Consider the following 144,179-nt stretch of genomic DNA (forward strand, 5'->3'; position numbering starts at 1 on the left):
TTGTTACAAACAGATGTGGGTATGATTCGCTACTTGCTTTTATGCCACTATTTATACCAAAACATTTTTCAAATCGGGCATAGTAATCACTAGTGTCTTCATCTTGCTTCTGTTTACAGGCTGAAATTGTACCCCAATCTTCCTTTTTCGTAGTTAATAAACGTGGCAGTACCTGTACTAATAAACCTGGCAGTGCTTTAGTTTTATCCCCAAGTCCTGCTCCTGCAGTTCGGGCCTTTTCTTCCGCTTCTAACACTGACCATTCTATCTTTTGGTCTCCTACCTCCCACTCTTTTTCCTTGAGTTTCTCATAAATACCAGCAGGCATCAATACCTTTAATATTGTCATAATGTCGGGATAGGTATACTCTCCCATGAGTAACATGTCTTTAATTTCTCGGTGAAAACCCGCTGGATCTTTGTCATGACTGGGTACCACTTTCTTCATTTGTAACAATTCTATTTTCGATATGGGCGTATATACAAATACGCGCTTGAACTCGTTGTCCTCGCCTTTTATTGGGTGCACTTCTCGTAAGGGATTCTGTCTATCCATGTGATACGTGGTTCTTTCCTTGACGGGCAATGAGACATGCTCTGCGGATACAAAAAGAATATACTGCTTTCTTGATTCTAGAATTTCTTTAATTAATTTAGTACCTGCACCTCTCCATTTATTCATAAGCAATTCAGTCAGTATGTCAGGTAAGGGACCAGGGTCCGAATGCTGACTTCGATATAGTATAATGAGTTGTTGAATCATATAAATCCCAGCTAACCTCTGTTCATCTGGGGTAAGATTCAAAAAGGTGCGTACTACTGTATCATCACTATATTTTCCGGGACTGTCCACCCAATGGACAGCTGCCCTGGCTAAATCTTGTTCATCCATAGAATCAAGAAAATGATAACCCCTTCGTTCTCGGAGTAGTTTGTCGGCGGTTTGGAACGAATGCTCGTTAGACCTTATATTAATTATAGGTATTTGGAAATTCCTGTTATTATCTGGACATATCGGACGTATCGAGTCAGTAAGACGTCTATTATTATTACAAGATCTTCCTCTACCTACATAGGCTATGGTGTCTGACTGTCCTGTGGGCAGTCCTGACCTTTCTTCCTCGCTTTGTTCGGACTCGTCTACCTCTAATCTCTCTTCGTGTAGGCGTTCTATTTCTTTACGGATCTTTCGGCACATGGCTATTATACAATTTTGTTTATCATGTCTCCCTTCTGATATATTCTGGCTCCATCTTGTAAGAATTTGCATTGCTTCCGGGTCTACCCCCGGTCGGTCTTGATTTCTGATCACACAGTTTATGAGGAAACGTAACAGTTCCCCCTGTATCTCTACTTTCTGGTATTCCATAGCTCTGTTAATACATTCTGGATCTCGCCCTGTTTGGACAAAATGATATATTTTATCTAGATGCGCAGTCATTCCTGGTAACTTTCCTAAATACACTGCGGCTCGTCTGATACGCAATGATGCCAGGGTCATTTCGTCCTCTTTACCGGGCACAGGGTCATATCTGCAATCTATAAGAAGTTCCTTCAGCGTACGGGCACTTATGAGTTTGGGTGTACGTGAATGTGCTGACTCTTGAAAAGTAAGTTTATTTATTCTGGGTGGCGTAGAAAAGATATTGGTAGCACCTCCCGTGGCCCCATCTGGGGTGTCGGGTGTGAAAGGATTCGTCGAACGTGACACAGCAACTACAGGTGTGGATACAGCTATAGAAGTAGCTGTAGGAGCGGATGCAGAAACAGATGTGCTTGCCAGAACTTGTGACTCGATTTGTTGCTGTAGGGATACGGGTGCTGGATCTTGGCGTTGGACCTCCCTGGTATGCGGTCTATGCGGGGCGGAATTAGCATATTCGGGAGCTGCGTCATCTAAATATGAGGAAAGAAAAACATCTTCTGCGGTTCTAGGATGCCCCTTAGGATGTACCTTTATTGGGAACAATGGGGGTGGCAAGTCTTTCGGTATTTCTGGAGTAGCCTTAGGTAATCCTTCGGCCAGAAGGGGATACATACCATTCATAAGGGCGTTTCTTTGTCTGTCTACTTGTTCTGATTTCACTCGGATACCTTCCTCAATTAATAGATTTTCTCGAACTTTATTTGAACTTTCTTTATTCTTTTCTTCCTGTCTACGTGCTTTTTCTGTGCGTCTATGAGATTCTTTACGCCATAACTCAACGGCGTCTTTCTGTGACTGTCTGACTTTCCTTTTCCATAACTCTTCCTCGACTTTCATGATGCACTCTGCATCCCAGGTTCCCGCTGCGGGCCACCTCTGACTTTCTGGTAATCCCTTGGTGTAGTCTACCCATAAATCAAGAAATAATATAGCGTCTAAGCCATGTTTGTGATACATGAAGTGCCCTGGAGTGTCCCTAGGAGGAATAGGGACGGCTTCTTCGAGAACCCCTTTTCTAGTAGTGATCTGTCTTAATTTCGAAAAGAGCGGCATATTGACAACTGGTCCGATAATTAATTTTGAACACACTTAATACAAAAGCACAGTAATGAACAACCATTCATACCACAATATGCAGGACGTTTAACACATTTAGACATTAAACATTAAAACATTTTTAACCTTTAAAATAACCAACAATGATGATCGTCTGCATAACTAATCACCAAGCTTAATTCTTGACAATAACTAGATACTTCGGAATACTTGATATACTGCTAAACAGTACAGATACACTGCTAAAACAGTGCAGACCGGATTTGTGTACCCAAACCCGTCTTGACCGGCACAACCTATGTGCACGTCAGAAATGCCTCCCCAGCAATGGTACTCACCGGGTAGCTTCGGAAACGGAAGGCCTCGGTAACTTGAACTTGAACCGGACTGGACTCGACTCGACTCGTCGGACACTGGGCTTGACTTCGAACTGGTGGGTCTCTGTATACCTCGGATCTTGCTCTCTCAGCTAGGCTCTGGTCGGGATACTTCGCACTTCTCACCGCCTCGTCTGGGTGTTGATCGCAGTCTCAGTCGCCCCCGCTTGACCGGAGGGAGATACAGGAAATCCTGCTGGTACGCGTTATTGTCCGTCCAGCTGTGGCAGGAGACCGGGCCTGCAACTCACCGCCGGCGCGTGAGATGAGAAAGTGTCCCTATTCGGGCGCCATTCATGTGGTAAACCATTTTCCTTTACCTGGACTTAATTTGATACAGAAACATAATTAAATAGCTCAGTAAAATGAGAGGCAGAATCCGTGGTATTAGAGGTTCGGAATGGGCTTTATTCCAATGATCGATTATAATCGGTTGCTCCAAGTTCCATCACCACGGAGGTTCAGGAAGTGAAGTACATACTTTATTGACAAGAAGTAACCTTTATAGTACATACATTACAATGAAGCGAATGCAATAGGCGTAACAATTGATAAGGAAAATGACGATGTATCTGCGTAACCAAAAAATGGGTGTAATGAGGAGTAAAAAGGAACATAATTGGTTATGATGTCACATATAGGTGGATCTATAAGATAATACTTGGCATAGATGCGCGCGCAGCAGTATGACGTGTGATTGACGTGCAACTAGGGGGTGAAGGGGACTTGATATTTAGCTCTACATGTGGAGACAAAAAGTCTGGGGGGTCAAGTCAACCTAATCCCAAATCATATCTAACATCCTATGTTTAAAGAACTATGTTATCCACAAAAGAAGGACTCTCGGACAGAATCTATTCTATACTGACTGTGCGTGCGTGTACAAGCGTCTAAATGTCTACACTGAAAGCGAGGGGGTAGGAATATTCCATGGTAACAGGGCTATGAATTACTTGCATGAGGACAGAGAAGTCGAGCCTTTTGCTCGGTAGCTGGAAGAATGTTTACTTAAACTACTAGACAGGAATGCATCGGCTGAGGGGGAAGCAGATAACTCGAAGGCGAATTACAGTTCTTGGCAGAGAATAGGCTGATGTCAGGCTTCGTGAGCCGCGCAGAGAATGAGACAAAGTTCATGGTCACAGATGCAGGCTCGAACTGGAGTTTTCAGAGGCAGAAAGCAAGAGGAGTTTGATGACAGAATCTGGGCCTACTTGCCTGGACTGTAAAATGGCATAAGTGAACCATATAAAGCCGGTAGCCTTTCATACTTAGGAATGGAATATCCGGCCTATTCATGGCGGATCTGACAGAGGACATGTTGACGGTGGACGCACATGTAGGCACTCCAGGCACAAGTTTCCACCCCTGCTGCCTCACTCCTTCCTCCTTCAGGTTTCTGCTCCTCTCTCTTCACCAGTCAGGTGCCAACTGCCAGCTCCAACTGTCAACTCTGGCTTTAGCTTCTCAACATTCTAAACCGCCTCCAACTGTCACAGGGTTCCAGAATGTTGCAGAAGGTTCTAGTAGGTTCCAGTGGGTTCTGATGATGTCACAGGTGGCCACCATTTTGTGCTCCAGGCCCTCAGACAGAAGTTCCAGGGGTAGATAAAATGGCTCCCTGAATCTGCATCAATACGAAAAAGTCTGGTGGTTCCCAAAAAGGAAAAATACTAACAGGGTTTGAGGCAAAAGTGGGACAAAATAAATAATGATGAGGAGGGACCACCCAAAGGGCTGACAGGTCTAACAGTGAGCTTTTATTTTCTTATGTTTGTAACAAAAAACAACTTATTATTAATCACATTGGCAAAACCTAATGCATTTACCTAATGCATTTACCAATGCATTTTTTAATGGCACTGTCAAATTTCCTAGGATATGTCAAGACTCTCCCATATATGTAGTCCCTTTCATCTCTTAAGAAGTTGATCCTTTTTAGGTCGAGCCTAATTAATCCGTTTAGATTAATTGATATAGTAAGTGTCAAAAAAGTTAATTTATTGCTTGTTGTGCCTCAGTTTATTAAGTGAATGAATTATGCTGAAATGTGGTCGGAAGGAAGGCCATGGGGTGTTGATCACCCTCAATTGATCTGACACTTGTCTTTGCTGTCTCTGTTACTTCTATTACCTCTGTCTTTATATTCCCTTCCACAAAGTGTAGCTATGGGTTCCATTTATTTTGCCAGCATGTATGTTCTTGACCTGACCAATCTCTTAGTGGCTGGTTGCTGGGGAAAGCAGAAGAGACCAGAAGTGATAAGGAAGAGTAGAGGGTCTAGGGTGTACACATATTAAGTTTCCCCTAAGGAGTCTCCCAGTGATCTGGTTGGTTAATGCATATGGTTATAAACATATATTTGACCTTATTGTGCTTGAGATGCACTAGTTTGGAGTGCTGTTCAGGATATGGCCAATATGTTGATGCTGGGTGTGTGTGTATGGGTATGTGATAAGTGGAGACATAAAAGAGCTCATCCAAGGTTCCTTGGGACCTCTCAACGTAAGCAGGGTAACAGAAAATATGAATAATTATTAAAAGATGATAATAAAGTAGCATGAAAGGTGAAAACAATGAACAAGGCACTTGTTTTTTTGTCTGAGCATAAAAAACCTTGTTTTTGTTGCAGCTCTTTCTCTTTTAGAACAGCAGGAAGAAGTTGCCAGTTTTGCAAGGACAGAAAAACTAGAAGACGTAGTATGTGTTAATTCCTTTTTTAATAGGGTCGTTCATTTGTACATAATGTCTATTTGGTTATATATAAGGTAAAAATAATGCTTATATCACTTTATTATAACTTTTCGACATGCTGCACAGAAGCCACACTGCTCTACGACATAGCTTAAAGACATTGGCAAAGTCAATAGCTCTGGCTAAACACTTATAAGGCCCCAAAGGCGAGACCTATTGGCTATGCCAATGCTTGTTTATTTTGCTACCCAGGCCTATTTTTTCCCAGTCTGACCCTGTTTAACTTATCCTTCTATCCCCACTTTCCGAGACTCTCTTACCCCCTGCTTTCTCTTCTCAAAGCCCTTCTCTATGCTCCTTCTTTTTGCTAAAATAGGGGGTCAGTAGAAAAGAGAGGGTACATAATCACCTTTAATATCCTCCGCTCTTTAATATTTTCACTATTTCTGCCTGAGGCCCTGCAAAGCAGTTCTATGTAAGACCTCAACGCGCTTGTTGGGCGTGGACCACAACAACAGCCTTAGAAAAGAATTCTTCTCTTCCCCCTCCCAACCTCTCTGTTTTTTTTTTTTGCTAAGCACCTTCTCCTTTTCTCGTTCCCCGCACTCCCTCCTCCCCCGGTTCTTCTAATATATTATTGCTTTTACTTCCAAGAATTTCACATACGCCTCTCCCATTAGCACATTCAAAGTAACCACATGGAGAGGAAATGCTTTTAAAAATGATTTGCTTTGCTAGACTCCCCTGAAAAACAGGTGCTGGCGGCCCGAGTGCCAAATCGTGTTGTACATTCGCCTGCTCAGCTCACAACCACCAACATCCTAGGGTTTCTGTGAGGAGTCCTGTTCGCGCACAATGTTATGGAGGACACGTTCTACCCTACAATGCAACAGTCACACACGACCTAAAAGCATGCTGCCAAGTGGCTCTGTGTCATATGTGACATGTTTAGCCAGTGCTTGCATTTTGGCCACACAAGACAGAAATGGGTAGGGGCGGATCCTCAAAAGTCAGGTGCAAAGTGGGCACTTGCTGATTTTGTTTACGCCGGGTCCACAAATTCGGGGGTGCCCAAATTGTTCAAGATTCCAAGACTGATATCTTGGAATGTAGAATAAAATGAGAGAAATTTTGTCCATTTCAAGGTGTGTATATAGCGCTTGTGAACTGCTTACTTGCATATTGCCAAAGAATGCACCTACATCTTGCACTGCTCCTAAACCTGTTTGGGTTTCCGAGTAGCGTGCTACCCGTTGAAAAGCTCTTCACTCGCTCTGTCACTGCAGTCCAGAAAAAAACTTACTGCCTGTGCCAGGGCACAAAACAGAGCCCGATAGAGACCCGTTTCGAGGCCCCCTTTAAAAAACTGCTGGTGCTCAGCACAGGTGAGACCCGGCCCACTTAAAGCCCTGTGTAAACCCTTCCCTCTTCTATCCATCCACTTTCCTTTTTCAATCCAAATAACAAATTCACATGTCCACCTCTCAAATTAATTTCATATCTCCCTATACTAATTCACTACTAATCCTTTTTGGGTCCTGGAGGGGAATTATCGTTTACATCGCATGCAATACATCGCCTGCCATTAGAACGCGGTCGTTACAACGACTGCGTTGTTACATCGCAAACCATTACAACGCAAGTTGTTACAAAGACTTGCTGTAGGGGGCAGAAGGTGTTGGATTTAGAATCCAACACCTTCCCTACTGTTGCACAGACTGGAGTTGCAATAGTAAATTATACTATTCCAACATCCAGCGCCCCCTACAGCAAGTCGTTGTAACGACCGAGTTGTAATGGCATGTGATGTATCGCATGCGTTGTAACGTGGCCTACTCCACGAAAAATTGCTTCATCGCCTCTTTAGGGGTAGTAAGCACTATATACATGCGATTACAATTACAATTACCTGTAATCCCGTTTTGGATGTACACAGACATTTGAACCAAAAAGGGATTACAGGCCCTTTCGTGAACTGAGCCTAAATGTTACAGGGGCCACTAGACAGTGCTTCAGTGTAGTGCAGACATAGAAAACAAGCATTGGCATAGCCAATAGGTCTTGCCTTAGGGACCTTATAAGTGTTTAGTTATCCAGAACAATGTTCTTGGTGCAACAACATCAACTGTTGCATGGCTAAACACTTATAAGGTCAGGCGAGACCTATTGGCTATGCCAATGCCTGTTTAGGACTTGTTCCCTGAATAGAATACAAATATAATCTGCATATTACATAACCTGCTTAGCAGCATGCGCATTAACCTCTCAAAACTGTGACTGGCAAATCATAGAACTCTCCTGAAACTACATTTACGACCAGAATTATCTTACCATTATTATAATTCTGTGAAAATTGCTGGGTAGCACAGCAGCAGGTGACTACTTTAAACCTTGCAAGATATATATAGCTAATTTGTGACCAATTAAATTAGGACTCGTTTGCTGTCAGCTTTGTTCATGTTACCAATTTCTTTTTTTTTAAACATAAATGTGTAATTTGACAGTTTTTTCATGCTTTTCCTGACTTCACCCCATTTCCTCTGCCACGTTAACTCCCAAAGCATGGGTTCGAGGGGTGAATGTGGATGGGACACGAAAACAAGCATTTGCAATGCAATAGGTCTCGCAGTTGTTAGAGTTTGAGCTATTGGCACTGTAAATGGCAATGCCTTTTATTTATGTGTTGGTTTTTAAAACAAATAAAAGGCATTGTCATTTACAATGCCAATATTTTAAACTCTCGCAAATGTGAGACCTATTGCATTGCAAATGCTTTTTTTTTTAATTACCCAACCGGTTGTGACTTTAGGACTCGCGTCGTCCTGACATCCTATGTCATGCAAGCAGATGTTCCTACTCACTGTGCTGTTTCTGCGTAGTGTTGTGAAACGAGTGTAAATAGGTAGTAGGCGCTATATAAGAAGATTCTGACCTCACTACTAGTCAGGTGTACACCTCGGTGCCTGCGCTGGCCTGAGGGCGGCGTGCGGTCGTGACTGCCCGACCTCCCACAGCGCCAAGAGACTGCCCGACCTTCACAGTGCCAAGAGGCAGTAAAGAGAACCAAAGTTCATTTACATGTTTGGTGACATAATTTGTGGAGTTGTATCGAAGACTTTTTTTACCGTCTTAAACGTGTTTCTGTGGTGACGGAAGCCAGCTGCAATATATATATATAAAGTAGTGGCACAGTAACGTATATATTTTTTTGCTTCTCGCTCCTTTCCGATGTCCGTGAATCTGGCATTTAGGGCGAACTGCCAGCGCAGAAATTCGGAAAATGACTGAGGCCAATACTAGCGAAAATAATGTTTCCGGTGTTGACGTGTTGTGATGTTTAACATATTGGCATAGTAAACACAAACACAAACACATATCACCCTCTAGTTAACATAACCATGGCTTTGCACTGGGTACTTATGCAAACGCTGGCGCTGCCCAAAACACCAGGATGAATGCACGTGTCAAGGCGCTGCCCGAAACACCAGGATGAGTGCACGTTTCAAGGCGCTGCCCGAAACACCAGGATGAGTGCACGTTTCAAGGCGCTGCACGAAACACCAGGATGAATGCACGTGTCAAGGCGGTGCACGATACACCATGATGAATGCATGTGTCAAGGCGCTGCACGAAACACCAGGATGAATGCACATTTCAAGGCGCTGTACGAAACACCATGAAGAATGCACGTGTCAAGGCGCTGCACGAAACACCAGGATGAATTCACGTGTCAAGGCGCTGCACGAAACCCCAGGATGAATGCACGTTTCAAGGCGCTCTACAAGACACCAGGATGAATGAATGCACATGTTAAGGCGCTGTACGAAACACCAGGATGAATGCACGTTTCAAACAGCCCCTGTGCAATCAGCCCTGGGTTTCACACATTGCGTCCTTTCCAGTGGCGGTGGCTTTCTGACAGAAACAGCAAGGAAACAATTTAGGAGTGTGTTTATAAAATAAGGTTAGGTGGCGATTGCGACCAACCGTTTTTTTTTATTTTACAAGCAAATAATTAATTCCAACTTAATGTCTGGAGCAGGGATTGCCCAGAATTTCGAACCGTTTTGAAAGCGAGAATTTCGAATGCGGAATGTTTGAGAATGTGTCGCGTAATGAGATGGCTGCAGTCAAGGATCGATTCTTATAGATATACAGCATCAAACGAGATTTGCGAACTATTAAATGCAAGACTGGAAAGCGAGGAGAAAAATAACAGGGATGGGAATAAGGAAGAGAAAGAGAGGGAAATAACGAGAGAGAGAGAGAGATGGGGGAGGGGCAGAGGCGAGTGAAAAACAGGCAGCGAGGAGAAATGGTGAAGTGAGAACAATTCATAGACAGGGACAGGATTCGGAGACAAAGGGGAGAAGAAAACTAGAAAAGCAGCGGAGGGAGGGTTATAGTGAGAAAGGTGTGTGTGAGACGGACAGAGAGGTAAAATGATGGAAGGCAGAAAAATAAATGCCAGGATGTAGAAAGATAAAGAAACATATGAAGGAAGAAAATCGGGCTTTATATGAAGGAAAAGAAAGCGTAGCAGAGAACAAGAGAGACCTCTGGACAGAGTGGAGAGTAAGGTAACACGGAGATCGAGGCGAAAGGTGCGGATCGGCTTCGCAGCAGAGGAAAAACAAGTAGGTGCGAACGTTAAAGTGAAAGTAATCATTTCGTGGGCGCTTTGATGTTCGCAGTGGCCGCGCGGCTCACTGAGGACATCAAAGCACCCGCGAAATGTACATGCAGGCTGCCAAATGGTGCGCGCGCCCGGCCCACATGCACTGTAGTTGGGGGCCTGAAAAGCACTTGTTTGCACTTCCAAATTCCCGTTTTCTATAGCTCTCGCCAGAGCAGCGCTAAAGCGCTGGCTCAGACGAGACCTAAAAAGGAAACGGGGAACAAGGGAGGAGGCTGCACACGAAACGACTGAAATGTGACACGTTAAGCCGGGTGGCCGCCTCAGCGGAAGTGTACACTCTAGCATACGGAGCATAGAGAGAGGCGCGTGCGCTCTGTGGAAAGTGGAAACCAAACATAATATAGAGCGCTCGTGACGTCGCGGATAGGCTGGGACTGTCGTTAGAGAAGTCAGTTTATTTTACCAATGCGCGGGAAAACGCTTTGACGTCTTCCTCCTGCTGTTCGCTATCATCGGTCGCCTTCGCATGGCCGAGTCTCAGGGTTCTCGAGGCAGCATCGGCTCCTGACGCAGCTGAGAAGACCAGACGGAAAGCGGGTCCGTTTGCGGTGCATTTTTCTGTCAGGAAGGCTTCCCCACGCACACTAATGGGCGTTGAGGCGTCGCGCGTTCATCACTTTGCCGTGGCACCATCCCAGTCAACTTCTGTAGAGTAACATGCGGATGATACGTCGCGCTGCCACCAGCCGTATTTTGGAAACTTGGCAGGCGAGGTGGGTTTTTCTCCTGCTGCAATTTACTGTAAACTGCTAAGACATGCCATGGATTTCAGACTTTGTGCACAGACCAGTAGTTTTGGTTGTCACTTGGGGGAACGCTTTACAGAAGCCGATTTGTTGTAGTTGCACCATGGAGAAATTATTAAATGTTGTAGATATCCATTTTGAACTACACGTTGCCACTAAACTTGCTTAGTACTAGTAGCGCATGTAGAATGCAAAGACAGTTTGACATGAGAATCGAGTACTCATGTAAGAAATGCTTATAACTTTTTCGTTGTAACACAGGTTGCGGAAATAGAAATAACCAGAGCTTGAAATGGAATTTATTTCTGTATGATTTTTTTTTTTTTTTATTTTTTTTTTAGCAGATTAGATTCTTACGCATTTTCTCCCTTTCGTTCTTGGTATGACTCCACCAGCTAACATTCCAAAACAAAGAGATTGCAAATAAAGGCAATTGTGGACGTCGTTTAACCGTTTCCATCATGCAGTATCTTTACAAGGTGGTCCTCTCTTACAAGGGGGTCCTCTCGTAGGGTGACTGCAAGCCAGAGCACAGGCTGGGTATGACTAGGCAGCTTCTGTTTAGAAGCATTTATAACAAAATACTGGAGGAGGAGGTTCTGATTCCATGTTAAGCTCATTCTGTGACCGACTGATCTTTCATTTGAAATGAGGCTCTTCCGCTGCTCTGACATCAAAAGTTTGCGCAGGGTCCGCAAACCTTTTCTATAATAAGCGTTTACTTATGCTCACTAAATGTCAATCCAAGCTACTAAAACAAATGTAGTTTTACAAATGTGACCACTTCAAACATGGTTCCGTTAGTGGACATTGCATGAAGGATTTATAGCAGTGACCACCTTGGTGCACAAGCAATGTCCCCAGCAAGTTTTTTTGAAAAATCAAGTTTGAATGCCCTTATGTCATAGCAATCATACACAGTGCCTCCTACGCCTGAGAAAGATTAGATTAAGACTACCCAACACAGCATGAACTGCCATTTAATTTTATTTCTTCCGACCAGGGGCACTGTGGTAACGGAAACGTTTTGTTGTTTACACTATCACACATACCTTGCACTAAAGAATAGACACATTAAAATCGTATATTACAACAGGACAGACTTGTTTCTCAGTACATCTAAAATAACTATGCAGGATATCATAACAAGCATGGGCATAGCCAATAGGTCTCGCCTTTGGGACCTTTTATAAGTATTTAGTTCTGCAGCACAATATCCTTGGTGAAACAACATCAACTGTTGCATGGCTAAACACTTATAAGTCCCAAAGGCGAGACCTATTGGCTATGCCAATGCTTGTTTTTATTGGCTATCCCTTTTTAGGTCTCGCCTGAGCCAGTGCATGCGCTGCGAGATATTTAGTTAGTGGATTTTTAAAGTGCTACCAGAGGCTTTTCCTGGCCTCACGCTTGCTTTCACACGCACAGCCGCCATCAGTCTTTCCTCCGTCTGGCTGTCATGGCTCATAAAGCCTTACAGCGCTCTCCCAAGTGCCTCGCTCTGCCCCTCCCCCACCACAGAGCGCGTCCCTGCGATCTTTCTGCTACAGTTTCATTTTATTCCGTGTTATTTTCATAACTCTTGTGTGTTTACTTTGCTAAAAAGAAAAAAATCCAGAAATTAATGAATGTGCTGCTTTGGAATTGATTGGCTTTCTTTTTCCTGCAGTGCATTTGGGGGAAAAAAGTGCCAAATCTACTTAGTATTCGAACCTTTCCTTGAGATAATTTTTGTCAACTTTACTTCTTTGATTACAAGCTAATAACCGCATTATGGTGACCTCAGTTATTTCTTCATTTTGTCAGTCTATAAAAAGCAATTGCTCCTGTCTGCCTTCTGTGAGGTCGATAGGTCCTTACCAGCAGTCTCGGAATGTTAGCACTAAATGAATGTGCACCAAGAGCAGGCAGGCTGGATTCGAGGCGCTAGAGTACCACAGGACAGGTGACTGGTTTAAACCCCTGCCTCTTTCAGTCTCTGCGTGGGCACATCACTCTGGTCTCTTTGGAAAAGCAGGCATGTCATGAGAAGAATGTATTTCTAGCGCCTTTTGTGGTTATCCTGGGTGCCTGGTGCGAGGAGTCTGCCCCAACATTATACAGATCTACAGCAAAAAATATACTGGAAAGCGGTTATTTTTAAACCATGACAAACCTGTACTTCCATACATACATACATTATTTTACATGTGAACAACATTAGTCAAAACACAAAACTTGCACATTAAATCAAAATCATTGCATCGTAGCTAAAAGCACTTCTCTTACAATGCTAAAATCTCAAGTGTTAAGCAGGAAACAGACAAGAGGCGCCACTGGGGCACAAGCCAGACAGAGCCATCCTGCTTGATTAATGGCTTTGAATTTCCATGTGTTGGCAGTAAACAGGCCCGAGGCGCCATTAGAGCACAAGCCACACAGAGACATCCTCCTTAATTGATGTTTTCCCTCTGAGGCGATTCCGTTTACGCTTAACTCAAAACATTCCGAACCATAAAAAGCCTGTACTTTTTAAAGAATACTATCTTAAACCGTATTGTTATCCGGATCAAATTTTATCCACACTATGGTGGGCTGATTTCAGCATTTTACAGTATTTACCTTAGATTAGGAATCATAGCCGATTTAATAGTTTATTTAAAAAAAAAGTTTTATTACTCACACAACGGAAAGCAATTTTTTAAGTTGCATTTTCGGAGTTATTTCGTCACTGATTTTAAACATCACACACTCCACTACCTTATTGTCTCTCTCCTTCTCTCTCTCTCTAATTCTCGCAGTACTTAAATAACTCTCCTCTTTTACTATTTTTGAGGCTTTCTTTCTCTCTCACCCCTTTAGCTGATTTGCTTTCAAAACCATGAATTCACGCCCTTTCCCCTTCTTTCTCTCTCTGTATGCCGCTCTACACTTTTCAATATGTGCACATTTTCTTTCTAATTTTAAACACTCTCTGAATTAGCCTCTTTCCTTTTTCGGTACACCCTTTCACACTATTTCTCTCTATCCACACTTTTAGTTCTTCCTCCTCTTTGCCTCCACCATTTTTCTCTCTGTACACCCTTTCTCTATTTCTATATCTCCACCCTCTCTATTTTATCTCTCCTCTCTCACTACACCCTTTATTATATGTACACATTTACACTCTCTTGCTCCACAGCACCAATCGGCACCACACCAGCAAGAGTCGGCACCAGCACCGCACCAGTCATCACCTATACTGCATTAATCTGCACACACCTCTACCACTGCACCTATGATATGCCCCTTTAAGGTGCACACAGATGTCATTCACCGTCAACACAGCATCATTCAGACCACCACTGCATCACTCAATACCACTAGCGCATCACTCGGCACACCACAGCATCAAGCAGCACCAGCACAGCATCAGTCATCACCTATACGGCATTAATCCGCACACACCTCTGCCGCTGCACCTATAATACGCCCCTTAAGATGCACACAGATGTCATTCTGCACCACACACCACATCATTAAACAGCATCACCACAGCATCAGTCTGCACCACTACAGAAGCACTCATCACCAGCACAGTATCAATCTGCACACCTCTATCCCACTGCACCTATAATATGCCCCTTAAGCTGCACACAGATGTCATTCAGCACCACACAGCATCATTCATACTACCACTGCATCACTCTATCACTAGAGCATCACTCGGCACAGCATCAAACAGCACCACCACAAAACTTCTGCATCTCAAACATTAGTGCTTTACCTCTTCCTCTACATGGCAGGTTCCAAATGAAGCCATTTGACGGGTGTTTAATGTATGGCTATTGGTGTTTTTTTGTTTTGTTATAAGGTGTGAGGTGCCTGCTTTCTGCTCCATTGCTGTGCAGGGAAACTACCAACGCTTCAGGGGGGCCCAATTCTTCAGGACGGATCTCATTCAGTCCAAGGCCAATTAATATCTGTCAGATATGGGAGCCTCAGGGGCCCCTCATTAAATTTTGCAGGGAGACTCCATCATTTTGTGTTATGCCACTGGATAAATATTAGCTGAAAACACCATCGCTTCCTGTAGCACTGTTTTAAGATGTATGTTGTGTGGAACTTCTTGAGTGTAACCAGCATCAAGTGCCTGACTGTTCACAACCCTCCCGCTTTTTGGGTGCCATTTGTCCTCCACTCTCGCTTATTGAGTACAAACTGCCAAAACACTTGGTGCAATCTTTGCTGGACCCCCAGATGTAGAACACTGCTTTTCACACGTCCTCTCATCCATAACACTGCAACCTATAAAACAAGCATTGGCATAGCCAATAGGTCACGCCTTTGGAACCTTATAAGTGTTTAGCCATGCAACAGTTGATGTTGTTGCACTAAGGATATTGTGCTGCAGAACTAAATACTTATAAGGTCCCAAAAGCGAGACCTATTGGCTATGCCAATGCTTGTTTATCTAGTTTGCCATTTAATTCCTTATTTCGCTTCCAAATGACACATTTTGTTTTGGCTGAAGAAATGTTTTTTTAAAGCATTCCTTGATGCTAAATTGCTTTGGAAAAATAATAATGAAGAACCAATGTGCACTTGCTGGTGTGCTGGATTTTACGTCTGGTTGTACAAACGAGAGGTATGCAAGCATCGTGGCTCAAGAACAGAGTTCACCAAGCTAATATGGCATTTGTTGTTTTCTTTGTTGGTCCTAGCAGGAAGACATATAGAAAACATCGAATAAATACATTCAGATGGCTCGCTAAATTCCTTATGTTTAAAATTGAGCACCACAACAAGAATCCTGCTTGGGGGTTTGGGCACTAGTCTAAAGTGCACCTGCGTGAGTCCCACCCTCCTGTGATAACTTCCAATGTACAAGAGGCAAATTAGTGTGTCAAGAGGTTTGCCGTCATTTCGCAGGTCGTCCCTTCCACACGTGTGACGTGCACCCTGCCTCTAACAGTTGCTACACAGTATCCAAGTGGTGCACTACGGGGGTAGGCAGTTAATTCACTTTCAGGACACTCCTGTGTGATGAATCTCAGAGCCCCCCAAACTTCTTAGAGACCCACAGAAGCTGTGATAAATAACAACGGATGCTAATGCTTTAAAGGTAATCCTCCAGGTTGCCTGTCACTCAGGATGCTTCCCACTGAGCGCCTTTCGTTTTGGTTGCATTCCCGTGGACCCCGATTCTTTCCTTTTGCCATCACTTGCAGTTCACGCCGGTTAGAAACATGCCTCTCTTTTCTCCTTGCGGTCACTGAGCAACATCACAACTACTTCCGGGTCAAAGGACAACACGGGTAGAGACAGCTTGTACTGAAAAATGAAAGCTCCGAACGAAAGACTGCAGTCTGTGTCACAGGCAGTAATAGAAAGCGCTTGCGCAGTACACCTCTCACTGTAGGGCACAGTATTACGGAAGCTTCAACCTAGGGATCTGAAAACTGGACAAGGGGAGGGAACGGCCTGACCCGGGGGCTCGAGTTGCCCCGTGATGATGGGCTGATGAGTGGTAAATGAGCGACAGACAGGAAACATAACAAGCTTTGGAGTTGTGCGCGAACGCTAACACGAGCTCCATCTGTTTCCAATGAACGCGAGAGCGGGTGCGATATTTGGAAACAGATGGGGCTGATGCTCGCTCCCGAGCAAACTAGGCCAGGGCAGAAAGAACATGCACCCACCTTGGGCCAATTGCTTGCTGTCTTTCTTAGAAAGACGCATGCAAAGGCCAATCGCGGGTTAAGCACACTCACAAACGTGTGTTAAGCATTGAAAAGCCCTTACTAAATGTCTTGCAGAGCAGCGCATGCGCGCTGGCTCAGGCGAGACCTAAAAACAGCAAGAAGGTATGCTGTGAGTAATGAGAATAAAATGAACATGGTTAAAATGTCATCTGAAACGGAACACCCTAAAACTTACTTGTGTGCTACACTAAGAGCATGGATTACAGAATAACTAGCAGTTTAGGGTTTGTTAGGGAGAAGCCACACACTGTATAGCTTGTTGACAGCATGAGCTGTCATAATCAGCGGTGGCGTGAAGGCAGTGTTCTCTGTGAAGGCCAAACACGCGATAGTGGCCTTCCTCCGGTACTGTGCTTTATCAGCATCAGGCAAGAAGAAGCATCTTCGAAGTGCATTGGCAGTAGGTGAGAACGTCTCTGGCAAAATCGTGTGCGATAATCTGGGCAAAGGACCTCACCTCACTAGTGGTTAAGTGCCAGTCCTTATATGTTAAATCTTATCAGAGATTTTAATTTCTGACCTAAGTTTAGAATTTTTCACATGGATTATGTGCATCAAGGTGTGTTTCAGACGTTGCCTTATGACCATATAAGCTGAAAGGGCGTCAACTTAGGCTGCACTATTTTGGCTACATGTCTGTTCCTATTTGACCTTGACATGGTGGTAAGTAGACACTTGTCCTAGACTGTCACATCCGGTGTTATATCTGTCATTAGCCAAATGACTTGAAACTTTTACAGTTCTTAGAAAGATATGGTCCGATATTATCTGCATCAATGGCAGATATGACCATGATTCTGCATTAACTTGGAATGATGGCGCCTTACAGTACCCAAGATACTTGCAGTACATAGAAATGGAGTCGGACCGTAGGACTTTATGTAATTGCTGACTTGCACATCTGAATGTGACATCATAGGGCCGTCTCTGATATGTAGGATTTTGCTAAAATGTAGGAAAATCCATGCTTTGAATATTCTAAGACCTGATATATCTAAAATATAATGTATGATATACATAAAACATACAATACCAAATGTGAATAATAAATCATGAACAGGCTCATATAGTATGCAATGAGCAAAGAGAAACATAAATATTTGGAAGCCTTGCATTGTTTCAAGCAACTGGCAATCGTCCTTGTATACCGGCACCTATCCAGTGTTTGTGTGCTGGTGACTAAACATACCAGTGATGATATGAAATTGTCCCGATTAAAAAATATGCGGCATAAAAGAAAAGCAAAAATAAAAAAAGCCTTGTTGATAAACATTCTGCAGTTCATATTTCATGGTTGCTGTGGTGTCTAGGGTGAATATATGCCATTAGTTGACTCGCATGTTGATTACAGTCCTTATCAGAGGACTTGTCGACATCATCCGGGTCACACATAGCACACGTGTGGTAATTATAGTGTATTGGTAATGCATGTTTATGGTCAGGAGTCCTCACGTTTGAAGGACCAGGAATTAGTTGATTGTCCGAGGCAATTGGTGGTAATTGCGGCTCCTCTTTAGGAGGCTCGAAAAACAGCGAATCAAGCCACTCCTCAAGAGCTGCCTCAAAGTGACATTGCTCGGTCATAGGTAGCATCTTGTAAAATGGACAGATGCATTGTTTCTGGTGCTCCTGTAGTGGTTGAACAATTGCTTCCAAAGCAAGATAAGCCACTGGGGGCTGCTCCAGCTGTAAGTCCAAGATGATTTCAGTCTGCCAGTTCATGCACCAGAAGCCAGGTTTCATTTGTGTAGCATCCATTTTGTGAAATGAGAGCATCCAGTGCTCTCCGAGTTCAGATAACCGAGCCTGTCCCATATAATGTGCTAGCTTCTTTTTGCATCATGGTTCAGTTGGATATGTGATGTTGGAAGTGGCGCGAGCCTGGGAGGCGCTAGTTGAAGCACTACGCAGGTCTGGCGGAGATCAAGAGGATGAGCCGGCTTACCACTAGACCACGGGTAGTAGGAGGCACGGGGGAGAACGCAGGGACTGAAAGTACAGTCGAAGGAGAGAGCACTGGGTGGCAAGAGGAGAGAGGCCGAGCAACAACACAGGCGCATAGTGGGCATACACTTATAGGTCAAGACACACTGAGATTGACAACTGCTGGGGGAGCACACTGGTGGGAAGGGGTGGGGTGGGGGTACGGGGAGGGATAGTAGTTCTGCTGTTGGGAAAGGTTAGGGAAAGTGGCTATAAGGGGTGCGGAATGGCAAGAGTCTGCGGATGGTCGGTAACCGGAATATGGGTCACAACGTACCTCTGGTGGTATCACATTATGACAACTATGTACGGGTAAAGGGGAGAGCAAATTATATTTGTGTATTGAATACAACAAATGTGCAGGCGAAGATGTTGAGAAGGAAATGGCAATTAATAAAAAATTTTATTAAAAAAAAAAAAAATGTGAGCCAGCAATGACGGGGGAAAAAAAAAAAATGGTTCAGTTGGATATGTGTACTCCATGTTGATTTCTATGTCGGAACAGGAGGAAGAGGATGATTTCACAGCTGATTAGGAGTATGATGATTGGAAATCCTCAAAAAAGCTGGGGAACAGAGTGGAAGAATGATGGAATCGATCCAAATATTGCTTTAAATCCAGTTACCAGACCAGATCCAGTGTTCTTAAAAAGAGGCACAACACCAGTAGTCCAAGATGAATTGAATATAGTTTGCAATATATCTACAAAATGTGTTGATTATTGCATGTGTAATAGCCTTTGAATTTCTGAATCAGTTGTGGCGGTCTTCAGATTATGTTTCAACCCCTGAAGTCAGAGACTTCTTTTTTTAATAAAATGGGCACTAGCTTGATCGTCAAAACGCATAGATTTCATATCTATCTTAGGCTAGGGGATGTTTCTAATTATATTTCGAGGTGGCGGGTTCAAGGTCCTTCCACAACACTGCTGTGTTCGAAGCAGTTATCGGGTATGGCTGGTCAGGTTCCAATCCACAGCAAGTAATATTTGTTAGAAATAAATGAGTTCATGAGGGGTGGGGATAGATTAAACGGGGGGGAAACAGATAATACTCAACACTGTCATTAATGCACCACACATTTCATGCAACAATGTAGTATCACATGGAGTGTCCAAGGGGATTCATGCAATTTGCAGTTCTAATACACACACAGTCGTCTTCATTTTCGTTCAGACGGATGTAGGAAAAGGGAAATATCCATGAATGGAACAATTGTGAACTGTGCATAGTTTCATACCAGCCAATGCATTTATATTTCTGGCAGACATGAAAGTGGAACGTTTTAAGGGGTGAAGACATGACACAGTGTATCAACCAGGTAATAGGTGGAGTGTTTCTAACCGTAAATGGTGAATTTTCCATTTGCTCTATGCTGAATAGTGTGTATTTAGTCTTTCTTTGCTATTGCTTTCTGAGTAAGTGTTAAAGTATATGGTTCAAACATGGCTGTTTCAACTAGAGGTTTCCAAGGCACCAAACCTGACGTGAGTGTTTGTAATACCAGCTTTAATTGTATAATTCCTCTTAACTGAGCCTGCCCATGTTGTAACAAACCCAGGTCTTCTGTTATGAGGTCTAAGTTTGAGGACAGAACGATTTAATGAGTACACTCTTTTAGAAGGCGTGTGTATTCCACTGTAAACTTTACAACTGCTTGCAGATTTTCTTCATCTATTGGTCTAATTATTTCTGCAGTTTCTTTCTCTGAATATTTGTTCAGTTCATTATAAATGGCATATATTCCTGTGGTCAGGAATCTTTTTTTTATTTGTTTTAGGACGTGGTCCCAGAAGAAAGTCAGAAAATCCATGTTTTCATTAATTAAGGAAACATTTTTTTTAACAGCTGAAAGAGTAGAATGTTTATGCCATGGTTGAGATGGCATATCTACACTATGTGCTAATTATTGCAAGTGTCTGTATTATAACGTGAGTCTGAATGATTAGCTTTAGGTCCAGGAGTTGGAAAGAAAACGACACAAACAAGAGTCATATAGTCATTTGGATAAACCCTCAGTAGAGAACTGAGTTGAATTATAGGGTCCATTTTATAGTATATCATTTAATTTGAGTATGACTTGTTCATTTGGAATTGCCAATCACTACACAGTTAAATTGACTTTTGGTATGGAAGATTTCTGTAAGTCCTTCATTGTCCCAAGTCCCAGACAGGTAGTCTACTGGATAGTTTTGTTCAGAAAAATCCATTCTTTCGGTATTATACGAGTCTGAAATAAGGCTTCTTTGCCATGGATCTGCCAAGATTTGATTCCCTAAATACTTCGTCAATATTGCTTTCCAATACTTCCATCCTTGGATAGCCTGATTTCAACTAAACTCAGTGGAATACATCAGTTTGTTGGTCGTTATTTTAGATTCTTTGAAAGCTGTTGTGGCTTCATAAAAACTAAAAAGCTGAAGGTGTGACCTGTCAGCACTCTGAAAATAAGGATATCTCTTTAAGAAATTAAGATGACTGTCAGGAGGCAGAGCCTCACAATGTTCCCACTGTGTGTAATTGTAAATTTCTCTAGGATAACTAGTCCTATATATTTCATGAATAATGTGCGTAGTCATGGTAACAATACATCTCCCTGTGATTGGCTGAATTAAAATAAGGATCTTCATTATTAGGCCATGAGCCAGGATCCCAAATTTAGGTCAGTGGTACCACTTCCTGGGGGAGGGGTTCTAACATGATTTTTTGCAAAGTTTGGATGCCTAGAGATTAAAAATATATGATAGCAAGTCATCAGTCTTTGCTTTTTGTCTGATATTATTGGATTAGCAGCAATAGCCAAAAAAAGATGTTTTTAATAAATGGCATGCAAATTCATCATAATATATGGAAAAATAAATCTATTTCTTCCAGTCAACATTATATACATAATAAACACATGGCTCACAATCATAAAAATTGCACTAGACCTGCTCGTCTAGTAATGTGAAATATCTACTCGACCTAACTAAAATGCATTTGGCCTCCGACTCTAAACGCTGAGCAAATATGTAAAGTTAACAAGATTTAAAAGCATTTTTGTTGTTTGATAAAAAGATTTTTACATCCTTTCCACTTACTTGATGAGAGCCAAGTTACATGGTTATAATCACACTTTACACCGTTGTACAATATGTCGTATGAAATAATGTAGCGATCTCTATGGTGTTACAGGATCTTCCAAAGAGAAAACAACTGGGGGTTCCAATCCACTTTTGTTTGGGGGGCACCCTCTAGAAACAGTTTTTTCCCGTAGCATACACCAATCCGTCTGCTTTCCACTCTTCAACTTTGGGCGGTGCTCCGGCTCCCCCACAATCTTGCCTCGTTCCTTTTAGCGACCATCAGTCCCAGCGTGACCCATATACGGTCTTTTCTACCTAAATCTGTGGGCATCCTATACGCTTAAAAGACATCTCTTAGCCTCGATCCCCACCACCAGTCTGAGAACCTCCCCCAGACAGGCGTGTATCCCCTTCCAATACTTCTGTATATACACACTCTCCCACAGGGTATGCATAAATGTGCCCTCCTGACCACAGTGCCTCCTGCACATGCCCTCCTCTGCTCTCCCCATACTGACTAGCTGAGTCCCCGTGACATAGATTCTATGGAGGATTTTCAATTGTACTAGACGCAACTGGAGGAGATTGCAACTTCCCGTGGGGAGGTCGCTGCCTCTTGTCACTCTTCGTCATAAAGTTCCAACCCATCGTTCCCCCAGCGCTCCCGGATCACTTTGAGAGGGTCATGTGCATTATTGATCAGTTTCCTATATGTCGGGGATACTGCTTTCGTTTGTAGGTACCCATCGAGCAACCTGTCTTCGAGCGGCGAGGCATCATGGGGGGGGGGGGGGATACCCCCTTCTGCAAGTGCGATGTTAGTTCATGTCTCACCTGTAAATACTGAAAGTATTCAGTGCTGGCCAGTTTGTATTCTTGTTGCAAGGTGGCGAAGGGGATCATCCCTCCTTTGTGCCACAGGTCCCCTATTTTCGTGAACCCTGTCAGGTCCCACTTATCAAACCCGTTCGAACCTCTCATGGTGCCCAATTGTTCCGAATCCCACAAAGGAGTAGCCATCGTGAGCTTTCGTTCCCACCCCAGGCTTCTATTTACTGTGTGCCATACGTGTACTTAATGTCCGGTTGGTCACGTTAATGAAAATCTCTTCGGCCTAGAATAGAGGGCCATATTGTAGTTACCCCCCGGCAATAACCATTTATCCGTTCTGTAACCTGGGTCGTCCCACTGACTGTATATACATTGATTTTATAGATGCTAGGTAGGCCGCCCACTAATGCTTCCTAATGTCTGGTAGCCCTATCCCCCATCATACCAACTTAGAACTAGTTTGGGAAGAGCTATGCGAGGGCGACCATCTCAAAGCAGCTCCCTCTTTAAAATGTTTTTGCGGGACTGGAACTGGGAAGTTCTGGAGCGCATACAGAAAACGTGGCAGAGACATCATTTTTGAATAATGCCGCCCTCCCCAATAATGAGAGCGGTAGGGCCTTCTAGTTTGCCACATCTTGCTTTAGTCTCAGTAGTGGGGGGGATAGGTTTCGATTGTAGCTAATTTTGGGGTCTACCGTGATAAAGATTCCCAAATACTGAAAGCCTCTCTTTCGTTTCCTTCATGTGACACCCTCTAGGTAGTGGAGGTGGCTCACCACGAAGGACATACATCGCGGTTGTCGCTGTACATTCCAGGTGAAATCTGGAAAAAAGGATATCTCCGAATTATCATACTTCAAGGGGGGGCCCATAGGTGAGGTCTGCATTGCGGAGTGCGCCCCTGGTTTGGGAAGTCCTCCAGGAACTCTATGCGCCATTTCTACCACAAAGAATTTGGACAAACCCTTGGACTGAAGATGCTTAATTATGAGTTCTTCCACGAATAAGTCTGCCGCAGGGCCATCCGCCCTCTCCGGCAAACCTGTAATTCTCATGTTATTCCTTCTGGTGCATCCTTCATAATCGTCCAACTTATCCTCTGCAAATTTACGAAAGGCCTGCAGGTCCTTGATATCCTGCTGCATTTTGTGTCTCGTCTCCCATGAGGCTGGCAGTGACTATTTCCATCTGCTTCACTTTCTCTCTCCTGTTTTAGTTCGGTGAGCTCAGATCCGCATCACTTCAGACGTAATGGTGTCCATCCTCTGTTCAAGGGAGGACCGTACACCTGAGACTGCGTCCATGACCTCTATTAACGTCTGGTCCGGAAGCTCACCTTCGGGAACTAGTCCTCAGTTTCCCTGTGTCACAGTGCTCCGCGTCAGCCTGCTTTGGCAGCGCGTATTTATCTAATTTAGTCAGTTGTGTCACTTTCGGACCCTTGGCAGTCGACATTTTCTCACTGGTGCTGCTAGGATCAGCCCTTCGGTAGACTGCAGGTCGTCCCCTCCTCAGCAGCCATTCCCTCCGCCCCTCAACGCCAAGCCTTGTGTTACAGTTCACTTGTGATGTTTCTCTATCACCAGCATCGGTGGCGGGTAGAGGGGGGGGGCTAAAGGGGTACCACACATCAGGTTACTGCAAGTGCGTATTATCTGTTGGTGGGGACCAATGCATCCTCTTTCCCTCTCCACCACGACAATAGTAGCTACAGTACTGTTTCTGTGTTCGTTTACTCCTCTAGGCCACCCAGCCAGTCTTTGGACCTCCACAGTGTTCGGGAAGGCCCGATCAGCTTTGTCTCGTAGGCCCTGCCTCAACTCTCAGTCCTCTAAGTGCCAACGGCCCAAGTTCGTACCAGGCGCTCTGCAGCACCGACAGCCGTGCCGCTGCCTCTACGCCGCTCAGTGTCCCATAACAGGCCACCTCCTACCTTCACTGCGGCTGATCGGTCGGAACACTCGTGCCCATGACACCGCAGGGCCGGGAACTCCGGTCCGATCCCCAGTTGGCACACCCCACTGCAGCCTCCTCCGCGGGCTCTGGTTATGCGGCCCCGGCAGGAGCACCTCCCCGCCAATCGCGGACAATCTGGCCATGGCCACCTGCATCAGGGACTTGATTTCAGGGTCCGGACTGTCTCTCCTGCAGCCTCAGTCCGACAGCTGGCACGTCCGCGGCCTCGCGTTCACGAGGGGCCGGCCCAGACGGTGTGCCACGCCCAACTCTTCGATGCGGCAGCCCCGGGTCCCGAAGGCCGCAGCATTGGATGCCGATTTCTGCCTGTTCTGGCTGCTGCACGACGCCGTTTTTTGGTTCTCCAGCCTCAGTGGTGGTTATGGCGGCCCCTCAACTGCACGGGCGACTGATTACTAAGCGTATTTGTGGAAGGCGCTCGGGTGTTCTACGGAGCTAGTTGTTTGCGGCCATTGCGTTTCATGGCGAAGCCACGCCCCTAAAACCATTTTTATTCCTCATTCACTTTGTGAGCAATAAAGATGCCTTTAAATCTTGCTATCTTGTCACGTTTGCTCTGCTTCCAGATGCAAGTGTCAGTTTGTCTTAGGACCTAAAAATAGCTCGTCCTTATTGAATCTGACTCCTAAATGCGAGCAGGCGGGTGGATTTTTCGAGCCCTGAAACACGTTATCTAAGCTTATCAGTGCTGTCTTATAATCCTCCTTAGCAGAGTGTGCAGCATGAAGCAACAAACGACCATCTGCTTCTTCGTGTATACGGTTGAGACTGGGCACTTCGTGGCTCCTTTCAGATGTGATTTTGTAGCATTTATCTTCACATTCAACAGTGTTTTATTCTCAAGTTTTACACAACGCTCTGGTTTCCTCCATTTGTTTACAAGAAATGCGATGAGTTGTTTTTTTCTTCCTTGTGACTTAGGAATTTCCTCCATTGTAACAATCTCGGATGGTGAGATGCTCTGCAATTGGTGCTCGAGTTCTTCCCCCTTAGATTGTTCTTTCGCAGTTCTTAACAGGCATCTCATTGTACATATCAAACACATCAATTCTTTGACTCCTATATCCTATTTCAAGATAGACATAGCCACCTCACCAAAGTTTGATTCCTCTCCTTTTACTCTCTGAACAAGAACCTTACAATCGGCGTGGCTAAATTTCCTGGTATTTCCTCATCCGGGATAACTTTTTTCTGCAAGTATGTTGCTAAAACAGCTTTGTCTTTCGAAACAGACCTTCTAGAGTTGCTTAAGCCCATGGTAAAGGTCCCAAGGGATGAGTGTACATCTGCTATTTGAGAGTTAAGCTTCTGTGCTGTTACAATGATTTGTCCAGATAGTGTTTTGTCTGCTTTCATGATGATTGTTATGCCATTGTTGTGCATGCCATTGCTGTACATAGCTTATTTTCTTCTTGGACAGGTTAGTGAAGGTTTTTAGTTTGTTCATTTTCATTGGGTCGTGAAATTTCTTAATAGGTGGATTATTAAGTTTGAAGTCTGTATAGCACTGTTGACCAATTTCATGCGCTTTAATTATGTCAAAATATGTCTTGTAATGTCTTTTTTGCTGACGAGAGACTGAGATCATGTGGCCCAACAAATGGGTTCATCCAGCTCTGAACCAGACTAACCGCTCTCATAACAGTATTTTCAATGTTTTTAATTCCTTATGAGGTCTGTGTGAGTAAGATCTGATCCGTTACGAACCATTTCCCTTTTTTGACCCAAAAAGGTGCTCTGTGTTGAGCCGTCCTATATCTTTTCACAGCACCCGCCTTAAGGCTGAACTTGGTCGTACCACCTGGAGTCTGTGTGTCTTTGACTGTTACCTCTGTCGCTTGATCGACCGGAATTCGTCCAAACAGGAACCACGGCCACGGAATCGCTGACCCTTGGTGAGGTAGAAGTTTGTGAAGCGGGATTGGTCCTGGTACCATAGCCTCGCCTGAAGCCTTGCCTTCTGGCATAGGATTGGGAAGCAAAGCAGCTGGCCCCTTGTAAACATCTTCTTCTTTATTGATGTTTGGTGTTTGTCTAGGAAAGTGAACATGTTCCTGAACTTCCCAAGTTCTTTGAAAGGATCTCCGAGTCCACACCCCCCGGGTCCTGGCACCCACCTCCAAGACTGCTAGATCCCCAAATTCCGGGTCAATTTTGATCAGCAATGATCATCTGTGCTCTTTAGAGAGAGCATCGTTGGCGTTACCCAAAAAGATAACCACCATTTGTGCCCAGCCAGATAGACCCTTGGGAGAAATCATGGCACCCGAAACCTTGGTGTCTTCCGCCATATCTGGGATCTTGGTCAAAGGACCTATGGCATACAAGAGCTTGTCCTGGCAAGCTGGCCAAGACCCTTCAATCCCCTCTTTTTGGATCCTTAAACTTGGCCGCAAATGTGCCCATCTTGGGGTCTATGTTGGGTGTTTTGACTACCTTACCCTCTAATGTGGGCCGGTGGCATTCCGCTCTGAGGCAGCTACTTGTCACTTTCTCGAAAGACCTGTGTAGGCAATGGGCCACATATTGTACCACCTTGTCGCATGGGACCCCCTCCACTGATTGCAGATGCAGAATCTGATTGGGGTCTAACATATCTGACTATCGCACCCACCTCACTGGCTGGGGGAGATGGACGCCAGGGTCTAGAGGGCCCTGCCTCCTCATCTGATGGATCATCATCCTGCAACTGCGGGGATAGCGGAGCTGAGGTCTCCTGCAGGGGTTCTGGGGTGGGAGGAGGCATCGCAGGGAGACTCTGCTCTATAAAGGCGTGTTGCAGTTGTTCAAAGGCATACAGGTCAACTGCTGGTATTTGGAGCAGGATGGGCCAGGGGTGGGTTTGGCGCGGACTGGGGTCTCTTGCTACACTTGGGTGCAATAAGCTGAGCGAGGCACCCTTCCATCGGGCCCATAGCCTCCTCTACTGCGTGGTAGACACATCCATCGCCTGGTACAATATCTTAATCCCAAGGGAGGTACGTTAAAGGGTCCTGGAACACATCCCCTGAGGCCTCCGTGGGAATAGCTGAAGCTGCACTTAAACAAAGTAGAATATCTTAGCAATATATTCTGTTAAATGCTACTAATGCAGCACGCCCCACAGGCAGGGAATATGGGCAAACAGGTGGCTGCAATTTAGGGACTGGGGACGCAGTCAAATGTTTGTGGGCAAAGCCGCACGGGGAGTTGGGTCTGGGCCCTGGGAACACTTCCCCCTTGGTGCTAAAGGTATGGAAGGGGTTCAGCACCTGGGAGTGTGTTCCCTGATGTGACCTGGTTGATCACCGTAATAAGTACAGACCCCTAGGGGCGTCAGAACCAACAGGCAATACCGACCCAACTCAGACGTCAAGGCGAAATTTGTATACTAATTTACAGTACGGACCCCGTAAACTGGGCATCTTTCTCCAGGCTTTAGACTCGGCGGTTACTGTGCTCCACGCAAGTGCGATCCTATCAGATTTGAAGCTGATAGGAATCGCACGTCGCTTAGGCAGCGCTGCTGGCCTGAGAGTGCCACCTGGCGAGCGGACTGCACCGCAGCACCAAGTAGATATATGCCGCAATGGAGCAGGCGAAATACGTCCGTGTCAAGGTCAGCACTATAGTCTACACACTCACAGCACCATGTGGAATTTAAGCAAATGCACAAATACCTAAATCTCAAGAGACAAAAAAATGTGACTTATCTGAGTGCTGCTAGCGGTGAAGAAAGGGGAGATCAGAGCAGAGAGGACTATTACAGGCTCAACTTCATCCTGATTGGCTACCCTAAGGACTACAGTTGCATTGTGATTTGGTTATGTTTTGAGCAATATTACCAGTGACTCATGGAACTACTATTTCGCCTTCAAATGTAAAGTTGAAAAAAGAGAAATAAATAAATAAATGAAGCTGCTATGTTAATAAAGCGGAGAGAGAAGAGCATAATCCTCTCCTCCAGTCCTGACATAGAATTAGGTCTTGTAATCTCTGCAGATACATGGTTCATTAAACTGATGAGAGCAGCAAATGCATCTTTCTGTGAGATTTTAAGAAGTCCTGCAAACTTTTGATGTGATGGTATATTTCCTGTGAATTACGTACAGCAGTAATTGGTGGTTGTGGACAAAGGAGCACATTAGAACATATGATGGTCCTATTTCCATGTTAAGAATTTTTGAGCTGAAGTAGTTCTATTTGTATGAAAAATGACTGGAATGATTTCACTTGATCTCCCACAATTACTGTTCTGTTTTACATGTGATGATGGTGAATTCTCTTTGTTTAGATGGAGCCCTTTGATTACTTTCATGCATGTAACGGCTCGACTTATGATGATGCAAATGTGGAAATCACAGGGTCCGATGTCTTTACAGTTATGGCTGACAAAAATGTGGACCACTTACAAACTGAACTTTTTGTTTAAAAGCACATATTTTGTGTGTGGGTTTCTTTGTGCACATAATGCAAAATTGCTCTGTCCTGCAGGGTCTGAAGTGAAGGGAGTGATGTCACTTTGTTGTAGATAGTGTTGATTTGTTATCAGTTTAATTGACATCCTGGAACAGTGCTTCTTAACCTGTGGTCCAGGGACCTCTGGGGACTGCAAAATCTACTGGGGGTAGGTGGGAGAGAAGGGTGGCTGCAACTGCTTAGAAAATTAAATATAACAGAATAATAAAGTATATGTTAATGAATATGCAAAATGTACAGTTGAAAATTTTAGTACATCCTGTAAATGTTAAGGAATTTGAAATTGGACGCAAAAAAGTAAATGGGTATCCTCAAATTGATTCGTGGGAGCAGTGCAAGTGTATCAAACAGAATATAGTATGACGATGAATGGCCTCAATTGAATTACAAAAAAACCGCCAACCATTGTATTAAAATTGTTGTCCATAAATATTTGTCTGCAAGTTAAATATTAATGTTTCATTTGTGCATTTGTTTGAATGCTTGTTTCTAAATTTTTGTTTTGCGTTTTAAATTGGGAAAAATGCTTAGGACAGGGTCCCTGGCTTCCAGTAAGGACTGCGATAGTGGGAAGGTGGGATGGATCACTGGATTCTAATAAATTCAGTGGGGGACTCCGGGTTCCAGTAACGATTAAGTGGGGGCCCACTGAAGTCGAAAAAGTTAAGAATCACTGTCCTAGACAGCAAATCTGATTAGAGGAGAGAAATTGACACAGTGGTATCTTGACCAACTAACAGGATCTGTTTTACCCAGGCTGGCAAACCAGATACCAAATTGAAACCTGCCTTAAAAGCACACAGCCCCACACAAGGAAGGAATCGGAATTTTATATTGAGGGAAGTCTTGCTACTGTTGGTTGTCTACTGTGCTTGAAGTCTCCGTTCAGGTATGTCGCTGACTAGTATATTCTGCCTTCCTGTCTGAATCCTGCAGTGATCTATTGCTCCGTAATAGACTTTTTGTGAAGTCTTTGAACATTGTTTCTCATTATCATATTGCTAATAATAGAGGCGGGGAGCTATTAAACTTTGTGTAGACTACCAAGTCGAGATTCATACTGGTACACTACAAAGAGTACACTTAATAATGTTCTATATGTTGGGTCTTCCTGATCTCCTATAAAATGTGTAACTTAGTTTCTATTGGCATTATAGTAAAACATATATACATGCTGAAAAGACAGATCGACTTGATTATTAATCAGCCCGCGCTCCAATGTCCTATTCATAAATGCGTTTCTAACATCTATGAAGCTCGCACATTCCTAGCAAGAGATCAAGACTGTGTCTTTACAATTTGTACTTTTAATCTGCTTGGTGGATTAATTTATTCCCTCATTTCCAGGTGACAAATTTGTAGCTTATAAAATAACCTAAAGCAGCCTACACTTATCTGGCTCTAATATGGTTGTTTTGACAAGCCCAGTGAAGTTGCCTAGACTTTTGTTAATCAATTCAATGGAGTATAAAATTAACTATGGGAATCGCACATTGTTGTATAATAGGATCATCCTGCAAGCTATTTCCTAAGCTACTGAATTGAAAGAAGAGGTTTCTAGGTTTTATTGGTATTCATCTTTTTTTATGGGGGGGGGGGGGGGGGAAGAGCGCCATATTAAAGCTGTAGGTGTCTGCATTTTTTCTTTGCCATTTACCTCGGATGATTCAGATTACTGTGGGTGGGCAGGATGTGCTTTTCGCTTCATTTTTTATGACTGGCTGCTCCCTGGCATTAGTCACAAGATGTAATTAATTTTGCTAACCAATACGTTCATAATTTCATAGTGAAGGTATTAAATGCTTACTTCAACAAAAAGGTGTGCTTTTTAAATGTAGGTCACAGAAAGCCTCCCATGGCATTCAACATCACATCCTCTACAAGACTACGGCTTCAAGCTATCTAAAGCAATTTTTCCTTACCCTACAGCCTTGCAAGGAAATTATGAAGTAATACCTAAGGTCTCCATTTTAGTCTGCTAGCATTCCTGGCTAAACACTTGTCTATCATTGGTACTTTTGTATTGCCCACTGCAACGTATGAATTCTTGTCATCTATTTGTGATCACTTCCTTAAGCCTGTGCTTTTTACATAGCAGCCCCGACCCCAGCCCCTGCTGCTCAGTTGTAAGTTATGAGTTAATTTAGCAAATTATAATAAGGATAATTCTATGAGCCGTTTCTCAAATGATAAAGCGTTGCAGTTGAAGCTCTTACTCTTAAATGTAAAGAGGATCAGAAAAGGGGATTAGGACCAAATGTTGGCTTCTTCATGAGACTGTAGTAAATTCTCATTATCTTGCAACGGGAAAGGTATGACATTTGTATTTAGTAAAAAGTAAATTGTTCTGTCAAGCTGTCCCTCCGTCAGAGGTAAAGTTTGATCTTACCTAGATTTGATAATTTTTAATGACATTGATATGTTGCTCTTTAGTTATTTGTATGGATTTGTAAATATCACCACTCCTACAAAAGTTTGGTGTTCACTTACCTTTTCAGGTGAGCCCCTTAAACGCCTGTAAATTTCCTTGGAACAGTAACTTCATGAAGCTAGTTATTCGTTTACTCCTTAACCTTTTCCATTCGTTTTCTCTCTTCTCTCTTTTTCTATCTCAAGTTCTCTTTGCTTGTCTCGTTTTTACTCCTTAAGTATTAGGCAGCAAGCTGCATGTATTTTGTGGCTTGGGTAAAGTAGATTTTGATATTCACAATTGGTGTTTTGTTCAAGACAATATTGTATGGTTTGATTGTGATGGGCCTCTGCACTGCTAAGTGTCTTGCTGTGTTCTCAAGACAGGTCTTAGTAGCTTGAAATGCCAATATTGTGAAAGGAAGGAAGCAGAGTACTGAACTTATTTCGCAATTCTATATTGTTTTAAATAGATTACAGGGAAGTTAAAACTGGAGACATGCTTTTTATGCGAAGGGTTAGGGGTGGGCATGCCTGCAGGTGGTAAGATTTTTTTTTTTTTTTTGCTCAAAGACTTATAAGCAACCTCCAGTCCGACTAGCATCTTTGCACTCTGTTAACATCGTGTATTGACCCATAACATATTAGATTCTGGATTTCACATAAATGTCTTTGAGACGCCTGCTACAGAATTCCATGGGTCCTGCACATTTAAGACTGAGCAATTAGCCCGACGAGACCTCGCTATATGCCGTGCTGTTATGCCTGTAAAATTAAACTTTCTGCAGCGTTTTACTAAGCATCTGAGAACACTTTCTTGTTGTTTTGGATTTCCCCAAGCCCCCCAAATGTGTTTTGACAGACCTTATTTGAAAATTGTTGTAAGGCACATATCTATTGTTTTTTCTTTTTCTTCTATTATTGTTTTTTCTGTAGTCCTTAAACTTGAGGGAACTCTGTGCTTGTGGCCAAAATGTACTCCCATTGCAGAAGGCTCTGGTGCAGGTAAGCATTCTTTTATGTACAAACTAGCTCACGCCTATAAATATCTATGATTTGGAAGTGCAGTCCTGGGGCCTAGATCCAGAAACAGCTAATCAGTACTAAAAATAAGATATGCGTTAACCTGGGTCTCTGATAGTTGGCATGGGTTGCCCATGCTGGAGGATGGTGGATTGATACATCTTGGTATCTGTTTTGAAGTGCAGTTTAGCACAGACTCTTGAAGAGCAGCTCGGTTTCAGACAACGGGTGATCACTTATCTTACTGGGCAGGATGGTGCAGTTCTAGGGGTGAAAACGAAGCGCTCTCTGCTGTGGGGTATCTATAGATTTATCCTCTGTTCACCGTTGGATGTGGAGGAATCGTATGTGTGCAAGTGTTGAGGAAGTGAACACGTTATGCTTCCTTTACAAATTAGTGTTGTTTTGACTGAACATTTGCAATAGTATTAAATATTTATTTTAATTTTTTTTTCCTATTGGAAAACAGGCTCTGCATATCCTGTGGCACCTCTGGATTTTAAGTTTTATTTAAAAAAATATTTTACCTGAAACATATAATATTGTAATCATGAATTGCGGAAAGACATTTGTTGACAAACTAAAGAAGCTTGGTTATGTCGATGCTGAAAAACTGAATGGTGAAGATTTTGACTGGCTTTTTGAGACAACTGACACAAAGTCCTTCCTAGAGTGGTTTTGTGGACATGTTAGTGAGCAACAAGTCTTGTCTGAAGATACTCTGAAATCGTTCACCTCTCTCAAGGAGTCAGGAAAGCATATTTTGGATGAAAATGATCTTGAGGAAGTTTTGAAAACATGTAAAGCTGCTGAATCAAGGCACACTTCTGAAGATGAGGTAGAACTTGAGAAACTACAGGAAGAACTTCGGTTCTTGCAAAAGATAACAAATATAAAAGTTAATCGATGTAACAAGCTTCAAGTAATGGCTTCAGCCAATAGCCACATGTCCTTAAAATTAAAGGATGAAGAGGAAGTGGGAACAACACATCTACAGGCTGTCCAAGAAGCTTTAAGTGCTGAGAACAATAAGATGGATAATGAACTGAAGAAACTAATTGAAGCAGTTAAAACGATGATCTCATTTTTCGCTGCTTCTAGTGTGACTCTTCGATCTGGAGTACCAGCAGTTTTACTGTCCCAACTTTCTCTGGAGAGCTACTTGTCTCAAGAAGAACAAAGAACGTCTGCTCTCACTTCATACACAAAAAAGCAATTTTTTGAAGGGATCTCAGAGTTGATTGACAGTTCAAATGAAGAGAATTTTCAGCTTCTCGAGTTGGATGAGAGCAGGTCATGCATTCATGATGAAAGCAGTGAGCTATATGAGCAGAGAACCAGTGAGATGGCCCGGCTACAGCTGGCATATATTTGTGCAAAGCAACAGTTGGTTCAGCTAAAAGCTAATGACAATAGTCTGGAGGCTGGTCTAGAATGTGCAAAGGAGCAGCTTCTTTCATTAAGAAATAAGGTGAGTGAACATTGTTGTGCAAAAAAGACCTTACTATGTATAACTAAAGTTGCATTCTCCTCCGTTTTTTTTATTTTTTTTATTTTATTTTTTTATTTTTTAGCACATAGGAGTTTCTGCAACATTATATATGTTTAAAATTTCTAGTCTGGAAAATTTTAAGTAGTTTACATTCAAAATTGCTATTTAGTAAGTTAGTTTAAACCTATCCTCACCCACACTGTGCAGTCCTACAATATTTTATTAGAAATACTATGCTGTCATTAAATTGAGGATAGAAAAATGTTTATTATAAGCCATCTCATTTTGTTTCCACCACAAACTTGCTGCAATGTACTATGTTTCCTATGTTTAGACTCCCACCTTTTGTAAATGCTGACCAATGACAATGTTTTAATGTTTATTACTATAGCAGAATGTAAAGTCTAATTTGGAAAACACCCTCCATATTATTCGTGTGTTCTTAGATTCCTCATGATTCTTCTAGTTGTAGGGTCAAATGATGTTACTTTTTAAAGATTTGCAGCTTGCAAAGAAATCCAGTACAGTAATGAAATGCACGATAGGTTAGCTTTTATATCAGCCGAAACACCTTATCCAATATTGTTAGACCTGTCAGCCCTTTGGGTGGTCCCTCCTCATCATTATTTATTTTGTCCCACTTTTGCCTCAAACCCTATTTGAATTTTTCCTTTTTGGGAACCACCAGACTTTTTCGTGTTGCTGCAGATTCAGGGAGCCATTTTAGCTACCCCTGAAACTTCTGTCTGAGGGCCTGGAGCACAAAATGGTGGCCACCTGTGACATCACCAGCATCCACTGGAACCTACCAGCACCTTCCAGAACATTCCAGAACCCTGTGACAGTTGGAGGCGGTTTAGAATGTTGGGAAGCTAAGACGGAGAGTTGGCAGTTGGAGCTGGCAGTTGGCACCTGACTGGTGAAGAGTGAGCAGCAGAAACCTGAAGGAGGAAGGAGTGAGGCAGCAGGGGTGGAAACTTGTGCCTGGAGTGGGGTCCATAAACCCACCCTTGATACTAGTCCCTACTGACTGAGCCCAGCCTGGAGCCCTGTGTGGGAAGAAGTAAGAAACACCATCCTAAGGACCTGGACAGCAGGAACAGGCCTTAGAAACAGAGAACAGCAAGATCCTAACCTGGAAACTGGTTTCCCTGGAGTCCGACGTCGAGTAGCCTGAGACCTGGAGCCCGAGGTGGAGAAGCGGCGCTGACTGGAAAAGCAGACGACGTACCCGGAGCCGCCAGAGGTCGAGAGAGGGCGCCGTCAGAGGTCGTGAGGAGTACCAGAGGTCGAGGAGGAAGTCACCCGAGGTCTAGTGAGCGGCGTCATCGGAGGAGTGAAGTCCGCCCTCCGGAGTCGTCGGAGACCGAGGTGAAGTGTACCGGAGGTCGGGAGTGAGGATCGCACTCCGGAGTCGCCGGAACCTGAGAGAATCGTGCCGGAGGTCGGGAGTGGAGGTCGCACTCCGGAGTCGCCGGAAACCTGAGGAGAGGAGCACCGGAGGTCGGGAGTGAGGATCGCACTCCGGAGCCGCCGGAAGTCGACACCGAGCCAAGGCCGGCCGACGTCATCGAATCCGAGGTCGCCATCGGACCGGAGCCGCCCGAAGTCGACATCGAGTAAAGACTGCCCGACGCCATCGAATCAGAGGTCGAGATCGAGCCGAGGCCGCCGACATCGAACCGGAACCGCCTACCGGCGTCGTCAGGAACTGACATTGTGCCGAGGCCGCCGACATCGAATCGGAACCGCCTCACGGCGTCGACACGACTCCAGCGGCGTCGGAGCATCAGAAAAAGGGCAGTAAGTGGAGTAGAGGGCGCCAAAGGCCCTGTGGAATCCTAAGAGACTACTCTAGGGGTTAGAGAGGTGCTGGAACCAGCTGGACTGTGCCAGGGGTGAGCTGGGACTAATCTAGAGAGGTTGTGTGGAGTGAGAGAGCCAGGTCTCTGGTATTCCCCCCTTGATCTACCTCAGTTTAGGCCTCAGCCTTGTCCAAGCCAGGGAGTAGACACCCTCAAGCCTTCCACATCCCCACAAGCTGTGCCTGGGCCAAATCAGCCCTTAGGAATTCAAATGTGATCTGATTCTATGAGTGTCACTGTCGGCTTTTAATTATTTATTAGGGGCACTGTATTTATTGTATTTAACCTATTTATTGCTTCACTGTATTTATTGGTCCACAGTATTTATTGATGCACAATATTTATTGGTTTACAGTATTTATTGCCTCAGAATATTTAATTGCCTGTATGTATTGCACTTATATTTATGCCTTCATTATTTATGATCACCCCTATTTATTGAATCATTAAGCCAGTATTTATTTGACCTGCACTATTTAAAAAGTTTGTATATGGTGATTGTGTTATTATTTATCTAATCAGCAACTGAGAGAAAAAGAAGATAAAGAAAGATATTTTCATAATTTTTACGGTGTAGAGTCGTTTTTGGAACGGATGCACGCATGGTTATTGTATGGGTATGACGTATGCTTAGCACGGTGCCGGATTCCTGACCACTCGAGCCAAGCTACCACAGTGTGTCCGGAAGAACACCACCACCCTTTCAGTGTGGGAGTGGGTTTTTCCAACATTAATTGGTGGCAGCGGTGGGATCGAGCTGTGCCTACGTATACTCAACAATAACTGTGGGTAGTCCATAGGCCTACACCGGGAGTTTTCTCAAAGCGGCCTTCCTAATTGTGGGTTTTTGTTTTTTCCAAATTTACTCTGGTGGTGGGAGGAGGTATTATTAAAGGTACCCCCCTGCATAGTTACTGCACAAAACCTGTCCTCTAACCTGAGTGGGCGAGATGGAGTTTGTACTAGAAAATCTAGAAACGTACACTGTGGCCCAACTCAGGGAGTTTTGCCAGCGGGAGGGGGTGTACTGTCCCCCAGGAGCAAAGAAGGGTGCACTCCAAACCAGCTTAAGGGCTTGGGGGGAGGCACGACGGGAAAGCAAGGCTGAGGAGGAAGACAGGGATGGAGAGCCTGACACCGAGGGGGCTGAGATGTACCAACCTGAGGTGGGGAACCTGTCAGCGGGGCCCAGGACACTTTCCAGGAAGGGCAGCAGTGCCTCTAGCGGTGGCTTGTCTGAAGTGGAGCTAACAGACCGGAGGGAGAAAAGACAGCTCACATGGGACTTAGCAAGGCTGGAGAAAGAGAAAGAGGAACAGAGGATGGCTCATGAGATAAGGCTGAAAGAAATAGATCTTCAGATCCTGAGAATCGGGGCACACCCTGTACCTAACGGTGGCAGCAAAGACCAAGAAAGAGAGTTCGCTAGGGAACCCAAACCCTACCTGCCAAAGGACATAGTAGCTAGCTATGGAGTGGGTGATGATATCGCCAAGTGGCTAGCGGCCTATGAGGTCTCGTTAAGGGCCCATGGGGTTCCAGAGAAGTACTGGGGAGGGGGATTGTACAAGTACATGCCTCCAGCTGGTAGGGATGCTTTATTGGCCCTCGAAGAGGATGAGCAGACCCACTACCCCACCATGAAACTGGCGCTCATAAGAAAGTTTGGACTAACACCCGAAAAGTACAGGCAGAAGTTCAGGGGTAGTCACAAACTGGGCACACAGAATTGGGTGGACTTCCTGGACTATGCAAAGAAGGCACTGGAGGGTTGGATTCAGGGCAGTGAAGTGAGGAACTACGAGGGGTTGTTTGACCTAGTACTGAAGGAACACCTGCTTGAGAAATGTTTCCCTGAACTGCGGCAACACCTGGTGGATAGCAAGCTGACTAGTCCCCGGAAGCTTGCTGAGGAGGCGGACATTTGGGCTAGTACCCGGGTGTCCACAAGGGGGACTGGAGGGGATACTCAAAAGGCCGGACAGGGCGCCCCCCAGAAGAAAGAGGGAGGGGAAAAGAAAAAGGAGTTCTCCAAAGGCCCCCAAAATAACTTCCAAGGGAACAGGATTCACCCCCAGGGCTAACCCACCCAGAAACCCTAATCCTGGCCAGAGTCAGCAGCCAAGGGTTGTCCATTGCTATGAGTGCGGTGGCGTTGGACACTATAAAGGAGATCCGAAGTGCTTGAAACGACCACCCCCTCCCACTGGAGGAAAGACCCCCGGAGTAGCTAGTGTAGTGCTCGGGGAGGAGATGCCCTTAACTAAGGGAAGGGAGTGGGCGGGTGTCACTTTAGTGTCCCTGGGAGAACGGGAGATGGTTCCTAAGATCCAGGTGCCCGCAAATACTGTAAAGTATGGGCAGTGGGTCACCATCAACGGCCAAAGAGGGGAGGCTCTGAGAGACACAGGAGCCAGTATGACTATGGTGCGTAGCCAACTGGTGTCTCCAGAGCAGGTAATTCCCGATGTACTCCACCCAGCCGCGATGGCTGACGGCAGAACAGGCCACTATCCAGTGGCCGAGGTTCCCTTTGAATGGGGGGGGGGTTGCAGGTTCACTTCGAGTTGCCGTAAGCCCTGCCGTGCCAGTCGATTGTCTGCTGGGGAATGACATGGAGCACAACGCTTGGAAGGAGGTGGAATACCGGACTCACACTGAGATGCTGGGTACACCTGAATGGGCCTGTGTTAGCACAAGGTCCGCGACTACCCGAAGAGGGAGTTCGTTTCGGCTGGAGCCTGGAACAAAGGCCCAGCCAGCTGCCAGTCAAGGGAAGAACCGAGGACGGGAGGAGCCTGCCTCGGCGTCCCCACCCCGTAGGACGGATAGGCCACCGGAGGTGGTGGACCAGGAGTCTGCGGTGGGGGACATTACCAAACTGGAGGACCTACCCATCCCGGCCGAGTGGCACGTGGAGGGAGGCCCGTCCAGGGAGGAATTCTGCCAGGGCCAGAGGGAGTGCCCTACCCTTGAGGGGCTGAGGCGACAGGCCGAAGCCCAGGCAGCAGGGAACGTTGAAGGGAACTACAGTGTTTACTGGGAGGATGGCCTCCTCTACAGTGAACCCAAGGCACCCCTACATGGATCGTCACGAGCCTTGGTAGTTCCTCAACGTTATCGAGCCTTCCTTCTGGAGTTGGCTCACGAGATACCATTGGCAGGACACCTGGGGCAAGACAAGACCTTCGCCCGTCTTGTCCCACACTTTTATTGGCCTCAGATGAAAGTGTCGTCCGATACCTACTGCCGGACATGTGTGTCTTGCCAAGCCAGTGGGAAAACAGGGGTGAAGCTGAAAGCTCCCCTGGAACCACTTCCTGTCGTTAGCACCCCCTTTGAAAGGGTGGGCATCGACATTGTGGGTCCGTTAGATCCACCAACTACAGCTGGTCACAGGTTTATCCTGGTCCTGGTGGATCATGCCACACGGTACCCAGAGGCAATACCTCTGAGGACCATAACTGCACCTGTTGTGGCTAGGGCCCTGATGGGAATCTTTACCCGAGTGGGTTTTCCCAAGGAAGTTGTGTCCGACAGGGGGACCAACTTCATGTCAGCGTACATGCGGGCCATGTGGAAGGAGTGTGGAGTGACCTACCGGTTCACAACTCCTTACCACCCCCAGACCAATGGTCTGGTGGAGAGGTTTAACAAAACCTTGAAAGGCATGATCAGAAGTCTGCCTGAAAGCCTGCGGAGGAAATGGGACGTCCTCCTACCCTGTTTACTTTTTTCCTACAGGGAAGTGCCACAGAAGGGAGTGGGCTTCAGCCCCTTCGAGCTTCTGTATGGGCACCCTGTGCGTGGACCTCTCAACCTGGTGAGAGACGGATGGGAAAGAACTCCCAGAAAGCTTCCCCAGGATGTGGTGAGCTACATGCTGGCCTTCCGGAGCCAAATGGCTAAGTTGTGGAAGCAAGCTTCTGACAACTTGGAAGCCAGCCAAGCAGTGATGAAGGCGTGGTATGACCACAATGCTCACCCAGTGGAGTTGGAGCCTGGCCAGAAGGTGTGGGTGATCGAACCGGGAGAGCTTAGTGCCCTCCAGGATCGCTGGTCAGGACCCTTTGAGGTGTTGGAGAAGAAGGGTAAGGCTACCTACTTGGTGGACCTGAAGACCCCTCGTCGGCCCCTGCGGGTGCTGCATGCCAACCGCCTCAAACCCCACCACGAGAGGCCCGAAGTCATCTTGATGATGGTGACGGACGGAGGAGAGGACGTGGAAAGCGAGCCTCTCCCCGATTTGTTTGCGTCTCAAGAGAAGGATGGGTCGGTGGAGGGAGTGATTCTCTCCCCATCTCTAACTCCTGAACAGCAGGAGGACTGTCGCCAGGTCTTGGGGCAGTACTCTTCGTTGTTCTCCCTTGTCCCGGGTAGGACTCACCTGTGCGTCCATGACGTGGACACAGGAGACAGCCCACCTGTGAAGTCCAAGATCTACCGGATGTCAGACAAGGTGAAGGCCAGCATTCACAGTGAAGTCACTAAGATGCTGGAGCTAGGAGTGATCGAACCTTCTAGCAGCCCCTGGTCTAGTCCGGTGGTGTTAGTACCAAAAGCTGCACCACCGGGTGCCCAACCAGAACTGAGGTTCTGTGTGGACTACCGGGGACTGAATTCAGTGACCAAAACTGATGCTCATCCGATCCCAAGGGCGGATGAATTGATTGACCGGCTGGGAGCTGCCCAATATCTAAGTACCTTTGACCTTACTTCAGGGTACTGGCAGATCTCTTTGACTGATGGAGTAAGGGAAAGGTCAGCCTTCTCCACGCCCAATGGCCACTACCAGTTCTGTGTGATGCCCTTTGGGCTCAAGAACGCACCTGCCACGTTTCAGCGCCTGGTAAACCAGATCCTCACCGGAATGGAGAGTTTCTCTGCTGCTTATCTGGATGACATAGCCGTCTTCAGTAACTGCTGGGAGGATCACTTGCGTCACCTGCAAGATGTTCTCCAGGCCCTGAGACAAGCTGGATTGACGATCAAGGCCAGCAAGTGCCAGATCGGGCAGGGGTCGGTAGTGTACCTTGGACACTTGGTGGGTAGGGGAGCGGTGCAACCCCTCCAGGCGAAGATCGAGGCCATCATGGCCTGGGAACCCCCCAAGACACAGACTGAGGTCCGAGCATTTTTGGGCCTCACGGGATACTACCGCCGCTTCGTGAAGGGGTACGGTACCATCGTAGCCCCCCTCACGGAGCTCACGTCCAAGAAACAACCTCGACGGGTAGTCTGGACGGAGGCTTGTCAGCAAGCCTTTGAGAGATTGAAGAAAGCCATGTGCGAGGCCCCGGTCTTAAGGGCCCCAGACTTTTCCAAGGAGTTCATTGTCCAGACAGATGCATCAGAACATGGCATTGGGGCAGTGTTATCGCAACTCAACGAAGAGGGTCTGGATCAACCCGTGGTCTTCCTATCCCGGAGACTACTTCCCAGGGAACAGAAGTGGAGTGCAATAGAGCGTGAAGCCTTTGCAGTGGTATGGGCTCTGAAGAAGTTGCGGCCATACCTGTTTGGCTCGCACTTCCTGGTTCAGACCGACCACAGACCCCTTCGTTGGCTGATGCAAATGAAGGGGGAGAATCCCAAGTTGTTGAGGTGGTCTATTTCCCTACAGGGAATGGACTTTCAGGTGGAACATCGGCCTGGAGTGGACCACGCCAATGCAGACGGTCTCTCAAGGTATTTCCGCCTTAGTGATGAGAACTCCCAAGGGGTTGGGTAGCTCTCCCCACTTTCAGCTGGGGGGACGCGTGTTAGACCTGTCAGCCCTTAGGGTGGTCCCTCCTCATCATTATTTATTTTGTCCCACTTTTGCCTCAAACCCTATTTGAATTTTTCCTTTTTGGGAACCACCAGACTTTTTCGTGTTGCTGCAGATTCAGGGAGCCATTTTAGCTACCCCTGAAACTTCTGTCTGAGGGCCTGGAGCACAAAATGGTGGCCACCTGTGACATCACCAGCATCCACTGGAACCTACCAGAACATTCCAGAACCCTGTGACAGTTGGAGGCGGTTTAGAATGTTGGGAAGCTAAGACGGAGAGTTGGCAGTTGGAGCTGGCAGTTGGCACCTGACTGGTGAAGAGTGAGCAGCAGAAACCTGAAGGAGGAAGGAGTGAGGCAGCAGGGGTGGAAACTTGTGCCTGGAGTGGGGTCCATAAACCCACCCTTGATACTAGTCCCTACTGACTGAGCCCAGCCTGGAGCCCTGTGTGGGAAGAAGTAAGAAAAACCATCCTAAGGACCTGGACAGCAGGAACAGGCCTTAGAAACAGAGAACAGCAAGATCCTGACCTGGAAACTGGTTTCCCTGGAGTCCGACGTCGAGTAGCCTGAGACCTGGAGCCCGAGGTGGAGAAGCGGCGCTGACTGGAAAAGCAGACGTCGTACCCGGAGCCGCCAGAGGTCGAGAGAGGGCGCCGTCAGAGGTCGTGAGGAGTACCAGAGGTCGAGGAGGAAGTCACCCGAGGTCGAGTGAGCGGCGTCATCGGAGGAGTGAAGTCCGCCCTCCGGAGTCGTCGGAGACCGAGGTGAAGTGTACCGGAGGTCGGGAGTGAGGATCGCACTCCGGAGTCGCCGGAACCTGAGAGAATCGTGCCGGAGGTCGGGAGTGGAGGTCGCACTCCGGAGTCGCCGGAAACCTGAGGAGAGGAGCACCGGAGGTCGGGAGTGAGGATCGCACTCCGGAGCCGCCGGAAGTCGACACCGAGCCAAGGCCGGCCGACGTCATCGAATCCGAGGTCGCCATCGGACCGGAGCCGCCCGAAGTCGACATAGAGTAAAGACTGCCCGACGCCATCGAATCAGAGGTAGAGATCGAGCCGAGGCCGCCGACATCGAACCGGAACCGCCTACCGGCGTCGTCAGGAACTGACATTGTGCCGAGGCCGCCGACATCGAATCGGAACCGCCTCACGGCGTCGACACGACTCCAGCGGCGTCGGAGCATCAGAAAAAGGGCAGTAAGTGGAGTAGAGGGCGCCAAAGGCCCTGTGGAATCCTAAGAGACTACTCTAGGGGTTAGAGAGGTGCTGGAACCAGCTGGACTGTGCCAGGGGTGAGCTGGGACTAATCTAGAGAGGTTGTGTGGAGTGAGAGAGCCAGGTCTCTGGTATTCCCCCCTTGATCTACCTCAGTTTAGGCCTCAGCCTTGTCCAAGCCAGGGAGTAGACACCCTCAAGCCTTCCACATCCCCACAAGCTGTGCCTGGGCCAAATCAGCCCTTAGGAATTCAAATGTGATCTGATTCTATGAGTGTCACTGTCGGCTTTTAATTATTTATTAGGGGCACTGTATTTATTGTATTTAACCTATTTATTGCTTCACTGTATTTATTGGTCCACAGTATTTATTGATGCACAATATTTATTGGTTTACAGTATTTATTGCCTCAGAATATTTAATTGCCTGTATGTATTGCACTTATATTTATGCCTTCATTATTTATGATCACCCCTATTTATTGAATCATTAAGCCAGTATTTATTTGACCTGCACTATTTAAAAAGTTTGTATATGGTGATTGTGTTATTTATCTAATCAGCAACTGAGAGAAAAAGAAGATAAAGAAAGATATTTTCATAATTTTTACGGTGTAGAGTCGTTTTTGGAACGGATGCACGCATGGTTATTGTATGGGTATGACGTATGCTTAGCACGGTGCCGGATTCCTGACCACTCGAGCCAAGCTACCACAGTGTGTCCGGAAGAACACCACCACCCTTTCAGTGTGGGAGTGGGTTTTTCCAACAAATATCATCACAATATGTTATTAAACATTATCCAGAGAAGTTTTAATGGCAGATATTTGAGCTTTATAATATGAATTGTGATAGTTATGATATGCCATGTTGATTCAAACTAGCCACACTTTAGCTGAGGTATATTGTGCCCAATCTTTACCATTTTGTTAAATCCTAGTGGCTTAACCTGTTTTGGTTGTTACATTTAAGAATGCTCTCAGGTAACACATATTGACACTATGTTTCTTACTACAGACAAATGAAAAAGAAGAAAAGATTGAGGCTAGAAATGCTAGCTTGGAAAATGAACTCCTGCAACTGAGAAATCAAGTGAAACGCATACAGAGTGAAACTCTTCCTGATTTGGTTAAAGAGAATGCACAGCTCTTAAATATGCCAATTGTAAAAGGGGATTTTGATCTTCAGATTGCACGGCAAGATTATTATACATCTAGGCAAGATTTGGTGTGCAGCCAGTTGATGAAGCAAAAATCCTCTTTTGAGCTGCTTCATCTAGCTTATGAAATTGAGTTGCGAAAACACAGGGATATTCACCGCCAACTGGAGGCAGTCCTTGAAAATTTGAAGCAATGCAGCAAGTCATTGTATCAAAGTCTAGAAATGCTGAACGACCCAACCATCTCTCGGTTTTCAAAAGTCAAACACTCCATTGACTCCAAAGATGGCACTTCTACTGGGTATGTATTGCTTTGGATGGACATTGAACCCTCACCCCATGTTGATTATTATCATTATTAAGCACAACTTTGTGCTTCTGACATGTTCAAAGCTCATGCTTCGTTTCAATCACTTCTCCTTTTACCTCTCACACTTTCATTTAGTAACCAATTTGCATCATATATAGATTAAAAAAAAAAAATAATCTTTTGGACTCCAGGGCCCATTGACCAAAAGCAATGAATAAACTAAATGTATTTTATCTTTGATGTTTAAATGGCTATGAAATATTATTCTCTCTCAGGGGATTTCCATTGATAATAAGCACTGAATAGTCCCGTCCATATGCTGGGATCCTGTAGCACTTCTTTAAAATACATCTTCTTTAAAACACATCTTCTTAAGTGTAGACCTTTGCCTTACTTCAGAAAGGTGAAGACTAGGACCTAATTTGTTAAAAATATTTTGCAGCCTATAAAGACTGTTGCTCACTTATTTTAATCTTTCTTCAAATATAAATGAAAGTATCATTAAAAAAAACTCCGAAAAGGCTCTGGGAGCTGAGTAACTTTCTTATAAATGTCCTTCACACATATATCTATATCCTATAGTGTTAAAGAGAACAGCCCCAATACACTTCGACTTCACACGAGTCAAGAGATATAAATATACATCATCAATTTCCCATAACTGCTGGAATCAGCGTTGCACCAAGGTGAGGGTGTGTCTGTTCTGCCGAGACCAGCATAAATCAGCGCTAAATCACTTCCACCTCCTGCTTCTATAAAAACAAGTCCTTCCCAGTATAAGAATTGGCTTGGTAGTTTGGTTTGCCCTGTTCCCATCATGCACTGGGACAGGTACAGACTAATTTGCATGTAGCCAGGTTCTGAGCTGAGATGGTGCAGTGAGCTAAAAAATGGTGATGGATTAAAACCATGATCTCTTGACTTGGTAAGAGTATTCTGCATCATTCAGAAACTCTGTCCATCACCACCCCCTTTTTCCCAAATCATCTATAAAAACAAGTACTGACACTGCTTGAGACTTAATTTATTCAGATCTCTGGCGTTACGCGTTTCGGCAGTCTTCACTGCCTTGCTCACACAATATGGAAAACGTTTTTACACCCTTATATACACGTAGCCACGCTGTGCATAAAGTGAGGCATGGACCTAGTAAACACACTGTTGAATATTTTTCTGTTGAAATATTTTTCCATGCCTGCTTAGTAAACCTATTTTTCTAGCCTCTTATTTCATTATTTATCTTTCTTTTCTTTCTAATAAATGTAATCCTCTTATCACTTTAAAGTGCAAGAGCTATGAAAGTGCAAAATTAGATCCTTCATTATACTTCTTTTGTATTCAGGCCATGTTTACATGATGACATTTTTGCAACCTGTCATTACCTCTGAGCCAGGTGTCAGATTGTTGTGTCTGAACTATTGATTACCAATTCCTGGCGCAAAGACTTTGCACGTCTGAACACAAAGAGGGGCTTTTTGGGAACCACATGACCAATCGCAGGATCGCTATTAATAAGGTTCCAATGCCTAGTTAGATTCTTTCTCAATTTCTGGTGAGAAGTGTGGGTACCCTGTGATCATCCTTAGTTCATTTCTGTCACCTAATTATTATATATTTTTTTCCTGTTTCATTTTGTGCAAAGACTTTCTTGACACCCTTTTTGCTTTACTTTTTGCTTGACTTAATACCAGAGGGCTATACCCTCTTTCAGCAGATCTGTTCTGAAGTTCCATCTGTGCCTCCCTCTATATAGTTTCTTCACTGCAATTCCTCTTCATCTGAAGATATTCAGCGTATGGAATGCTTTGTTTTAATTTACTCTGATTGAAACCTTCTGAGTGCAATTTTTTTTTTTTCCCCGCATTTGGCCTTCATGTGTTTGTGTGTATTTTATTGTTTTTTACAAACTCAACCAAATCAAGAATGCATACCTCTGTGGTACTAATATTGGAAGTAAAATTCAGATTTAAATCCTTCAGTTTTTGTACAAATGCCTGTGCAGATTTGGGGGTTCCATTCCACTGAATAAATAGATTGTCAATAAAACTTGTACAAAGGACCACGTTCTCCACCCACTCTGTGGCATCCTGATCACTTGCTCCTCCCACCAGCCCATATGTAAATTGGCTTAACTGGGTGTGAAGCAGGTTCTAGGTTGATAACATTTACCCCAGCACAGAGCCATGCTCTTAGAAATGACGGAGTGGTGTCTCCAGAATAATTTCTTCATGTTTGGAAAAGACAGACCAGTCAGGGGTACTGCCATGGGCACCTGCTTCACCCCCAGTTATGCCAACTTACATATGGGAGGAAAAGGTGCTCATGGATATTGTATAGGTTATTAGGTGTCGAATATTGTACAGAATTTTTTGTTTTGTTTTTTTATAAATCTTTTTATTTAAACATCTGTTTAATTTTAGACATTACAGAGGAATTAACACATCTGTGCACTGATATGACATAGGATGGGACATGGTGCATCATTACATGGAAAAGGAATGATACGGGGAAAGGGGGTCATCATGTTCAATGCAACAAGGTGGTGAACATATTTCTCCACGGTAGGTGTTCCAAGGATCCCGTATTCAAGGCCACTTTTTGGGGCAGCCCCAGGCCAAGTAAACAGTCTTCTCCCTATACGTATACCAATCAAGGTCTTTCTCCCATGCGTCTATTGTAGGCACCCCAAAGCTGTGCAATATTTCTTTTCGTGATCATGAGCCCTAATGTGGTCCATTGTGTCTGGTGAGTGTTGAGATCAGTAGGCTCCCATATGTTTAGGAGACACCTTCGCGCCTCTGGTTGGAGATTGACTGAGAGTACTGTGTTGATAATGTTGTGGACCTTGCACCAGAATGAGCTTCTAGCAGCACACCCCCAGATTATGTTCATAAATGTACACGTGTCCACATCGCCTCTTGCAGTCCCCTCCATCAGCTCTCCCCATATATACCAGACGGGGTCCCGTAATGTGTATATACCCTGTGGAGGATTTTGAGCTGTACTAAGTCGTGCCGGTATAGCGACTACTCTAGGAGAGGACACTGCCTCCTGCCAGTCCTCGTCATCTGGCTCCACCCCGTCCTCCCACCCATTTCACCCGCTATTTCTGTATTGGGTCTTCCATGTTATTTATAAGGTTCTTATATATTAGGGAAATATTTTTTTCCCGATAGGTGACCATCCAATATTCTATCTTCCAGCGGTGAGGAGTCAGGAGGAGTAGTGCCCTGCAGTATATAAGAGTGAAGGGAGTGTCGCACTTGTCAATACCGGAAACACTCAGTCTGCCAACTCGTATTCCCTCTGAAGCTCTGGAAAGGACTTGACCCCACCCTCTCCCCAAATATCTTTGATACGGGAGATCCAGATGAGGTTCCATCTGTCAAAACCTTTTGATCTCCATAGACTGCCTAGCTTCTCGGAGTCCCAAAGAGGAGTCGCTAATGTCAATCTCTGACCCCCAATCAAGCGAGTTAGTAGCGTCATGCCAAATTTGGACAGTGTGTATGGTGGGGCCTGTTAGTGTGTATCGGTTAGGCCGTGTTTATAATGCCCTGTCATAATTCCCTCCAGGGAGGAGCTATTTATCCATGGCATAGCCTGAGTCATCAAGGCGACCATAGGTGCCATGATTGACGGCTGCTAGCTGAGATGCCCAGTAATAGTTTTTGATATCAGGGAGACTAATGCCGCCATCATACCAGTTTAGTGTCCATTTGTTTAGGGCAATGCGTGGCCTTCCTTCCCATAGCAGGTCTCTCTGGAGGCTCTCGACTTCCTTAAAGTATTGCGCTGAGACAAGGTCTAGAGTGTTCTGAAGAGCGTATAGGAATCTGGGTAGGGACATAATTTTAAACAGGGCGGCCCAACCTAATCGTGAAAAGGGGAGTGTTTTCCAGCTGGCAATGTCCCTTCTCAGCCTATGCAAGAATGGAAGAAGTTTTTGGGCGTACCGGAGTGTGGAGTCGAGGGAGATAAAGATCCCTAAATACTTGAATCCCACACTGTTGATCTGTATTGGACAGTTCTTCGGGGGGGGGGATGGGTGGGTCCCCACTGAGGACATACAAAAGGTACTTACCCCAGTTGACAGTAAAGCCAGAAAATCTACAGAATATAGCCAGGATATCTAGAACTGCAATCGGAGATTTCCTAGGGGAGGCCAGATACAGTAATATATTGTCCGCATAGAGTGAGATGCGGTCTTCCCACTCAGGGGACCATCTCAGCCCCCGTATCAGTGGGTCTCTACGGATCCAGGCCGCTAGAGGGGCAAGGGCAAAAATTAACGGCGAAAGTGGGCACCCCTGACGTGTTCCCCGACTAAGTTGGAACGTGGCTGATAGTTTGTGTACAGAATTGTTAATGTTTCAGGCGTACTATTCCTCCACCAAACAGTCACGCTAAATCATCAATTTACCTCTAGAGATGCTCCAATCATAAGTGAACTGTCTTCTGCAAAAAATATATGTTGAAACCTGTACCCTTCCACCAAAGAGGAAAAGGAATTTATTCCCGTTTATTGTTTGTTGAAAAAGAAAGGTCCAGAAATCAAATACAGACCCATGCAAGATGTGTAAATCACAAACCAATGGACATGGAGAGAAAGATTTGAATGCTCGCATTTTACATTAAATGTATCATCAAAGGCGCCGTCTCTGTTCCGTATACCTTCAAGATGGGTATGTTCATATCCCAGTAGCCAGTAGGCACAGCAAATTCTTAATATTTGTATAGTGAGACAACCATTTCGAGTACAAAGTACTTCCTTTTGGCCTCAAATCAGCTCCCAGAACTTTCTCAAAGTGCATGGCAGTGATTGTCGCACATTTCGGTAAACTTTAAATATTCGTCTATCCGTATGTAGGTGACTGGCTTTAAAAAAGTGTTAACGCACCAACAAGCTCAACGGCATGATCAAGTCGCTGTCTCAACTCTGTCGAAGGGGTCCACACATCAATCACCAAAACATCGACCTCGCCAGTTCAGTCTCTTTATTATCTAGGAGCAAATATCGACACCATAAAGGCGAAAGTATATCCTTCAGAGGAGAGTTTTATCTCGTATGTCTGAAATATTAATCTCTCATGAAAGTATTCCATCCAGCAGTGAGACAAGTGTCTTCTCTTCTGGGCTCGATGGCATCCTGCACATTTCTGATGCCAAATGCCCATCTTCATTTGAGGCCATGGGCGTCCGCAGGGGGGGGCAAAGGGGGCACTTGCCCCCCCCCCCCCCCCCTGGATCGCTGGTGCAGGCCCAGACAGGGCCGGCGCTAGGCATGGGCAGTGTGGGCAGCTGGACCTCGCGGCTGTCTAACTAGAATGGGCCCCCCACGAGTCCATCATGCTTTTGAAATGGTGCCATTGTAGTTACAGGTGGGCAACCCCCTCCCTTTGTTTCGCAGATTTGGTGAACTGTGAAAGACACAAGGCGGGGTGGGGGGGGTGAGGGGGGAGCCCTCTCCTGGGCCCGGCTGCCATGGGCTGAAATGGCAACATGACACCGCATCCCTTTGAGGTGCTGCAGACTGGGCAGGGCAGGGTTTGTGGCCGTGATTAGCTTTCCCTTTATCTCTTTCTTTTAGCTTAATCGCTGCATCTGCATGATAACAGCATTAGGCAGACACTTGAACTGGGGTGAGGTGTGAAGTGAGCCCTGCCCCTGCATGAATGAAACGCAGAGCATCCTGCAGGGCTCACAACAAAAAAACAGAGCAACCTCACATCACAATGGGCGCTGCTCACTTCCAAAGAAGGGAAAGGGAGAAGAGCAGAAAACGGAGAGAGAGAGGTGGTTATAGATTTTTTTTAAAATGTATTTAATACTTGTGCTCAATCATGTCGGAGGACGGTGATGAAGTAAAAAGTTTGCCCCCCCCTGGAAACATTTCTGCGGACGCCCATGTTTGAGGCCTCTACAAGGGTGTCTGGAAAACCAAATCGCCCTTTCCCCTCAAAGTGAGACAGTCTCTCAAATGGTGGTGTCAATCGAAAAATCCCCTTCAAGGGATGGCCTTTCATCAGGAGGGTCCATCGTAAAATATGGACATTTGAATTTACCGTAAGATTGCATGGACATTCTAAAAGAGGCAAAATGTCCATCTGCACATACATCTTAAGCTTGCAAATGGAAGAAATTTTGTATCTGCTTCTCTGACATGAGCATTAATTTACCACGTACTAAAAAGAAGCTTTACTTTCCATACTGACTTCATTTGGCGAAATCTGGTTTACAATCTTCTATTAAAGTCCATTTGGTAGCTATTACTGTCTACAGAAAATGTCATTCACTAAACTTCTTTCTTTTCAAAGTCTGTTATTCAGGTCTTCTTCGAAGGCATCGAAGTCTTTTCCCCTGTATGCCGTCCTTCTCCTCCTTGGGAGTTGAATGTCGTACTTTCACATCACATGACGGACCCTTTCAAACTTATCCATAAAGCTTCATTATAGCATCTTTCTTGGAAAACGGCTTTTCTAGTTGCCATCACATTAGCATGTAGGGTTAATGAGATTCAAGCTTTATGCTCCCATGTACCGTACACAGTACTTCATAGCAAAAAAGATGCATTTTTAAAAATGCATGCTTGCTTGTGGTTAATCCTTACTTTTTATCCCTCCTTGTGTTTAGGTTTCTTACCACAAAGCACCGCCCAATTACTGTTAACATTACGTGTTTGTGTTGATTTGGGAGGCTGTTTTATTCTTTGATTCCTGCTCATGTCACTGTTTGCTAGTCTTGGGTGGTTCAGCTTTGGCACCCGTCATTAATCTTCCCGTTCCGTTCAAACACTGAGATAAAATGTCAGACGCTGTGTTTGAAATCGCCTTTTTATTTTTTTTCCAATAGTGTGGGGATTTTCTCCAAATCACTCCTGCTTTGCTGCTTGTTGCTTTAACGAGCCTTTAAGTGGACCTTCAGCAGCCCAACCTTGCAGCACAGTTAGAGGGAAGGCTTGGAACTTCCATCACATTTTCACACTTTACATGAGCACTAGATACATTATGAAACGTTGGATTCGTTTTTGGGGGCATTTTTATAGAGTGCAAACTCTACTGACCCAAATGTATGGAAGCACTTTACAAAAGCGCCAGTTACATTACACAAGGTCATGTTAATTGTTTTGTTTTTAGGTGCACAAAGATGAAGTGCTGTTTATTCATTATTTCCCCTCTACCTGACAAATGGGAGCATTTTGTTATTTCCAGTACTTCTATACCCAGGGGGCTGGGTCAGAGGGCGGGGCCGTGGGGTTGCTAGCAATCTAATGGTGCTAGCAGTGTTTTGAAAGGAAAACTCTAGAGATGGGTGCCTGGTCTCCGCCATTGAAAAGTACTTTACTGCTTTTACCATAGGCTGTTCAATACTCTAGTGATGCAGTCCCACACAGAATGTTAGTGTTATTGTGCTGTTGACTTGCATCAAGGCACTTGTCTTTTTGTCTGTGCGTCAAGGTCTTGTTTTGTGTCCATAAATGTTTACTGAGGCAAGCATTTATTCCTGAATCGCACAGCACGACCCAGTGTATAGTAATTGTATAGGACTTTAACCCCTGGCAGCACCGTACCCAGGATGATGTACTGCATGGCTAAATACTTCAAATGTCCCAAAGGTGACACCTATTGGCTATTCCAATACTTAGTTTATTCAGTAATTTTAAATTGCACAGTAACCTCCTGGGTCCTACTTGCACAGACCCCCTTTTAAAATCCACCATTTCAACAATCATTGGAGTTTTCAGCATTGTTGCCTGCCCTGTCCTACCCACTGGAAAATTGGAGGCCATACAGATAGATGTTCTGTCTCTGTGCTGTCTGAAGAGGAGGTAGAGCTACTCCATGGAAAACCTATCTGGAAATTGAGCTGGTTGCATGGGTAGTTCTTACTGCATTTAAATACCACTGACCGAAATCACTTGCCAGGAATCTTATGATGGCGTCCCAGGTCAAGGTGAAGGATGTCTCTTTAATAATGAAACATCAGTATCCTCATTAGTAGGGGTTACCACACTTTGGCCAACCTATTAGTAGTAGTCTGAACCATGTGTGTGCCCCATTGGGTGGTTATGGCTTGGCACGCTGCCAGTACGAGGTGTGCCATCTGCCTTCCTCTTCCCAGAGCAAGAGGACTCACCCAGAACTGGGATTTCTTAGAAGAGCCACCTCCTGAGTTATTTATATGGATATATCCTATATCCTGTTAGTACCATTTGCCAGTAACAGATCAATTTATGATATATGTTGTAAAGCTCCCATCTCCCCACATCTTCTTTAACACCAACTGGACCTACGCTCATCCATTCCCTTAGCTTTACTTTTGTACAGTGCATTATTAGTTTATAAAAGGTGCCTCCATCCCCACATAGTGCTCCTGCAAATGGTGTGTGCTGTGATATAAATTAGTTCCTATGTCTTCTCTGACAGCTGTATGTCCAAGACTGTTTCCGATCATTTCTTCCATGCCAAATTAAGAATCTGAAAGAGACGGTAGCTATAGATTCCTTACCTTGGAGTTACCCCCAGGCGTCCGACTCGATCTGGAGAAACGTTTTCGTAGCAGTACTCCTGCGCGTTGGTAGGTGGCGTCGGTCGACTCCGTGTCTGTCATCGGCTTGGTGGTCGCTGGGATCACATCGCAGTGTCTACTTGGACACTGCCCCTGCGCCAGCTAGCTCAGCTCCAGAGAGAGCGTTCCCCTTAGTCTGTTTTTGACTAAACTTTTGTCGACTTCTTTTTAAAGTCTTCGACTCCTGGTACACGAGGGATGCCCCATTGCCGGACCGGATTCAAACCCTGTGACTCCTGTCACAAGTTGATGTCGGTCACTGATCTGCTCCTTGTGCGTCTTTGGTGATTGGAGCGCGACCACCATCCAAAGTCGTGCTCCGACTGCCCGGCCATGAACCCGAAGTCTTTGTGGGAGCGGTCCCGAAAACATTTGGAGGCCCGGCATGCCGCTCCGCGTCATTCGAGGCCCCGGTCGAGTGGAAGGTCGCGGGACCGGTCACGGAGTCACTACCACTCGTCCTCTAAGTCTTCGCACTTCTCCAGTAAGTCGAAGCACAAGTATAAGGGGAAGAAGCATCGTCGCTCTTCGCCTTCTCGTCGGTCGACGAGACGCAGGACCCAGAGCGCCGTCGCACTCCGGGTCCGTAGCACGCTGAGACAGCTCCACTCTTCCCTCCCTTTCCCGGAGCCGTAGTGTCCCCTGCCCAGCTTTGTGCATTTTATCAAGCACTCCATAGCATTTTTGGGCAGCCTGACTCTGCCGGCGCACCGTCTGGCCCCACGGACTCTGCTGGGGGCCCTGGGCCTTCGAAACCGGCGGCTCCGGCCTCTGCGCTGGAGGGCCCCCATGGATCCAGGCCTGGACCCAGATCGGTGCCGGTTGACCTCACGATACCTTTCCCGGCGCCAATTCCAGTGACGAAGCCCCCAACCTGCGCCAAACCTGGCCTCACCCCCAACTTGGACCTGGTGCTGGACCAACCTCATTCGACGTCTGTACCGGCGCCAGTGGGTACATTTGTATCGTTGTTTATCCCTGGTGTTCCCTTATGCCCTGAGTGGCAGACAGAGGAGGGTGAGGATGACTGGGAGGGATCTATTGACCCTCTAGCTGACCAGCTTGTAGAGCCGGACAGGCGAGAGGAGTTGGGTGACGCCAGTGGTCTGGATACCTCCCCAGACCCTGGCAATGCTTCACCCCCCCACCCCCCCTCCCTACTGTGGCTATGGAGGAGGGAGCTTCCTATGTTGTGGTGTTGCATAGGGCGGCTGAGGCCTTGGGCTTCGAGCTTCCTAAGGTGGCAGTCAGGACTTGGCTCCTAACAGGGGTGCTTCAGCCAGCAGCGGCTTCTTTGGATCCCCTGCTGCTTTTTAATGAAACTCTCACTGACCTCCTTCTGGGCCCTCGATCCAAGCCCAGCACAGGGGTCCTGTGGTCAGGATGATTGGCAGACGCCCTCCGCCTGGCCCTGGGCGACCCACTTTTCCTCTCCCAACACCCCACCCCAGAGAGCTTGGTGGTCCAAGCCTTGTTTTCAAAAGGTGCATTCCCTAATGCTCCCCCCATATAGGGAATCCAAGAAGCTGGGTCACCTTGGGTAGAAGAGGTTTTCTTCCACCAGCTTAAAGCTGCGGTCGGTGAACACTGCATGCCTTTTGGGCTGTTATACCCATACAGTGTGGGATACGGTTGCGCAAGTGCTGCCACAGTGCCCAGAGGAGGCCTGGGCCAGGCTCACCCGCGCAGTGGCTGAGGGTTGAGATGCAGCAAAGTTCACCATCCGGTGTGGGCTGAATACCGCTGACTCTCAGTTTGTACGTCGGTAGCACTGAGGCGCTACGCCTGGTGGAAGACGTCTAGGTTTTCAGGGGATGTTCAATACACCCTCTGGACAAGCCCTTTTGATGGCCGTCGCCTGTTTGGTGACAAGGCGGACTCCGTTCTCAAGCTCTTCAAGGATTCTAGGGCTACAGCCAGATCCTTGAGGATCGCTGACACCTCTTGTGCCACTCAGTCTGCCTTTTGTGGCTACGGAAGGGGTGCCCCACCACATTCCGCCCAAGTGAGCCACAGGACTACGCAAGCTACCCAGTCTGTGTGGCCGTGGATATAGGACCCAGCGATGCAGGCCAGCGGGTGGGTCAGTCCACCCATCCCCCCTCTCACGCTTGCAGGAGCCTCCAAACCTTCCTAATCTGACCTTTCAGGGCCACCAGATGCCAGTGAGTGGCAGGATTCGCCATCACCTCACCCACTGGCAAACCAAAACGTTGGACAGGTGGGTTTTGCAGATAGCCTGAAGGGGCTACTCCCTCTCCTTCGAAACTACCCCTCACTACATGCCACCAGCAATCCATTGTATGTTGGAGGATCACTTGATCCTTCTCCGCAGGAAGTTACAACTCTCTTGGCCAAGGGAGCTTTTGAATGGGTCCCTGTGTCAGAAGTAGGTCGTGGTTGCTATTCCCACTACTTTCTATAACCCAAGAAGGACAAAGGTCTGCGTCCTATCTGAGACCTCAGGGCACTCAACCGCTTCCTCCAGAAGGAGAAGTTCAAAATGCTCACGTTGGTTCAGGCCCTCTCTGCCCTCAATCGCGGAGACTGGATGGTAGCGTTGGACTTGTAGGACGCCCATTTCCACATTCCCGGCCTGCCAGCCCACAGGCATTACCTACGGTTCACAGTAGGCCACGAGCATTTCCAGTTTACCGTTCTCCCCTTTTGGCCATACCAGCACCCCTCGGGTGTTCAAGAAAGTGATGACTGTGGTCGCATCTCAACTGGGCAGATCAGGGGTTCCAGTCTTCCCCTATCTCGAAGGCGGGCTCTCCCCAGGCTGTCTCCTCCCACCTCCAGACTACGGCAGACGACCTGCATTCGGTGGGGTTCACTATCAGCGTTCCGAGGTTGCACCTGATTCCCTCTCAGACGCTAATTTTCATCGGAGCAGTTCTGGATACAGCGCAGTTTCGGGCTTATCCTTCCGAGCAGCGAGTTCGGGATATTCGGGCTATGATACCAATGTTTCAGCCTCTATCCCAGATTTCGGTGAGAATGACCCTGAGGCTGCTGGGCTCCATGGCCTCCTGCATCCTGCTGGTGAATCATGCCAGATGGCCCAAGCGGGCTCTGCAGTTGGACCTGAAGTTCCAGTGGGCGCAGCATCAGGGGATCTTTCCAATGTCGTCCAGATCTTGGAGGGACTGCACCTCAGTTACGGTGGTGGCTCACAAACTAGAATTGGATCAATGACTGATCCCTCTCCCTTCCCCAACCAGAGTTCACAGTGGTGACAAATGCGTCACTCCTGGGAGGGGATAGCCACATGGGAGAGGTGGATATGGGGGGTCTCTGGTGGAGTCTGGGCTCGACATCAACCTTCTGGAACTCCAGGCGATCCGTCTCGCACAAAGCATTCCTTCGTTCTGTCAGAGGAAGAGTAGTGCCTGTGTTCATGACACCACATCCATGTGGAATTGCAACAAACCGGGTGGGGTAGGGTCGTGGACCCAATGTCAAGAGGCTCTTCTCCTTTTGGACATGGCTGAAACATAAGGGCATATTCCTGGAGGTTCAACACCTGGCAGGTTCCCTGAACACCAGGGCAGACTAACTCAGCCGCCAGTGCATGATGGATCACAAATGGCATCTTCACTCGGAGGTGGTGCAAGTTCTCTTTCAGCAGTGTGGCGCGTAACGTCGTGTCAGAACTGATGTCATCGCGCAGGGGCGTCTTCTTAGTAGACACTGCAACGTCATCCCGAAGACCACGCAGACTACTTGAGTCTACCAACGCCACCTACCGATGCGCACGGTTACTGCTATGAAAACGTTCCTCTGGATCCAGTCGGACGCCTGGGGGTAACTTGTTTGTCAATACCACCCCCTACCCCGCAGTAACATTTAAATATTAAATACTGCTTCTATTCCCCACTCCTTAATTTTTTGAACTAGGTGAACTTCCTTGTCACCTTTCTGATGGCTTGGTGCATGACCCAGTGTCATACTTGGAAATCTCTGCGTTTCAGTGAAATTAGTCTTCCTCCATCTGTGTAAAATTGTTCTGAGATCCTGCATTGGGGCGGGGATTAGTCGGTGTTAATGAAATTAATAAAGATACCCTTGATCTAACACTAGTGTTTCAGGTCAGTTACTTCACTTCCCCAGTGTGTAGAGTGAACTTGCCATAGTTACCGCCACTGAACCTCAATCTTCCTACCGCCTGAAGACTCCCTTCCATTGAGAGCAATCAATGATACTTAATGCATTTTCCAAGCTCAAAAACTGTTCAACCAAAATTCATGTCCATCGCAATCTTGGTCACAAATACTATTGACCTGTTGAAGTTTGTTCTACAGGCTGGCTCTTATCTCCTGAATGTATTCAAAAACTTTCCTGTAGCAACCATTGTCCTTTTTAGGGCCTTGGCTTTTCCTTGTGGCTAGGCTGTTAATTCCATATATATCATCCGCTTGTCTTCGTCTAATGGAAAATTGTTCAGTCCCAGATACAGGTATTTCATAGCATAGTAGTCCTTGAAATCTAGAGAACCTATCTAAAACTTATCTTAAGGATTTAGTAACGATTCTCTTTGCATCTATTTCCATCCTTGCGTCCTTTAATTTTCTTTTTTAAAAGGTATTCGTCAAAGGCTTTTGAAGGCTGTCTTCTTTCTTGTCTTAATGTCCTTGCTGTTCCTTTCTTCATCTGTAGTGTAGAAGTAACAATTGCTGCTTTCTGATTGGGTAATGTGCAAGCATTGATTGCATATGAATTTTTTGCCACAGGCTTGGCAGCATCTGGTCACTGTCTTTGTGATGCCTTATTGTTTTCAATTTATCAAGCAAGGAGTTCAGAAAGCTCTACATTTTCATGTTTGCTTTCAAAAAAGGTTCTTCGTTTTGGAGACACTAATGGAGGGTTTTTGATTGCTTGTTTCAACAAATGTCTTCACTTTTCCTCTAGTTGCCTTTTATTATGCAATTAATTGTGATAATCTGGAGAAACAGCTGCAGCATGATACTACTAGCCTGGATTTGTCAAGGTTTTAATCCAGTACTTTCTTGTCAATCTCTAATCGGGCTACAGTCTCATCCTAAATTGTTGAGCTGAAATATTTTTATCATGGTCTGCATGGTTGAACTTCATTGTGGCTCTCTCAGTCTTAGAATATGGTCTTCAACCGACCTGTCATTTGTATGTCAGTGCTGTAGTTATCCAGTGTAAATCTGTCTGAGGGAACATATGCTAAGAAGTGGTTGACGTTTGTCGGATCACCAATCTTAGATGCTACTACCACATTATATATTGCCATGTTTGCTATAATTTCTAGAGAAACAAATTCTACTTGTTTGTAATTTTTTTACACCGCATCTTCTCCCACCTTCTTCCAGCATTCCTTAATCTGTGTGAAGAACCTAGTCTAGGTATCTTGACCACTAATTATCAGTGCATTTGCTAATTACTAATCTGGTCCAAAAATGTTTAGGTGTTAATGGTGTGCATCAGAGCAGTTATCCTCTGCCACCTGAATTATGCTAATGCTCTGCATACTTAAACCGAGCAGCCCATGTTTTAAGATTGCAAAAGATTCAGAAAAAGCAGCGTGTCTTATTTGTCTCGCGGTCAAACCAACACAAAATACCTTACCCTGTAAGAGAGCATATGACTAAATCTACACTTGAAGAAGGTACTCTAGTGTTTGTGCCCCATATAGGTGCTCACCACCGTGAAAGGAGCAAGTCTTGGATTTTCATAGCACCCATTTTAGGGGAGTTCTTGAAATGTAAACACAGTTTAACCTTCAATACCCTAAAAAGCACCTGCTGGGAAGATGAGCAGTGCGTCAGCGTTTTGCTTCAGTTACACATTTAAGCCATTATCTTGGAAAATATTTTTGTTTAAGTCGTAATCACATATGTTCCAGGCTTAATAAGGTCCAGGATCTAAGAAGCCGTTCAAAACGTTTATTCTCAAAGACAAGGTGTTGGTAATGACCGTTTCAGAATCACTCTCAATGTGACATCATGCTTGTATATTAACCAGCCGGTGTTATCTGCTGATATGCAAAATAGGACACGTTTGGAGATCCTCAATTAAATGTTACACACAATACTAAGGACTTTAGGCATTTGTTTCAGTTGTTTGTAGCATTGGATCAATTTGACAAAGGACATGTCTTATCAAAATAATAATTATCCAGATTTGGGGGTGGAGGGGGGGGGATCTTTTGTCAAAATGTGCTGTTAGAAATTCTATAAGATCCCTAACTGAGGAAGTCACTGATTATTTTATTTAGCAATATGAATATCACTGTGGCCATTCTTGCAAATGTATCTTTTCAGTCAGTTTTTAAGGCAGTGACTTGTAAAACTGTGCTGCATCTTCTAACACACTTATGTTTATATTGAGGCTGGAACTGTATAACTGGCACAGGTGGGACTGGCTGTAGTGAGGGCACTATTTTGGTAACGCCTCACTTGTATTGTCCCTCTATACTGAAGTCAATGAACAAAACAAAACTTTATTTGACTTTAATGGTAGTCCTACAATTTTGGTACTTCTATTTTTATCCATCCCATCTCTCTTCTCCAGTAAGTCAATTACTCATTAGAAAGTCTTTCATTTGAAGTTGTAAATCAATATGACTTGGCCTTCCAAGGAGGAGCTTGAAACCGATGTATATTTTCACTGTCCGAGAAAGGAATAAGCAGAAAAACAGGCAGATATGGTGATCCTGTTCTCTCTAAACTTTTAGTTATTTACGTACTGGGAATTCAAGCCTGCTAGACCATATTTAAAGCATACATAGGTATGTAGCATAATCATGCTATAAAACTACAGTTAATAATATATAGATATTTTTCCAGACTGTTTATTTCCTATATGAAGAGTACATTAAGAAAAGGCTAAAAAAAAAAAAAAAAAGAATGCTTGTGGTAAGCAGCCATTACCACTGCCATGCTGTCCATTGTGTTTCACACATTTTAGAATTAAGCTTTTATTTGTGGGAAAACATCCCGAGTGTGAAGAACTGAATTAAGGACCTGAGTTCTCAAGAAGCCCCAAAAATGTCTTTATAAGGGAAGCAGTTCTTTTGAGAAACTGACTATTTTCTATGCGGATATCAGTCACCCTGGACTTACTCTCCATTTGTCTAAAAAGTAATGCTATCCTTTATCAACTTGACTTATTTTTTTTTTTTTTTAATTTGTTTTATTGTTTTCATTACAAACAAAACAGCAAGACACTTGATTAGGCAGATTACTCGTAACATTCGACAGGATGGCACCCCAACCTACAACCCTGTAAGTAGAATCATCTCCACATATTGTTACATAGTCGACATCCACACTCCACACTCCCGCTTGACTTATTTATTTTAATTGTATTTTCTTTCTTTCAGTTGATCAGTTATTCTCCCATCCTATTTGCTATTTCTTTTAGCGCTGCTCTGTATAGGAAAAATCGAATTGGACTAATCTAATTATATGTTTAACATTTTTGAAAGTGTTAGCCGTGTTGCAAATTTTTCTTTCAGGATTTATCAGCTCATCGAAGGAAAAAATGAGAAGCAGCAGCTGTTCAACACATATGAAGGCTTAGAGGAAGTTGCAAAGAAACTAATGCACAATATGCTTTCATATCAAGATCAGTTCGCAGTTTCGAGTCAAGAACAGTCTTTAATCATGTCTAAGATGGATGCTGGTGTAAAGACTTTACATGATTCAATGTATTACGGAGAGGGTTGTCCCTTGCTTAGTGCTAAGGTAAGTTGATGATTTTGAACTAAGCTTTTCTTGTGTGCGCTACTGTTTTAAGAGATGTTCTTTGTTTTTACTTATTTTTGATAAGGTGATAACCCTAAGAGTTTAACTCCCTCACTGACGTAATCAAGGGCAGTTACTGCAATAACAGAAATAGACATAATGCAGAAGAAATCCAAAAGGTAGATGGGGTCAATGGTTTTATGTTGCAGCAGTAATGCCTTCCCATGCACAGCAGTGACTCCTCCTGCCTTGCTGTTTGTTCAACCTCACTGTGGTGGAAGTATTAATTGAATCGCTTATCCTAAAGAGGCAAATGTACCTAACGAGTGTAATCACCCAGTCCAAGTCCCTGTAAAAAAAACACAAAAAAAACCTTTGATGTAACCCCATCTACAAGATCTATCTTGCGGGAACTATGCAACTTCTTCCTCTCCCTTTCGCCTACAACCGCAGGCGCTAGGTAGAAATCCCAAATCTCGGATTGAAAGCAATGAAATCAAAAAGAGCAGTAAATAAAGTGTACTGCACCGGTTTGAAACTATCGCCATGCGGAAGGCATTTGGAGTCTTTTGAAGTGACATGCAGTATTGTTGCTTCGTCCCTGCCTCTGTTTCTCTTGAATGTGCACTGGAGCTGTATGCACAAGAAAGCCCCCTTCTTCCCTCTCACCATTACTCACAAGAGTGTGCACTTCATACACCCTCACACTTGTTCTATCACCCTGAAAAGTCATATAAGGGAATCTGGTTAGGGCTATGTGCATCTTCTAATCTTCTAGTAGCAACCACAGATACCACTAGCAATGAAGTAGTATTCAGGACAGTGGTTCATATTGAGCATAACCCAAGTTCCAGGGCACTTCCTTAGTAGCATTAGAGGGTCATCTTTGGGGATCTCAATAGCCCCCCTGCCTAATCCTCCTCACCATGAGACAATAACTTGTATGACCCTCTGGAGGTATGGGAGTACAGTCGGATCATTGTTCAAAACCTGAGCATCTTGGTTCCTTTGCTTATGCTAAAATGCTCCTAACCTATATCATCGCATTCCCATGTCCCTGCTTAACATTTGTCAAAGGGAGAGAGCTCTATAGCCCTACTTCTACCCCAGGGGCTAAAGTCAATGTGCCAGAATTCATTGCCTTCACTGCTGATGCCACACCAGTTCGGGAGCAACATTGGACAGACTATGCTGTGCAGGCTCGGAGAAACCATAAAAGATCAACAAACTGCTCTGTGGTGCTCATACTGCTGGTGATCATTTCTGTGTTTCCTCACCTGGCTGTCAGTAGATAACTACTATTATGCAGCAACACTAGGGCCGGCACCAATTTGGATCCATTAAACTGGCCTCAAGGTTTAGCTGACCATCTCCAGTACTAGTTCGCTTGAATGCCTGCAGAATTCAAGGAAAGGTGGTGTCAAACTTAAATATTACAAATGTGAATGCACCATTTTAGGTGCGCTAAACTGGAAATAACCATGTCTGTAGAAAGTATAGTAAGCAATGAAGCATGGTGTCAAGTCACAGATGTACTTGCAACAAGACTGTATAAAGAACTTCTCCTTTGGTAACAGTGAAGAGTAAATTGTCAAAAAACATAATGTTGAGTTGTTGGCTGTTACTGCATTTAGTCGGGAAATGCTGAGTTATACACCACAGTGCTTCGAAGAACCAGCAGTGAAATTAGTCCGTGATCTTCCAGTTCAAATACTTGGTGCCAGTGATTATGCGGCCATTAAATTCCCTTTACCAGGAAATATTGTATGCCATAACTGACATTATTATGTTAGAAAACCGTGATCTCCCACTTATGAAACTTGCGAATTTCTCCATCCCCTCGTTTCAGAAATTTGTTTAAATGGTGCTTCTCAAGTGGAAGTGACCCATCTCTGGCTTTGCTGACGTCCTTCAAACACCAACAATTAAAGTAGTGCACGTGTTCATTTTCTCCCTTTAACATAGAGAGAGAAATTCTAGCCAAGACCCTAGATGATACATTTGTAAGGGTGGTCTCCACCTTAGTTCAGCCAGATCAGAAACGAGTTGTGCACAAATCCAATCTCTGGCTCCTATACTTTGTTGTTGGATTGTTCTTGTGAGCTGTTTGATTGCTCAGATGGCAGATTTTTGTTTACTGGAGACCTCCTTGTAGTGTGGGGGATTTGGTTGGCTCAGACCGCAGCACTGATGGAACATCCATCATGGGACCTGATAAGCATATTGAAATTAGGGGATTTATGCATAAGTAACCACATAAAAACCTTTGTTGATTTAAGGGCAGGCTTTGCTCTGCAGTCAGTTTAATGATTATATTATGAACTTGTTATATACTGAGGAGCCCAGACCTCCCTCCTTAAGTTTAGCTCATTAAAAGCCAAACTTACTACAGATAACCGAGGGAGGCGAAAATGATCCAAGTGACCGTGATAACAGCTAGACTACGCATGGTAAAGCTCGTATCTTCATATGAGGAGCACCTCGGCTGCTGTGGCAAATTTCAAGAAGGCACTGTATGACAATTTTGTTAGAAGCAATTTAGAACTATGGGTCTCACATCACTGGCACAATATATAATCGAAGGAGTGACTATAAGCCAGAATAGTTTTGTACTCTCCCAGCGTTTTACCTTCCAGGAGGCCATTTATGTTCTTAGACTATTGAGGTGCTGCCCTCCCTTCAGTCAGGCAGGGTATACAACATACTTTATCCCTTAAATGATTTTTAAGTCAAGGTGTACTCCTCCTTTTCTGGAATTAATTACTACATTCACCCTCTTTGCAGACCTTTCCCTCTCCAGTTCTTCAATGTAGTAGGCAACTCCCTCTGCCAAATTAAATATTTAAAGTTTGCAACACATCAGTTTGAATTGTGTTTGAGAGCAAACATGGGAATTCTAAGCAGAACCCAAAGTTCAGGTTCCAAAAATACTCTTGAAGGTTTTACACATTTTATGATCAATGTACTTTTGCAACAGAGAAAAAGGCAAAACAGTCAACCAAAATTTAGTTAGTTATCGAAAGCGGCCACTCTGGTCTTGTGGCAGTCCTAGATTACTGTGATTTATTTGTAACAATTGGAGTTGTTTTGCAATGGTATACTAGAGGACAGTACTATTGGACCAGAAACTGGATAACTAAGTAATTCATTTTAGCACTTAAATGCCTCAGGGTAGTGAAAAATAACCTTCCAAGGCGTAATCAAAGATATGATGTAGTTTACTGTATAAAAGAAAATCCTTTAATATGCACAATAATATACAACTTGTAAAATAATAACACACCTGATGCTTCCATCCTGACCAGAAATTTTAATTTAAAGAAGCCAGAGTTGTTTTCATCTCTGAACAGCAGTCCGTTGCCTTTGTGAAAGGACCAGGTAAACAGTACCACCAGAATTCCAATATCCTATTCTTGGACTCAAAAGGGTAAACTTCTACTTTGCACAGCAGTGAATTTGGTTTCATGTGCTGGAGCTAAAATGTGGATGGGTTTTGATGCACCTACCACAAGATCCTGCACAAGATCCAAAGAACTGCCCGCTGCCTACTTCAAAACAGCGAAGTTCTCACCCAAGTCTGCAAAGAAACAGTCTTTCTGGAATGCAGGGACAGCTTTTGGTGTCTGAACAGTCAGTTGGAGACAACTAGCCATATGAGAGTCTGTTAGGTGTGGTGGCTGGTTCATATGCTAGTGCACAGGAAACCTCGCCTGGACACGGAAAGGATTGACCGATTGATAGCTCTTTCTCGATTCTGTGGGTCATGGTGCATGGCCGTTCTTAGTTGGTGGCGTGATTTGTCTGGTTATTTTCGATAACGAACGAGACTCCTCCATGCTAACTAGTTTCGTGACCCCCAGCTGTTTGTTCTACAAGTAATGCTTATTGTTAAATTACTGTATGTTTGTACGGATAAAGCAATTGGGCGCTACCCGACAACCATTTTGTAGACTATAAAGTGCACCAGAATGTGCACTTTTTAGGGGCAACAAGGTCCAATGAATTCTGGTACCCAGGGGTCCATACAAGACTAGGTATTCGGGCACAAGTTGCAGGCAACAGCAAGGCAACGCTGGAGACGGTCTACCTTGCCAGTTATGCACTAGGGTTTTAAATGCCTACAACTTTGCAAACGTTTTGGTTACAAAGATGAAGGTTTCAAACCCAGGACAACCTCCTTCAGCAACCTCACCAAATCAGGACCTAGATCCTTTGGTCAACAGGCCTCCAGACTTAATTGGATGGCAAGTACTCTTCCTGAAAGAATAAATCCAGCATCTTCTCAACAGACAGCAGTATCTTTTCACATAGGCCAGTCGCAGCAGTACTCCTCTCAAATCTTTGGTCCGTGCTTGGTCTCTGCTTATCAGGGTAGTAGTGACTTGCAGAGTCCCTGGATCAAAAGTTCTTCAAGCAACACTGGTGAACAACTCCTTAGATCATTGAACAAAGTACTGTTAAACAGACGCAGTATTTATCTGTAGGGTGTTTGCAAGCTTATCCAGTCTCAGATGGGCATGACGACTGTGTGATGGAGGGATGCACGTGGCGTATGCAACTAGATTGTCTCGTGGGATGATTCAGATTGGTTAGGTTAAAGTGTATCTATTCCAGACATGAAACTAGATTCTTCGGTTGCAGCTTGCTTCAGGAAGAGTGGAAGGGGATGCTAAAGTGCTTGCAAAAGCTCTGTGACTACTGCAGATGACATGAACAATTGTACTTTGGGTTGGAAGGTAGGTAGTTAGTGAAGAGACCTGGGCAGTATTTGCACAAAGCCAGCCATTGTTTTGAAAGCCACACTTAGTCTAATGGATTGTGTTGCGCTCTGTACATGAAGACACTGGTAGCCATGTTCTAAGTTTCTAAGTCTTCTTTATTGGTTCCAGTTCCAAACAGTATCGGTCTTAGTTCAGCCATGTACCAGCTCCTACACCAGCCCCACCAGGAGCAGTCTGCCTAGCTGCTCAGCCCATCTCCAACTGTCAGCACTCATCCACACAGGCACCCAGGCATTCCACGCATCAGTCACACCAACATTCCGTCACCATCTGTCACTCTGGCTGAGCAGCTAGGAGGACCTAGGCTGATTACAGTTAAATGTAATACTCAGGATATAACAGATTGCTCATTCATTCATTCATTCATTTAATGAGAATTGCACATGCATCATGTGCCCGTATACCTCCTCCTAAACCACGTTCATACAGATGTATACATACACCAGTCACACACATCCCAGATGTGATGACGTTTTAGGACCCTTGTTAGTGGCAACTTAATAGACCTTTACACGGAAACGGCCAGTAAGCATTGCCCCTTAGAGGGTAACTGTAACCAGATCACTCTTCATTACAATTATGAAGCAACAACTGCCAGTCTCCTATCCCTGGCATAAAGGGTAACTGCTGCTTGAGGTAGCAGAGTACTTCATCAACCTTTTTGCTGCAGCAAGAGACACAATGTTATGACTTTGCATCTATGTCCCAGAGCTTAATTTAGGAGCAAATTCTTTCTGGCTAGGCATCACCTATCAAGAGATTCTCCTTCTGTTGAAGGTTCTCATGCATCCATCGGTGCAAGAGAATAACTAGGTCCTACTGTTTTGATATCCTCAAACCATTCATAACTAGGTGGATGTGTCCTGCATCACAGTCTGTTTTATAGTCTAATACGCTCATTTTGAGGCAACCCAGGGCTCCTTCAGCTAAAAGGTTAAGGAGCCACTGCTGCTCTTATAAATTTCATAATCACTGAGAATTACAAAGCAGGCACCTGGAGACCAAATGACGCCAAAAACTCGTGCATCTATTCAGACCCCAGGACTGAATTCCTGGTATGTCAAGCCTCTCTGTACAGTCTGTTAACACCTTTCTTACTAAACTGAGAATCTCTATTTCGCTCCTGCTAGAAATTGTTCAGATAGTGTCGTCTAATACGGATGTGTTGTAAATTGGTTTACTGGTTGTGGGGAGGTGAAACCCTACTCGAGCAGCAACCACAATTTCTGTCAGAGTGAAATTACAAGCAACCCCATATTAACTGTACTTAACCCTCTGGTAGCATGGCACAAAAGCAGTCATGCTAAACTTCGAGACGATGTATAAAATATTTTTGCAGCTCTTCAGACCATAATAAATTGAAAACACAACACAAGAGAAAATCCACATCAATTTAGAAAAATAGAATTATATTTATGAACATTATTTGAGATCAAAACAACAAAAATCCGTAGAACTGGAGATGTGCAGTTTTAAGAGTTGAGTGAAAACAGTGCCTAGATGTGAAAAGCACCACTTGTGTTTTTTTTTTTTTCTCTTTAGCTGCTGCGTTAGTGCACAACTCGTTTTGCGCCGGGGTTTGTGTTAGTTAGAACCACTGTGCAAATCGCCTTATAGCACCGTGGATGGCTATTTCCCCAGCTGGGCAGGAAACCTGCTGAAGCGCGCACCTTTAGCTTAACTACGTGTGTTTAAACACATGATTCTAAAGACCATCTCTAAGATCAAATGGGTGTAATATCTGATATTTATTTGTTCCCTCGTCTTTATTTTGCTCTCGAGGTAATATTACTCCAATTCGTTGAAATATCCCTCATAATTACACTGAAATTAAGAATGTAATTCATAGGAATCTGAAACCTGGCAGCTATCAAAATACATGTCCAAATTTCTTTAATACATTGCACCCTGCCCTATGTGGCGTTTAGGGCCTACCTTGGGGGATGATTTCTAAGTAGCAAAAAGGAAAGTTTAGGCCTGGCAAAATGTTTACTTTGCCAGGTCGAAATGGCAGTTTAAAACGGCACACAGGCTGCAGTGGCAGGCCTGAGACCTGTTTAAAAGGGTACATAAGTGGGTGGCCCAATTAGTGCTTCAGGCCCACTAGTAGCATTTAATTTGTAGGTCCTGGGTAAGTCGTACAACTTTACTAGGGTCTTACCAGTAAATTAAATGTTCCTTTTGGGTGTAAGCCAATGTTACTATATTTAAAGGAAAGAACACAAACACGTTACCAGGGGTTAGCAGTGCTAACTTGCGCAGTCCTAAAAGCCAACAAAAATGGTTTCAGAAAACTGAAGGGTGAAGGCAAAAAGTTTGGGAATGACCCTGCAGAAAGAGCCAAGTCCAATATTATGAATATGCAGCAAGATGCCATGATGGAGAAGGAAACCCTACTTGCATGTGCATTTTTTAGATGTAAATTACTTTTTGAAATCTGCTTCCAAACTCTCCTCTCCCCCTGCCCCCCCACCCCATTAAACCGGTAGCATAACCGAGACTGCTAATTTTGATCTTTATTTTGAATTGACTGTCTATATGAACTACCCTAACAGACTGTCCTCCATTCCTTAATAGTGGGGCTCTTTGTGGTTTTCAAGTGACAGTGCCAAATATTATCTGTGAAGAGTTTGTGCTAAGTTATTAAGGAGAGTTGAAATGTGATTTATTTTCCCAGACAAAACTTGTATAAACCTTGACTGTAATTGAAAAAGCAAGATTGCTCTCTCTGTTTTCAGGCTTTCTTTATGAAATTAATGAACTGTAGGGCATTTGTTAATTTACTCTTAAGATATTACAAATGGGGAAAAATATTTGAATGCTTATGAATTTAAAAAAAAAAAAAGAGAGAGGGAGAATAGTATATTCTGAACATGTGGCAGTCCACATCAAAGAATTGTGTGCTTAATTTCTTGCCATTCTGTGGTTCAGTTGTAATTAACTATTTTACATTCTTCGTAGGAGCTCACTGAGCAGTTTCAGAAACTGGAGATACAGATGAACAGCTTAAACCAGCTCATTAAAGAATTTCTGGGAGATCTGAAAAACAAGAAAAAGATTTTGGAGACCAACAAACTGCATAAGATGGAAAAACAACTGTATGTGTATTTTTATCAAGACGCTGCCTGTCTGAAAAAAGTTGTTGAACAGGTGGAAGCAACTGTTCATGAAACTTTATAGCTAGATCTTCATCGCTTGACCTTTTTAAGAACAATGATTTTATTCCATTCCCTGGAATTTCAGCAAACTTCAACATTTTTATGAATTTTGGATAGCATTGTTTTTAGCAATTTGGATCTAACATATTGTCAATAACATGAGGTTGTATATCACATGGTAAATACACCGTTTTAAATGTATGATGTTCAAATAAACAGGTCTTCCTTTACATATTTATTGGCTGAGCTCATAGGCAACCTGCCTATTTATAGGTTAAGCTCTTTATTAATAAACACCAAACTGAGATCTAGCAAATCTATTACTTAAACATAGGCCTAGCTTTTATATATATGCATGGTAATAAAACCACTGCGGTCTACGTTGCTGTTTAAGTATTGCTCTACCGTTATAATCTCCTATCCGCAAACTCTTTTGCTCCGAGATGCCTTTTGGGTGCATGTCTAAGAACGATTTTCACTTGCCAAGGATCATCAAACTAGTGTCCTGTATTGGGTACGACGTGGCTTTTTTCCTACTAGTTGAGCGTTAATTTTCTTTTTTTTTTTATGTAGTCATGAATATCTATCATTGCATACAGTTGTCCTGAATACAAATTCATACTGCTTGCGTCTCTTCATTTACTTAAAATTTCGTTGTGGTTGGAACAGGTGTGAATGTGGAAAATACCAGGATTGATAAAGGCTTTTTAAGAAGAATATATGGCAGGACCAAAGGCTAGGTGTATACTTTGTGTCTATTACACCACAACAGTAACCGAAACCTACAATACCAAAAGCTGAGAACGAAAGTACCAAACATATGACTTAGTGACCACCAATAGAATTCTCCTCATTCGTTGAATCTGCCTTGATTGTTCTGACTCCTTTTCTTTCTGTGTTGTTCAGCAGCCTTCAAGTAAGCTGGATGAAAAATTTCCTAGTAAGCACGACGGAAAGTTTCAATTCTATTAAGGACACGGAGGCGAGGATTATGCTCAAACTTTCTTTATTCCTCCTTCCAGCAGCTTTTAACTTTATAGCAAAAAAACTAGCACTCCCATGGTGCCTTAGGAAGGTCATGTACAGTCCACCAATAGACTGTTTCCATCATCCATGAGGGCGTGTGCGTCCTGTGTCAACTCCTCTTTCTTGACTGCAATCACTGAATCCTCTCGTCCTATCAGTCAGTTTTGGAACCTTCAGCACCTGGAAGAGGTCAAACGACAAAACCCATGACTCTGATCTCGATACACAACCAATAAACATGCTTAACATATCCTTCAAACATAGTGCGAGAAGACCTAAATATGAACAGTTAAACTGTGCCTTCCTTTGCGTTCTTAACTAGATTTGTCACTACATTGAAACAAAGTATATACTTATACCTTACGGCAGACTTCTACCCTGACTGGTGCACTCCTTTAACAATATCGGGAGGGAAACGGGACCCTCGAAGCCCTGGGCGGAAGTAATCCTCGCCTCCGTGTCTTTCACAGAATTAAAACTTTCTGTCATGCTTACTAGGACATTTTTCATTCTATGTCAGAACCGGAGACTAGGATTATGCTTGTCCAAAGCTTATCCACCACCAGCGACACCATGTCCACGACTGGTTAAAGTAGAATCTCTTGAACCTAGAGTCTGACGATCAGTCTGCGGCGTTCACAATATCTTCCAACCTGACCCCCAGGGTGAAAGCTTTTGAAGCCATGGCTCCTCGCACCAAATGGGCGCCAAATTGTGTGGTTTATGCCCGCTGCCTGCATTACCAATCAGATCCAACAGGGTATAGTTGGTGGCGTAACCGCTTTTAAGGGCTTCCTTACGGAAATCAACAATTTGCGCTCCCCGGGGGGCGAGTTTCCTCCGTCATACTCTTTGAGACATCGGACCACACACAGCTTAGGTGAGTTATCAAAAGCCGGATTAGATATCATTCTAAAGTCTGACTTAGTCCTGCGAACAATACGGAGCGTAACTCCCTGCGGGGTGAAAACCATCCGGAAATGTTCAGTGCCCTAACGTCTGACACTCTTCAGCAATAAATCAGGCACAAAATCATAGCCAGAATAGCTGATAGTTATTTACGAGACAAGTACTTATTGGGTTGCCAAGATTGGAACAGATGCAACACCTTATAAACATCCCAAAGTGACGAATACCTGGGCTCTGGAGGAAGTGCGAGGCAAATTCCCCTCATCAACTTGCAGGCCATCTGGTGCTCTCCGACTGGTCGACCCTGGACTGGTGCATGGCCTGCTGAAATCACCGACCTGTAGGAGTTAACCGTGCGGTATGCCAGTCCCTGGACCGCTAATGACTCCCAAGAAGTTCATAATGGCTACCACTTTGCACCCCATGGGATCCTGGTCATTCCGAACACACCAACTGACCCATCTGGACAAAGCTGATCTATATCGTTTATTTGTGCTGCCCGCCCAAGCTGCTTCCAGCAGCTTTTGAGCCTCATTCGAAAGTCCAGAGACTGCCTGAAATCCTCCAGGCCACTAAGGGCATTCTCCCTTTTTGGACTAAGCGACCAGAGGAAGGGGTATTTATTTATTTATTTATTTTATTTAGATTTCTTATAAAGCGCTAACAATCATCCTGAGGGATATCACGGCGCTGCGATTGCTACAGTGTGGATGCAGTGGGCATAGTTGGGTGGATTTAATCGAAGTCGGGGAAAAGGAAGGTTTTTAGTTGTTTCCTGAATGCCAGGTGATCCTCTGTAAGTCGAAGGGCAACAGGAAGTTCGTTCCACTTCCTTGCGGCAACGTAGGAAAAGGCTCGTTCACCCATTCTGGCTTTCTTTACCCGGGGTATGCTGGCTAGCGCCGAGATTTGTGAACGGAGGTATCTAGTGGGAGTGTAGAACTGAATCCTGTTTCTAAGGATGAGAGGGCCTGTCTTGTGAAGTGCTCTATGAGTGATGCACAACATTTTAAAAGTTGCTCTTTGCTTCATTGGCAACCAGTGTAGATCCCGCAGACAGTTTGTGGCCGAGTCAAATTTTCTTTTCATGCAGATAGCCTTGGCTGCTGCATTCTGAAGTATTTGTAGCTTGGTGAAGAGGTACTCTGCCATGCCAACGAACAGAGTTTCCATAATCCAGTCTGCTCATCAGGAGAGACTGAACTAGGATCCTTCTGCATTCTAATGGAATCCAAGGAAAGACTCTTTTGAGCATCTTCAGAGTCGCAAAGCCTTTGCCGCATATAGCGGCTACATGAGTTTTCATGGAGAGGGAGGTGTCGATCATTATCCCAAGGTTCCTTGCTGTTAATGTAGGGGCAGGGGGGATGCCCAGGGCTTCGGGCCACCAGGTGTCCTTCCACAGTTGCGTGTGGCCTCCAAACAGCAATATCTCTGATTTGTCTGCATTCAGCTTGAGATAGTGCTTATGCATCCATTCAGCCAAATCAGGGTATTGACCCAGGGATCCCTCCGAAGGAAGGGATCGCAGGGTAGAAGGATTGGAGAATCCCAGGAAAGTTCCAGAAGAATTGGAAACCACACTTGAGACCTCCAATACGGCGTCATCAACACCACCTTCACTTGCTGCCTGCGGATATGCATCGCAAGTCTCATTATCACGAACGGGGGGTGGAAGGCATATCCCGCCTCTGTGGACCAGTTCTGGAGAAAAGTGTCCATTGCGGCTGCTAGAGGGTCTGGTTTCCAGCTGAAGAATTTTGGTATCTGATGGTCTAACTGGGACGTAAAGAAGTCTACTGAAAACGGGCCACGCTGGTTGTGCAGTCTCTTAAATGTCTGTAGGTGCAGTTGCCACAAACTCATGTCCGACCAGCTCCTGGAGCACCAGTCTGCCACCACATTGGAGGCTCCTGGAAGGTATTCTTCCTTTACCGAGTTGTTGTTGGAGAGGCAAAACGTCCAAAGGTTCTTGGCCAGATCAGCTAGGGCCTTGGACTTCGTACCTCCGAGGTGGTTGATGTAACGGACAGCCGAGACCTTGTTCATTTTCAAGAATACACTGCAGGACACTGTCCTTCGTCCAGCACTGGATCGCGGAAGGAGCCCTCCATCAACTGTAGGCAATTGATGTGGAGCTAGCCTTCTTCGGCGGACCACTTTCATCCTGTAAAGGAGTCCCCACAACGGGCCCCCAAGCCCAACTTGCTGGCATCCGACTATTACCAAGTCTGGATCCCAGTCAAAGACCCCCTGCTGTTCCAGGCTTCCATATGGTCCAGCCACCACCTCATTTCCATGCGGACCTCCTCTGTAATGGGAACCTGATCTGAGTACTGCAGGCCCCTGCGGAGGTGAGAGGACTTCAAACGTTGTAATGCTCTTTAATGGAGTGGCCCGGGGAAGATCGCTTGAATTGAAGAGGCGAGAAGACCCACCAATCAAGCTATCTCCCTCAGTGGAGTGGAGAAGAGTGCATACATTCTCCTCAGTTCTCTGCGGATCTTGGTGATCTTCACTGGAAGACTTGGAGTGCTGGCCACCGAATCTATGGTAAACTCTAAAAAGGTCACCTGTCTGGATGGGGTCAGAAGAGACTTTTTGGTGTTTGTCATGAACCCCAGATTCTGAAGGCGATCCATTGTTTTCTGCAATCGGTAAACTATGAGCTGAGACCCCCAGGTTCTTATTGCTTCCACTACCGGTTTGGGAACCTTCGTGAAGCACCACGGGGCTTTAAGGAAGAGATGCAAACTCGTAAACCTGCCTTCTCCATTGAAACTACAGGAAGCGCCTGTGCGGGGGAAAGATGGGTACCGCCAAGTACACGTCCTTAAAGTCCAGACGGCAATCCAACTGTTGGGTTGCAGGAAGTCCCGTTAAAGAGGGATTTCCTCCATCTTGAAGTGGCAGTAGACCAGCCACTTGTTGAACTCTTCTAGGTTTATTACCGGTCGTTGCTCTCTGTCCGTTTTGTCTACAAGAAACGTTGCTGAGAGAGCCTCTGGGATGCAAACGGGATGGTACAATCGCTTCTTCTCGCAGCAGGTCTGCTACATCCTTGTCTATTAGTGAGGCTTGGTTCTGCGCAAAAACTAGCGGTCTGGGCAGGAGGCCTGAACGGGTGTGCCGTAAAACTCTGCATGGAACTCTTTGATGGTTTGAAGTACCCAAGCATCGGAGATAATGGACCTCAATTGTGCTCGCAAACCGCCAACCTGCCACCCACCTTTTAGATGGTAAAAAGGAGAAAGGCTCACCTGACGTGGCCAAGGACTGGCCTCTGTCAGCTACTCTTCCTCTGTAGCCTCTACGGGATTGGAGGAACTCTTGCTTGCCTGAGTCTGTGGCTTTCTTGCTGCCCCTTGGAGGGTCTTTGGTGTAAAAAGTGGCTGGTCAAGCGCCCTCAGACACGACTGGCCCGACACAAACTCTAGGGTGGAAAACCTTTTTAATAGATGACTGCGCCTTATCTAAGGATGTTAAAGTAGAGACTAACTTGGTCAACTCTTTGAACGGGTCTCCAAAGAGACCACCCTGCGCTACTGTGCCCGTGTTGGAAGAGACCAGGTCCCCAAGTTTGGGGTCCACTTTCAGCAGAAAAGAGCGACTCCTCTCTGTAGAGTGGGCGCAGTTAGCATTGCCCAAAAAAACTATTGCATGTTGTGCCCAATTGTAAATTTCCAGGATCTATCTATCCCCTTTTTCTGGGTCTTTTACATACTTTTGCAAGAAGGTGGACGTTTTTGGGTTGACTTCCAGGCGTGGTGGCTACTTTGCCTGGAAGGGCAGGGCGAGGGCAGTCTGCTCTGAGGCAAGCCTGTACCTCCTTTTCCAGAGGTTTGCGCAGCTTTTTTGCAACAAATACCGAAACCTTGGGAGAGGGTGTCCAGCTCCACTGCCTCCTTGGGGGTGCTTGAGGGGGACACTATGGGGTGCCAGGTTCTAGAGGGGCCTGCCTCATCCGCCGAATCCCCCAAGGATTCTTCCTCGTCATCCTGCACAAAATTTGCGATTCCTTATTTTGCAAGGCAGTTTTTCTTAAATACATACCACTGTGCCCAATTGCGATCACAATTTGGAATGATACATATGGCCCTTAGTCACTAGGGTGACCAGTGAGCTGCAGCAACTTTCAGAGAAAACAGGAGGTTATCCAGCCTGAAGAGAAGGTTTTGGCCAAGACCACAGCAAGTTTAACCTTTTCTTCCCCCTTCTGAGACAGTGGATGCATAGGGAGATTTCCCAGAAGCATTAGACATGGCACTGGAAATACTGCTGGTGACTAGTATTTACCTCTATGAAGACTTAACATTCTTGAATTGTACTCTCAGTACTTTCGGTCATATAGCATTCTGTGAAACCCACTACAGTTGTTTTGTCTTTCCCTGATGTGTTCTCAAGAGGTGGAGATCATTGTAGATGTGGGGTGGCTAGCTCACACAGACCTACTCAGTCCTCATAGGGACTGATCTGAAGCAAAACTGAGCAGGTTCTTTGGAATAGATAATGACTGAAGTTCACTAAAAGTTAGTCAATATGCAGATAAATAGGCGGAGTTTGGATAGTCAAATCTCTTTCATGGACTCTGGCTATTCTATTGTTAACATCTGTTCAATTAATTCATTCCAAATGTTGGTTGCGCTCCAGTAAATATACTAAAGCATAATCTGTCTGTGTCCCTAATAAACCTAGCTTTCCTTGGCATTAGCTAAGACATTTTACGTTCTCTCATCTGTCTTCCTCCTTTGACTTTTGTTGACCTAAATAGAAGATACATTTTCAAAACTGATTTAAAATAATTGAGATGTATTTAAAGTCCCAAATCAATGTATCGTGTTTCTTGCCTGCATAAAGCAATGCATAATTTCTGAAGGACCTATCTGGTAATTTGTCTTCTTGTTATAGGTTCCAGGCCGTGGGACCTCTCCTTTGTTCCTTAGTTTTAGGTTAGACCTTTGTAACTCAGAATTACTGATGCCCGGTCCACTGCATCTGTCAGTTTTTGAAAGGGTATACTAAAGTGAAGTCTTACTTGGAGCAGCTTATGGTGATCAGTTGCTTTTCAGTTCTCGAAAACCAAATTATCTTTGTTTAACCTATGACATGTTTTGCAAGGCTATTCTAGATTTTCCTAGGAGTTAATTAACCCCACAAGTTTTGTTCTTCTTCATGGGATTCTTTGTTATTTTGAGAAAGTAGACAGTTGCGATCTTGTGGCAGATGCTCGATCATTTTTCTTCAGACCATTAATAATACAGCTGATTCTGTGTCCATAGTGGACAAGATTTTTTTTTTTTTTTTTGACCAACATCTTACAATTGACTAAAGACATAATGCTTTAAAAAAAAATGGAAATTCGGTCCTTTCACCTATAATAGAAAATAGTGAATAAATGACTATTTAAGAATCATGGCCAGTAGAGAATGAGTTGGTACTTTTAGTAGTCAGTGGGAAAGATCCAGAACACTTTCTGCTTTTTTGACTCCTGATTTTTCTGACTGAAAATGTAAAGGTTTTGTTTTTTACTGCTTCTGTTCACCATTTTAGGACTTGGACTAGGTTTTTTTAAATTTTAAATCCTTTTCCTGTCTTGTATACTGTATGGCATAACCCAGCACCTCAACACTGCATAACTGGCACCTCTGGCATACTCGGAGGGTGGCGTCTCCAGGTTTTTGCCTCTTGCAGGGATCACACATTTCATGTGGGTCTGGGTGGGCATACAGAGTACCCAGGCATGGACAGCATTGACAATACACCACATGCCTGTTCCCCCTCTCTGCTTGACATCAGGCTACAAAAGGGACTCTGGATATAGTGACCACATCATGCATGCTGCAAGCTGGATATGTACACAAAAAATGCTTCAGTTGTCAGTCAGGTGCCTTTCAAATAGGTTAACCCAGCTCCCTGCTGGTGTTGACTCATTCTTTGATTCCTAAAATTTCAGGAAGATGTTTTTTTACTCTACTTGCCTGCTTTTTACTTCGAGGGCTCCTGGTTTTACTCCTCCTTAGTCAGCCTCCTTATGGACTTTGGGCAGTTGAGGTGTTGGGACATTCGTCCCAGTTTGTTCTGATGGGTTTACATCCCTTCTGAAGAAAGCTCTTGTTCATTTTTATAGAAACCCCCCTATTTGACTTGGGGATTGCATCGTACTGATGCAGGTAAGCTTACCAATTCTGGAGATAATTTCTGATTTCATTCTTCATTATTTCTCCGACATACCTTGCCTGGATTTTCAGCTCATGTTCTCTGTACACGATGTCTAGTGGTGGGTTCCTACTGTCCTATTTTTGTGCTCCACTGCATCACTGCTTCCCACCACAGATCACACCACACTCCCACCCTTGGTTTCTACTGGTAAGCTATTTGCTACTGGATGCCCAATGCGGAATGCTTGGTACATTGGCTCTGCATCACAAAACTAGCTTGGTATCGAACACTTTATCCTCCGTCTTTTCTGCTTTTTTTCTGGGAATAGCATTAACTCTTTTCTTCCTCTCTGCCACATGCCTGCACGTTTTTGATAAATGTCCATCTAGTGATGGTAATCTATCCAGGAAGTAGGACTACAAATTCTGTAGTTTTGTCTTCCTGACTCTCGATTGATTATGGAACGTGATATTGGTTGAAAAATGAAAAGTACTCTACATCAGGGCTAAGATCATTAATTGAAGAGAGAGAAGAAATCCCTACTTCAGCTTCTATTCTGATAAGCGGCAGGGGCACATTTTTATCATCACCTGCATCACAGAAAACTTAATCTGCCACTCTGGAAGGAGAGTGTGCAGCTTCTACTAGTTGCCAACATTGTTTGTCATAGATGGTGTTCATGTTAAGGGGGTCCTTATCCAATCACTCAGAAGTCATTACAGTTCTAGCTTCTCAGAAGAATGTAATTTCACAGATGCCTTCAATTTAATAAGCCCACCCTTGTGCATGGATCCTTGTTGAAGCGATTCTATGTCCAAAATGGCACGTTTCATCTAGAGAACATGTCTTTGTACTTCTCTTTCAAATGACACACAGGAATGCCTCGAATCAGTTCTGTCTAAATATCTGTTTTAGGATTCCCAAAAAGATTTCTTCAAGTGCAAGAAGAACGCCTTATTGATGTTAACACTCACACATCTGCCGGTTATATAGACGGTAGATTCTGAAACCTCTTTAGATTGGCATGCCTTTTGTTATACATCAGCAGACTATATCCTATTGAGAGTGTATCTCATTGAGAATCTCGCCTGTTTGTGACGTTTAATATCCAGACAATAACTGGTATTAGAGACTTAAGTTGTATGCAACCTGCACAGAACACTGGAGTTTGGAAGTCTGCCCTATTAGTGATGAAACTTACTACATTATACTTTTGATATTACAATGCCACATGAGGTCTAACAAATGTTAACTGCATGACTTCCTAGCCCCTGCTTGTGCCCACCCTTTGATAGTTCTCCAGTCAGGTGTGCCAAGCCATTTGATTTCCTTCAAGGTACAGCGAGCGTTCCGAAGAAACTGAGGCTTGTAGCTTGATCGCCTAGTGCAATACTGCCTAATTATGAGTAAGAAAACAAGTTACTTACCTGTAACTACAGTTATCCAGTATTGGTATCTTTCATAGATTCACATGCCTGAATCATTCCCCGTCGCCGAGGCGGGAGTCTCGGTAGATAAAGTAGTGCCAAAAAATAATTCGTAGCAGTAGGCCCAAAGAAAAAAGGCCCTAAGGCCTATATTTTAGAAGCCTATCTACTTCGTTATGTAAAATAACCCAAGAATTGGTAACAACCAATCAGACATCAGCACCCTTCTAGAACCCTCTCAGCAGAGCCAGCTCTCCTCAGATTTTCCTAGCACGAGTGGGAAGCACATATCCCAAACATAGAGAACTGACTCTGCGGGGAGGAGGGTGGGTGCATGTGAATCTATGAAAGATACCAATACTGGATAACTGTAGTTACAGGTAAGTAACTTGTTTTCTTATCCAGTATTGGGGTATCTTTCATAGATTCACATGCCTGAATCAGAGTAGCAAGCAGTATGCCAAGCATACAGTCGTTTGCGGATGGTGGGAGACTATTGCTGATGCACTCCCAATTACGCCCGCAATTTGATAACTAGAAGGCATAAGATGTCCTCTCTTAAAATCCAAACATGTATCTTACACAAAGAAAAGACAATGTAGCTTAAAATATAGCAATTATAAACAGCAAATTGAAAAAGCATAAATACACACAACTCAGGAAATCACTCATAAAAAGTAAACATATATCTGACCTTAGTTTAAAAGATGTTGAAGTACGGCTTGTCCTACCGCTGTATCTTCCTGCAGAGTAGATTGCAGACAGTAGAGCTTCGTGAATGTGTGAACATTCCTCCACGTTGCAGCACGACAAATATTTTCCAAGGATACTCCTGCGAACAATGCAGTAGATACTGCCATAGTTCTAGTAGAATGCGCCTTGACCTTCCTTTGTAACGGTTTATTGGCTTTATCATGACAAAAATGAATTGTAGAAGCCAACCATCTGGCTATAGTCGCTTTAGTCACAGCAGACCCAAGTGTAGCTTGAGCATAAGCTATGAGCAATTGATTGGACCGCCTGATGTCCTTAGTCCTTTGCAAGTAAAATTTCAGACCACGTTTTACATCCAGTGAATGTAACGCTCGCTCAGATGGAGTGGCTGGATTTGGAAAGAAAACTTTTAGTTTCACTGGCTCATTTAAGTGGAACTGAGTCGGAACTTTAGGGATAAATCGTGGATTTGTCCCGAGAGTAACAATCTTTAGAGAACTGCAAAAAGGGCTCTGAGATGGTGAACGCTTGAATCTCACTGACTCTTCGAGCCGATGTAAGAGCCAAAAGAATAACCACCTTCCATGTTAAAATTTTTAGCTCAGCCTTGTGGATAGGTTCAAACGGTCTTTTCATTAATTGAGCTAGAACTGTGTTCAACTCCCACTCTGGAGGAGGTGCACGAATTGGTGGAAAAACACGGAATAGCCCCTTCATAAATTGTTTTATTAATGAAGAGGAACAGAGCGAAGGTTTAGAAGTACTCTTCCTGAATCTTGATAGAGCCGCAAGATGAACTTTAATTGATGAGAATGCAAGCCCAGATTTGGTTAGGGATAACAAATAAGGAAGGATTTGTTCTACTGGAGCTTGTAAAGGATGGACATCCTTCCCCTCGCACCAATGACAAAATCGTTTCCACTTTAAACGATAAGTTTTTAAAGTACTTTGCGCGCGTGATTTAGATAGAATCTCACGGCATTCCTGTGAAGTGGTTAGATCTTTGTATTCTAGGAAATCAGGAGCCATGCGTGCAAGTGCAGCGACTGTGGATCTGGATGGAGTATTTGACCCCTTTCCCTTGTCAACATCGTCATTGTTGGTATTAGACGGATGGAGCTGTGAGCTAGAAGAAGCAGCTCCTGGAACCAATATTGCCTTGGCCAACTGGGTGCAATCAGGATGAGGCGGCAACGTTCCATCTTCACTTTGCGGATCACTTTCGCAATTAGTGGTATCGGGGGGGAAAAGCGTACGCACAAAGCCCTGACCATCTCATGGACAGGGCATTTCCTCTTGATCCCTGTTGAGGGAATCTGCTTGTGTAATAGCGGCATTTCTTGTTTTCCTTTGTAGCAAACAAATCCAGTGCCGGCTTGCCCCATGATTGAAAAATTTCGTCTAGTTGCTTCTGCTCTATCTCCCATTCGTGACAGCCTGCCAGAGATCTGCTTAGGTTGTCGGCCAACGTGTTGTGAAGGCCCCTGACGTGCTCCGCTCGTAAGGTTATCTTGTGTGTTGTAAGCCATTCCCATAGTTCCTGAGCTTCCTGCGAAAGGGACAGTGACCTCGTTCCTCCCTGTTTGTTGACGTAATACATGCTGGTCGTGTTGTCCGTCCGGACCAGCACTGAGGCCCCTGCAATCCTTGGGAGGAACGCTTGCAGAGTGAGAAAAATGGCGCGAAGCTCCAATCTGTTGATATGCTGTTGGCGGTATTCCTGGGACCATCGTCCCTGAATCTGTAAATCTTGGAGATGTCCTCCTCACCCCTCCATGGAGGCATCTGTTGTTACCACGAATTCTGGAGGAGATGTTAAAAAAGAAAGGCCCGGAGCCAGGTTTTTCATCTGTGACCACCAATGCAGAGGGACCATCATGTGAGGTGTTATCATGATGGAGTCGTTGAACGACCCTACGGCCTGTTTCCATTGTAGATGTAACTGTTCCTGCAGAGGTCTCATTCGGAGCCGTGCTAAAGGTACAAGATTTATTGTTGATGAACACATCCCCAGAAGAGACGCAAACCTCCGGACAGAAACTGACTTTCTTCTTGCGATTGAAAGTGCTAGCTTTTGTAAACGAAGCTGACGTTCCTCTGACAAGAATGCCTTGCATTGTCTGGTGTCCAGCATTGTTCCCAGATACTGAATCCTTTGACGAGGGAGCAGTTGAGATTTGTTTTTGTTGAGTGAGGCCTAAGTTTGAGAATAGACTTAGGCATGCTGAAACTGCCTCTACGGTAGTCTGCTTCGAAGGGCCTTTGAGCAGCCAGTCGTCCAAGTATGGGAATACTTGTATTCCCTGTGACCTTAGAGTCACTGCTACTGGTGCGAGACACTTTGTAAAAATTCTTGGAGCAGATTTCAGCCCAAACGGAAGGACTTTGAACTGATAGTGGACACCAGCCACTACAAATCGCAGGTACTTGCGATGCTTGGGAAGGATAGGAATGTGGAAGTACGCGTCCTCCAGGTCCAGAGAAGCCATAAAATCCCCTTTGTTCAGGCAGCTCAAAACTTCGGCCAGTGTAACCATCCGAAAACTCTGCTTCTTTAGAAATTTGTTGAGCTTGCGGAGATCCAGAATCGGGCGCCACTCCCCTGACTTTTTCTTTGAGGAAAAATCGAGAATAGAACCCGGTTCCCTTCTGGGGCGAAGGAACCTTCTCTATTGCGTTCTTGCGGAGCATTATTAAAGCTTCTTTGAACAGTAAGTGAAGACGAGGGGGAGGGGGAACCCTGGGCGGGGCAGTAGGAGGTTGTTTTAAGAACTCCAGGGTGTGACCGTTTCTGACTAGGTCGATGACCCAACGATCCGAGGTGATCTCCTCCCAATGTGTGCAAAAGTTGTTATCTTTGCTCCCACTGGAAGGGAAGGAGGGATGACTGGCGTCCAGCGTAAATCATTGCTTCTTGTTGGCGTCGCGACCCTGATTGTTCGATCGCCTTCTTCCTCCCTGACAAGAGAAACTATTCGAGGAAGATTGCCTGTATGATGATCGTCCATAAGGCTGTCTATATTGAGATTGATATTGTCTGTTTTGCTGACCTTGATAATTTCCCCTTGATACAAAACCTCGTCCTCTTGCACCACGGAAAGATCCCCGTTTGTATTGGAGAGCAGCTAGTGACTTAGCTGTATCCGTATCGGTCTTGATCGCTAGGAGGGCCTCGTCTATATGTTTCCCAAACAAGGATTCTCCATCATAGGCCATATCAATGATTTTGGCTTGAACCTCTGGCTTAAAAGATGTTGCCTTAAGCCATCCTTGACGCCTAAGGACTGCAGCCCCTGCAAGTTGCCTAAAGTTGGTATTTGCAATATCCAGAGCACAGTCTATGATCTCTGATGCGGCTCGTTCTCCCTCTAGAAGTATCTTCCTTGCCTCTTGTTGACGATCTTCAGGAATGAGGTCTATAAATTCCGAGAATTCTGACCACATCTGGCGGTCATAGCGACCAAGTATGGCCAAGGAGTTTGCAGCTTTGATAGAAGTTGCCGCCATAGTAGAGAACTTCTTTCCGATTAGATCCAATCTTCGCCCTTCCCTATCCGGCGGCGTTGATATCGGCATAGCCGGATTTTTGGACTTTTGTTGAGCAGCCTGCGATATAACGGAATCTGGTCGGGGATGACCGATTAGACAAGAGGGCGTTTCTGGAGGAGCACGATATTTCTTATCAATACGAGGGAGGACCGCAGGTACGGAAGCAGGTGTCTTCATAATTTTTAACCCCTCATTCCATATAAAATCGATGATGGGGATTGCTCTGGTAATTTTCCTTTGCTCCTTTTTAAAATCATTGAGGAAACAATCCGTATGCTCCACAGTGACTGGTAGTTGAAACCTGACTGCGGCACGTTGCATTAAATTGTGAAAGCCACCTATATCCTCTGGAGGAGAATCCGATGGCTGAGGAATGGGTGGAGAAGGCATGGGAATAATGTAATCATCCCAAGGATCCAGAGTGGTGTCTTTATCCGGTACTTCACCTTCTTCGATATCTTCCTCATCAGAGGAAATGGTATCATGGTGCGATTGTGTCCCCGAACCAGCAGGGTGAAGCGGCGAATTTGGAATGTCCGTATGTGACTCTTCAGTCGGTTGTAAACTAGGAAGATGTGGAGGAAAGCGTTGGCGGTAATCCGCCAGCATGGCCTGAAGATCTTGAATCAGTGTAGGCGGGAGATGACTCGTTTCTCTACGATCCCAATCCCTTGAGGGATGCCTGTAAACTGGTGTAGCAAGGCCTTCCTGGTAAGCATGCTCATGATTGTCTTCTTCCTCATCCACCTCTTGACACTTTATATGTAACTCCGAGGGGTGCCGAGCTATTCCGAAAGGACCCTCATCATCCTCCTCTTCAAAATCATCCCCTTCCGCATAAGAGTCCAAGATATGCGAAGGCAGCAAAGGAGAAATATTACTGTAATCCTGTTTATGAAAAGTTTTTAACTGAATATGCGTGTACGCAATAGGCGTAATATGAGTAGTTGGTGGAATCACTTTAAGGAAACCTCTCGTCGACGGGCTTCCCCTCGTCGACGGATATGCTGCCTTCTGAGGCGTCGACGTGATTGTCATCGTCGACGGGATTGTCATCGTCGACGGGATTGTCATCGTCGACGGGATTGTCATCGTCGACGGGATCTGCGTCGCCGACGGGATCGGCGTCGTCTACTAGGTCTTCACCGTCGACGGGATCGTCATCGTCGACGGGATCGTCATCGTCGACGAGGTCTTCGCCGTCGACGGAATAGTCGTCGTCGACGGGGTCTTCGCCGTCGACGGGGTCTTCGTCGTTGTAGGAGAGTAGGGTTTGCTATCCTATGGTCACCCCAAATTTTTGCTTTTTGCTTCACTGGTTTTTGACATATTGAGGCTGTGGGCCTGCCAATCAGACCCCCAGCCTGCTGTTCTCTCTACTAAATTTACACTATGCACCCTAGGTGCATAACCAATTAGAAGTGGATCACCCTGTGAGCCCCTGTACCAGTGTACACTAGGTACCCAGGGCATTGGTGTATCTAAGGCCTGCCAGGGGCTGCAGCATGTATTATGCCACCCCATGCCTGGCCTAACAAATTTGACACAACTGGCTGATCACTCAGCTGGGGTAAATTGGTGTAACCACCTCTTACTTAGGTGTAGTATACCTATACCTAACCTTAAATGGAACACATGGTAACCTATCAGCCACTCCTATAGCAGGCCTTGACAATCCTGAAGGCAGAGTGCTTGGTTCCATGTGAGCTGGTGCTCTGGCATGAGCTGAGCCTGTCTGCAGTGGTCGGAACCACTTCCTTCTACTGTTTCCAGATATCGTCATACCATATACTCTTAAGTGCATTATGAACCTCTCGGTTAAATGCTATCTTTGGTTTGGCTTTATCAAAACATGTCGAGTAAGGTGTCATACGAATTGGAATACTAACCCCTCGCCAATTCTGGCGAGGGTTAGCATTCCACCCTTCTAGAGGGACACGACATGTACAGTACGTGAAACCCGGGTAAAATCAGACATAGCCTCAGCTCCACAAAATGGATGCTGCCACCACAGACACAAGTCTGCCCTCCTGCTGCTGGGAGTCCTTCCAGCTTGGGAGGTGTGGACAAAGGGTTTCCTGCCAGGGGAGGTGCGTGCACCACCCCAAACAGGATTTTGTGTATTGGTCAGGTAGGGCTTGAAAGAAACCAGACATGCCTGAGGCTCACAAGGAGCCTCGGTGCATATGCCAGTTCAAACCGGTCCTGGGGCACACCAGCCCTGGACCTGGGGCGAGCTGGACAAAGGATTGGGAGTGTAACCACCCCCCTTCCTGGTCCCACCCTTAGGGAGGGACCTAGCAGGTAGTCCGGCCCCTAGAATCCGAATAAAGGTAGGAGCTGTGTCCTAAGACTTTAGACATCCTGGAATCAACTTAACTACAAGAAGAAGACGGGAACTTCGACGCTCTGCCGCACAGAGGACTGAAGCCAATCTCCCCTGTGGTCAGGGAGTGACCACCTTGCTAACGCAAGCACCATCCAGCGAATCAACGTCTGCTTTGCCGCCGCCTCCCGCCGGAGCCCGAGCCCAGAGACTGACAAGACCTGGACCTCCAGACCTCTCACCGCCCGATCCACAGTCCCCGAAAAGAAGGAACCCGTGGAGGCACCGAGACGCGTGGAGCCAGCCATCTTGAAAAGACCACGACAAGCTGCAAGCGCGACAACCGAGGCTCCCTCCAAGTTGTGCTTTGGGTCCTGAGAAGCCCAACACCCGAGCAGCATCTGCACCAAAGGTGAGCCCTCCAGCATCTCCACGATCTGCGTGGGGCCCCTCAGCATTTTGCCACTCGACGCGCCTAACCGGTTGCTGGCCCGTTGGCTAGTGGCCATCTTGGCGACGAACTTCAAGAACTACACCGCTGGTCTGGTTGCTCCAGACTGGCCCTTGCTCCCCTCCAAAGGAGCAGTCCCTCTTACCTTGCTGGTCAGAACCATCAGCTTATTTCGTTTTCCACAACAATTGCTTTTGCCAAGGCTTGTTTGCTTCGATCAAGTCGCCGACAGCGAGAGCCTGCGTGGGACAGCTCGTGAACCAACTCCTGGACGTCGTCGACCTTCAGGGACCACGTGGCTGCAGAGACAAGCTGCACCTTTCCTCCTGTTTGCACCCGACATCGCCTGGTACCCACCTGGTGCCACGCTGGTCACTGGCTAGTGACTGTGAACACTGTCCCCTCTGCTTACAGGTCTTCTACAACTCCGATCCACTCTGGGATCCACCGCATCTCTTCCGGACTGACCGCCTGCAGCATCTTTGCCTTCAGGCTCCCTTAAACAGATAGAAGAAACCCGACGCACTTCGAGACCTATGCACCCGCTTCCTGTGGGTGAGGTAAAGCTGGCACTCCGGTGCCCAAGTGTAGAGTAACATCTCTAGTGTCTGTGTTTCCAATCTTGAGTTCATAGTCCATCCGGAAGATCCTTTTTGCAGTAACTTTGTAACTTTTACGCACCCATTGAAAACCTATGGGAGCCCGCGTGTGACTATTTGCTCTGCACACGCAACCCGTGGACCTCCTGGTCACTAACTGAAGTTAGCTCCTTGTAGGCCCAGCGATTCTAGAGGCCCTAGGCCTTTTCCCTTTTCTGTTCGTGGTACTTGTACCACTATTTTAGTATATGGTTCGAGTGGCCACCAGGGCCTATCCATATAAAGTTCAATTTCTCTGTATTCTAACGTATTCTTGTTTAACGATTTGTGCTCCTGTGCTCATAAAGAGTCTAGGGGATACTTTGAGAAATAAATACATATATATTTTCAATATATATCTGTGTGGTGTCCTTTCATTGGTATAAAGGGGGGTTACATTTGGTAAAACAGCCTGCTTAACACGTTTCACGAGTTTAGCCTCAAAGACTGCTTAGCCTACGCTACCACTAGGGCAGCTGGTCCGAAAAGGTTGACTTACAACCACACCATAAGGGTTGCTTGGCATGGTACAAGGTGGTCACTTTAACTAGTGAACAGCATATACCAGGCCAAATTCTCAGTCGTCGTCGACGGGGTCTTCGTCGTAGTCGACGGAGTCGTCGACTGGGTCTTAGATGTTTTAGGAGACATGATAGGTAGTGGAGACTGTAGCCGTCGACAGAGGAGCAGCAGAAGTCACAGAGATAGTATATGATGATCCCACTGACAAAGTCTTAACCTGAGATTTACTCACGGTTTTAGAAGTTGAAGACTTCTTGGATCTCTGAGTCTTGTGACTTCTGTGAATGGTCAGAAGGTACATGAGAGGCCTTATGATGTTTTCTCCCTTCACTGGAAGAACTATCAATAGATCTAGCCCTCTTGCTAGATGTCGAGGCCCTGTCATCCTCCTCAGCCGAGGAAGATTTCAACCATAACCATACTCTTGCCTCTCTGTCCCTTAAGGTCTTGGGAGGGAAAGTCTGGCAAATTCTACAGTCCTTAGCAACATGCTTAGGATGCAGACAGTAAATACACTCCTCATGCTGGTCGTCTACATGGACCCTCTTCTTATCACAGGTCCTGCAGGGTCTAAACAAAGCTTTTTTGTCAGACATTACTGAAGAAAAGAAGAAACTGAGTAGGCACTCAGGGAGACTCCCTTCCACACGACGTGCGGTGAAAATCTGAGGAGAGCTGGCTCTGCTGAGAGGGTTCTAGAAGGGTGCTGATGTCTGATTGGTTGTTACCAATTCTTGGGTTATTTTACATAACGAAGTAGATAGGCTTCTAAAATATAGGCCTTAGGGCCTTTTTTCTTTGGGCCTACTGCTACTACTTATTTTTTGGCACTACTTTTTTATCTACCGAGACTCCCGCCTCGGCGACGGGGAAAGATTCAGGCATGTGAATCTATGAAAGATACCCCAATACTGGATAAGTTGCCAGATCAAGTTATGTCAGCTGTATGGCCACCAAATTTAATGAACTACCTCAACTCATGTCTATTTTGACTTCCCATGCTACTGTCCTGCCATTCCACTAGAGGTATCTGCATGATAATGCAGGCATACAACATAAGAATTATGACTGAATGTGGTGCTACATTGCACACTAGCAGGTGCATTGCTGGTCCATTACCTAGAGTGAATATTCACTTTGTAAAGCGCGTGAATGCCATACGGTGTCTTGGCGATGTGGAGCTGTTGAGTGGGGCAAGAGATGTTGTTAAGACTGAACTAAGATTGGATAGTAAAGAGCCAGTTTTTTAGGTCTTTCCTGAAACTGAGCAGGGTGGTCTGGGATTTTAGATAGCAGGTGGCTGTTCCAGAGTTTACCTGTGCTGTTTATGAAGCTCCTGCCTCCCCATTTCGCAAACTAGTACTGGGGAATGATTGCGCTTTTGACTGAGGCAGCGTTCTGGCAGGGTTATGCCATTGAAGATTATTTGTTTAAATATTCAGGATTTGAGCCATTCAGGGCCTTGTGGCGATACAGTGGCTTTAAATGTGATACATTTTGTTTGAGAGCGAGTGCAGTTTGTGTAGAGCTTGGGAGGCTGACTGGAACTTTGGGAATTCCTAGTAGCACCTGAGCGGCTTCATATTGAGATAGACAGTGTTGTAGTAATCGACTTTTGATAAAACCAGAGTGACGATCCGTTTTTTAGTTCATGGGGGAATAACACAGTTTAAAAAAAATAAAAAAATGTTTAACAGTATGCAAGACAGACGAAGTGATCACATTCACCTGTGCTCCGAAAGTCAGTTTGCCGTCTAATTCAATGCCCAGGTTTCTGACCACCTTGATGGGGTTTGTTGGGGACCAGAAGGCAAGATAATTTCCAAAAAGCAGAACCTCAGTCTTGCCAGAGTTTAACTTCAGGCTGTTTTGCTTCACCCATCCACCCACTTCTTCTATGCAGTTGTGAAATCTCTCTGCTGATTCATGCGACTCACTGGACATTGAAACAATGATTTGTGTTTCATCGGCATATGAAACGAAGGAGAAACCAAATGATCTGATCAGACTTGCAAGGTTTTGTAACTTGTATATTAAAAAGCGTCCAGCTTAAAAAGAAAAACAACTGAACTGTTGCAAAAACAAATACAATAATATAAAAAGTGAAAAACATTCAGTTCGAAGATTAATTTGAAAAATAACAGCATCGGAATACATTGATGAAAATCATACCATAAACACACCATAGAGTTCCATTGTAGGTGTTAAGAAGGGAAGCCAAAAATTCCACAATATGTGTGCATTGTACAGATAGCTTACTTTATGTAGGATGACACATGCAGTGTATAAATACTAGATAACATGAACCTTGCTTGACTTTCTGTCTTGTAATGCAACTTGCAGTCTCATGAAGTTCCAGATGTAGAGGATGATGTAGGAAGCATAGTCCTGCAATTGGGGAAAGTGCATTAATCAAAGTTATATAACGGGAAACCATGCATAAAGCATAGGATTGATCTTGAAAATTAGCGTTTAGGCCAAGAAGTCAAGTTTTACCGGTACCGTACTGCACCTTCTGTCTGTAGAGCTCATGGTAGACTATATAATGCAGTTCTAAAATGTTGTCAGAATTTTTTTTTTTTTTTTTTTTGTCCATTGTCAGGCCTCTTCTCCAGCACTTATGGGACTCTGTGTGACTCTGAGGTTAAAAAAAAAAAAAAAGTACAAACCCCAAATGAAACTGTTAATAATGTCAAGTCTCCGTAAATATCTTCTTATCGCCCTAGTGTACTTTAAATGTGTAAGGAGCAGGAAAGAATCTTCTTGTACCAATGTGATTAACTGAAGCAGAATATTAAGCAAGAGATAGTCTACGTGAAGTCTTTTTGGGATCAAGCAAGTTGGCATCTATGAAAGGTGATCGCACAACTGAGAAAAGTGGTCCTTCACCATGGGATTATTTTGTATATTCATACAAATTAGAAAGTATAGGCACTTGTGTGAGATCCTAGAACAGTGTTTATTTTTTTTTTTATATAAATGACATGTTTTCATTCCGTTAGTCAACATTTTCTCGTATTTATCTTAAAGTAATTGTGATTATTCCTTAGGCTGAAAGCAGCACTACTATTTAACCTTTATAAACTCTAGAAAATTAAGCCTGTCTATTTAAGAATCTTGGGGCTTTAACCATACCATCGGGCAGTCATTTAGGATTGTTTTATTCTGCCTATTGAAAGAATTCAACCAATTTCTATCATTCTTTGGCTTGATTGGTATGTTAAGGTTTGTTGGTTTCACTCGCTGTTAGTAAGTTTTTTTTTTTTTTTTCCTGCCTTCTTTCTTCTAAAAAGTTTGATTGGCTATTGGGTTTCCACCCTCCTCTTGCTTTGTAGTTACAATTCCTACACTTTTCGTCAGGTGTTCCACCTATGATACTATGAACACAAGGCGATCAGTGTGTATGTGTATGGTCTGCTCTCTAGATTCTCACTGAGGACTGTAGCATTTGTAGGCCAAAGCATTCTGAATTCACCGTAAATTAGAAATGACAGTGTATTGTGCCCATGATCGTACTGTTTACAAAGTGAACTGGTTTTCAACAGGCGAGACAAAATGATTTAGTGTGTGTGTGTGTGTGTGTGTGTGTGTATGTATGTATGTGTAATATATAATTACCTACTGGCGGTCGCCAGTAGGTAGTTATAGTTAGGACCACGTTTCCATAGGAAATCCGCAACATTCTATTTTGAATAACTTTGGCGCCGGTCGACGAATCCTCGCGAATTTTTCAAAATAGGTGGGGCGCTACGCTCCGCTCCTACCCTGAAAGTCTCGGGGGGATTCGTCAAGCGGGGGCTGAGATAAAAGGGGGGTCCCAAAACGCGTTTTTCCCATGCATTTTTCCATAGGACCTTTAGACAGGGCTACAGCCCGAACGGCTGAACAGAATTTAATGAAATTTGGCAGAGAGGTAGTCCCCAGGTCAAGGAAGTGCCTTTTGTAGGTTTGGTGTAAATCTGTTCAGTAGATTCTGAGAAAATAGCCTTTAAATCAATATATATATCTGTGGCAGCTTACGGTGCGCTTACCGTGCGCTTACCGTGCGCTTACCGTACGCGTACGGTGGCGTGCGCGAGCGCGATTCTGATTGGCTCTTAGATCTTAGTAAACATTCGAGTCGGTCGAAACCAGGAAGCGGCGGCCGCCATTTTCTCTCCCGCTTCCTGAGTTGGGCAGCAAAAACGTACCCCAAATATATGTAAAGAGGCAGTTTCATGAGATCCTAACCACCCAGCATTGATACAGGGGTCCCCAAACCACCCCCAAGCCCAAAAAAAAAAAAAAATTTTTTTTCGGAAAATCGCCGATTACGCTTACCGTACACGCACGGTAAAAAATTATATAAAAAAAAAAAACTATCCACATTCTCCCCACCCCGTGTGCAAATGGTGCCCGAAGAATACATTTCACAAAGATGCGCAAAATATGTCCCCCATGTGCGCACGGTGCGCGAAGCGCATCGTGCGTACATGGCCCATCCCGCTTAACGTGGGCACGCGGTGAGCGCAGCGCACCGCGTGACCACTGTGCGTGCACGGCACTAACTGCGTAAAGTGGGCGCGGTGCGCGAAGCGCACCGTGTGCTCACTGTGCGCGCACGGTGCGCGAAGCACACCGTGCGTGCGCGCACGGAACGAACTGCGTTAACTGGGCGCGCACGCTACGAATGGCGTAAAGTAACTTAGCATTTAAAAAACCTTGCAAATTCACTGAAAAAACCATAGGTTTCACACATGTTATAGTTAGCGGGACATTTTACTGATAAAAAACCAATGAAATTCCCCCGTTATAGTTACTGCAGGCAACTATAACTCACGCGACCGCAATCTTCTGCTGATGACATATGTGTCTTTATGAAAAAAAAATATTTGTAATATATGTAAAGCTAAAATTTAATGGAAGAAGACATGGGCAAATAAGTGTCTAAATACAGTATTAGCATCAGCAGAGGATTGCGGTCGCGTGAGTTATAGTTGCCTGCAGTAACTATAACGGGGGAATTTCATTGGTTTTTTATCAGTAAAATGTCCCGCTAACTATAACATGTGTGAAACCTATGGTTTTTTCAGTGAATATATATATATATAACAGTATTGCTTTTTGGAAGTTAACACGCACGTGAAAGAGCCAAGAAAAATGAAAACTGAGTGGGGCATTTTAAGCCGATGGGAATTGCATTGTGCCATTAATGTCCCCACAGAGACATTTGGACAATGAAACAGCAATTTGAGAACTTAAGTTATACCAATAACTGTGCGAACTCAGCAATATTTTTAAAGGTGCATTACAATTGGACTTCAAGTACCATAATGCCTGGGAACAATAAAAGGCACATGAGCATAGGGTGTCATTTTACGTCCGGCCCAGCCACCGGGATCAAGACCGCTAGGGTTGAAACTCACAGGTGATATGCTGGTAAAGGTTGCCAAATAAAATCAGATTTTTGAAGCCCCATGGGAGTGCAGCATTGTACTTTGTTGCGTGCAGTCATTTGTTGGGGATAGTAGTCACATCCCAATGCTCGCACCAGCAGCAAGAACGCGCTGCTTTGATATATATATATATATATATATATATATATATATATATACTCAGAGATTGACACATCTTGACACGCAATTGGCACATTCTAAAATCTGATGCTGTCATTGGAAATGATATACCAGATCACCCAAGGACCACATATAAATAATGTCGTTCTCTTAAAGAGCTGCTGGTACAAAGTCATTATGATTCAATACCACGCAATCCCAGACTAAGTAACCTAACTGGGTTCTTTCCATGCAACAGGCGCAAAGTATGTAAGAATAGCACCAAAGTAACAACATACCTGGTATGCATGGTCACAAAAGCATTACTAAATTCATGACGTGCACCACATCGTTCTGCGTATACTGCCTAGTGTGCCCTTGTAACTTACAGTACATCGGCAGTACAATGCATCCCACTAAGCGCAGGATACTTGGACATGCAAGAGCAATTGAACATAATGGTGCAACCTATCCAGTGGCAAGGCATTTTGCTCGCTTCCATCAAAGTAATCGAAATCTTCTCCGGTTCTACTGTCTGGACCACGGTCCATTCAAGGAGCGTGGAGGAGACAGAGAACTTTCTCCAGTATTGAATCTTTCATAGATTCACATGCTTGTATCTTCCCCGTCGTCATGGTGGGAGTCTCACGGTAACAGAATGACCACAGCAGTATAAGAAAACTGCATAGCAAAATCCCATAGGGAATCATCTTATTTGGTAACCAAATCTCATCATTATGTGGTCCAAAACTCAGCCAATCGGCTGCTAGCCCTGCCCTCACACTCCCCAGCAGAGCCTTCCTGCCTCAGATTTCCAACCGCCTTCGTGTGAAGAGGAGTCTCCCTGAGCCTTGCTCAGTTTTTCTGTTCCAGTGTGAACTTTTGACCCCTGGTTCATCTAATTACCTTCTTCTTGCTGGTTTAAGGTATTGTGCTTCATCTTTACTACTTCAATATGGCTGAAAGCTCTAAGAAGAGGCTTTTCAGGCCCTGCAGATCCTGTGGAAAGCCTAGATTATTCTCTGAGGACCCACATAAGGACTGTTTATATTGATTGCACCCTAATCATGTGCCTAAGGACTGTAAACATTGCAGAACCTTTTCTGCGAAGACCCTGCGTGACAGGGAGGCACGCCTTCTGCTGTGGCTTCAGAAAAAGAAGGTCACTTCAGACTCTGACTCTGAGGAGGATTCAAAGTCTACAAAGAAGAGAAAATCTTCAACTTTGGAGGATGTTTCAGAGGTAAAAAAGCAAAAGACGAAAGACAAAGGGGCTCCTGCGTCTTCTTTACCTCATACTCCTCTTAAGAAATCTAAGGAGTCAAGAGAAATTTCCTCAGCCCCGTCGACGAAGATTAGAGCGTCGCTGGCGCTTATTACTTTGAAACCGTTGACGACGACCATATCGACGACGACTCCGTCGACGACCACCATATCGACGTCGACAGCGGCATCGTCGTCGAAAAAACACCCGTTGACGATTCCGTCGACGGCTACAATACCTTCGTCGACGAAGACTTCGTCGTCGACGACTACGGTGTCGACGATAATACAGCTTACTCCGTCGACGACGGTTCCGTCGACGGGAGCTTTCAAATCCCCTAAGGTGAAGAAAATAACATTGAAGTCTATGGCGTTGTCGACGGGCTCGTCGACGAAGCAGACTAAGTCTACGGATTTTACAGCGTGGACGAAAATTTCTCTGCTTCCGCCCTCAAATTTACTAGACTTACAGTCCGATGATGAGGACTCTTCAGGAGTGGCTTATAGTCCTTCCCAACTTCGCATAAAGGGTCAGGAAACAGATGAGGAAGAATTCCACGAGGTGCAAGAAGTCTTTTCATTTCAGGACCGTCCACCGAGAGATTCACAGAGGTATGAATCTTTTCAGGAGTCTTATGCCTACGAGGAGGAGGAAGAGCCTCAGCATACTTCGAGAGAGGACTCTATTTCCATGCCAGTGTCTTTGGTGACTGACTTGCGCCTCATGATCAACGATTACTATCGCCGTTTCCCGGATGCAAACTCTCAAACGCCACAGACGGTGGAGAAGCCGGCACAGGTACGACCACCTCACTCGTCTCCCAAAACTTCCACTCAGAAAATCCGATCTCCACCGATTATGACTATCAGAGATGACCTAGAGGACAGTGATCCCGATCAACTAGAAGAAGGAGAACTCCTTCAAGATAAGCAGGGTGACGATGAATGGGATCAATATATTCTCCCAACTACGCCGTTGACATCTCCAACACCTGCAAACTCTCCGCCTCAAGATATAGGCGGATTCCATGACATCCTGGAGAAAGCATCAAAGCATTTTGATCTTCCTGTTCAGGAAGCTGAATGTTTTCTTTATGACTTTAAGGAGGAGTCACGCAAGTCTATGCGATCCATTCCAATAATCGACCATATTTGGGAAGAGGGCTTGAAGATAATGAAGAACCCAGCTTCGGTGCCTGCTTCAGTACCTAGAATAGACAAATATAGGGCTCCGGAATCGTCTCCGGCCTGTTTAATTGGTCATCCTCGACCAGACTCTGTGGTGACGCAGGCCGCCCAATGAAACTCAAAGAATCCGGTTTCAGCATCAATGGTTCCCCCGGACAAGGATGGAAGAAGAATGGACGGTGCAGGGAAGCGCTTTGCAGTAATGGCAGCGTCCTCAATAAAGGCCTCTAATGCATTAGCCCTCATCAGCAGATTTAACCGGCAGATGTGGTGCGATATAGCTCCCTTGCTTTCCCATCTTCCAGACGATAAAAAAGAGGAAGCTGCTGCTATACTTCAGGATGGGGCTAGGGCAGCATCGGAGTCCATTGACATCGCTATGGATTTGTCCTCAGTGGCTTTTCGTCAGATGGCAGGTGCAGTAGCCCTGCGGAGACAAGGATGGTTGAAGGCCACCTCCTTCAGACCGGAGGTACAGGCCAAGATAGTGGACATGCCTTTTGATGGAGAGAACCTGTTCGGGAAGCACATCGATGAGGCCCTCCAAAGCATCAAAACGGACACAGATACAGCGCGGGCGCTGGGATCTCTACAACAGGGCAGGTTTCAGTCCTTTTGGAGGAGAGGATCCCGAGGACAATTTACACAACGATCCTCGTTCCAGTCGAACCGGTATCAGCCATACCAGCAGCAGGGTTCTCGACAGTACTCGAGCAATCAACAATATCGACCTTCGAATAACTATCAACAACAGTCCAGAGGAAGGTCTTCTACGAGAGGGAAGTCCCAGCAGTCCAACCGACGTCAATGACTTCGCCACTTGCCCACCAAGCAGCGCCCATTACCTGACTCCATTTTACCCAGCTTGGCTGTCAATAACATCGGACAGATGGGTTTTAGATGTAATTCAACATGGCCATACTCTGGAATTCGTAGAAAAGCCTCCAATTCAGCCTCCTATTTGCAGGAGACAAGAACATCTATCAGCCCTCAAAGCGGAAGTTATGGCCTTATTGCAAAAGGAGGCGATAGAGGAAGTTCCTCATCTTCAACGCGGGAAAGGCTATTACTCGCATTTCTTTCTCATAAAGAAGGACACATCAAAATGGAGGCAGATAATGGACCTCAGAGGTCTCAACAAATTTATTCAAAAGAAATCATTCCGGATGTTATCCCTGCAGGAAATTCTTCTCCTAATTGGCAGAGGAGATTATTTGGGGTCCCTGGACCTCTTAGATGCTTATTTTCACATCCCAATCCACGTAAGACACAGAAAATTTCTACGCTTCATTGTGGCGGAGCGCCATTACCAATTCAAGGTCTTACCTTTCGGGCTAAAGTCGGCACCGAGAACCTTTACAAAATGTATGGCGATAATTGCGGCCCACCTACGTCTCCAAGGTCATCAGATCTTCCCTTATCTGGACGATTGGCTTATCAAGGGAAGTTCGTTCAGAGATACCCTTCGCTCCCTTCACGTTTGCATGGAGCTTTTCGATCAGCTGGGTCTCAGAGTCAACTTAGAGGAATCGCATCTCAGACCAGCGCAGTCCATTCAATTTCTGGGTGCTCTAATCTGCACGGAGGAGGCCAAAGCTTACCCCTCAGAGGAGCGTATTCAAAAGATCATACGGATGTCAACACAATTGCAAAGAAAAAAGTCCGTTTCAGTGAGGATTTACAAGTCATTGCTGGGAATGATGTCCTCTTGTATCCCCCTACTCCCAAATTGCAGGTTCCGCATGAGACCTATACAAGAACTGCTAGACGAGCAATGGCTTCAGTCGCAGGGATCCTTCGACGATCACATAATAATCACCCCTCGGATCAGAGACGCCCTGTCATGGTGGAAAATCAGGGATCATTTGGAGGAAGGACTGACCTTCGAAATTCAAACCTACAATTTCGTAATGATGACGGATGCTTCTCTCCAAGGGTGGGGAGCGCATCTCCAGGAGCTCGAAATTCAGGGTCACTGGTCAAAGTACGAAACGCAGCTCCACATCAACTTGCTAGAGCTGAGGGCCGTGTTTTTGGGACTCAAAGCTTTCCTTCCCAGAATTCGCGGATCTACGGTTCTGGTGAAGACGGACAGCTCAACTTCTATGTTTTACCTGCTAAAACAAGGGGGCACAAAGTCGAAACTTCTGTCACAAGAAGCACAGGCCATTTGGAAATGGCTTCTAGCTCACAACGTATCACTGCAAGTGCAGTATATTGCAGGAGTGGACAACATAAGGGCGGATATTTTGAGCAGATCTCCCGAAATCTCTCACGAGTGGGAACTACATCAGAAGCACCTCTCCAAAGTTTTCAAAGTATGGGGCACGCCAAGGCTAGACTTATTCGCGGACCGCCACAATTCAAAATGCAAAAACTTTGCAAGCAGGTTTCCGCAGAAGGGATCGTGGGGCAATGCGCTACAGATGTGCTGGACAGGAATGTTTGCATATGCGTTTCCCCCGTTTCCTCTGATATTGAGAGTCTTAAGGAAAATGAAATCAGAGCCTTGTCGTCTGATTCTGATTGCACCAGCATGGCCGAGACAAGCATGGTTCTCCGAACTTCTCAGGCTATCGATGACACCAAGGATACAGTTCCCGTTAACACAGGATCTGATAACTATGCACAATGGCCAGATACTGCATCCAAATCTGAAATCGCTCAGCTTGTCAGCATGGAACCTCACGAGCATGAATTCCACCTCTTAAAGATCCCTCAGGACTGCAAAGACATTCTGTCACGATCCCGGGCAGTCTCCACAAACAAAACATATACGGCGAAATGGAAAAGGTTCTGTCACTGGTGCGCAGCTAACAATTTGCATCTATTTCGGGTCTCTTCTGCCCAGATTCTTCCATATCTGTTGACATTCGCCAAATCCGGACTCTCTCATATGTCCATAGAGGTACATCTGGCCGCGATTTCAAGATACACCAGAGTTCCTGGCCGTCCCTCTCTTTGGTCCCAAAGAGTCTTTAAGGAATTCCTCAGAGGGCTCTTCAGAATGTTCCCTCCTGTTCAAAGACCAATTGTTTCTTGGCAACTAAATACAGTTCTTACGCAGTTAATGAAGCCGCCCTTTGAACCCATCCATAAGGCGGAGTTGCAGTTTGTCTCATGGAAGACGGCGTTATTGTTAGCACTTACATCGGCAAGAAGGGTCAGCGAGATTCAGGCCTTCTCAATCGCAGAACCATTCCTACAATTCAGGCAGGACAGAGTGATTCTCAGGACGAATCCAAAATTTATTCCTAAAGTCCCCTCCAGCTTTCACCTGAATGAGCCAGTAGTTTTGCCTACATTTTTTAAGGACCCGTCAACAGCGGCGGAAAGAGCGTTGCACTCTTTAGACATCAAACGATGTCTCAAATTCTATATCGACAAGACCCAAGCATTCAGAAAAACAAATCAGCTTTTCGTAGCCTTTGCCTGCCCCAGGAAAGGGGTGGCACTTTCCAGAGCCAGTATCTCGAGATGGATATCGTCAGCAATATCCTTGTGTCATACCAAAGCTGGAAGGCCTTTGCAAACCAAAGTACGTGCACACTCAACGAGGAAGATGGCAACTTCTACGGCCCTATTTGCGGGAGTGCCATTGCCAGACATTTGTAGAGCTGCGACATGGAAGAATGCGCACACCTTTACTAGACATTATTGTCTGGACGCAGCGTGGAAAAAGCATGCAGCAGTGGGACAAGCAGTTCTACGGCACCTATTTCATTAAGGTATTTCTCATGGATTATAACAATGTATATGTACAGATATATGTATGGTTACACAAATTTTCAAATACTGCAATGTATGTTAACATTCTACCCAAAAGAGCAGAGCCCACGTTTATTGGGGGGTTCTAGCCTGGAAATGCAGTTTGGGATGAGTACTGCTTACTATTCTGATACAAGCATGTGAATCTATGAAAGATTCAATACTGGAGAAAGAACTAGTTACTTACCTGTACACTATGGTTCTCCAGTATTATCTTTCATAGATTCACATGCGGCCCGCCCACCTCCCCATTTCTCAGGCAGAACCTCATTGTCTCTAAGAGTATTCTAGTCTCGCACTCGGGGCTGGAAATCTGAGGCAGGAAGGCTCTGCTGGGGAGTGTGAGGGCAGGGCTAGCAGCCGATTGGCTGAGTTTTGGACCACATAATGATGAGATTTGGTTACCAAATAAGATGATTCCCTATGGGATTTTGCTATGCAGTTTTCTTATACTGCTGTGGTCATTCTGTTACCGTGAGACTCCCACCATGACGACGGGGAAGATACAAGCATGTGAATCTATGAAAGATAATACTGGAGAACCATAGTGTACAGGTAAGTAACTAGTTCTTTACCTATGCAGACTTTAATCTAGATTTATAATAGACTTACAAACCAAGATCCCACTAGGTTTAAACATGGAAGAACTAGCAATCCATCTGGGCTAGTTAACCTTGCCTCAGAAACCCTGCACCTTCTAACTCGTGTCCGTCTCTTATAATGTTTATGGCTCACAGACCCATACTGTGTGTTGGCCACACACGCAGACACAGACACATATATTTTTGGGAGTACTGATAGTCACATAACGCTCAGGCAATTCTATGCATTAGGACTGAAGGTACACATTCTCAGGGAATATATCAGTATGAAATCATTTAACTTATTTTATATTATGAAATGTGAATGTTCAGATGGGGAATTAATTAAGACTAGCCCATACAGGGCTTTATAATTCTCAAATTTAGAAATGTATTTTTAGTTGATTGTCTTGGATACCCCTAATCAGAATGTCTTCATTTATTTCCTTCATTGCTATTAATTTCCCTGACATTTTCTTTAATGCCCACACACGATAATTATTGTCATGCCAGCAATGACACACACCATCACCTACAAAATGAATTCGATATAGCATTAGACAACCAATTATTACAATGTGTGATCACAGCTATATCTTGCAATTGTTCATGACTGCTTTTAATCAATTAATTAATTTTTTGAGCCTCAATTTATACTGTAAATACTTTCACACATTTTTGCCCACTGAGGGCTAGAGCTCAGCCCACATCGGATGTCTTCATAATTGAAGAGTGACCAAATTAATAATGTTTACATTCAGTGAGAATCAATTCTGAAATTACTAAACGGGCTCCGGTAGGGAGTTACAGTAGGGATGTGGGATGCTTAAAACCTCACTTTTGGACAGAGGGAACATTTCAAAAGGAAATCGAAAAAGGATGAATTAAACATACAAGTTACTTACCTTTGTTGATGTTTTATGTGATAGAGACTCGCTCTAGCTGCAAATTATTTACCTTAGAATTATCCACAGGCTTCAGGCTAGATCTGTAAAAGTTTTCATGAGCAGTATCCATGGGCACCGGTGGGTGGCGTTGTTGGGTTCTGTGTGGGGTTGTTGGGTTCTGTGTGGGGTTGTTGGCTTCTGTGTGGCGTTGTCTGGGCCAGAAGTGATGTGCGTAGTAGGCGTGGCGCAGCGGACAGGGTGGCTGACTGGAGCGTGGGGCTCACAGGTCGATCCGCGGTGGCAGCTCAGTCCAGCACCATGTGACTCTGGGCAATAGCTCGCTTAATCTTCCAGACGGCCCCCAGCGCCGTGAGACCCTTAAGGGTGATTAGTTTGCGCTTTACAAATACCAGATTATTTAGTATCTATATAGGCGCCATCCCAGCACGCTGACATCCATTTCTTTTTACGAATTTACACGCTATAAACGCGGACCCACGAAGAACGCTGACCACTGATGTGTGAAACTAGGGCCATTTAACAGCCCTACACTCATTTGCAGAGAGGGGATGATGGGTGGTTTGGTAAGGAATCTCTGGCTAGAATCTCTTAGACCAGGCATTACCAAATATAAGTAAGATGTTTTTCTGCTGGAGACTTCTATCTGCAAATTTCTTACCTTAGAATAGATACCCAAGCAAGACCTCCACGGACGTGGGACTGCAAAACGCATTATACTAGAAAATCATGTAAGACTGAACGGGCAAAATGCCCATCTCGACAGACCTGACTATCAAGGCAGCGGTGCTTCGTAAACGTGGGCAGAGAAGCCCATGTTGCTGCTTGACAGATTTCAGGACCGGTACTCCCCAAGCTAATGCAGTGGTCGCACCCTTGGCTCTAGTAGAGTGAGCTTGCGAGCCTTCAGGAGGTTGCTTTTTGGCCAATTCAATGCATAGTTGATTTCTCCGGATATGTGCTGACTGGCACGAAAAGAAAATAGTGGACATCAGCGTGTTGTGGTGGTGCCTATAAAGGCACTGATGACGCGCAGAGCTGAGCGACTCCACTTACCTGCATGCAAGGGTCATACTCGGGAGGGGGGCGGGGGGAATCTGAATCCAGTCTGATTCCTGGTTATAATTGTAAGGTACAGAATCTTCTGCGAGAGTTCCTATCTGATTCTAGGTTGCAATTCACAAACCAGAGGAACTAATGAACCATATTAACAGTCTGCTGTCCTAGAAGTCACGTGGACTTGGGGAAACACAGAATATAGGCTTTTAAAACTGCCCATCATGCTATTCTGATAAATGGTGACGTTTATTTGAAACCAATCCATTACATTTATGCTCTGCATAATCAATGTTTGCATTTTTACACAAACGGAGGCCATGCCAACAGATGTGTAATTTTAAATAAGTCCAAAGACTACTTCAGGATAGCAGCGAGATAAGGCGTCCGCTAACACATTCTTTGAAACAGGAATTTAGCTGATAATTAAGTCCTACTGGGTAATGAACACCCACCTAGCTAGACAACTGTTCACACATCGAAGATTTCTCAAACACTGCAAATTCTGATGGTCAGTTCAGATTTCAAATGGTTCTCTAGTCTCCATCAACAAATGTCTCCGATCATTGCTTACTATTTTTAAAGTAAAGGTTTTCTCCTAAGTTATGAATAGTTCCATTCTTTTCTGACAAAGCCTAGGATAAGTAAGACATGATGATCTTGTCCATCTTATGGTTCTTGTAACAACTATCCTAATAACTCTTACAGCGGCATCTGTTTCCACTGTAAACCTTTCTGAAGTATCAAAGTGGAAATAAATTGGTGCTTGAGTAAATATCTATTTTAGTGTACAAAACAGTCTACATTTGATAATTCCCAGCAAAAAGGTTTCCTCATAGTCTTTTTCTAAAATGTGAGTGATATCACTTGGTAATCCAGTAAACCTCTAGATAAATTGACAATGAACATTTTTGAAACCCAGGAAACATTGGTCTCTTTAAAATAGATAGTGCAAGCCACTCCAGCATAGCTGAAATCTTCTTAAGATCCATAGAAAGACTTGAAGCATTCAACCTATAGATACACAAATGTTTCTCAAACCCATACCATTCAGGTTTGCAAGAAAAGTGAAACTGCTGAAATCTTGTTGATACCAAACTTCTGTTCTTGATGTTCCCTGTGAGTCTCTGAAAACGCAGTTAATCCATACAAATAAAGCACAAACTGATTCAAAACAAATGACAATACTGCATTCATAGAGTACTGAAAATAGTAGGTGTTATGCAGTCTAAATGGCATTACTCAATAGGAGCAATGCCCAAAAATCTAGTGCAAAAGAGCATTTTCCATTAATTTACTTTTTCCTAGCAGAAGAGTTTAGTAAACGCTTGTGCTCATGATAATATTGATAAAATTGATGCCAGTGTTCATAATGACACATTTGTACAAAAGAACGAAATTGCATCACTATTGCTAAATTCTCCCGTCATGAACTCCCCATCAACCCAGACTCAGAAATGTGATCAGAGAGTCTCTGTGACCTAGTTTAAGGTTACTGATTGACAGGTCATATGTGGGGTGGCACGTAGCTGGCAGACAAATGTGCGAATAGGGAACTCTGTTTCATTCCTAGATAAGCGCAGTGACATCACAATGGTTCAGGGAGATTGACCCCAATAAAGCACACCTGGCCAGAGGAGTGCACGCATTCTCAAGACCATAAAGTCAGATGCCACATGAAGTTAGGAACACACTGCCAATCGGGAAACAAAACCCACAGTAGACCCAGTGATCGTGCGCCCCCTCATGCTGGACATTTAGACTCATTACCCATTGGACCACATTTTGTCCACACAAGGTAGAGGCCCACCTGCATTTATCAGAGGCCTTATTTATGACACCACAGACAAGGCCTGCATTCGTTTACCAAAAAAGGATCGCTGGAAGTATTTTATGATACCTGAAGAAATGTATAAAACCCTATGCAGAATGACTGTACTTTGAGACTGTCCTCAGACCCGCCTCTAACTGCTCCGGGCCGAAGTGTTTAATGAAACCAACGGTTCTTTTGCCAAACAGCTCTCGTCTTTTTTTTCTTTTTCAAGATAAATTCCTATTTGAGCAACATTTTGGTGAGCTAGCCTGGAGAGATTGGTAGCTCAGACCCGACTGCAGCAGAAGGCTAGGGGCACCACCCGGATGGATTCACATTTGCGCAGCAAGCAAGTTGAGCAGATCCAATCAATTGCTGGAAGTTCTGCTGAATCCGCGGGGCAGAGGTCTGTCCTTAAGCTGCCGTCAGTGGGTAGGAGACTACATCTAATCCTTAGTCCCAGCATTTGGCAAACTAGGAAGAAACACAAATATTTAACCTGAGCACCCTGCCACTGACCGAAATCTGGTATGTTACTTATTTTGTGTCCAAACTGAGTAGTCGCAAGGCGGCCTCGGAGAAAAGGTCAGTTTTTTGATCGCACGCTAGGAAGGGTGAGTATTGGTTGTAGCTTGGACTGCTGGGCGTGACGCCTATGGTACACTTGTTCTCTGGGTGTGATACAGGGCTGGCACCTCCATATTCATTTTTTTTTTTGTCTAAAGATTTCCCAGTACTACCGGTTTCTTAAACACTGTTGGTATCTGAAAGAAGTGAGAGGTGTTGTTCGCTTGGACTGCTGGATGTGACACAGATGATACACTTAGCTCCTGGGTGGTGTGAAACAGGATGAGATTCAGACTTTAGGGAAAAAGATTTGGATCTGGGAGATCAGGTGTAGCTTGTTTGCCCAAGATGGGCCTGCGGTTCTTAAGTTATTCCTTTTCTCTGCAAAGAAAATAGTCATTTTCTTTGTCCTGAGCCGATAGTCTTGTGTACTGTGCAGGGCTTTCTCTGATCACCGGATAGCAAGCGCTAAGAGCAGGCTGAGGTATTTAATCTAAGGTAGTCATTTTTTGTTTCTGTCAAATTTTTTCTTATTGTAGAATTGAAATTTATGCAAGATATATTTGATGTGATTTGATGCAGTGGTGCTGGTAAATTAATGCAACTGTATTTTGTCTTGAGTATTGTGTTGTTTGATGTCTCAATGTGCTATATGAAGGCATTGCTATTGTTCACAATCGTTATTTCGTTAAAAGTCTGCTTTTAACGGCCACATTTTGACTTTTTAACAATTGCACTTTTTTCTAGGTCATGACCCTCCATGTGCATTGCTATTTGTTTGTGGAATATTCATGTTGTTGCATCGGTAAATAGCATGAGCTCGTAGTAAAGTAGTTAGAACCAGCAATCCCCATGTATATATTTTCCCACGACCAGAGTTGAACTTAAGATTCCCTAAAACTAAAAAAAAAGTATGGTACATCTGTCCCTTAAAAGTTCCTAACTTATTATGGAGTTGTCACTAAAACAAATGCAAACCATGTTCCCAACACAGATTAAAAAATTTAACAAGCTTTGCCACGAATGGCAGGCGCACACTAAGGCACACAAGTTTCGGTGACCAAAGGAGGCAACCTTTGAAACTATCGTAATCGAACACATGAGAACACACATACGGACCAAATATTTAAAACCGGAGAGGCATTATTAACACTATATGGACCATCTTCAAGGAGGTCCAGACCGATAATCCTATCCCACAGTCGGCAAGCAAGGCGTCCGCACCTCCACCACTACATGCGGGGATGGAGGTGCTCTCCTTGATTCCTGCTATTCCTGCATTAGAGTACACCAAACCCTCAGTTGAGGTAGCTGAAGGGTCCCCTACTGGACAGCGAAATGTTAAGTCAAGGCATGAGAGTCTTTAATTGGCCAGCAGGCCCTGGCAATCCTATCTGTCAAGTTCAGCCCATCGAACCCCAGCGACGCAAAGAACATGCTCTCCCACTGGTTAACACACTTGTGAAACCGGGAGATTCATAGCGGTTTTGGACAATGATACAACTAGCATGGGGAAAATAGGGGTTCTCAGTTGTCCAGGGTCTGATGACTAGGTGAAAGCAACTGGGTTTGCTCAGGCATTCGAAGAAATGACAGGAAGCGAGTTATAAGGCAAGGTCAGACTAAAAAGAACAGAGCCTAGCTCGGAACAAAGGAAACATTCTAGGTGAGAATTAGAGGAAAGGTGTGAACTAACACCGGGAGTAAATCTAGCAGTAGGTGATGTCAAAAGTCTGTTAAGTAGCTTCATTGGAGAGCAACACTGTTCACGCGAGCTCACATCCCATCAGTCACGCTGACGAGCACCAAGCACAACGGGGCTGCATTCAATTTGTTCCGGCCCCAAGGATGGATTGCCCTGATGGAAATGTTCCTTGACTACCCAGATGTAGGAGTGTTAATTGAATAACTATGAAACCTGGGGAGACAATGACTGATTTTTCTGGATAGTATGAGGGAACGATGGGGACAAGAGACAGGACTGCCATGAACTGATATGGGCACGCAAGTTGCATTCTTTTATAATCTCCTCAAAAGGGGCTGTCCACCGAGATACAGAGCGGTTTGGACAGCGTAGCGCAATTAGATGCCAAATCCAGGTGGCAGATAGAGGCCCACATATTGTACTATTACAAAAAGGAACAAGGATCGGGGGAAACAAGAGCAAAGTCAGAGACACCGCTAAGTTGGTTCAATACAAATTGAAAAAGACTGACCAAGTTAGCTGCGAGCATGCAAATGTCACCAGTCTTGAAAGGGGCTCCACCTCAAAACCCAGAGGGTTTTAACCTAGCTGTAATGGCAGAAGTCAGGGAGGTTGCAAGCATCCAGACCTTAGAGAATGTTACTGTTGCCACAGAACGGGCCTCATGGCTGACCGATCCCAGCTAAAAGCATATCAGGAACAGAGGCCAATAAGCTGGGGCCACTTCCCTCAGAATCTTCATCCACAAAACCAAGCTCCGGGGAACCTGGATGGTCCTTAAACTCAGCTGCAGGGAATTTAGTCAGCCACCACAACAGGGATCGGGTAGTGTAGCAACAGCAGACAGGAAATCCATCCTAACAGGGACCGGGGCCACAACCGAAGCAGGGAGGGGTAACTGTCTAGGGAAGGCAATGCATTCATGCAAATGTGAAACCCAAACATGTTGTAAGTTTAACAAGCATTGGCATAGCCAATAGGTCTTGCCTTTGGGACCTTATAAGTGTTTAGCCATGCAACAGTTGCATAACTAAATACTTATAAGGTCCCAAAAGCAAGACCTGTTGGCAATGCAAAGTGGCTGTGCGGCCCCGAAAGCGAAAGTGATCGCGATCAAACATCAAAGCGGCTGTGAAAGTAATTGGGGTAAAGCGCGCGCACATGCACTGTAGCTTTAGGCTGGCCTGGTAGCACTTTTTGGAGCCCTCTCAATAAGTCTCGCCAGCGCATGCGCTGGGTCAGGCGAGACCTAAGAACCTCCAATGCAGACCACCCGTTTTATCCACACCCCAAAATTCACTGTACCAAAACTCAAAGGAGGTCTAATGAGAACATAGGAATTCAAACCTTCACTTGTGTTCGGGCATTCAGGGCTGCTGGATGTGCTTTGTCGATCAGGTATGCTCACTAGAGTCTGCCATTCACGGTGCCTGTGGGAGCCATGCCCCACTCTTCTGCTGATCACCCAGTGTGGGGTTGGCTGCCTGATGAGGAGGGCAGAGCGGCTCCCTCCCAGTCCTTAAAAGCAGACACCCATGTCTCAGTAGCAAAATGCAGTTTGGGATGGGTTCCGATCACCAAATCGTAGGGACCCAATTCTCAGGCACCCAGCCCAGGACCAAAAATCTTTCATGGAATGAGGTTACAACAATGCCACCCAAAAATTAGAGGCCTCCGGCCAAATGGAGGCTCCATTATAGTTCCAAAACAAAACTGTCCTCTAGTGTTGGGAGGCAGGTTTCTGGTGCCTTTGGGATAGTACAGACCCAATAACCTCCACAGCACGCCCACAAGATCTGACTGGTTGTAAAGCACCAAATGGCACAGTCGATCAGGGGCGGGGGGCATTCGCCAAACAACCAGCTATCCCAGTCCAACACTACCATTAGGCGAATTTCTAAAAATACTTGGCCTAAAACCTTAACTCTCCATCCAGCAATTTCTCTTCCTTTCCCTCAAGTCATCCAAATGTCCAAAGTCTGTTTACTGTGTCCTGTCCCTTCAAAACAACAGAAGCGCTTCACAAGTTAGAAATCCCCAGTCACAGCCAAGAACCGCTGGTCCAAACACCCTGGAAAAGACTAGGTTCAAGGGAAAGAGGGACATCTGGAAAAAAGGGGTTCGCAAAATCCATCACAGCTCCGAAAAGAGTAGAATTCAGAATCTGCTCACCTGCATATTAGGCCTGACAATATTCCAACACTCAAGGCCTTGCATACGCCATCTAGAGAAAACAGGGTTATAACCTACTGTTTGGCAATAATGCATCCTCCTCATTGATGTTCTTTTCCCTGCTGCTCAGCCAGCGTGTGAGGTCATTGGAATGTTGGGAGCGTTTGTGGATGAGTGTCAGTTGGGGTGGAGGGGCTGACCAGCAAGAATGCTGCTCCTGGTGGGTCATTACTTAGAAATCTACCATCTTATTAATAACCTGTAACTCAAGACCTAAGTTAAAGAATAAACCTACAAGTGTAATCTACATTACTTGACTGTGTGGCTTCATGTGTTACAACACTGGTGACGATTGGAGAAAGAACCTGCATGTGGAAGAAAATTTAACAGGAACTAAAAGTAAGAAAAATGTACTGAAGAAACTAAAAAGTGGAAGCCTGAAGTGGAGAGGAACGCCCTGCAAGTCCTACCAGTGTCTGTTAGCTCTGACAGCCTGCAATCCCTCTAGCGTGTAGGGCGTTTGACCAGCTTAACATCAAGGTATGCTTGTTTTTGAGGATTGTGCAACTCGTACCAACAAGGATGGTCTGCGTTTGTGTTTACTTACAAACTGATTCACTGCAACCGCTCGAGCAACAGTAGTGCATGATGGCTGCGTGTTGGAGTGTAGGAAGCTGGCTTTCTATGAACTATACCAAAAAGATATTTAGTGTGCAGGGAGTCCAGTCAATCCCCCCCGAGTCTTTACAGAGGATAAAGTAGATAATACTAATGCTCTCTTTTGTGGTAGTACGGACGAGCAGTTAGGCTGATCAGAGGGTAGTGTTAAGCGTTTGTTGTACACACAGTGGTAATAAGAGACACATTCTCAATGAATAAATCCGAGATCAATTTATAAAAATACTTGGTTATATTTATTTGTAGAACCACAGAAATTCATCGTAGGCAAATATGTTTTGCAATAGAAATACTTTTCAGTTTCAAAAATGGACACTGCAATTTTCAGACTTTTCAAAGTTAACCTATGGGAGGAAGAAACCATTCAGCATACATATAGGTAACATCAACTCGCAAGACCAGCCTACGGGAGTTAAGGTCAGTATTGGGCAAGGTTCAGATCAACATCAACAGTACACCAGCGAAGGCACAGGGGTGGCCTGGTGCAAATACAGTGTCTGCGGCGCAATACAACTCAAAGAATGGGGCAATTGAACAGAGGCTGCTTACTGGTAAGTAGCAGCAGCTTGGGGAGCCAGTCTCCGTGGTTGAAGCAAGCACTGGGCAGGGCCCAAAACAGCCCCAACACTTCACTAGGGGTGGCAGGGTATCAACACCGTGTCGAGAGCCCAATGTAAAGCAATGTAGAAGGACATAATTGGAAAATGTTGCGGGCTTGGGCTACGGGCAACTCTACGGAAGCCAACAGCTGGAGAGGTAATTGTGATGCTCAGGATCTTAGGGAGCACATTTGGTCTGCTTCACGTAGGGCTGTGTGCGCAGGGGTGTCTTTTAATGTCGGGAACGGCTTCATGGAGCTGGTTGAGGGGGTTTCAGTGCAGAGGCTGCAGCCGACTTCTGAGTCTGGGAGGGGTGAACCCACGATGGACTCTGAAGCACTTGGGAACCTCACTGGGACTGGTGGGCAACTTGGACTCCGGTTGGAGGCATCAGGTGCAGAGGTGGAACTGGGAACGGGGTTTTGTGGTTTTTCAGGTCACAGAAACTGCTTGAAGATGGTTGCTTTTGAACAGGTCCACTGTTCTCGGAAAATATTGATCTTTATCAAAGGCAGGCAGTCCTCCCAATGTTTTGGAGGTCACTGGGCTGCAGGAAGAGTTATATGTTGGCGCCGGATTGTCGAGGGCTGCAGACAGGCCGGTAGGGCTCTTACCAAATCAGTAGTTCACTGCAGTCTTCTCTGCTGGTACGACTCTGTAGTGTCCAGCTCTTCTTCGGTCATCAGGAACTGAAGTTCAGGTCTGGGGATGCCACCTAAATACTAGATTTAGGGACATTACAAGAGAGTAACAAGTAGTGGGCAATGGGCCCCTTACCTTCAGTGTCTACACCCTTTATTATGCCCACCTCCTGAGGGAGGGGGACATATTTCTAGCCCTGATTGGATAAGTCCCACCATCTTCAAGATGGTGGGCACTGAAAAGTGTACTTCACCTCACCTCAAAAACATGAGGGATGGAGTTGGTAAAGAGGGGCCCACCTTCTATTCTAAGTTTTCCTGCCTGCCCTCTGGCCAAAAAGGTGGGCGAGGACCAGAAGGAGGGCCTGCACCCTCTGGTCGTATTACAAAGGCAGCAAGGCCTATGACGCTCTCCACTACAGATGGCTCTTCCTGACTGGGGGTGGCGGGGGGAGGGAGGGGAGGATGTGAACCCCTATGCTCAGCAAAGGCATTCTCGACCTCTAAGCATATGTAGGCACTCACCCAATGAGGTCAGAACACTGTCTGGTGGTAGCAGACTGGCTTAGGCCAGTCGGTGACCACACTAATAAATCGGACATTGGAATCAGTGCAGGTTTATTGTGACCAGATGTTTGGAACCAAACATCCCATACTTCAGTGAAGACATCATGGAGCTGGAGAACTTGTAATGACAAGTGTCCAGCCCATGTACTTATTATGGCTTCCCTAGTCACTTAGACAATATCCAGGAATCGACAAGGATATTGTAGGGGCATATCTGCTCGGGCAGATATGCCCTCACAGGCAATATAGTGCTCCCTGCCTCAGGGCTAAGGTCTGCTAGAGGGGTGTCTTACATATATCGCATGCATAATCTGTGGGCATGGGATATCTTCAGTTTTGTCTACACCAAGACACGCAGGCTACAGTGGCAGTGTGCACGTGCTGGGTGAGGGGTCCCTTAAGGTGGCACAACTTGTGCTGCATCCCTTGGGGACCCTCTTTAACCACAAGGCCCTTGATACCTGGGGTGCCTTTTACTAACGACTTATAAGTGAGCTAAAGTGGTGCCAATTGTGGAAATAGGTTTCGGGAAAGAACACTGGTACCGGGAACCTGGTTAGCAGGGACCTAGTACTATACAGTCAACGTTGCATCAAAAGTCAGGCAAATAGTGTGTTGGGGCCGAGGGGGTTCTGCAACAGAAACCCACTTTCCTATATGAAGCATGCTGAGTGTATGCGCTGTGAGCCCCGACGTTGGCTCGGTCGCGATTTCCAGGCAGCAGCTGTGAATGTGTACACTGCGGAGGTGCATGCCGGGTCATCAGTGCGAGGGAGATTCCCAGGAAGCAGCAGTGGACGGGTGAGCAAGCTGTACGCTGCGTGCAGGAGCGCCATCTTTTAGCGCCCACTTTGTCACATCATCGTGCCGAATTTGAGGCGCCATCTTGGAAAAGGGCACTTGTTATTGAATTGCACAGGATTGTGACAACACGCTATTTGGATACTCCTTTGCACTACTTCTGCATGGGAGACATCGATGCGGCGACCAATTTCCTTGACAGCTTCTTGGCGATTGAACAAGCTTGTGTGACACATTAATGAGCGGCTGCTTATGTGCACTGAAACTGTTCGTGTTTGGAAGAAGCGCTGGTGTTGAGTGAATTGGTGGCAAGGTGCATCTGACCTGCGTAATGTTCATCGTGAAGCAAGTACCTGCAGTGAGCGTTGGAGTTGACACTCGAAGGGCCAATTTTAAGTGTATGCCTGCCGATGCTGTATTGAATTGAGAAATGCTATACTTATGGGGACAAGGTAATGCTGTTTTATGTATTGTTATTGCTGACTTAACAATGCAATGCTAAATGTTGGTTACCAGAATATTTGCGTGTATAGTGTGCTGAAGTTTTTAATGCCATGCCTTATTTATTTTTTTTGAGGTTGTATTCTGCAGTGGTATGTGCAGTTGTGACATGTTGGTGTTATGCTGTTATTTTCCCTGGTCCTTTTGTGTGGGGGGGGGGGGCGTGTTGTAAAGTGCACAGACCGTTGTAGAGATTCACCTTCTGGGTTAGAGTGGCAGGAACCCAAAGTCCAGTGTTCTACCAACAATCAATCAATCATAGCATTTATAAAGCGCACTACATACCTGTGAGGGTCTCAAGGCGCTGGTGGGGGGCGCTGTTACTGTTCGAAGAGCCAGGTCTTGAGGAGTTTCCTGAAGGTTAGGAGGTCTTTGGTCCGCTGCAGGCAGATGGGGAGGGTTTTCCATGTCTTGACGGCGAGGTGGGAGAATGATCTTCCGCTGGTGGTCACTCTTCGGATGCGGGGGACGGTGGCGAGGGCACGGTCTGCGGAGCGGAGCTGGCGGGTGGGGGTGTAGTGGCTGAGTCGGCTGTTGAGGTACGCTGGACTGGTGTTGTGGAGTGCCTTGTGGGTGACGAGTTTGAAGGTTATCGTCTTGTTGATGGGGAGCCAGTGCAGGTCTCTCAGGTGGGGTGTGATATGGCTGCGGCAAGGGATGTCGAGGATCAGGCGTGCGGAGGCGTTCTGGATGCGTTGGAGCCGTTTCAGGAGTTTGGCCGGGGCTCCTGCGTAGAGTGCATTGCTGTCGTCCAATCTACTGCTGATGAGGGCCTGGTGGGGATCCACTTGAAGATCCTGCGAAGCATGCGGAGGGTGTTGAAGCAGGAGGAGGAGAAGACGGCGTTGACCTGCTCCGTCATGGAGAGGGTGGATTTGAGGATGACCCCTAGGTTGCGTGCGTGGTCAGTGGGTGTAGGGGGTGCTCCTAGTTCGTCTGGTGCATCGCGAATACCATCAGGGGCAGGGAGTTGGTAGTTGATGAGCTACGTGGAATGGGGGGGGCCCTCTAAAGACAGGCTGCACAAGGGGTCTTCTGTGCATGTACAAGAGCTCCCAAACGGGGGCTAGGGTCATGACGGCTTTAGGAACAAGGGAGCACAGACTGTTTGTCATTACCCAAGTTGGGTGGGCTGGTTGTAGTGCAGGTAGGCAATGCGTAAAGATGCTCCTTGTGGTCAGGGGCCAACCATTGGCTGGGGCAAATTCAGGACTGATGGGCCACTTGTGAAAAGGGTCTCTGTGACCTTTATGTCTCTCAGCGGCTGCTGGGCTCTGGTGCAGTTGGAGTCCCGACTGGAGTCTTAATGTCTGTTTTGGGTGCAAGGATTGGTATGGCATGGTTCTGGTCTGTTCCGGTGCCACCACATTCGGTTGGGAGATAGATCTGACTTTACAGGGCACTAGTACCTCTTCTTGGTCGGTTGCTATGCCATTCTGACCTGGGAGCTGCAAGTTGGTGGACCGGATTCTGTGGTTTCGTGCCTGCAGTCTACATGCAAGTAGCTCCTCTACTCCAAGGGAGTTGTTGGGCAGTTTGTGAAGGCTGGTAGTCCTCTGGTGTTCGTAGAGGCCACACAACAGCAGGACGAGACAGTTCTCCTCAATTGTTGAGTCTTGAAGTGGCAGGCAGGGGTTTGCGCCAAAACTCTGTGGCGGGCACTCGGTTCTCGGGATCCGCAGCTCTTGTTTGTCCTCTTCGTCTTCTGGTCCGTCAAATCTGAATTTCAGGGTTGAGGGGTGACACTTAAATCCTCAATTTAGGGGTGTTAATGGGAGTACTGGGTAGTAGCCAATGGGCTGCCTACCTGTAGGTAGACTACACCCTCTATATGACCACTTCCTGACCCTAAGAAGTTAGGTCTCTCCAACACAAGATTAAAGATTCTGAAAAGTGGGGTACACGTCAGCTGGCTCGCCTGTCTTGCCACAAAAAAGTTGGGTCAGGACAGAGAAGTGGGCACCTACCTCCATTATTTGTAGAGGCCCAGGGTCGCATATCATAGGTGGTAGGGCCTTTGAAGCTTCCCTCCTTGGAATGTCCATCTGGCTTGGAGGTGTGAACACCTCCACCCAGAGCAGACTTTGTTCCTGTCCTCCGAGAGCGAAGGCTCTCGCCTTAGGAGGTCAGAAACCCGTCTATGGTAGCTGGCTGGCCGAGACCAACACACTAGTAGTCTGTAGGTTTTCAGGGGGCACCCCTAAGGTGCTCTCTATGTGCATGTATTAATAAATCCAGCACTGACATCAGTGTGGGTTTATTAAGACAAGGTGTTTTTGTACCAAACACCTTAGGGATGCAGTGAAGCCATTGTGTAGCTGAGGAGCTCATAACAAGTGTCCAGCCCATGTACTTGTTGTTGCTTCCCTGCGCACTTGTAAGATCTACGGGTGAGCTTGGATTTCATTGCGGATATGACCTCACGTGGGTATAGAGCACCCTGCCTTAGGGCTGTAACTCCTGCCGTAGGGTTGACTTTCCTAGAACATATGTAGTGCTGGCCGGCATGGCACACCGGGATGTGTGCCATGTCAATTCTTCGGTTCTCTCCGCACCAAGACATGCAGGCTGTAATGGCAGTTTGCATGAGCTTGGTGAGGAGTCCCTTAGGGTGGCACAATTTGTGCTGCTGCCCCTAGGCACCCTCTTTAGGACCAATATTCTAGGTACGAGGGGTACCATTTACTAGGGACTTACAAGGGAGCCCAAAGGGTTTGCCATTTGTGGAACAATTGTATACTTTAGGGAAAACACTGGTGATGGGGACCTGGTTGGCAAGAGCTCAGGACACTTTCAAAGTTGCACCAGATACCAGGCAAAAAGTGGGGGATACTGCAACAAAAACTCAAACTCTGACAAATGTTGAGAGTGTTTGTGCTTTGAGTGTTAGTTGGAGCGGATGAGCTGAGTAGCAAGGATATTACTCCTGGTGGAGCATTATTTGGGAATCTAGCATGTTATTGCTAACCCGTAACTGGAAACATAACTTAAAAATAAACCTACAACTGTAATCTGCATGACTTGTATGTATTCCTTTGTTAAAACAGTAAGCCCAGCCACTACAAAGCTACTCAAGCAGGGGTGCACAGGTCCACAATACAGCTTCTCATCCAGGGGATACTCATCAATAGTCATAATCTATGAATAATCCCCGCCCATGTGCGGGATCCCGGAGCATATAGAAAATATATATATATATATATATATATACATATATATACTAGCAGGTTGGAGAAAAAGTGACCTTATTAGTGAAGATGAATACAAATACTTAAGAAAAGACAATCCTACAACACCGTCTATCTACTTCATCCCCAAAGTTCACAAAGACATTTCCAACCCACCAGGACGCCCTATTATCACTGCAAAAGAAGGACTCCTAGAAAATACATCCATTTATGTTGATTACTTCCTGCAGGATTTTGTTAAAAAACTGCCGTCATATGTCCGTGATACTAGTGATTTTATAAGAAAAATTCAGGGATTTACATGGCATAATGACTATCTAATGTTGGCACTTGACGTGACTTCCCTCTATACGAGTATTCGGCACTCTGATGGTATTAATGCAACCGGATCTTTCTTGACCCTACGAGAAGTTGAATTTCTGTCACACAATGAAATGTTGATATCGATGATTGAGTTTTGTCTTACAAACAACATATTCATGTTTAATAACCTTTTATTTCAACAGACCAGAGGTGTTGCTATGGGGGCCAGCTTTTCCCCCAGCTATGCCTGCCTCCATATGGGCTGGTGGGAAAAGCTGGTCCTCAACAATGAGTACCAACATACTGTGGAGAACCATATTAAAATATGTCTCCGTTACATTGACGATTTATTTGTGGTGTGGCAGGGCAGTACAGAAGAAGCACATGAGTTTGTCAACAACCTGAATTGTAATCAACTTAACCTACACTTCACGGTCAATGTTAGTGACACTTCGGTTAACTTTCTAGACACCCAAATATATGCACACAACAACAAACTAGAGACCCGCATCTATAGAAAAGAAACCGCTGGTAACTCAACTTTACATGCTCTAGTTCCCACCCCCAACATCTCATAAACAGCATCCCTTATGGGGAAATGCTTCGTTTGAAACGGGTCTGCAGTAACGTCACTGACCTCTCTATAGCTCAGGAATCTAGTAAAATCAGATTCCTTGAAAGAGGCTATCAACTGAAAACCATTGAATCTGCAATCTCCAAGACATCTAACATGGATAGAAATACTTTTCTCCAAGACAAACAAATAGTGAAAAACTGTGAGACTACTAACAACTCCATCAGTATGAAAACAAAGGAAGAATTCCGCCTTATCATAAGCTTCAGCAAACAACACAGGGCAATTCACAAGATTATTCAAACATGTTGGCCTTTAGTTTTGTGTGACCCAGTAATGGGACCCCTGCTACCGCAGAGGGTGTCCATTACCTATAGCAAGGCACCATCTATGAGGGATTGTTTGGTATCAACTAACCCTGAAATTATGGAAAAAACCTCGTGGCTTCAAACACACAAAGGTTTTTTTAAGTGTAAAACATGCAAAGCGTGTACCCATGGGATTAACACACTGTTCTACACCACTCCCTTTTGCCAGACAAAGTACAAAATTACTAAACTGCTCACATGCAAAACTGAATTCGCCATAAATGTATTGATATGCCCCTGTGGTCTCAAATACATTGGGAGCACTAAACTCCAGGTTCAAAAGCGCGTTCTTCAACATCTCCGTGCAATTTCGAATGAAGACAGCACATATCCCGTGGCGAGACATTTTAAAAAATCCCATCAATCTAACAACAAAGGTCTCTATTTTGTAATTGATGCCGTACCTCCTAGTAGAAGAGGAGGAGATTGTGAATACAAGCTCAGAAAACTCGAGACAAGATACATACTACAATTAGACACCAAGTACCCCAATGGTTTGAATGTGACAGAAGACCTGTACACCTGCCTTTGAGCAAGTGGATAACCCCTCTCCTTCATTTGCCAGAAGTAGCTAATTTTGGGATCTTAACCATAGGAATTCTCACACATTCAAATATGCTTTTAATACATTTTTCGGATATTTTATCCGGAATCACCCCAGGCTGCCCACGTAACATTCGCCCGGTTTATAAGGTAGAAAAGTCATCCTGCAAAACCCATTTGGTCTTTTTCTTACCAATTGAGATCTTTATACAATTTTATATATTTATATATTTAATATATTTATGAGGTTATATTTATATATTTTTATATATGTGTGTATTTATATTCATATATTTGTTTTCACTTTGCACATCCCCTTCCCTTCCCTTTTAAATGCATATATGGGTGACTATGTAATTGGGTACTCCAACGAGTAATCTTCCTATATGGATCATCAGGCTGTCATGTCAGATACAACATGTGGTAATTGATTACCCCCTTGTCCATCTGCTCATCTAACTGTTTTGAGCGTATTCCTGGGAAATTCCTGATCCAAATTTTTGGCTTCCAGACCTAATTTTATATGTCTAATTTTATAGGTCTTTTGTATCTTGTACCCCCTCCTAGGAGTTGTGATATTTGAGATTTGATATTTGATCTTTTATATCTGATACCTTACATTTGATACGTGTTGTTTTTACATTTTGGGACACTACGCCACTACGCGTCTTTCAAACTGTATTTTACATTGATTTGTCAGCAGAGATGCATACTAATTACCTATGTGTAAAATATCAAAATCTCTGGTATACCACCAGTATTTTCTCATGGCTGCTCGCTATATTTCAATTTGGTTTATCTATTGTTCTCAGTCTATATAGAAGAACAAGTAGAATTTTAATGCACATGTGTTAATTCACATCAAGCACTGTTATTTGCACATGCTTAACCCCTTTTACCCTCGGTCAAATTTGAGATTTATTATCATGACGCAATACTTCTAGCGGAATATGTAATTTTTATATTTAATTTTAGTATACTAAACTAGGATGTTCACAGTACTTGTATCGTCCATTCCCAACTGTATTTACAAAATTGTTTAGATACATGTTAATACACGCTAGTATTTTGTTTGTCTACTTTGTTTTGACACCACGTGGGGTATTACGTTTTCATGCACGGTCACTTTAAATTTACGCACAAAATGCATCCATGTTGAGTGAACAAGGCTCGCCCGAGCCGAAACGCGCATCGACGACATATGGATAATAAATAATATCGCAAGCACCTACTCTGGGTCTGTGTCCATCCTTTTGGTTTCCCATCAACTTGGAGCCTTGCTGGAAAGAAGTGACATATATAAACATATGTGAAAACATATAACTGCAGCCTAACAATGTTCAAAACCTGGCAATGCTGTAAATTACATATTTTTGCAAGGAAAAAAGGAAGCATAGACAAATCATAACACAGCACTGCTTTATTGCCATAAAGCAACATGTAATTGTAGGCATTCGCCAGTAGGCTGCAGCAGAGTATCAAGAAACCAAGAAAACTGACACCCTGCCTTTAAGGCATTAGAGTAGGGGGACCGTGCCTTTAAGGCCTGCCTGAGACCCCCTGCTCCCATGATGCATTACAGGTGGCAGTTGGGCCAGTTCTTTTTTCCGGCTCCTTCTGTGAGGATCCTGGAGCTTGAGCTCTTCAGTTTTTGACTGAAATTTTGGAATACAGCTTTTTCAAGCTTTTTTCGACGTTTTCTGACTTCTAAGGGATAATTCTGCTGGTGTCCAGTGAATTTTCGAATTTTTTCCAGTCAGAATGTCTCCTTTATTTAGGAAATGTCCTTCTTGTGGCAACAAGATGGCACTGGCGGATCCACACTCTGTGTGTATTGTGTGTTTACCATCTAAACACGATCCTGACCAGTGTCCCCACTGCCAGAAGTTCTGTAAGCGCACTCTAAGGGACAGAGAGCGCATTAAATTACATGCAGGACTGGAGAGGGAACAAAGCCGTCGTGAAGGCGAGCATTCTTCATCAAGACCTCCTTCTTCAGCTACGCAAGTACAAAAATGGTGACACACCAGCTCCCCTGGCTCCAGAAAGAACAGGAGTCCAAGAGGTTTGTGTAGAAGAGTAGGGTCTGCAATCCTATGATCACCCAGATTTTTTTGCTTTTGCTTCATTGGTTTACAACTTTCCCCGGCTGCGGGCCTGCCAATCAGACCCACAGCCTAGCTGTTCTCTCTCGAAATTAACACACATGTACATTAGGTGCATCCACTAATTGGAACTGGGCTGCCTTATCAGTCCCTGTATCAGCATACCACAGGTATCCAGGGCATCGGTGTACCCAGGGCCTACCAGGGGCTGCAGCATGTATTATGCCACCCCTAGATGGCCGCCCAAATCTGACACAACTGGCTGCACGACAGCTGGGGCAAGGTGGTGTAATCACCCGTTGCTGTAGGTGTAGTATTCCTATACCTAACCCTAAAATGGAGGCATGGATTCCTGTCAGTCACTCCTATGGCAGGCCTTATCAATCCTGAAGGCAGAGTGCTGGGAATCATGTGAGATGGTGCTCTGGCGCGAGCTGAGCCCGTCGACGGCTTGCGGAACCAAATCCTAATAGCCGTTCCATGGTGACGCGGGCCAACTACTTTTAAGGGCATTATAATCCTCGCGGTTATTTGCTAACTTTGGCATCGCATCACCCAAACATGTCGAGTAAGGTGTCATACGAATTGGAATACGGACCCCTCGCCAGTTCTGGCGACGGGGTTAGCATTCCACCCTTCTAGAGGGACACGACATGGAAGTAACCTTGCACCCCGGTTAAAGTTGACTCAAGCCTCAGCATCACAAAATGGATGCTGCCACCAGACACAAGTCTGACCTCCTGCTGCTGGGAGACCTTCCAGCGAGGGGAGCTTGGACAAAGGGTTTCCTGTCGAGGGCGGTGTTAGCACCATCCCAGACAGGGTTTGTGTATCCCAGGTAGGCAGGGCTGAAAGGAAGGTGATTGCAAATGGCACCCCGGTGCTCACTGTGCATAGCCCGGCTCAAACCAGTTTCGGGGGCACACCAGCCCCTGAGCTGGGGCGAAGCCGGACAAAGGATAGGGGTGTAACCACCCCCCTCCTGGTCCCACCCAGAGGTAGGACCTAGTCACGGGCCAGCCCCTTTTTCCTAGAATAAAGGTGGGAGCGGGTCCCCTTCCCAAATTGGATAATTCTGAATCTTGAACTACTTTCCACGAAAGGAACTCTTGACTATTTCTGAAGACTCCCTTGTGGCTAAGGAGTAGCCACCCTGCACCAGCAGGCACCACCTAAGCGCTTGCGGTTTGCTGCACGTCTCTCCCACGGATCAAGACTGCCCAGCTCGACGAGACCCGGGTTCCCTGCCATCTCTGACCTCTACCTACATCATCAGCCCAGCTGAGATTCGTCGGTGTGACGAGACCTGCGGGACCAGCCATCTTCAGAACCTGCACGACGCTTAACTAGCACGCCCACCGAGGGACCCTCGAGTGAGTGCACCTAGGGTTTGAGAAGCCCTAACCCTGAGCGGCTCCAGCACCGAAGTCTGCCTCCCCAGCATCCACGAGATCTGCGTGGGGGCCCTTCTGCTCCTTGCTGCTCACCGCGTTGTCCGGCCACTCGCCGACCGGCTTGTGGCCCTCTTCACGACGCACCACGACAGACTTTCATCACTGGTCTGGTTGCTCCAGACTGGCTCTTGCTCCCCTTCAACAGAGGAGTACCTCGGACCCTCCTGGTCCACTCCCGACGCCATCTTGACTCTACCACGTGGGTTTGCCACTGCCAAGACCTGCTGCCCCATTCCTGGGCCCAGCATCATCGACAGCAGACACCTTTGTGGGACAGCTCGCCCTCCATCCTGGTCGCCGCCGCGCCTCCTGGTCCGAGGAACAGCCGAGTCCGACGTCATCCACTCACCTGGTCGAGGTGACTTCAGCCGGTACCTTCCTGGTACCCCCACGATCGCTGGCTAGCGGTTGAGAACTGAGTCCCCTCTGCTTTCAGGTTTTCTTCATCACCGATCCAGGCTTGGATCTCTCTGAACATCGACACTGGTCGCCTGCCAGCAACTTCTTCTTTCAGGCTCCTGAGACTACAACGAGGACTCCCGACATCTTGCTGAACCCCACGCAGCCGCAGCCTCCGGGCTAGGTAACTCGAGCATCTCGGTGCTCCATCATAGGTTCACTCTACAAGTGTCCAGTTCCTTTTTCGTTTAGTCCCACTGATCGGATTCCTCCGGAATCAGTAACTTTAAACTATTCAACCTTTCCCGTTCCACTTGCAGTGTATATGGTTTCGTGCCCTTCGGGCATTTGTGTAAATTGTGCAACCAGAAGTATTTTCATAAGAGTTTTGTAGTGTGCTTAGCTCCCTGACTCATAAAGAGCCAGGGTAGTCTTGTTATAAATAAATATCCTTTATTTTCATAACAACTTGTGTGGTGTCCTTTCACTTGGTGTTCAAGGGGTATATGTGATGGTAAACAGCTGGCTTAACACGCCCTCTAGAGTTTAGCCTGAAGACTGCTCTTGTCCACGCTACTAGGATAGCTGGTCTATAAGGTTGACTTACAACCAATCCTCAATAAGGGTCGTTTGGAATGATACACAGTGACCACTAGAATAGTGAGCACTACATATCAGGCCAACTTCTCACATTGGTGAGCAGCGGTTGGGATTTGAGCTTGCTGTTGTTTTACCACACACGTATCCTAAGAATATCAAGTTGAAAGATCACATAAGTACCCAGGTACATATAACTTAACTTAGAATACTCTGAGTTCTACTGAACCAGCTGTTATAGTGAAACAGGGACTAGCACACCCTGACTATAACTCTTAGCAAGGGATCAGTAGAGAAACACATAGTGTAGGTAGGTGCATCACGTACACCTCACTAGGAAGCATGTCGGTCCACGGAGAGTCCGCAGAGACTCCCTTAGTGGGCATCGACCCTCCACAGGTCGTGTCACGATATGCAGCTCTTAGCTTCAAGGAGATGAGACAACTGTGTGCCTCCAGGAAGCTAAACCAGGGTTCTAACCCTACCATCGCATTTCTGATAGGTCTCTTAGAGACGTACGATGCTAGGAGGTCATCTAACACAGGTCCCCCCAATGCTGATGGGAACATGCCTCCCTTAGAGGGAACCCTTGGTGACCCAGACCTCGACCTCCATACAGAGGAGGAAGACGAGGAGGAGTTATCAGGAGACGAGGCAAACAAAGGTCCAGTGGTAGTCGGCAGGCTTACGAGGACCAACTTAAGCAGGCATGAGAATGGAACTGGGGGAGCCCCGGGCCCACGCTCAAGCAGGCCTAACATTGGGAACGGACGAGCTAGGTCTCTCTCCAGAGGCTCTAACAGATCTGTTCGTACACATGTCTCTCAGGCATCTTCTCAGAGAGGGATGACGTCCCCTCAGAGAAGGGAGCATGAAGCGAAGATGAGGGAAGTCAATCTGAGGATCAAGCGGGAAGAACTTGCCCTCGCCAAAGAAAGACTTTCCTTGGCCCGAGAGCAGAAATTAAGTGGGTTAGATCCCACTGGTGGCAGCATTCTCATTAGAGAGAAAGACAGGGGTATAGACACTAGACACCTGAGTAAAATAGTGCCCCCCTTTAAGCAAGGGGACGACATCCACAAGTGGATAACTGCCTTGGAGAGGGCTTGCACTGTCCAGTGCGTCCCCCCAAGTCAGTGGGCAGCTATACTGTGGCTCTCCTTTGAAGGTAAAGGACGAGACAAGCTCCTCACTACGAGAGCTGAGGATGCTAACAACTACCAAGTCCTGAAGAATACACTGATTGATGGGTTCGGCTTAACCACCGAGCAGTACCGGGTGCTGTTCAGGGACACCCAGAAAATTCAGTCTCAGGATTGGGCTGACTTTGTCGATTGTGCCACTAAGGCTTTAGAAGGTTGGTTGCTGGGTAGCAAGGTTACTGATTACACAGGATTGTACAATCTTATCATGAGAGAACAGATTTTAAACAACTGTCAGAACCAATTGTTGCATCAGCACCTTGTCGACTCGGAGCTGACCTCTCCCCAAGAATTGGGAAAGAAGGCAGACAGATGGGTCAGAACAAGGGTCAAGCAGAACCAGACTCAGAACCAGGGTGGTCAGAAGAAAACAGACCAAAAGGGTAGTAACAAGAACGAACAAAATGACCAGAAGTCTTCGACAGGCCCCCAACAAACCAAAGAGGGTGGGGGTCAGGCTTCACAGCAGAAAAAGAAGACTCCAGAAGGCCAGTCAAAAAGGTGGTGCCAATACTGTAAAAGTAAGACTCACTGGTTTAGTGATTGCACCAAGAAAGGAGGGCAAACTCCTGCCACTGCAGCCCCTAAGGCACCTGCACCCCCTAGTACAGTCAGCAGTGGTAGTGCGCCTCCCAAGGCATTAGTTGGGTTAACCTTGGGAACTGAGGGGAGTGACGACTTAGTTGGCACGCTCACTCAGGCCGTCCTTGTCTGTACAGGGGATATGGATATGTCCCCTGATGCCAGTCCCAATACTTTGGGCAAATACAGGCAGACACCTTTGATCAATGGAAAAGTGGCTCAGGCCTACAGGGACACTTGTGCCAGTGTCACCATGGTGACGCCTAACTTTGTGGACCCTGGACAGATCATGCTAGGTACCGATTACCTAGTGACCAATGCCAGCAATGTCACTACCAATCACAGTATGGCAGTTGTTGATTTCTCCTGGGGAGGGGTAAGTGGCCCGAAAAAGGTTGTGGTTAGTTCAGACCTCCCCGTAGAATGTCTGTTGGGCAATGATTTGGAAACGTTACAATGGTCAGAAGTGGAGCAGAGGACTCACATGGAAATGTTAGGCTTGCCAGCACATGTCCTTGCTGTGACCAGGTCACAGGCCAAAAGATGCCCCACTGAACAGGTGCTGGATCCTGGAAGAACGGACCAGACACCTTCCAAGAAAAGGAGCAGTAAGGGTAAGGCTTCGCCTTCCCCCTTGCCCCAGGTCGTGGATCAAGTCTCTGAGGAGGCTGACCTTAAAGAACTGAGGGAAACTGAGCCGAAAGAGCTTGAACCTGGTCAGGTTGAGTTTCTGGGCTCAGGGGGACCCTCCAGGGAAGACCTGGGGAAGGCACAGTTAGACTGCCCCTCACTTGAACCCCTCAGACAGCAGGCTGCTGCTGAGGCTGCAGGGAACGCCACCGGTACCCACAAAGTGTACTGGGACGATGGACTCCTGTACTCCGAGGCAAGAGACCCCAAGCCTGGCGCGACCAGGAGGCTGGTCGTCCCCTTGTCTCTGAGAGGTTTCCTCCTTACCTTGGCCCACGAGATTCCCCTTGCAGGTCACTTAGGCCAGAATAAGACTTGGGACAGAATTGTTCCACACTTTCACTGGCCCCACATGTCCGAAGATACGAAGGAGTTTTGCCGCTCCTGTGTCACTTGCCAAGCCAGTGGCAAGTCAGGTGGCACGACAAAGGCCCCCCTCATACCACTGCCGGTGGTGGGGGTACCCTTTGAACGAGTGGGGATCGACATTGTCGGACCAATGGAACCCCAGACAGCATCAGGGCACAAGTTTATACTGGTGGTGGTGGGCCACGCCACCAGGTATCCTGAAGCTATTCCCCTTAGGACCACTACAGCACCTGTTGTGGCACGAGCCCTAGTTGGAGTGTTCTCCAGAGTGGGCTTCCCTAAGGAGGTCGTCTCCGACAGAGGTGCAAACTTCATGTCGGGATATCTGACTGCTATGTGGAAGGAGTGCGGTGTCCACTACAAATTCACCACACCCTATCACCCACAATGCAATGGGCTTGTTGAGAGATTCAACAGGACCCTAAAAGGGATGATTCATGGACTACCTGAAAAGCTTCTGCGGAGATGGGATGTCCTGATACCCTGCCTCTTGTTCGCCTACAGAGAGGTCCCGCAGAAGGGGGTTGGCTACAGCCCTTTTAAACTTCTGTTCGGACATCCTGTAAGGGGACCCCTTTGTTTGGTAAAGGAAGGATGGGAGAGACCTCTCAAAAAGCCAGCATCAAACATTGTGGACTATGTGCTCGGTCTCCGCTCGCGGATGGCTGAGTACATGGAATAGGCATCTAAAAACCTTGAGGCGAGCCAAGAATTACAGAAAGCTTGGCACGACCAAAAGGCTGTCCCGACTGTGTATCAGCCTGGGCAGAAGGTGTGGGTGCTAGAGCCAGTGGCCCCAGCAGCACTCAAAGACAAATGGTCTGGGCCCCACACGATCATTGAGCAAAAGGGAGAGGTCACCTACTTGGTCGACCTGGGAACTCCCCGGAGCCCCCACCGGGTGCTCCATGTAAACAGGCTCAAGGCATATGTCGACAGGGAGGGCATGGGCTTGCTCATGGCCACAGATGAGGGACAGGAGGAGGAGAGTGACCCTCTCCCGGACCTGCTCTCTCAGAACCCTGACGATGGGTCAGTAGATGGTGTTGTCTTTTGTGGCAGCCTCTCTGGACATCAACAACAGGATTGTAAACAGGTTCTTCAATCCTTCCGACATATGTTCTCTCTGACACCCAGTCGGACCAATTGGTGTACCCATGAGGTCGACACTGGGAACATTCTGCCCGTAAAGAGTAAAATCTATCGACAGCCTGATCATGTCAGAGACTGCATCAAGACCGAGGTGCAGAAAATGTTGGAGCTGGGAGTCATTGAGCCCTCGGACAGCCCCTGGGCTAGTCCAGTAGTTCTCGTGCCAAAACCTCACACCCAGGGCGGTAAGAAAGAGATGAGGTTTTGCGTGGACTACAGAGGCCTCAATGCAGTCACTAAGACTGACGCCCACCCGATACCAAGAGCAGATGAACTTATAGACCGGTTGGCTTTGGCCAACTACTTAAGTACATTTGACCTGACAGCTGGGTATTGGCAAATCAGGTTAGCTGAGGAGGCCAAGCCCAAAACCGCATTTTCTACCCCGGGTGGGCATTATCAATTCGTGGTAATGCCCTTTGGTTTGAAAAATGCACCTGCCACCTTCCAAAGGCTGGTGAATCAAGTTCTCACTGGGTTGGACGACTTCTGCGCGGCGTATCTGGACGATATCGCTGTCTTTAGCTCCACCTGGGAGGATCACCTGGTCCACCTGAGGAAAGTGTTAGAGGCTCTGCAGAAGGCAGGCCTCACTATCAAGGCCACTAAGTGCCAGATAGGGCAGACACAGGTTGTATACCTGGGCCACCTCGTAGGTGGAGGCCAGGTTCAGCCATTGGAGAGCAAAATACAGGCCATCCAGGACTGGGCTCCTCCAACCACCCAGACTCAGGTTCGAGCTTTCTTGGGCCTGACTGGTTATTACCGGAAATTTGTCAGAAATTATGGATCCATTGTGACCCCGCTAAACGATCTGACAAGTAAAAAGATGCCAAAAAAAGTTCAGTGGACAGTGATCTGTCAAAAGGCATTCGATGACCTAAAGCAGGCCATGTGCACAGCACCTATCCTAAAGAGTCCAGACTACTCCAAAACATTCATTGTCCAAACAGACGCTTCGGAGTTGGGTGTGGGAGCTGTTCTATCTCAGCTGAATTTTGATGGTCATGACCAGCCCATAGCTTTCATTAGCAGGAGGCTGACCCCCAGAGAGAAGAATTGGTCAGCTATTGAGAGGGAGGCCTTTGCTGTGGTTTGGGCCCTGAAGAAGTTGAGGCCATACTTGTTTGGCGCTCACTTCAAGATTCAGACCGACCATAAGCCCCTCTTGTGGCTAAATCAAATGAAGGGTGAAAACCCCAAACTACTTAGGTGGTCCATTTCCCTACAGGGGATGGACTTCACAGTGGAGCATAGACCTGGCACTGATCATGGCAATGCAGATGGGCTCTCCAGGTATTTCCACTTAGAGCAAGAAGACTCACCTGGTCAAGGTTAGCTTATTGTCCCAAAGTTTGGGGGGGGGGGGTCATGTAGGAGAGTAGGGTCTGCAATCCTATGATCACCCAGATTTTTTGCGTTTGCTTCATTGGTTTACGACTTTCCCCGGCTGCGGGCCTGCCAATCAGACCCACAGCCTAGCTGTTCTCTCTCGAAATTAACACACATGTACATTAGGTGCATCCACTAATTGGAACTGGGCCGCCTTATCAGTCCCTGTATCAGCATACCACAGGTATCCAGGGCATCGGTGTACCCAGGGCCTACCAGGGGCTGCAGCATGTATTATGCCACCCCTGGATGGCCGCCCAAATCTGACACAACTGGCTGCACGACAGCTGGGGCAAGGTGGTGTAATCACCCGTTGCTGTAGGTGTAGTATTCCTATACCTAACCCTAAAATGGACGCATGAATTCCTGTCAGTCACTCCTATGGCAGGCCTTATCAATCCTGAAGGCAGAGTGCTGGGAATCATGTGAGATGGTGCTCTGGCGCGAGCTGAGCCCGTCGACGGCTTGCGGAACCAAATCCTAATAGCCGTTCCATGGTGACGCGGGCCAACTACTTTAAAGGGCATTATAAATCTTGCGGTTATTTGCTAACTTTGGCATCGCATCACCCAAACATGTCGAGTAAGGTGTCATACGAATTGGAATACGGACCCCTCACCAGTTCTGGCGACGGGGTTAGCATTCCACCCTTCTAGAGGGACACGACATGGAAGTAACCTTGCACCCCGGTTAAAGTTGACTCAAGCCTCAGCATCACAAAATGGATGCTGCCACCAGACACAAGTCTGACCTCCTGCTGCTGGGAGACCTTCCAGCGAGGGGAGCTTGGACAAAGGGTTTCCTGTCGAGGGCGGTGTTAGCACCATCCCAGACAGGGTTTGTGTATCCCAGGTAGGCAGGGCTGAAAGGAAGGTGATTGCAAATGGCACCCCGGTGCTCACTGTGCATAGCCCGGCTCAAACCAGTTTCGGGGGCACCCAGCCCCTGAGCTGGGGCGAAGCCGGACAAAGGATAGGGGTGTAACCACCCCCCTCCTGGTCCCACCCAGAGGTAGGACCTAGTCACGGGCCAGCCCCTTTTTCCTAGAATAAAGGTGGGAGCGGGTCCCCTTCCCAAATTGGATAATTCTGAATCTTTAACTACTTTCCACGAAAGGAACTCTTGACTATTTCTGAAGACTCTCCCTTGTGGCTAAGGAGTAGCCACCCTGCACCAGCAGGCACCACCTAAGCGCTTGCGGTTTGCTGCACGTCTCTCCCACGGATCAAGACTGCCCAGCTCGACGAGACCCGGGTTCCCTGCCATCTCTGACCTCTACCTACATCATCAGCCCAGCTGAGATTCGTAGGTGTGACGAGACCTGCGGGACCGGCCATCTTCAGAACCTGCACAACGCTTAACTAGCACGCCCACCGAGGGACCCTCGAGTGAGTGCACCTAGGGTTTGAGAAGCCCTAACCCTGAGCGGCTCCAGCACCGAAGTCTGCCTCCCCAGCATCCACGAGATCTGCGTGGGGGCCCTTCTGCTCCTTGCTGCTCACCGCGTTGTCCGGCCACTCGCCGACCGGCTTGTGGCCCTCTTCACGACGCACCACGACAGACTTTCATCACTGGTCTGGTTGCTCCAGACTGGCTCTTGCTCCCCTTCAACAGAGGAGTACCTCGGACCCTCCTGGTCCACTCCCGACGCCATCTTGACTCTACCACGTGGGTTTGCCACTGCCAAGACCTGCTGCCCCATTCCTGGGCCCAGCATCATCGACAGCAGACACCTTCGTGGGACAGCTCGCCCTCCATCCTGGTCGCCGCCGCGCCTCCTGGTCCGAGGAACAGCCGAGTCCGACGTCATCCACTCACCTGGTCGAGGTGACTTCAGCCGGTACCTTCCTGGTACCCCCACGATCGCTGGCTAGCGGTTGAGAACTGAGTCCCCTCTGCTTTCAGGTTTTCTTCATCACCGATCCAGGCTTGGATCTCTCTGAACATCGACACTGGTCGCCTGCCAGCAACTTCTTCTTTCAGGCTCCTGAGACTACAACGAGGACTCCCGACATCTTGCTGAACCCCACGCAGCCGCAGCCTCCGGGCTAGGTAACTCGAGCATCTCGGTGCTCCATCATAGGTTCACTCTACAAGTGTCCAGTTCCTTTTTCGTTTAGTCCCACTGATCGGATTCCTCCGGAATCAGTAACTTTAAACTATTCAACCTTTCCCATTCCACTTGCAGTGTATATGGTTTCGTGCCCTTCGGGCATTTGTGTAAATTGTGCAACCAGAAGTATTTTCATAAGAGTTTTGTAGTGTGCTTAGCTCCCTGACTCATAAAGAGCCAGGGTAGTCTTGTTATAAATAAATATCCTTTATTTTCATAACAACTTGTGTGCTGTCCTTTCACTTGGTGTTCAAGGGGTATATGTGATGGTAAACAGCTGGCTTAACACGCCCTCTAGAGTTTAGCCTGAAGACTGCTCTTGTCCACGCTACTAGGATAGCTGGTCTATAAGGTTGACTTACAACCAATCATCAATAAGGGTCGTTTGGAATGATACACAGTGACCACTAGAATAGTGAGCACTACATATCAGGCCAACTTCTCACAGTTTGCCGTCGAGGGTGCCGGCAAAGAGGCAGAGAACTTCGACGTCTAGGGATTCATCCCACCATCAAGATTCTCCGCCGCGCAAAAGTAAGTCGGCGTCGAGGCGCAGCCCTGCGGGCTCGCAGGTTGCTGGTACAGTGACATCAGGACTGTCTCCGTCGACGTCGAGGCTTCCGTCGACGTCGAGACACTCTCCGCCACCCTCTAGGGGGTCGGCGTCGAGAGATGCGGCGACGTACATTCCGCCGCGAGTGGACCGGTCGCCGTCGAATGTTACCCCCACTCGGCGACATAGAAGGTCGACGTCGAGAGGAAGATCGACGTCAAGATCACCACCTCGACGCCGTGAGAGGTCGACGTCGAAGTCGCCCAGCCGACGTCGAGAGAGGTCGACGTCGAAGCTGCCCAGCCGACGTCGAGATGTCGACGTCCAGGCCCAGTCGGTGTCGAGAGAGGTCGAAGTCGCCCAGTCGACGTCGTGGGAGGTCGCCGTCGAAGTCACGGCCGACGTCGAGGTCATCTAGCCGACGTCGGGTGCCAGAGGAGAGGAGGTCGAGGTCTCCGCGATCGGCGTCGAGACCGCCGTCGAGACCAGAACGCCACACCCCACACTTGCTGATGGTGACGCAGACGTCGTCGACGTGAAGGGGTTCGACGTCGAGGGCGAAAACTGGAGCGCCCACGGAGAGGTCCCCAGGAGAACAGTCATCATCGCCGGGACTGCACATCGTGCAAGTATCTCCTGAAGGATCACCCAAGGCTCCAGAGCGATTCGGACTGTCACCGCGCTGGTTACGAGATGGGAACACTGGCGCATGTCGGAGTCCGGGATCGGACTACTCCCGCATGTATTCCCCACCGCGCAGGAGTAAGTCTCCTCCGAGGGATCCAAGGCCAATTTCACCACGCCGGTCTCGTTCCAGAGACCGTCGCTCCGCGCCAAGACGTCGAAGATCTCCGTCCAAGCGCAAATCGAGGTCAAGGGCTCACCATAGTGAACGTTCCCACAAGAGGCGACGCACCAGGTCGTCCACTGGGACTTCATCGACAAGGTCCTCAGTCCGGGACTACTCCCCTACCTTTTCCTCAACACCTCCATCGCGAGTGTCCCCGGTGGATGACATCGCAACTTTCTTGGACGTTCTGGGTAGAGGGGCGCAGAAGTTGAACATCGCGCTGCACACTCCTCAGGCACCCACTTCTGTGATCTTTGACACGTTGCATCATCGGTCGGCTCCCAGACCTCTGCTTCCTTTGGTGCCAGGATTGTTAGAACCAGCAATGGCCATGTTCCTCACTCCGGCTACAGCGGGCTCTGTGCCGTCGAGGATAGCAAAGAAATATAAGGCTCCGACCGAGGATCCTTTATTCTTGAGGGCGGACCCGCCAGCAGACTCAGTAATCGTGGCGGCGGCTATGAAATCCCACTCGGCCTCAGTATCTTCTTCTGTCCCCCCTGAGAAGGACAGTAAACTGATGGACTCCTACGGCAGGAAAATGTGCAACACTTCTGCCTCGCACATGAAGGTGGCTAGCGCTTCAGCCCTGCTGGGGAGGTATGATCGCTCCCTCTGGGACTCCCTCGCCAGATTCGTGGAGAGACTGCCTAGAGACGACAGGCAGGACTTCACAGAGATCCTACAAGAAGGCGGCCTGGTGGCCAACCAAATCATCAGCGCAGCGGCGGATGCCTCGGACCTAGCCGCGCATGGCTACTCCCATGTCGTCTGCTCCCGGCGTTCGGCCTGGCTCAGGCTAACGGGCCTCAAGCCGGACGCGCAGAAAAGAATTCTCAATCTGCCTTTTAATGGATCGTCACTGTTTGGGGCTCATGCTGATGACCAGATGAGCAAGATGAAGGCGGAGTTGGACACCGTGAAGGCGGTGGGGCTGGAAAAGCGCAAAGAATTCCGGAAGCGCTTTCGCCAGGGCGACAAACGTGCCTTTCACCAGCACGTTCAAACACCCCAGTGGTCCTCTCAGAACCAACAGAGGTCCCAGTTTCAGCAAAGGGGTCGGGGCAGAGGAAGAGGAAATACAAAACAGCAGCAGTCCTCTAACAAGCAGCCCTCCAAACAGTGAAACCTTACTTCCTCCGCTCTCGTTCGCCACTCCGGTGGGAGGAAGTATCACTGTTCACCTGGAAGAGTGGAAAGCCATTACAAGCGACAGATGGGTGCTGAGTATTGTAGAGCGTGGCTACTTGCTGAGGTTCAAATCTCCCCCTCCGCAGGTACCCCCACGGAGACAGTCGCTCCCTCCCATCCAAAACAAACTTTTAAAGGACAAAGTTACCACTCTCCTCTCCAAAAACGCCATAGAGGAAGTTCCGACCAGGCAGAGAAATCAAGGAGTGTACTCCCGGTATTTTCTTGTTCAAAAAAGAGGAGCGGTCAGAGAGTACAGACCCATCCTCGATCTCCGCCTACTCAACGGATTTGTCAAAAGAGAAAAGTTCAGGATGCTGGCACTGCACCAGATCTTCCCACATCTCCACCAGGGGGACTGGATGTGTGCCATCGACTTACAGGATGCATACTTCCACATTCCTGTCTCAGCGAAACATCGAAAGTTTCTCAGATTTCAGGTATTTCGCCAGCATTATCAATACAAGGTCCTGCCATTCGGCTTCAAGTCCGCACCACGAACATTCTCAAAGTGCATGGCGGTGGTGGCTGCTTTTCTCCGCTAACGGAAGATATTCGTCTACCCCTATCTAGACGACTGGCTCTTGAAAAGCTCGACTCCAGAGTCATCTTTCGTTTTGCCTCAACCTTCTACACTCGCTGGGCCTTCAGGTCAACTACAGGAAGTTGGTACTCAATCCCACTCAGCGGATCCACTACCTGGGCGCCTCTCTAGACTCCTCAAGCGCAAGCGTGTGTCCTTCGGAGTAGAGGTTATCCTCCATGCTTCAGAAAGGCCGCACTCTTCTCAGCACGGAATGCCCCACGGCCAGACAAGTGTCGTCTCTTCTGGGGTCGATGGCTTCGTGCATTTACGTTGTGCCCAATGCACGTCTGCACATGCGTCCTCTGCAACAAGATCTAGAGGATCAGTGGTCGCAGAGGTCCGGCCGCTGGGAGGATCGCATTACCCTTCATCAAGCCGCCAAAGATTCCATCCAGTGGTGGATGAAGCGCTCCCATCTGCTTCACGGCGTCCCTTTCCATCAGGCGCCCCCGACACAGACAGTGGTCACCGATGCCTCCATGCAGGGCTGGGGTGCTCATATGGGCCGGCTTCAAGTACAAGGTCTCTGGTCCGCTATTGAGCAGAGCTATCACATCAACTTCTTGGAGCTACGAGCAGTCCACCTGGCTCTCAAGTCCCTGTATCCATCCCTGCAAACCAACTATATTCAGGTTCAGACAGACAACACCACAACTATGTTCTATCTGAACAAGCAAGGAGGGACCAAATCACGGGTCCTGTCTCTGGAGGCCCAGTCAATCTGGAGATGGCTTCTGGCGAGAAACCTGACGATCGTCGCGGTTCACCTGCCAGGGACCCTGAACGTGCAGGCAGACGGCCTCAGCAGAGACTTCGTCGAAGCGCACGACTGGGTGCTCAACGAAGACGTCGCTCAAGACATCTTCCGCTTGTGGGGCACACCGGACATCGATCTGTTCGAAGACGCGGACAACAAAAAATGCCCCGTCTTCGCCTCCTGGTTCCCTCAACGGGGGTCGCAGGGGAACGCGCTTTTGATCAGCTGGTCGAGGACATTGCTTTACGCTTTTCCTCCTCTCCCTCTCATCCCGGCTGTGATACAGAAGTTCTACAGAGCCAGAACTTGGATGATCTTAATAGCCCCGAAGTGGCCCCGTCAGTGGTGGTACCCGGATCTACTCCAGCTGTCGGAAGTACCACACAGGAGGTTGCCGTGCCTACCGAACTTGCTGACCAAGGACAAGGGGAGAGTGTTCCATCCCAATCTTCCCTCCCTCCGCTTGACGGCATGGCTCCTGAATTCATCCAATACGGACATCTAGATCTGCCTCCGGACTGTATGAACCTTCTTCGGGAGGCAAAGAGGCCCTCCACGAGGAAGTCGTACGGCTTTAAATGGAAAAGATTCTGCTTCTGGTGTAGAGATAACGCCCTTGATCCGATCCGGGGTCAAGAAGAGGTTATTCTCCCCTACTTACTGTACTTGGCGAAGTCTGGGTTAAAATACTCTTCCATCAGAGTACACTTAGCTGCTGTTACAGCCTATAGGAAGTCTCCTACCCAGACCTCTTTCTTCCAGATGCCAGTGGTAAAGGATTTCTTGGAAGGGCTTAAGAAAGTTTACCCACCAGTGAGGTCTCCTTCCCCTTCCTGGGAACTTAACATCGTTCTCTCTAAGCTGATGGGAGCTCCTTTTGAGCCGATTCATAAGGCCTCCTTGCAACATCTGACCTGGAAGGCTGCCTTCTTAGTAGCCATCACTCCGGCCCATAGGGTTAGTGAAATTCAGGCCCTCTGCTGCAAGGAACCTTACACTGTGTTTCATGCTAATAGGGTGGTGCTCCGTACTCATCCGAGGATCCTGCCCAAGGTGGTTTCGGACTTCCATATTAATCAGGTGATCACGTTGCCCACCTTCTTTCCTCAGCCGACCACTCCCCCGGAGAGAGCTCTACACTCTCTTGACCTCCGGAGGGTTTTGAAATTCTATCTAACTAAGACCCTTACTCTTAGAAAGTCAGACAGGCTCTTTGTTAACTATGGGCCCACTAATACCGGGCTGGCTGCGGCCAAGAGGTCTATCTCTAGATGGATTGTCTCTTGTATAGCTTTGGCTTACCAACTGTCCCACAAAGTTCTGCAGGGTAAACCTAGAGCACACACTACTCGAGGGAAAGCTTCTACTGTAGCACTCCTTCGCAACGTTCCCATGTCTGAGATCTGTAAAGCGGCTACGTGGTGCTCAGTCCATACTTTCACGCGCCATTATTGCCTAGATTCAGACGCGCAGGCCGACGCCCAGGTGGGGCAGGCCTCTTTGAGGAACCTATTTGCATAACTGTAATGCAAGATGTGTCTTTTAATGTATGTTTTAACTGCTTTGTTGCTCGTCCTGAGACTTTGGGTATGGGCTTGGTACTCTATTCATAGATTATGACTATTGATGAGTATCCCCTGGATGAGAAGGATTAGTTACTTACCTGTAATCCTAGTTCTCATCCAGGGGTATACTCATCAAAGTCATAAGCGACCCACCCACCTCCCCGGACGAGCATTGTTTTCTCTTTAAATAAGTGATGTATGGAAGGCAGATCTACTCAAGTGCGGAGGCACCGCCAAAAAAGAACTGGCCCAACTGCCACCTGTAATGCATCATGGGAGCAGGGGGTCTCAGGCAGGCCTTAAAGGCACGGTCCCCCTACTCTAATGCCTTAAACGCAGGGTGTCAGTTTTCTTGGTTTCTTGATACTCTGCTGCAGCCTACTGGCGAATGCCTACAATTACATGTTGCTTTATGGCAATAAAGCAGTGCTGTGTTATGATTTGTCTATGCTTCCTTTTTTCCTTATGGGATAGGGGTGCACTACTATGCAAAAATATGTAATTTACAGCATTGCCAGGTTTTGAACATTGTTAGGCTGCAGTTATATGTTTTCACATATGTATATATATGTGTATATATATATATATATTTTCTATATGCTCCGGGATCCCACACATGGGCGGGGATTATTCATAGATTATGACTTTGATGAGTATACCCCTGGATGAGAAATAGGATTACAGGTAAGTAACTAATCCTTCCCGACCACCTCTGCTTTCATTAAAAAAAAAAAAATTAAAAAAAAGAGAACCTAATACAACCAATAACCTGATATCTAGGGAAGGTGCCCAAAAGGCTGACAAAAAGAAGCCCAAAACCAATCTACAAAAAAGGGTGTTGCCACGAGGGTCGCGTTGCACGCCAGGACTAGAGGGGTATACACGTACTCGGGTCACATTGATCATGTGAGATCTAGGGAGGTGCTCAAAAGACCAACAAAAAGAATCCCAAAAGAAATCTCCAAAATAGGGTTTTGCCTAGACACCTGGTGCCACGAGTGTCACGTTGCACGCTGGGACTAGAGGGGTGTACACATACTTGAGGCACATTGCGATTGCCAACAGCATTAATTTGTGACGCCCCCTCTTTGTTCGTGGGCCCTGGCACATGAACATCAAAAGACAGCCTGCACCGCTATGTCCCCTCCCTCCGCACTCACTAGGAGAGCTAGGATATTGAAGGGCTGGAGTTGCCCTCAGAATGCTAGTTAATAACGAAGTTCATCTGCATGCTCATTCTGTAACATTTCTTCAGTCATCTAGAGGTCCAACAATCAATAAAAATGAATACATCCCACTCTTTAACGTAACACACCAAAACCCTGACTTGGGCCACCTGAAAATTTGCATGACTGGAGTGTGGAGAGCACACGCTTAAAGAAAAGCACAAGAACTCCAAAGAACATTAATAATGACCACATGTGCAATAATGCACGCAACTCTTATTCAACAGATCGGCAATCTAATGTCCAGGTTCACCACCTTTTCTGTGGTCACATCAGCACCCCAACAGGATCTACAGTGTGCGAATTAAGAACTAGAAACTGTACTGTGAACTTTTTTCCCTGAGCGTTAACTAAAGACACTCCCAAATACCAGAGGATTACATGCATCTCCCCAGGATTCATCCCAAGACGTGCAATGTTCAATAAGTTATGTATTATTGCATTCCTTTGTATCCTCTGTTTACTATGGGTGCTGTTGCATCCATTCATCATCAAAGAACTTCTTAGTCATGTGGAGTCCACCCAGAAGCTATCACCATGCTTATGTAAGGACCTCTCCCATATCACTTATAATTACACCAAAACCAACGCTAGCATTCCACACGGACTACAAAGCGCCGTCATACACGACACATGGTATCAGCTCGACAGCTGTGGGCTCTAAGATATCAGCCAGGTCATATTACGTCTGTTCGCTGATGCCACATGCAGTAGGCGCAGACAGATTTTACTTGTCCCAACCCCTGAAAAAGCAAAATGCCTTCTCCACCTATACCTATGTAGGATTAGGGCCAAAATATAACCCAACAGAGTAGAAGCCCTTAGAGTAGTAGTGAATCTGACCCGGATGAGACCAATCCCACAGAATTATACTTTTTGACCTAGCCTAGTGACCTTCAATCTGAACTAGATAGGAGGTGCACCATTGAGTGTGTGGGGGGGGGGGGGGGTGTAGTTGGGCGGAAATACTATTTGGCTCCGAGATTTTTCAGAGAGAGATGCTGCTTGGAGGTAGCAAAACCACCACACCGATGCAAGAACACATCCACTCCTATCTGTTGTCCCAGGGTGGCCCTTAGCGTATCTGGGACTGTCTTCTTTAATAACAAATGGACCTACGATATGGAGTTCCAGTGTAGGGCCATCCTCTTCAATGATTCAAAGAGAAATGCCTCTCTTAGGGGAGGGTTGAACAAGAGCATAATAGTAAATGTTTGCCTGATTAATACAAAATCATCACAAAATGATACTTAACAATATTCATATAAAAACAACTTCCAATCTTCAAAACAGGATCCATAAAAATTATTTAAAACCAGGAGCACGACTATAAATAAATTCCCTATTCAGTGACTATCCGGTACATTTAATTATTGCCACCAGCAAAAGACCATACAAACTTTAAAGTTCTGCGTGCTTATTTAGTCAATGTGAGACACCACAATACCTTTGTACCATGATTCAAAGTGCCATGTGCTTAGAGACAAATGGTACTTAATGTTGGGTCAATGACAAGAACGCATTTTACAATACCTATTAAAAAAAAAACATATAATTTTAACTTAAAACTACTACTACGGGATATGTATACTTTGGTCATTATATATAAGTGCCTTATGCCATAGTATAATATCAAACTCTCAAAATTTAGTTCATATATGTTCAGGCTATAGCCCCAAAAAATACCAAGTGCATAAACCAGTATGTGGAAAAAGATTTTAAGTCTGATAGTAAAACAATAATCACTGAATATGATAAAAGAAAACCAGAAGAAATAGCAATAATTGAACTGCTAATGAATGCATTTTTTCTGCAATATTTAAAAACTTTATAAACTGGCAAGATAATGAGATTGAAGCACCAGATAAGCATAAAATAAGATCTTGGTGGGCAGATCTCACTCCTACATAAAGAAAAGAGGGTTTTAAGAGAATAAGGCGTGCATTAAGCAGGTTTGTAACCATTCTGCAATAAGGTTTCTTGTGCGAACCCACACAGTCCGCGATCATCGGTTAACCATTGCTGAACCCATTTACGGTGTGCCATCTGTAGTAGGATACCTGCCAAGTTGAACTTCTAAATATTTATCTCTCAAACGAGATGAAAAGAAATTGGTTAAATAAGGCTGAATTCCCAAACTCTGATGCAAGTTGATGACCATACAGGTGTGCTTCTTTTCTGATAGAACTTTATCAGCAATAAATGAGTTAATTTTTATCATTCTGTTTAGATGCTGTTTAAAGTTGATCTTATTAATTTCCAGAGACCCCGGCTGCAGATCAAAACTTTGGAAACAGCAGAGATACCCTATGTCAGGAAATCTGGGATACTGAGGTTAATAGATATACGTGGTTAGAAGGGAAAGGGCAACCCCTAATGTTACAGAAACATGTACTGTATTCCTTGTGTTTCAGAGGTAAAGGAACCATTCCGCTGGTAACATGACAACTGGGACACAATACTGCACATTCCATACATGTAATGGGGCACCTCCATGCTGCTGGATATGTACTAGCAATGTGGGGAGTTTGCCTACACTCAGCTCGTGTGGCCTCTGCTCCCTCGTCACCATCACACGCTAAAGAAGATGACGACTCGGTTGCATCAGGCTTACACAGCTTTTGCCACTGTCTACACAAATCTGCTTACGGACAAGCAGCCGACTATTGTATGGAGTCAACCTATCATAGTTGCACTACGCTATGGTCCAGGCATCGTTGTTTGAAACTGAAACTTTGTAACTTTAGTTTCCCAGAGCGTATTAAGGCTACGGGGACTACTTACGACTATTGGTAACTTTACATACAATATGGAACATCTGAAAGAAACACGTTAGTTAGATTCCTACCTTAGAATATCCCCAGGCGTCAGGCTGGATCCGGAAAGATTTTTCGTCAGTCATACCCTTGCGCGTCGCTAGGCGTCTGCGGCTCCGTGTCCGTCGTCGTGATCGCCGGGATGACGTCGTCGGAGTACTTAGACGCCGCCTTCGCGCGCTGAAGTCAGTTCTTCTTTTTTCCGCGCCAGTAAGCGCAGATCCGGGAAGAGCATACCCTTTTAGTCACTTTTTGACTGAACTTTTGGAACTTTTTTTGGTTCCTATTTTGAGTCGACCTCGACTCCTGGTGCCGGTAGGGATGCCCAGGTTCAAGCAGTGTGACGCCTGTCACCGCCTGATGTCGGTCACGGATCACCACCGCCGGTGTCTCTACTGCCTTGGGGCCGACCACGATGCCGAGTTGTGCCTCGACTGCCGGGCCTTGACCTCGAAGGCTAGGCGGGAGCGGTCCCGTAAGCTGCTCGAGATCCGGCAGTCTGCTCCGCGCCGCTCAAGGTCCAGGTCGAGGAGGAGGTCGAGGGACCGGTCGCGGAGCCGCAGCCATCACCGCTCGTCGGGGTCAAGTCCTCGCATTCCGGTAAGTCGAGGCACAGCAAGAAGTCGAAGAGACAACATCGCTCTTCTGACTCCCCTTGCTGGTCGCGCGTCTCGGCTGAGGGTTCGGGTGGCATCACCCGTGCGGCTCCGTTGGAGCCGCAATAGTCGTGTCCGGCCCCATAACCTCCGGTCCCTGGGCCCGAAGCCACTCTGACGGAGATCCGAGACTTCCTCGTGGCCATGAAGAGTCTCGTTCCGCCGTCGAGGCCTGCCGGCGCGCCTTCGGGCCCAGCAGGTCCGACTGGGGGGCCTAGCGAGCTGGCGGCTCCGGCGCCGTCGTCTACTTCGATCCCGACGCCGCAGGCCTGTGGAGGATCCAGGCGTGGATCCCGGTCGACCTTACGACCCCGGCGCTGACCCCTTCGGTGCTGCCCCCGGCGCAGTGTTCAGATGACGTCGTCCCCAGGTTTAGTCCCGGTCCGGGCCTGGCGTCGGAGCGGTGCCGCCCGATGCCTTATCCGGTGCCGATGGATGACAGATTCATCTACCGCCCGGCTCCGACCTTTCCACCTGTCTGCCAGGAGTCGGATGACTGGGACGGGTCTGAGGACCCTCTGGCACAGCAGTGCCAGTTATCTCAGGACTGGGCAGAAGAGTTGGGGGTTGCCAGTGATCTTGACACCTCCCCTGACACTGGCTGCATCTCTCCTCCTTCTGTGGCTACGGAGGAGGGTGCTACCTATTCTGTGGTGCTGCCGAGGCTCTTCAGCTAGAGTTCCCTGCAGTGGCCGTGAGGACTAATCTCCTCCCTGAAGTGCTTCAACCGCCGGTAAGCTCCTCGGAGCCTCTGCTGCAGTTCAATGAAGCACTGACGGATGTTCTGATGGGCACCTGGTCCAAGCCCTCCACAGTCCCTCCTGTGGATCGGAACGTGGCCCACCGCCCCGCACTGGGTGACCCCCCCAGCTTTCTGTCAGTGCACCCCACGCCTGAGAGCCTGGTTATCCAGGTCTCTACCTCCCAGACCGCCTTCCCGTCCACTCCCCCGGATCGGGAATCCAAAAGGTTGGAACAGTTTGGAAAGAAACTGTTCTCCTCCCTTAGTTTGGGGTTGCGGTCTATCAACACTGCGTGCCTTTTGGACCGTTACACCCACTCTTTGTGGGATACGGTGGCAGACGAGCTGCCCCAGTTTCCAGAGGAGGCCCAGACACAGCTCGCCCAGGCTCTTGCCAAGGGGCGGGATGCGGCACGGTACTCGATACGATGTGGGCTTGACACAACGGACTCGCTAAGTAGGGCAATTGCGACCACGGTGGCGATTCGTCGCCACCCCTGGCTAAGGTCCACGAATTTCTCCAGGGATGTCCAGAGCACCCTCATGGACATGCCCTTCAATGGCCGTCGCCTCTTTGGCAACAAAGCGGATAGTGCGCTGGAGCACTTTAAGGACTCCAGGGCTACGGCCAATTCCTTGGGCTTCTCGGCCCCGTGCCCGCAAACTTGCGCTTTTCGCCCCTTTCGTGGCCACGGAAGGGGTGCCCCCACACATCCATCTAGCCACAGGCGGCAGAACCAGCCTCAACGCGGTCGCAGACGTGGATTCCGGGGCGGAGGGGACAGACAGGCGGTCAGCCCACATCTACCCCTGCAGCATCTGCCTCAAAGCCTTCTTAGTCTGAGCTTTCAGGCCCATTCCACGCCAGTGGGAGGCAGAGTTCGCAATCACCTGCTCCACTGGCGTACCATCACATCGGACAGGTGGGTGCTGCAAATTGTCCGAAGGGGCTACTCCCTCCCCTTCGAGGCGACCCCTCCAGCCATGCCACCGCATGTTGGGGGATCACTTGCAACTTCTGCAGGAGGAAGTTACGGCATTCTTGGCCAAGGGGGCCATCGAGCGCGTTCCTGGCCCAGATGTAGGTCGGGTTGTTGTTCCCACTACTTTCTGGTTCCCAAGAAGGGTAAAGGGGGCCTACGCCCTATCTTGGACCTCAGGAGCGTCAACGCCTTCCTCCGGAAGGAGAAGTTCAAGATGCTCACCTTCGCTCAGGTTCTGGCTGCCCTAGACCCTGGAGACTGGATGGTACCATTGGACTTGCAGGACGCTTATTTCCACATCCCCGTCCTGCCGGCCCACCGGCGTTACGAGCACTTTCAGTTTACCGTGCTCCTCTTCGGCCTCACCAGTGCCCCTCGGGTGTTCACGAAAGTGATGGCGGTGGTCGCAGCTCATCTGCGCAGATTAGGGGTTCCAGTCTTCCCCTATCTTGACGACTGGTTGTTGAAGGCGGGCTCGCCCCAGGCAGTCGTCTCCCACCTCCAGACTACGGCCGACCTGCGGCATTTGCTGGGGTTTTCCATCAACGTGCCGAAGTCGCATCTGAGTCCCTCCCAGAAGCTCCTCTTCATCGGAGCGGTTCTGGAATCGGCGCAGTTCCATATCTTTCCTCCGGAACAGCGGGTTCGGTATATTCAGGCTCTGATTCAGATCTTTCAGCCTTTATCCCGGGTTTCGGTCAGGTTGGTGCTGCGGCTACTGGGTCTGATGGCCTCCTGCATCCTGCTGGTATATGATGCCAGGTGGCGGATGCGGGCTCTGCAGTGGGACCTGAAGTTTCAGTGGGCCCAGCATCGGGGCAACCTGTCCGACCATGTCTTGATCTCAGAGGGCACTGCAAGACCGTTGCAGTGGTGGCTCATGGAACGCGATTGGGTCAGTGGCAGATCCCTCTCCCTACCCCAACCGGAGCACGTAGTGGTGACGGATGCGTCCCTCCTGGAATGGGGGGGCCACATGGGAGAGGCGGAGATCAGAGGCCTCTGGTCTCCGGCGGAGTCCCGGCTCCATATCAACCTATTGGAGCTGTGGGCGATCCGACTTGCACTGAAGGCATTCCTTCCCTTTGTTCGGGGAAGTGTAGTGCAGGTGTTCACGGACAACACCACCGCCATGTGGACATGGCTGGAACAGCAGGGCATCACCTTGGTGGTTCAACAACTGGCGGTCTTTCTGAACGCCAGGGCGGACGAACTCAGCCGTCGGTGCATGATGGATCATGAATGGCGTCTGAACTCTGACGTGGCGCAAGGAACCTTTCGGCAGTGGGGAGAGCCTTGGTTAGATCTATTCGCCACCGAAGAGAACACGCAATGTCATCAGTTCTGCGTGTTGGAATTTCCAAGGCGGCACTCGCTCGGAGACGCTTTTCGTCCCGAGTGGAGTTGCGGTCTGTTGTACGCCTTTCCGCCTATACCACTTCTGCCCAGAGTGCTGAAGATCAGGCACGACCGGGCCGAAGTCATCCTTGTGGCTCCGGATTGGGCACGAAGATACTGGTATCCCGAGCTACTCAGTCTGTCAATCGATTCCCCCGATTCGACTGCCTCTTCAGGAGGACCTTCTGTCGCAGCAGCAGGGGACGGTCCTCCACCCGAACCTGTCCAGCCTCCACCTCCATGTGTGGAGATTGAGCAGCGACAGTTGATGGCATTTGACTTGCCTCCGGAAGTCTGTGATGTCATTCTGGCAGCCAGGCGTCCCACCACTAAAACGGTATACGCCTGCAGGTGGAACAAATTTGTGGCATGGTGCACAGCAAAGGCTGTGGATCCCCTTTCCGCCCCTTTTTCTGAAGTTCTCCTCTTTCTTCTTTCCCTGGCCAAGTAGGGATGTGCTCTGGGCACCCTCAAGGGATATCTTTCAGCTATTTTTGCTTTCTTACGGCTTCCTGATCAGCCTTCTCTTTTCAAATCCCCTGTTGTTGCTCGAGTCTTTAAAAGCATTACTCATATGTTTCCTCCTGTCCCTTTCGTAATGCCTCAGTGGGATTTGAACCAGGTGTTAACCTATCTGATGTGCACTCCCTTTGAGACACTTCATAATTGTCCTCTTCGTCTTCTGACTATTAAGACTGCTTTCCTGGTTGCCATCACCTCTGCTAGACGGGGGAGTGAGCTCCAGGCTCTCTCTTCTAAGCCTCCTTTCCTTTCTGTCCATCCGGACAAGGTTCTTTTCAGGACTCTTCCTTCCTTTCTCCCTAAGGTGGTAACTGCTTTTCACATCGGCCAGTCTGGTACACTGCCCACCCTCTTTCCGCCTCCGCATCTCTCGAAAGAGGAAGAGAGGCTCCACCGTCTGGACCCCAAACGAGCGCTGTCCTTCTATCTGGACCGCACGAAACCGTTCCGGGTAGACGACCAACTCTCTGTTGGCTACGTGGGTGCTAAGAAGGGGCGGGAAGTTCACAAGCGAACCATCTCTTGGTGGATCGTTTTGTGCATTAAGGCCTGTTATTCCTTGGCTAAGAAGGATCCTCCTGTGGGGCTGAGAGCCCATTCCACCCGGGCCACGGCGGCTACTACTGCCCTGGGACGGGGGAGTCCCTCTGCAGGGCATTTGTCAGGCAGCAACGTGGGCCTCGCTGCACACGTTTGCCAACCATTACTGCCTGGACAGCCAAGTCCGGAGAGACAGCTTCTTTGGCCGTTCTGTTCTCCAGGACTTCCTGGTGTGAACTTGGTTCGCAGACCCACCACCGGGGTTGGTATTGCTGGGGTATCTATTCTAAGGTAAGGAATCTAACTAACGTGTTTCTTTCAGATGAACAAGTTACTTACCTTCGGTAACGATATATCTGTAAAAAACATTAGTTAGTTAGATTCCTTATCGCCCCACCCATCCTCCCCGCTCTGCGAACTGATATCTAGGGTTAAGGTCATCCCTTTCAGGGCCCTAGATTCATGGCACCAGTGTCGGTCTCTTGCATGGCTCTGCGTTCCTGGCGCAGAAAGCTATGTACAAGAACTGACGTCAGCGCACGAGGGCGGAGTCTAAGTACTCCAACGTCATCCCGGCAATCACGACGACGGACGCAGAGCCACAGACAACGCCTAGCGACGCGCAAGGGAATTGCTGATAAAATCTTTCCGGATCCAGCCTGACGCCTGGGGATATTCTAAGGTAAGGAATCTAACTGACTAATGTTTCTTACAGATATATCGTTACCGAAGGTAAGTAACTTGTTCTTTAATATTAGCCCACATTGGAGTTCTACTCAAACGGTTACTCAGTGAGACTGCTCCTAGTGGCATAAGGTCAGCGCGGTCAGCGGTGCCTTTACTTTGTTCTGGATCATTCACTTTGCGAATTTTGGACTTCAATTCTACTCTTACACGGACGCGCTGCTGTGACTGACTGTTCATTGAGTATAGTCCACTAATAGTCATCAATATTCGTATTAGCCTTGAAAAAGTCTATCAGACGAAACATGTGTCGGCTAATCGTGTGCTGGGAATTTAAAAAAAAATTGGACTACAATAAAGCATATAAGAACTTCATTGGATGATCAGATGTGATTAATTGTACTCATTTGACGTTTCTCTATTGTCCTCCTCTTGTCATAAGATTCTTTCTATGGGAGCACACTGACCCATGACCAATACTGTTTTGGTTTACTTGGTTTGATTTTTTTCATTTTCTGTTATATGCATACTACTGGTTAGATGTGCATGCGACACCTCTGGGTAGTAGGTGTCTGAGGCTGACATAGCACCCAGTTGCCAATATAGCACCGTTATACTTATCACGCATATTATTGACACCTTGTAACATGTTTATAGTTTTGTATGTGCGGTTTTACCCTTCTAGGGGACACTACTACCTGTTCTCTCCTTGAGGCTCGAAAAATAGAACTGCTGATTACTTTGGCTGGGCTCAGTACAAGGATATTCCACACAAATTCATACTGTTTTCTGACACACAGTTAAACGCATGAGGGTTTGTACCCTTCTTCACCGTTCAGACAAAAGCAAACGCCCGCTAGTTACAAATAGAAGGTTGGAGATGCTCAAGATGATGAACAGCACTGAGCTCGACTTTATTGCAATCAAGGAAGAACTGAGAGCCACCTGTCCCATGGCGATGGAACATCGATATGTGTTGGACTTAATAAATGCAATGGAGAGAGGGTTGTATGCCAAGATCGGTGCGTCCTGCTGCAGTTTATACCAGGCAGTGACCTGGATAATGGAACTCTGACTCCTACAAAAAGACTTGCGTGAGGAAGGTCATGCCCCCGAGCAGAAATGGTACCTGAACTGGTTCTCCTGGCTCCAACCCCCCCCCCCCCACCCCCCCCTGTGGCTGAATGGACTGGCATGTCATTGTTGCTAGTTTTCATGTTTTTGTTGTGTGGTTTCCTGCTGTAAAAATGCAGTCCTCAAATTAGGTAAGTAGGGAATTAGTACCAGTTAAAACTGAATTCAACAAGTCCCCAATAATGTGAGTCTTGAAGTATGGGTTAGATAATGTAGTTGAAAATTCAACAAAAGGGGAAATGTTAATATTGATAAAATCAATGACATTTTTGTACATAAGAACGAAATCTCATCACTATTATCAATTTGCCTGTCATGAACTCTCCATCAACCCCTACCCAGAAATACGTGGTCAGGCAGGCTCTGCGACCTAATCCTGA

The 144,179-nt window shown here is 46.3% G+C and overlaps 1 protein-coding gene across 3 annotated transcripts; it reads left to right on the forward strand.

Annotated features, from left to right (window-relative positions):
* The first annotated feature begins 10,516 nt into the window (after positions 1–10,516).
* HAUS3 (HAUS augmin like complex subunit 3) lies at positions 10,517–68,735 on the forward strand. 3 transcript variants are annotated; one of them, XM_085642550.1, is made up of 7 exons: positions 10,517–10,965; positions 29,794–29,926; positions 32,383–32,451; positions 32,939–33,940; positions 43,832–44,274; positions 60,338–60,566; positions 68,309–68,735. In XM_085642550.1, exons 4-7 carry the CDS (start codon positions 33,020–33,022, stop codon positions 68,525–68,527), a joined length of 1,812 nt encoding a protein of 603 aa, XP_085498676.1. In that variant the 5' UTR covers positions 10,517–10,965; positions 29,794–29,926; positions 32,383–32,451; positions 32,939–33,019; the 3' UTR covers positions 68,528–68,735. The 3 variants fall into 3 exon arrangements, with proteins under 3 accessions (XP_085498676.1, XP_085498677.1, XP_085498678.1); XM_085642551.1 differs by having other exon boundaries at positions 10,546–10,965; positions 29,778–29,926; XM_085642552.1 differs by lacking the exon at positions 32,383–32,451 and having other exon boundaries at positions 10,546–10,965.
* Positions 68,736–144,179: the final 75,444 nt, after the last annotated feature.

This window comes from Triturus cristatus, chromosome 2_2 (assembly GCF_964204655.1).
Source record: "Triturus cristatus chromosome 2_2, aTriCri1.1, whole genome shotgun sequence".
NCBI lineage: Eukaryota > Metazoa > Chordata > Amphibia > Caudata > Salamandridae > Triturus > Triturus cristatus.

Bases quoted from the DNA above. Each gene is read 5' to 3' on its own strand.
- HAUS3 (XM_085642550.1), top strand. From the start codon at position 33,020: ATGAATTGCGGAAAGACATTTGTTGACAAACTAAAGAAGCTTGGTTAT. The intron at 33,941-43,831 runs GTGAGTGAACAT...TTCTTACTACAG, and splicing joins TTCTTTCATTAAGAAATAAG to ACAAATGAAAAAGAAGAAAA. The intron at 60,567-68,308 runs GTAAGTTGATGA...CATTCTTCGTAG, and splicing joins GTCCCTTGCTTAGTGCTAAG to GAGCTCACTGAGCAGTTTCA.